General features: G+C 45.9%; 2 protein-coding genes and 1 pseudogene across 2 annotated transcripts; 2 read left to right on the top strand and 1 right to left on the bottom strand.

Moving 5' to 3' along the window:
• Positions 1-12,638: 12,638 nt before the first annotated feature.
• LOC149461893 (uncharacterized) lies at positions 12,639-70,380 on the top strand (annotated as a pseudogene).
• Positions 70,381-70,620: 240 nt separating this feature from the next.
• LOC149461892 (uncharacterized) lies at positions 70,621-105,079 on the top strand. The gene is made up of 2 exons (XM_089677736.1): positions 70,621-70,704; positions 102,100-105,079. The coding sequence occupies exons 1-2, from the start codon at positions 70,621-70,623 to the stop codon at positions 102,637-102,639; spliced, it is 624 nt and encodes a 207-aa protein (XP_089533862.1). The 3' UTR covers positions 102,640-105,079.
• Positions 105,080-120,280: 15,201 nt separating this feature from the next.
• Positions 120,281-124,114, bottom strand: LOC149461891 (uncharacterized). Its single transcript, XM_089677647.1, has one exon. The coding sequence runs from the start codon at positions 123,216-123,218 to the stop codon at positions 122,607-122,609; it is 612 nt and encodes a 203-aa protein (XP_089533773.1). The 5' UTR covers positions 123,219-124,114; the 3' UTR covers positions 120,281-122,606.
• Positions 124,115-132,995: the final 8,881 nt, after the last annotated feature.

Raw genomic sequence — 132,995 nt, 5'->3', positions numbered from 1 at the left:
TATCTACGATGTCTCTCCGCCTTTTCCCAGGATGACTGGACATCTCTACTTCCATTAGCAGAATTTGCATACAATAATTCCGTCCATTCCGCTACGAATCAGTAGTAATTTTGGGCTAATTACGGATTCCACCCTTCATGCCTGCCAGATACCATACTCGAAACATTGGTACCTGCAGTTCAGGACAGAATCAGCAGGATACAGGACAACTATTGAGCTCTCCAGGAATCCGTACAAAGATTGCAAACTGATTACAAAAGATACTATGACAAGAAACGGAGGAGAAATCCTTCTCTGTAGGTTGGAGACCAGGCTTGGTTATCAACAGCCAACCTAAAACTTCCTTGCCCATCGCGGAAGTTGGGACCAAGATACATTGGGCCCTTTCAGATCAAACGAGTAATCAATCCAGTGGCATATGAGCTATCTCTTCCCGAATCATATGGGATTCACCCAGTCTTCCATGTTTTTCTGCTCAAGCCAGCAGTTCATGATCCATTTCTGGGAAGAGTAGAACCTCCTCCGCCGCCAATAACAGTTGGGGAGGATGCAGAATACGAGATAGAATCAATCCTGGACTGCAAGAAGCGAGGAAGGCAGATTCAGTTCTTGATCAAATGGAAGGGGTAACTCCTGAAGAAGGCTCCTGGGAACCAAAGACAACATACATGCCCCAAGACTTCTCCAGGAGTTCTACTCCAAATATCCAGACAAGATGGCCCAAGTAGGCATCTGGAGGCTGCCCTTTGGGGGGGGCACTGTCAGGGCTATGTCCTTGGCAGAGGTGTTAGGAGACCTGACACCCCTGCCAGTACCTTGCATGGCTACAGTTCACATTGGCTCAAATTTGGCAGCAAACGGCCTTTATAAGGAAGCCCTGCACTACTCTCAGGTGCTGTTGATCTCTGGCTCCCTGGTACCTTGTTCCTGTGCTACTGTGATCTGTGATTTCCTGTTCCTGTGCTACTGTGATCTGTGATTTCCTGTTCCTGTACTACTGTGATCTGTGATTTCCTGTTCCTGTACTACTGTGATCTGTGATTTCCTGTTACCGACTTGGCTTGCTCCTGGACCTGTCTTCTCTGCTTAAACCCTGACCTGATTTCGGCTTGGCTAACGGATATTCTCTCTCGCCCCTCTGTGTATGACCTTGGTTATCCCATCTGACTACGTCTGTTCTGATCTCCACCCAGTACCGGACCTTGGCTTTGAACTGGCTATCCAGTAATCCTCTGTTCCCCGGAAGGGCTTGCATACCTCGCACAGGCACCTCCTGTCTGCAGACCTCATCTCAGTGCATCAGCTGTGCTCCTGGGTGGACCACCAACAAGCACTCCTACAGGCGACCTGTGCCACTTTGGGCCTGACTCCTGCTGTCCCACTCTCAGGGGAGTCTGGAACTTAACTGCAAGGGAAGCCCTCTCTCCATTGGCCTCTCACACCAGGTAAGTGACAACGGAGGAGAGCGGACACATTCACTCCCTTCTAGTCCTGACCCAGAAATGACGTTATGACAGATTTCCAGACCATCGAGGCCGGCAAAGAATGTAATGTGGTGCGATGTGCTCTACATTACATCCAATGGAGTACAGGGGAGACATTGGGGGTCTTTTAGACCCTGGATGTCCCAATAAAGAGAACCTGTCATCAAAAGTCATCTCATAGAGGACTTTGTCCCCTTAAGTAAAAATGTTTTTTTTAATTGTAAAGAATGAAAGTTACACCCAAGTACATAACTCTTCCCCCCCACCCCCACATATATGCACACCCAAACATAAGAGCACACGCTGGAGCTCCTACACGTGATAACATTGATTGTGATACACGTTACATATCGCCGGTCACACCAGAATGAGAGGATAATTCTAGGAGCAGACCTCCTCCGTACTCTATACTGATGACCTAGAAGGGGCTATAAATGTGTCCCCTATAGATAATACCGGGGACTAAAGGTTGTCACCATTTCAGCACACACAACTTAAGGTTTGACATGTTGGATATCTATTTACTCGCTGCAACCTCGGCTTTTATATTTTTACATATACAGTCAGGTCCATAAATATTGGGACATCGACACAATTCTAACATTTTTGGCTCTATACACCACCACAATGGATTTGAAATGAAACAAATAAGATGTGCTTTAACTGCAGACTGTCAGCTTTTTTTTGAGGGTATTTACATCCAAATCAGGTGAACGGTGTAGGAATTACAACAGTTTGCATGTGTGCCTCCCACTTATTAAGGAACCAAAAGTAATGGGACAGAATAATAATCATAAATCAAACTTTCACTTTTTAATACTTGGTTGCAAATCCTTTGCAGTCAATGACATCCTGAAGTGTGGAACGCATAGACATCAGCAGACGCTGGGTGTCATCCCTGGTGATGCTCTGCCAGGCCTCTACTGCAACTGTCTTCAGTTCCTGCTTGTTCTTGGGGCATTTTCCCTTCAGTTTTGTCTTCAGCAAGTGAAATGCTCAATCGGATTCAGGTCAGGTGATTGACTTGGCCATTGCATAACATTCCACTTCTTTCCCTTAAAAAACTTTTTGGTTGCTTTTGCAGTATGCTTTGGGTCATTGTCCATCTGCACTGTGAAGCGTCCAATGAGTTCTGAAGCATTTGGCTGAATATGAGCAGATAATATTCCCGAAACACTTCAGAATTCATCCTGCTGCTTTTGTCAGCAGTCACATCATCAATAAATACAAGAGAACCAGTTCCATTGGCAGCCATACATGCCCACGCCATGACACTACCACCACCATGCTTCACTGATGAGGTGGTATGCTTAGGATCATGAGCAGTTCCTTTCCTTCTCCATACTCTTCTCTTCCCATCACTCTGGTACAAGTTGATCTTGGTCTCATCTGTCCATAGGATGTTGTTCCAGAACTGTGAAGGCTTTTTTACATGTCGTTTGGCAAACTCTAATCTGGCCTTCCTGTTTTTGAGGCTCACCAATGGTTTCCATCTTGTGGTGAACCCTCTGTATTCACTCTGGTGAAGTCTTCTCTTGATTGGTGACTTTGACACACATACACCTACCTCCTGGAGAGTGTTCTTGATCTGGCCAACTGTTGTGAAGGGTGTTTTCTTCACCAGGGAAAGAATTCTTCGGTCATCCACCACAGTTGTTTTCCGTGGTCTTCCGGGTCTTTTGGTGTTGCTGAGCTCACCGGTGCGTTCCTTCTTTTTAAGAATGTTCCAAACAGTTGTTTTGGCCACGCCTAATGTTTTTGCTATCTCTCTGATGGGTTTGTTTTGTTTTTTCAGCCTAATGATGGCTTCACTGATAGTGACAGCTCTTTGGATCTCATCTTGAGAGTTGACAGCAACAGATTACAAATGCAAATAGCACACTTGAAATGAACTCTGGACCTTTTATCTGCTCATTGTAATTGGGATAATGAGGAAATAACACACACCTGGCCATGGAACGGCTGAGAAGCCAATTGTCCCATTACTTTTGGTCCCTTAATAAGTGGGAGGCACATAAGCAAACTGTTGTAATTCCTACACCGTTCACCTGATTTGGATGTAAATACCCTCAAATTAAAGCTGACAGTCTGCAGTTAAAGCACATCTTGTTTGTTTCATTTCAAATCCATTGTGGTGGTGTATAGAGCCAAAAATGTTAGAATTGTGTTGATGTCCCAATATTTATGGACCTGACTGTAAATGGGTCATTTATTGCTTTTTTGTGCCCTGAAATTAACTTAAGTGTATTTTTTACTGAAATTTGGCATTTCCTAGACTTTGTGATAATATTTTGTGACATAAAAAATTAGAACTGCTGCTATTTTATTCTCTAAAGTCTCTACTTTCAGAAAATCAATATTTTGGGGGTTTTGTGTCATCTTCAGGCCTAAAATGATTTTTAAACGTGCAAAAAATGCAAAAACAGCTCTGGGAGTGAAAGGCAGAAAGGATAAGCAGGACACTCCCCTTTCCTGAGGAGCAGCCAATCGGTTCTCATTACACTGCAAGGTCTCTCCCCTCCCTGCTAGTCCCCGGGTGCGGTTCTGGAGACCGGCGGGGGAGGGGAAGAGGAGATAAACAGCACAAAGTTACACATATGAAATGTTTTAGTCCCTATAAAGCTCCTTTCATTCTTTACCCCCCCCGGACATTCCTATAAACACCTCAGATTTATATACATTTTCTGTTACAAAGGAATGTTTCCTTCCTCCTGCCCAGCAATGTAAGGGGCTCTATGCTCCATACTCCTGACCCCGGCACTCCATCATTGTGTTGGCTGCATAGTGTAATGATTGCCCATTGGCTGCCTGTGTAGTGTCATCATTGCCCTTTGTAGGCCATGTATGGTCAGGATGGTCCTTGTCTTGTCTATTTATTGTCAGTGCTGTTTGTTTAGAGGACCATATTACTAGAATTTATCTCCACAATGAGGAGAATGTTCCGGCCCCGGAAGTGGGGGAATGTTCTGCCCCTGAAGGGGTTCATCTGGGTTCCCACACTATATATGTGTGTATCATCATCTGCTGGAGATAAAAGACGTCACAGTGACTATGGAGGAAGAGGACGGACATGACTATGGAGGAAGAGGACGGACATGACTATGGAGGAAGAGGACGGACGTGACTATGGAGGAAGAGGACAGACGTGACTATGGAGGAAGAGGATGGACGTGACTATGGAGGAAGAGGATGGACGTGACTATGGAGAAAGAGGACGGACGTGACTATGGAGGAAGAGGACGGACGTGACTATGGAGAAAGAGGACGGACGTGACTATGGAGGAAGAGGATGGACGTGACTATGGAGAAAGAGGACGGACGTGACTATGGAGGAGGAGGACGGACGTGACTATGGAGGAAGAGGACGGACGTGACTATGGAGGAAGAGGCCGGACGTGACTATGGAGGAAGAGGACGGACGTGACTATGGAGGAAGAGGACGGACGTGACTATGGAGGAAGAGGACGGACGTGACTGTGGAGGGAAAGAACGGACGTGACTGTGGAGGGAGAGGACGGACGTGACTGTGGAGGAAGAGGACGGACTTGACTAAGGAGGAAGAGGATGGACATGATGGGGGGTTACTGTGTGTAAATAGAACATAACATCTTATTACCTCCTCTGCTGCCACTTCCACCAATGTCTCCTCTCTGCTTCCTGTCTGCACCTGACATCCCTTCCTGTCTGCATTCCATAGAGACTTCCTGTGTGAGTATAGGTGAGATCAGCACCTTGTGGAGTTCAGAGGAACTGCAGCCCCGAGATCCATCCCATAATCCCCCTTCCTGTATAATATGTACCTTACAGGGATACTACGGGAGATGAAACATTACTGAATAAAGGAAGAAGAAATAAATGTAACTCTTATGTAACCAACTGTTCAACAAACATCTCTTATTACATATAGAAAAGTCTTACAAACACAGAACACAAAATACAAATGTATAGCTAATGAGAGCGATCCCGCCAAACCTGATCCTTCTGGGGGGGACAATGCAAAATATATATCAATCCACTCATAATGACATCATCTTCTGGGAGTGTCTGCACATCCATCCATTTCACACACATTTCATGTCTCAGCAGATCTCCTGCAGCCTATTAGCTCCCATTTCCCTCTCTCTGTCTCAGCAGATCTCCTGCAGCCTATTAGCTCCCATTTCCCTCTCTATGTCTCAGCAGATCTCCTGCAGCCTATTAGCTCCCATTTCCCTCTCTATGTCTCAGCAGATCTCCTGCAGCCTATTAGCATCCATTTCCCTCTCTATGTCTCAGCAGATCTCCTGCAGCCTATTAGCTCCCATTTCCCTCTCTATGTCTCAGCGGATCTCCTGCAGCCTATTAGCATCCATTTCCCTCTCTATGTCTCAGCAGATCTCCTGCAGCCTATTAGCTCCCATTTCCCTCTCTATGTCTCAGCGGATCTCCTGCAGCCTATTAGCTCCCATTTCCCTCTCTATGTCTCAGCGGATCTCCTGCAGCCTATTAGCTCCCATTTCCCTCTCTATGTCTCAGCGGATCTCCTGCAGCCTATTAGCTCCCATTTCCCTCTCTATGTCTCAGCGGATCTCCTGCAGCCTATTAGCTCCCATTTCCCTTTCTATGTCTCAGCGGATCTCCTGCAGCCTATTAGCACCCATTTCCCTTTCTATGTCTCAGCGGATCTCCTGCAGCCTATTAGCTCCCATTTCCCTTTCTATGTCTCAGCAGATCTCCTGCAGCCTGACTGCTCGGGGGACACATTTTGGCCCCTCTGATTTTGCAGTAAATGTGATTCCTTTAGTCCCGTTGATTTTCGTATTTCCATGTAATAAAAGGTGTCACATGATGTCGGGTTCCCCTTTCTCTCTTCCCTGAGTGTGTATTTAGAGGCGGAGCTCCTGCTGGAATGGCGGTCAGAGGCGGAGTCTAGGAGGGAGACTGACAGAACCCGCAGCAGACTTGCAGGAGTGAGCGAGGAGGATCCGGTTCCTTTACCATCGGAGATGAGGAGAGTGTGAAGGATGTTTGTGACTCTGGGAGGTGAAAAGCTGGGAGTCCTATTGGTGTGGTGAGGGGGAAGCACTACTAGGGGGCGCCCTCACCATCCCGTGTACAAGAGGTGGAAGTAGGCGGGGCTACACTACAGCTGACACAGTTTGGAGGGCGGAGCACTTTCACACCTTATCAACTTTTCACTGATTGCTGGATTTTTGGAGTAAAATAAGTGGATTGAAGTAGATGCAAAGTGGAAGCGGTGGACTTGCAGAGAACACTATACTGAGCACACAATATTGTCCGTCTCCATGGATTTGCACAGGATTTGAGATGATTTCCTATAGCAGCAAATCTGATGAGATGAATGAAGTGGGTGTAAAGTGGAAGCAGTGGATCTGCAGGGAGCAGCATCTTGAGCACAAAGCACTTTATGTTGTGGATGGATTTGCACACGGTTCAGTTTCCTTCATTTATTGATAAACCCCATAAGACCAATGAAGTGGGTGTAAAGTGGAAGCAGTGGATGTGCAGAGAATAGGATTTGGAGCCCCGAGCTCTTTATCTCTGAATGTCTCCACATATTTGTAGTGTATTTGTGATGATTTCTGTGCACACACAATAGGACAGCGCTGTGACACATAATGCTCTTCTAGATGACAGGGAATCCTTCCCTTTGTTACAGCAGCAGTCCGCTAGAAGGTTTTTGTAGGTTTGGAGTTGTTACACATAGCGCGGGTTTTATCCATTTATAGTGATGACATCATTGCCCAAATCTGGGGGTCACCAGCCATTTCCACCCTTTACTCCCAGCTGGGGGGCTTTGTATCCATATACCAGATGTTCTACAGGACTAAATCTGCAATCAATGTTACTGCAAAATCAAAGGGGCCAAAATCCCTCCCCCGAGGAGTCATATATTTCTGTCCCCCTTGGTGGGAGTGGAGGTGACCCCTCTATAAGGATCTACAGTCCATACACACCCAGCACAAGGCCGGTGTCACACTACCAGACGCTTCTCGGGGCTGCAGTTCCTCTGAGCTCCACAAGGTGGGGATCTCACTACTACCCAGACAGGAAGTCTCTATGGAAGACAGACAGGAAGTGATCTCAGGAACAGACAGGAAGTGATGTCAGGAACAGACAGGAAGTTCCATGAATGAGGAAGTAAAGAGAAGTCATTCCTGGATCTGGCAGCAGAGGAGGTAATATGTAGATGAACCCCTTCAGGGGGAGGAGTTGATGATAATATATTTGCTCCCAAAGCTGGCCTACATGGTTCAGTTTTATCGTTCAGCCAGCGGGATGACCATAAAAACTAAAGTGATTCCCCCATCCACACATTGGAGGTGGATGGGGGAATCCTCCCCACTGCACTCTTGTATTCTGACAATGGGGGGACTCCTCCGCTCTCAGAATACACGGATCAGCACTGAAGCTATTGGCTGCAGCCGCTGGGGGAGTGGCTTTTATCCGGCAGTGGCCACACATGGATGGAAATGTGAGCGATCCCTGCTGAACCAGCTGAATTTCCATGGATCTATGGTCACCTTCAGTGACTTCCTCCCCTCCCCCTCATCTCCTTCATGATGGAAGTCATGCTGAGATCATCTCCCATTGGCTGAGCAATATTCTCATTTGTCTCTCAGCTCCTTCTTGCTATTCCTCGTCCTGCCTGTTGTTTCCTTGGATTGATTTTCTGTGTAGTGACCCCGGCTTGGTCTCTTGGATGCGCTCGTCTGTTGCTTGCCCTGACCTTTCTCCTGATTCCTGGATCTCCTCCTCATCTCTCCTCCATATCCTCTTACACAGCTTTTCTCCACACCTGCAGTGACCCTGGGGGGAGGAAACTTGGCACCAGCACACCGCCAAATCCATCCCCACCATTAGGGGCTCTGGAGACAATTGTCTGCTATTTACACTCCGTTCCTCCGCACGTCACCTGATCACATGACAGCTTACTTCCACAGATTCCGGACAGATTTCTGGATGGTAAAGGTCAAAGGTCACTCTTCAGTTTAGGAGAGGTAGGACGCACCCAGGAACAAGGATTTGGTTTGCATGGGAGCCCCATATAGAGGAACCCTCAAATCTCCCCATCCAAATGTCCCTCCATCCAGAGTCTATATGTCCTATGACATCACACTGACCTCACAGCCCCTCCTCCCAATGTCCCTCCATCCAGACTCAGAGAATCCTATGACATCACACTGACCTCACAGCTCCTCCTCCCAATGTCCCTCCATCCACAGTCAGAGAATCCTATGACATCACACTGACCTCACAGCTCCTCCTCCCAATGTTCCTCCATCCAGAGTCAGAGAATCCTATGACATCACACTGACCTCACAGCTCCTCCTCCCAATGTTCCTCCATTCAGAGTCAGAGAATCCTATGACATCACACTGACCACACAGCTCCTCCTCCCAATGTCCCTCCATCTGGCTTTTGTTCTATTGGTCCTGCGTTGTATGTGATGACATCAGAATGCTGCAACAAGCCTATACCCTGCGTAGTGTGGGGGTCCTGTGGGGGGAATTATACCTCAGCCTGAAGTGGGGCTTTAATAAAATGGAGACCTGAATGGAGAGGTGAGGAGGATTCTGGGAATATCATTTGATTTTACTATTTGTGTTCAGATGTAGAGTTTTCCTCCTGTGAAGTCTGGAGATCATATGACATCACATTGCCTCCACCTCCCTCCCTGATAGAAGAGAGAAAAAAGAAGAAGATTCTAGAAGTCACCAGAGAGATCACTGAGCTGCTGACAGGAGAGGTGAGCGGTGCCGGGAATTCTGGGACATTCTCCAGTAACAGACAAGGGATGTGTCTGGATGGTGACTGTATCATTGTGTGTGTCAGGTTCCTATAAGGTGTCAGGGTGTCACTGTCTATTTCTCCATGGAGGAGTGGGAGTATTTAGAAGGACACAAGGACCTCTACAAGGACGTCATGATGGACAATCAGCCGCCCCTCACATCACCGGGTAAGAGGAGACTTTATTGTAAAGGAGAGAGCAGTACGGAGGATCCACCTAGATCCCCCATCATCTGATAAACACATAGAAACAATGGATTCAGTCAGTGTGTGTGTTTCCTACAGATGGATCCACTCATGGGAACCCACCAGAGAGATGTCCCCGTCCTCTGTATTCCCGGGATTCCACACAGGAAGGTCACACCATCCCTCACCATCATCAGGTAGATGATGACAATTATTGGTAGTTGTGATTTATACACAGCATGTTTGTTACAATGAATGTTTTATTATATCTTTCAGAGTGGAATCCTCGGGGATGATAATATTGATGTTAAAGAAGAGTATAAAGAGGAGGATGAGGAGTATGGAGTGATGGAGGAGTTTTCAGAAGGACACAAGGATATGATGGAGCCACCTAATACCAGGAACCCACCAGAGAGATGTCCCCGTCCTCTGTATTCCCGGGATTCCACACAGGAAGGTCACACCATCCCTCACTATTACAAGGTTGGTGGGATGGAGAATCTAGAACATGGACTTGTAGAGACTATGGGCTCCAATCACAAAGCGGTATCTTCCCGTATCCCAGTATGTAGTAAGATGCTGCATTCTCTTTTTTAGTAGTGAATCCTGCGGGGAATTTACCACTGGTGTCCATAGCAACACTTGTAAATAGCTTGTTGTTATGGAGAGGGCAGCCGCCAGTGTCCCCAACAACCAGTAAACAAGGAGCGGACGGCCGCCAAGTTCCCCGCTGACAGCTGTGACAGGTCTGGTATGGATGTTGAGGGGAACCCCGATGCCAAATAAATAAAATTAAAGGCGTGGGTTCCCCTCCAAAATCAATAGCAGACCCTTAGTGAGTGCCCACCTTCCTCCTGAACCATACCAGGCCACATACCCTCAACATTGGGTGGGTGTTTCAGGACAGGGGCACTCTGCGCCCCCAAAAGCACCTTGTTCCCATGGCGATGGGGACAAGGGTCCCTTCTTCACAACCCTGGGCAGTGGTTGTGGGGTCTTTGGGTGGGGGGCTTATTGGAATCTGGAAGCCACCTTTAACATGGAGGCCCCCAGATCCCAGCCCCCCACAATGTGAATGAGTTTAGAGTACATAGTACCCCTATTCATTCACCAAAAAACATATCGTGTAAACAAACACTGGAAGTAATTATTGACAAAACAAAAATAAAGAAAAATATCCCCCTGATGTAGATCCATCGATGATCCAATCATGATACTTGATAAGGGCACATGGCCTGGTATGTTTCAGGAGGGGGGGTCACTTGCTTGTCCCCCCTTTCCTGAGCTGCATGCTCAGATAGGGGTCTGGTATGTATTTCTTTCATTTTGTCAAGGGGTCCCCCTCAAAATCCATATTAGATCCCCAAAGGGGGGGACCCCATACCATTTTCTTAATATTTCATTGCCAGTAATTCTTTTTTTCAGATTTATCGGTTGGTTAGGACGCAGCGGCCGCTCGCTCCCTAACAACCATGTTGTTTACTGGTTGTTAAGGATGCCAGCGGCCGCCCACTCTTTACCAAGCAGTACACATTTCCTGAATGCCGCATGTCTCCACCACTAATTAATGACCGCATGCATTTCATTCTTTATTTCCTTCTGTGAATGTAACGCCTGTTCATGCGGTATTTACTGAGCGTGTTCAGTGTTTGTGGTCAATACCGCAACACGGGATAGGAAATGGACAGTTTCAGGATGGCATGCGGTATTTAGGGGAAATGTACCCACATATCACATGTGATCTGCTTCTGTGAAGGGAGACAATGTGTGGATGTTGTGTGTGATGTCACAATCATAAATCTTACATTTTACAGATGATATTTTCTCCCATTTCCTTGATTTAGAGTGGAGATCCAATCGATATAGAATTTGAGGTGAAAGCAGAAGAAGAAGAGGCGTATGTGAGGGATGATCAGCAGTCTATGGAGGAGGATGGAATAACGGGGACATTTATAGAGGAGGACACTCCTACAGAGATCAGCACAGGTGGGTCATGAACACTAAATCCATTCCTCCACCCATACTGCTCACTGATTGGTCCAGAGTAGGGCGGGGACTGGGTGATATCAGCCTGTAATCCCCTGGTCACTTTCCTGAGCTGTGTTCCCCGTCCTGTATTCCTGGATTTCTCTCGGATAATCTTCCTTCTCTGTGCTGCAGACACAATTTATGTATCTAGACTGGATTTATGGAGGTTCTGGGGTTCAGCTGGAAGCTAAATATTAATTCATTGCCTCTGCTCAACGTAGACACCTGTCAGAGCCTAGACTTGAACCCAGAACCTCTACTGTGTCTGGCAGTAACTCTTCTCACTGAGTTACCTGATATAATAGACGGCACTTTGCTCAATCCATTGCTTTGTTTTCTGCTGAGCCTTGAACTCTTTGCTCCTCCCATGAACTTCCTGATTTAAGCCATGTCTTTGCACTTCCTGTTTGGCAGATTATTGTGTCTTCTCCATCCAATATCTTGCCCTTGTCTCTCCTGCTACCTTCTGTACCTTCACTACTGACCTGGAACTACTTGTTACTGACCCTTGGCTTGTTTATTGACTACTACTACTGTGACCTGGTACTAACACGCAGCAAAACCCATACCCACCATCTGGAGCTCCGGTGATACTGGTTAGTGCTTAGACCCCGCACCTCAGATGAGCCCATGTCATCTGTCATGGTGACCTGCCTGTATATCTATCCTGTTGGTTGGTCTTCTGCTATAACTACTGGTCTCTGAGCCTGACCCAAACATGGAGGCCGCTATAGCCTACCAAGAAAAATGTTCCGAACTGGAAAGTGTAGTAAAGGGGCAACAGGAGAAAATCCATGACTGCAAAGATGATTGCTGGGCATATGTTCCCGTGATGTTGCTAACACAGGCATGCCTCTGTCATGATGAGTGATAGAGGGGGTGGGGACCCTCGTCCTATAATCCCCTCATCACTGTCCCTCCTATAAAAGACAGTTCTGGTTGTTTCCTCACTCTCTGACTAAGGTCCATGAATAAAGAAATGACCTGGTAGGAGATCAGAGGAGCCATTTCCTAGTTCCCTTGAGGGTGGAATTGTAAGCTCCTCAGAGACCAAGCTGCCTGATGTGGGTGGAGTCCTGGATTGGGGGAACCAATCAGCTCCTGTCTAGTAATCCTCTTTGTCTTTGTATTTTAGTCCATGGCCGGGAGATGAGGAAAACCTCTGAGGATTGTCTCACTTTGGCTCCAGACTGGAAAGTAGAAGATGAGGACATCACACAGTATGGTCCAGGAGAAAACCCGGCTCCCTCCAATGTCCATCCGGCACCACCCTGTGTAGATGGACCATCGGATTCCTCGTATCCTGAGGAACCTCATACTGTGCGGGACCGGGCCGGCCTTCCAACAGGGAAAAGCTTCTCCTGTACTGAGTGTGGGAAGGGTTTCTGTTCTAAATCCAAACTTAATGTGCATAAAAGATATCACACAGGGGAGAAGCTGTATTCCTGTCCTGAGTGCGGGAAAAGTTTTTCACAGAAGTCCAGTCTTTACACACATCAGAGATCTCACACGGGAGATAAGCCGTATTCCTGTCCTGAGTGTGGGAAATGTTTTTCAAGGAAGACCCATCTTTACACACATCAGAGATCTCACACGGGAGAGAAGCTGCATTCCTGTCCTGAGTGTGGGAAAAGTTTTTCACAGAATTCCAATCTTTACACACATCAGAGATCTCACACGGGAGATAAGCCGTATTCCTGTCCTGAGTGTGGGAAAAGTTTTTCACAGAAGTCCAGTCTTTGCACACATCAGAGATCTCACACGGGGGAGAAGCCACATTCCTGTCCTGAGTGTGGCAAATGTTTTTCAGAGAAGTCCAGTCTTTACACACATCAAAGATCTCACACGGGGGAGAAGCCATATTCCTGTCCTGAGTGTGGAAAGTGTTTTTCAGATAAGTCCAATCTTTACAGACATCAGAGATCTCACACAGGGGAGAGGCCATATTTCTGTCCTGAGTGTGGAAAATCTTTTTCACATAAGTCCAATCTTTACAGACATCAGAGATCTCACGCAGGAGAGAAGCCGTATTCTTGTCCTGAGTGTGGGAAATGTTTTTCAGTGAAGTCCCATCTTTACACACATCAGAGATCTCACACAGGGGAGAAGCCTTATTCTTGTCCTGAGTGCGGGAAATGTTTTTCAAAGTCTTCCAATCTTTACACACATCAGCGATCTCACACAGGGGAGAAGCTGTACTGCTGTCCTTAGTGTGGGAAATGTTTTTCACAGAAGTCCAGTCTTCATAAACATCAAAGATCTCACACGGGAGAGAAGCCACTTTCCTGTCCTGAGTGAGGGAAATGTTCCTCACTGATGTCCTGTCTTCCTGTACATCAGGGATCCCACACAACCCTGGAGGTGTATTAGTGCCCTGAGTGCAGGAAATGTCTTCTAGATGAATGTTGCTGGACATCCCAGCTCTCATGTGGGGAAGAAGCACACCCTGATATACACCTCAGATATACTCCATGGCTGATCTTCATCATGGAAGAAACAGTCCATAAGGAGGTCAGAGGTCCCCAAAGACATGGATGAAGTGTGGGACCGGGTTGGCCATTGATAGCAGGAGAAGAATAAAAATGGAGTCCTGACCTGTGATTGGCTGAGTACATTTTGTGGTGGGAGATTTCACAAACACTTGGAGGTCTGTTTTAAAAAATAAATATTTCTACCTCCTGTATAACGGACACTTCCACCCCCTTCCTGCCCAGGCTGACTGGTAACTATCAGCTCTCACACTTTGAATGACAATTACACAGTCATGCAACATTGTACCCAAATTATATTTTTGTAATTTTTTCACACGAATATTTATTTTGGTGGTAATTAAACACCACTTTTTACCATTTTTCTTGTTTCTTGTTTTTACAAATAAATCGTCTTTCCTTATAAATGTAGACAAAGGTGTATTCTGCGCCATTTCTTGGGTACAATAACCCCAATCAGTGTCTATGATTCAGTGTGTAGGAGAGTTATAGAGTCTACAAACTATGGGATAGATGTCTGAAAATCCATCATGTCTGATGACGGCAGATCTCATTTCTGAGGACCAAAAACACCAGAACGGTACAAATTGTCAGAACTTTATCTGTGAGGAAATAATCCGTATACAATTCATGGAAACAGGCGGGATCTGGAATGAAGGAGATTCCCTACTAATTCTCACAAAGTAACCGACATCCCAGTTCTGTATTTGTGATAATTGGAAGACAAAATAAAAAGCAATAATGTGCAAAAATATATATTTATTAATAATATAAATCAGTACAAAATGGGGATGAAATATAATAGGTGATGATAAATAATAAACAATACAAGATAACAGTACAATGATCTAATCCACAATAATGGGGAGAAATACAAGCCAGCAATTACTTCCAAATATTAATGAATTACATCCAACTGTCTGGAAATGTCGTGTAAGAAATCAGTAACTCAGCAACATGTGACAACAGATATACAAATCCCCCCCGTGATCTCTCTACACCAGATATTCAACGCTCAACGTGTACCTTGCCATGACTTGATCTGGAATCCCATACACAGGCCAATCCAATCCGCTTACAATCTGAGATGAAGATGTAATGTTACATGAAGTAGTCTGCCTTGTCATATATATACTGTATACATCCGGATAAACCATTTTGAGTCTAGACCTACTAGCCAGGCACAAACCTTACTCTCCACCAGTTGCCCCACCCAACCTTGCCCAGGTCCACCTCCAACCCCACCCCCAGCCCATCCCCCAACCCTGTCCCTAGCCCTGCCCCCAACCACACCCCCTTAAAGCTTATGAAATTACATTTTTCTTTAGAATAAAGAGTCCAAAATATAAAAAACTGCAATTACAACTTTATTATGTCAATTTAAACATCACAGCAATAGCTTAATAGCAATCGGGTGCAATCAAAATATCAAGTTTTACAGCTTTAAACCTGCAGTGAACATTTTGTATTTGTTTTGTTTATCTCCGGCATCTTTAGTAACTGCAGTAAAGTCTCTTTTAAAAGATGTAAGTTTAGTTTACAGAAGTATAGCATAAGAAAAAGTGCTTATTTTGATGCCAAAAAACATGGAATAATAATTACTGTAAACATGTTGTATTTTTTATCTCCAGCAGAGACCTTAGAGAAGTGCGGCATTAAGAAAAAAGAAAAAAGTGCCTCTATTGATGGCCAAAAAACATAAATAACAATAGTAAACATTTTGCATTTTTTATCTTCAGCATCTTATTAAAAGAGAGCTTAGAGAAGTAGTGCATTAAGAAAAAACAAAGAAGTGCTTATTTAGATGCCAAAAAACATGGCATAACAATAGTAACCATTGTAACATAGAGCAGCCATGGTTTGTGTTGTACAGCAGGACCAAGACTTGTGTAATACCCTTTTTCTGATGCAAAATACCACTTCAGTGGCTGTGTGTGGATTGTATTCTATTCAATTAAGAAAATAAAACACCAAAAAATAATTATTTGGATGCCAAAAAGCAGTAGGAAGCCAGTTTCACATCAAGATTTGCTATGGTTTTCATTGTACAGCAGGACCAAGACTTGTGTAACGTCCCCTTTCTGATACAAAATACCACTCCAATGGCTGTGTGTGGATTGTAATCTTTTAGTGGTGGTCCATTAACAGCAATCATCAGAAGATCATCCAAAGTCTCCCGTGTCAGTGATGAACGATAGACCGTCTTTATTCTGATTTGGTAGCTATAGCCACGTTCACATGAGGCGGTTGTTGGGGGAAGTACGGCACAGAAACTGATCAGAGGGAGTATGTTGCTGAATCTTTCTGCTGATTCAGTCTTTTCAGAGTCTCATTAAAAGAGTCCATTTTGAATGGAGAGTTTGAGGTCAGCCCACTCTGCTTCTAACAGCTCAATTTTGTCTTCAAACTGATTATCAAAAACATGTTTTGCAATTCTGTGCAGCTCAGTCCATCCAAAGTTGGGGATGTGAGCTTTGTCTGGCCAAGACACGCTGTTCAATATATGGACAGATTGTACAATATCTGAGGAGAACGAGGAAAGCCTCAAAATGAAATCTCTTTCTGCTTTGGCCAATACAGATTGGTGTATAGACTGAAATTCTGTCACCAGCTTGAAGGTTGGTCAGCTGCAGCCCATGTCGTTTTCCATCTTCTGTAAACTTACTAAGAAATTCAAGTTCATTTTTTCCTTTCCCATCAGAAAGATCCTGAAGAGTTTTAGCTGCTTGTTCTAGTTTGTTTTTTACCTGACAGATCATAAGTTCCTTGTTCTGAAGACCCTCTGACAAAGGGTTCAGCTTGCTAGAAAAATCGAATAGGAAATGCAAAAGTTTCACAAACTTCATCTGTTTCAGGTCTTTCAGGATGCCTTTAACTTTAGCAGATTCACATGATCCCTCAGATGATATCTGCTCAGAATGGCTCCCTACTGTCTTCCAGTGTTGCAGAAAAGCACGCAAGGCCTCGACTTTGCTGCATAACCAGCGCACTGTGTGTACATCTTCCATTTTCAAGATTTCCTCAAAGTGTCTGCGAGATCTTTACTGGTTGGCAACCCTTCTTGATCCACGTTACAAGGGTCAAGGTGCAGAGCTCATCCAGTCTTCCCAGAGGGAGCAGAGGATGAAACATCCTGAGGATGCCTTGAAATTGTGTAACACCTTTCCAGATACTGGGAGGTCACCATTTCCTGGACAACGTGTTTCTGAGGCTTCATTCTGTCAAAGGAAGAGCGGTGGAGAAGGCGGCCAGCTGACCGATTAAACAGTTCTTTAGTCCTCAGCACCCAGGGCTGTTAGGTTTAAGCACCCATCGGCAGGGTCTGCATCATATGGTGCAGGATTATCTAGGGGCAAGAGTAGACTTGGAGACCTTTCCAACTGAGCATCCACTGGGTTACTGGGTCTTGAGGATGGATCACTGGCCAGAACTTGTTCAATATGCCATCAAGGTACTGGCCTGTCCTGCACCCAGCGTGCTTTCCGAACGGACATTCAGTGCTGCTGGAGGTTTTGTGATGGATAAGAGTGCGTCTGTCCACAGACTCCGCTGACCAACTGACATTTATCAACATGAATCAATCCTGGATAATTTTTCTATAATTTTTAACAGTTCTTAACTACAGGGCCCATGACTGCACCCAGCAATAGTAACTGTGAGGGGACACAGTGTTCAGGCACCATCAACACTGAAGGCCAAATTTTTCTATACCTGTATGAGAGGTGCATTACATATAATTAGAATTTTTAGAGCCGGGTCCAATCCTGCACTTGTCAAGAATAACTCTGAAGGGTTACGGTGTCAGTTCTGCTGCAGCAGGTTCTATACATTGTACAGATGTGCAACTTTGCAGGTAGTTTAAGGGACCCCCAGGCATGATATTTAAATGAATTTTTTTTTTTTTTTACTTTAAGCCAGTGCTTCTCAAATAGTGGGGCGCGCCCCCCCTCCATCAAGGGGGGCGCGTACAGGGGTGGGCAGAGGGCTGCTGTCTCTTACCTGGCACCCACGATGATCCATCCAGGAAGCGCTGCTCCTTCCGTCACTCTGGCCACTCCCTCACTCCTGCCGCTTGGCTCCGCCTCCTCACCGGTGATTGGCCGCCAGAACTGTAGCTCAGGAAAGGTACACAGGCGGCCAATCACGGGCGAGGAGGCGGAGCCGAGCGGACCCGCGAAAATCGAGTGAGGGAAAAGCCGGTAAGTGTGCAGTGCAGAGGTGCTGCTGCAACCACATATGCTGGCTGCAGCAGCACCATACTGCAACAGGGGTCAGCAAGTGTCATTGGTGTCAGTGGGAGGAATAGTGCCGCATCATTGGTGTCACTGATACTAATGATGGGGCATTATTCCTCCCACTGACACCAACGATGGGCACTATTCCTCCCACTTACACCAATGATGGGGCACTATTCCTCCCACTGACACCAATGATGGGGCACTATTCCACTGACACCAATGATGGGGCACTATTCCTCCCACTGACACCAATGATGGGACACTATTCCTCCCACTGACACCAATGATGGGGCACTATTCCTCCCACTGATACTAATGATGGGGCATTATTCCTCCCACTGACACCAATGATGGGGCACTATTCCTCCCACTGACACCAATGATGGGGCACTATTCCTCCCACTGACACCAATGATGGGGCACTATTCCACTGACACCAATGATGGGGCACTATTCCTCCCACTGACACCAATGATGGGGCACTATTCCTCCCACTGACACCAATGATGGGGCACTATTCCTCCCACTGATACCAATGATGGGGCACTATTCCTCCCACTGACACCAATGATGGGGCACTATTCCTCCCACTGACACCAATGATGGGGCATTATTCCTCCCACTGACACCAATGATGGGGCACTATTCCTCCCACTGATACTAATGATGGGGCACTATTCCTCCCACTGACACCAATGATGGGGCACTATTCCTCCCACTGACACTAATGTTGGGGCACTATTCCTCCCACTGACACCAATGATGGGGCACTATTCCTACTTATAACAATTTTATAGACAAATGATACTATTTACAGTCGCGCGGGGGGGCGCAAAATGTTTTCTTCTTCCTAGGGGGGGCATGACAGAAAATAATTGAGAAGCACTGCTTTAAGCAATGAAAAATAACTGCCCCTTTAAAAACTGTACTATTAGAATTTATTTTCCACTGATTCATGTCCATCAGGGCAGCACCCGAGTCCCCATACCACTTTTATTGCTGACACCTAGCATATAATCCTTCTAAATGGGCACTTTTGAATTTGCAAGTTCGAGTCCCATAGGTTCGATGTTGGCGGCAAACCTTTGATCTGTTCGAATGTTCTACCATGAACTGAACCGGGGGGTGTTCAGCCCATCACTAGTGATACACTAGAAGTGCAGAGAGAGAGCACACAGAGCAGATCACACAAAACCCAACATATGGGGGTATATTGGGGAATGTGAGGCACAGTATGGATAACAAGACAAAGCACAACAAAATAGTCCACCAGGTAGCAATGTAATACCACATAGATAGTCCATGTAGGATGGCCAAGCAAAATGGAGAACCAGTACACCAGGCCACCAGACGGTATGGCAAGGGGAATGTACCCAGCCCACAGGGTGAATACAGCATAGCAGTGGTTAAGTCCAGCACACTAGGCAGGGATCTACGCGGAACAGGGTAGGATATAGCAAGGGTCAAATCCAGCTGATACAGCAGGGATCCGGGCAGACAAGTGGTTGAGTCCAGCACAGGGCAGGGATCCGGGCAGACAAGTGGTTGAGTCCAGCACAGGGCAGGGATCCGGGCAGACATGTGGTTGAGTCCAGCACAGGGCAGGGATCCGGGCAGACAAGTGGTTTAGTCCAGCACAGGGCAGGGATCCGGGCAGACAAGTGGTTGAGTCCAGAACAAGGCAGGGATCTGGGCAGACATGTGGTTGAGTCCAGCACAGGGCAGGGATCCGAGCAGACAGGTGGTTGAGTCCAGCACAGGGCAGGGATCTGGGCAGACAAGTGGTTGAGTCCAGCACAGGGCAGGGATCCGGGCAGACAAGTGGTTGAGTCCAGCACAGGGCAGGGATCCGGGCAGACATGTAGTTGAGTCCAGCACAGGGCAGGGATCCGGGCAGACATGTAGTTGAGTCCAGCACAGGGCAGGGATCTGGGCAGACAAGTGGTTTAGTCCAGCACAGGGCAGGGAACCGGGCAGACAAGTGGTTGAGTCCAGAACAAGGCAGGGATCTGGGCAGACATGTGGTTGAGTCCAGCACAGGGCAGGGATCTGAGCAGACAGGTGGTTGAGTCCAGCACAGGGCAGGGATCTGAGCAGACAGGTGGCTTAGTCCAGCACAGGGCAGCGATCTGGACAGACAAGTGGTTGAGTCCAGCAGAGGGCAGGGATCTGGGCAGACAAGTGGTTGAGTCCAGCACAGGGCAGGGATCTGGGCAGACAAGTGGTTGAGTCCAGCACAGGGCAGGGATCTGGGCAGACAAGTGGTTGAGTCCAGCACAGGGCAGGGATCTGGGCAGACAAGTGGTTGAGTCCAGCACAGGGCAGGGATCTGGGCAGACAAGTGGTTGAGTCCAGCACAGGGCAGGGATCTGGGCAGACAAGTGGTTGAGTCCAGCACAGGGCAGGGATCTGGGCAGACAAGTGGTTGAGTCCAGCACAGGGCAGGGATCTGAGCAGACAAGTGGTTGAGTCCAGCACAGGGCAGGGATCTGGGCAGACAAGTGGTTGAGTCCAGCACAGGGCAGGGATCTGGGCAGACAAGGGACTAAGTCAGCACAGTATAGGGAACTGGACAGACAAGTGGGGTGATTCAAGCACAGGGCAGAGACCAGGGCAGCATGGTATGGCACATCAAGGGTACAGACTGGCAAACTGCAGCAATCAGATCCAGCAGCCACTTAGTCCAGAGTCCAGGCACTATGAGGGATGAGCAGCAATAGACACAACATATGTTCAGGGACTCACCAGTCAACAGAAGTCCAGGCAGCATGGCAGGGAACAGGAGGTCTGGTGGGCAGAGGTTCTTCATATGCTATCTGGTGACATTCTCCCTTACAAACATATCAAAAACTCAAAATGAACTGCTAAAAAGCACTGCAAAACAAACAAAAAGCAAACTGCCAAGGTGTGAACGGAGCCTTACAGATGTTTCTTGGGCTGCAGTTCCTCTGAGCTCCACAAGGTGGTGATCTCACTTCTGTCCAGACAAAAAGCCTCTATGGAAGACAGACAGGAAGTGATGTCAGGTACAGACAGGAAGTGATGTCAGGTACAGACAGGAAGTGATGTCAGACAAAAAGTTCGAAGTGGTTTTGAAGTCGAAAAGAGACGTTACCAGAAGTGGCAGCAGAGGAGGTAATAAGATGTTATTTCCTATTTACACCCAGTAACCCCCATCATGCCCATCCTCTTCCTCCTTAGTCACGTCCGTCCTCTTCCTCCATAATCACGTCAGTCCTCTTCCTCCATAGTCATGTCCGTCCTCTTCCTCCATAGTCACGTCCGTCCTCTTCCTCCATAGTCACGTCCGTCCTCATCCTCCATAGTCACGTCCGTCCTCTTCCTCCATAGTCACGTCCGTCCTCTTCCTCCTTAGTCACGTCCGTCCTCTTCCTCCATAGTCACGTCCGTCCTCTTCCTCCATAGTCACGTCCGTCCTCTTCCTCCATAGTCACGTCCGTCCTCTTCCTCCATAGTCACGTCCGTCCTCTTCCTCCATAGTCACATCCATCCTCTTCCTCCATAGTCATGTCCATCCTCTTCCTCCATAGTCACGTCCGTCCTCTTCCTCCATAGTCACATCCATCCTCTTCCTCCATAGTCACATCCATCCTCTTCCTCCATAGTCACGTCTGTCCTCTTCCTCCATAGTCACGTCCGTCCTCTTCCTCCATAGTCATGTCCGTCCTCTTCCTCCATAGTCATGTCTGTCCTCTTCCTCCATAGTCACTGTGGCGTCTTTTATCTCCAGCAGATGATGATACACACATATATAGTGTGGGAACCCAGATGAACCCCTTCAGGGGCAGAACATTCCCCCACTTCCGGGGCCGGAACATTCTCCTCATTGTGGAGATAAATTCTAGTAATATGGTCCTCTAAACAAACAGCACTGACAATAAATAGACAAGACAAGGACCATCCTGACCATACATGGCCTACAAAGGACAATGATGACACTACACAGGCAGCCAATGGGCAATCATTACACTATGCAGCCAACACAATGATGGAGTGCCGGGGTCAGGAGTATGGAGCATAGAGCCCCTTACATTGCTGCTCAGGAGGAAGGAAACATTCCCCAGCCGGCCATGAAGAATATGTTCCATCATTGGTGTCAGAGGGAGGGAAATACTGAGGGGTCTGAGGGAAGTAGAGGAGCTGAGGGGCTGTGAGGAGGTAGTGGGACTAAAGAACTGGATCCTCTGAGGGTTTCCTGCCTTTGAAGGACAATGACCACCTTCACTTACTTTTCTGACCTCCTTAAAGATCTCCTGCCGGCACGTGTAGGAAGTCTTCACCTCACCATCTCACTGGTCAAGAATTATATTGCAAGACACAAAATAGAACAAAGAAGGACACTTGGTCCTTGGGGAGGTCTGTTTGCATAGCATTAATGCTTAATGGGCAGACAGTCCAATACCTTCCCATACCACAGAATCTGGCAGTTCCCGGTGTTGGAAATCAGAGCCAGAAAAATCCACTGCCACTCTGTACAATGTCCTGGAAATGTCAGAATACTTGGCAACTAAGAGATTAAACCCTTCCCCCTGCTGTCCTCTTCCTACCCACACATAGAAGAGATGAGAACAGACTCCTCCCACACAGCTCTCTACTCCACTAGCACCATCCTCCTGCTACCCAATCCAATCCCTTCTCTTACTGCAGAGAGTGACAGTGACATCACTCCTGTCAGTCAGCAGGCTGCTGGAGATTGGAGCCTTGCAGCCGGAGTTCTGCCAATTATCCTGATTATCCAGCAATTCCGGCCAGCAAGTTCCCCTTCCTGGACCTCATGATGACCCGACATTGACCTCACAGCACTGCCTCAGAGCAAACAAGTCATAGGAAGGATCGTATTTATCATTCCTTGTCTGCAGATCTAATACTCATCAAAACCAGTTCAGGGACCAAACAAACCCAACAGAGAAAAAGGGGATTTCTGATGCAGCAGGTCAAGAGATTAAAATTTTGTAAACCCTAAACAGTCCAGACTGAATATCTTCCCATGGGGGGAGTAGTTCTTCAATGTCCAGCAACCCTTCTATTCCCCCCTCACATCCACATCCTATTATTGTGTGACCAATACCATCCAAATCATTCTTACTTTCATTTCCCAAAGTTATCCGTCTACAAGGAGACCTGTATAGATCACATGATGGCACCAATGAGGATGGAGGGGGACCGGAGTCACATGACTGAGAAGATACTAAACCTCACCCTGGAGATCATCTACCTGCTGACCGGAGAGGTGAGGAGGATTCTGGGAGGTCACATGACATCACTCTCATCTCTATTAATAAAACACAGACCTGACCTGAGAGGTGAAGAGGATTCTGGGAGGTCACATGACATCACTCTTATCTCTATTAATAAAACACAGACCTGACCGGAGAGGTGAGGAGGATTCTGGGAGGTCACATGACATCACTCTTCTTTCTATTAATAAAACACAGACCTGACCGGAGAGGTGAGGAGGATTCTGGGAGTCTAACATGATATTCCTATTGGTTCCTCAATACAGAGATTTCCTCTTCTGAAGTCAGGTGATCATATGACCATCACAGTGCCTCCATGTGACTCCCTAAACCCTGAGAGACACAACATGCAGAAGATTCTAGAAGTCACCAAGAAGATGATGGAGCTGCTGACAGGAGAGGTGAGCGGTGCCGGGAATTCTGGGACATTCTCCAGTAACAGACAAGGGATGTGTCTGGATGGTGACTGTATCATTGTGTGTGTCAGGTTCCTATAAGGTGTCAGGGTGTCACTGTCTATTTCTCCATGGAGGAGTGGGAGTATTTAGAAGGACACAAGGATCTCTACAAGGACGTCATGATGGACAATCAGCCGCCCCTCACATCACCGGGTAAGAGGAGACTTTATTGTAAAGGAGAGAGCAGTACGGAGGATCCACCTAGATCCCCCATCATCTGATAAACACATAGAAACAATGGATTCAGTCAGTGTGTGTGTTTCCTACAGATGGATCCAGTCATGGGAACCCACCAGAGAGATGTCCCCGTCCTCTGTATTCCCGGGATTCCACACAGGAAGGTCACACCATCCCTCACCATCATCAGGTAGATGAGGAACAATCACTGATAGTATCATTAGGATCTGTACATTATCTGCATTGTTACCATTGATGTCATTTTTATTATATATTCAGAGTGGAAACCTGAGAGGTCCTAAAGTTGAGGTTAAAGAAGAGATAAAAGAGGAGGAGGATGAGGATGGGGGGATGGAGAAGTCAGAGCTTCTACAGGGACACAAAGATCTGTACAAGGACACCATGGTGGAGTCATCCAGCTACAGGAACCCACCAGAGAGATGTCCCCGTCCTCTGTATTCCCGGGATTCCACACAGGAAGGTCACATCATCCCTCACCATCATCAGGTAGATGATGACAATTATTGGTAGTTGTGATTTATACACAGCATGTTTGTTACAATGAATGTTTTATTATATCTTTCAGAGTGGAATCCTCGGGGATGAGAATATTGATGTTAAAGAAGAGTATAAAGAGGAGGATGAGGAGTATGGAGTGATGGAGGAGTTTTCAGAAGGACACAAGGATATGATGGAGCCACCTAATACCAGGAACCCACCAGAGAGATGTCCCCGTCCTCTGTATTCCCGGGATTCCACACAGGAAGGTCACACCATCCCTCACTATTACAAGGTTGGTGGGATGGAGCATCTAGAACATGGACTTGTGGAGACAATGTGTGGGTGTTTTTTTATGTGACCTTATATTTTACAGATGATATTTTCTCTCATTTCCTTGATTTAGAGTGGAGATCCAATCGATATAGAATTTGAGGTGAAAGCAGAAGAAGAAGAGGTGTATGTGAGGGATGATCAGCAGTCTATGGAGGAGGATGGAATAACGGGGACATTTATAGAGGAGGACACTCCTACAGAGATCAGCACAGGTGGGTCATGAACACTAAATCCATTCCTCCACCCATACTGCTCACTGATTGGTCCAGAGTAGGGCGGGGACTGGGTGATATCAGCCTGTAATCCCCTGGTCACTTTCCTGAGCTGTGTTCCCCGTCCTGTATTCCTGGATTTCTCTCGGATAATCTTCCTTCTCTGTGCTGGAGACACAATTTATGTCTCTAGACTGGATTTATGGAGGTTCTGGGGTTCAGCTGGCAGCAAAATGTTCATTTTTACTATAGACGTTACTAGACCTAGGCACCTGGGGTGTGTGATTTTGATCTTATTCCTCATGGTGGTGACATAGCAATTCTCCCAGTATTTGTCACCTGTGCCGGGTGGAGGGATATGTCTGTAGTGTCTCAGACCCAAGTCACTGAGTGCAGTCTCAGGAGATGGGAGGCAGCGGTGTGGGATCTCTGCAACTTGTCTACAGGAAACATTTAAGCTTCCACTGATTACTGAATAACAATATTATGAGTCCTGACCCCTGCACTATATACTCTATGTTGTACATTACATCCTCCTGACCCCTGCACTATATACTCTATGTTGTACATTACATACTCCTGACCCCTGCACTATATACTCTATGTTGTACATTACATACTCCTGACCCCTGCACTATATACTCTGTTGTACATTACATACTCCTGACCCCTGCACTATATACTCTATGTTGTACATTACATACTCCTGACCCCTGCACTATATACTCTATGTTGTACATTACATACTCCTGACCCCTGCACTATATACTCTATATTGTACATTACATACTCCTGACCCCTGCACTATATACTCTATGTTGTACATTACATCCTCCTGACCCCTGCACTATATACTCTATGTTGTACATTCCATAGTCCTGACTTCTGCTCTCCCCCCTCCCCCCACTGCTATATATACACATAATATGGATTCTCTTTGGTTACACCCATTTCCTCCCAGCTGGACATTTTATATCGAATGATGTGATTGGAGCACAGACTTTTACATGGTGATAATAATGTGATAACATCCTCCAACTTTGGACCCTTAAACAGAAAGTGATAATGAGGGAGGAGTCAATACCCCAATGATGGTGGTCTTCAGGATCAGTCCAGTCTTCATCTTGGTTGTTCTCCCCCCCATCCTCACTCTCTGACCTCTGGTGGGGCTCAGCCCCGCTGTTCTTCATGACTAAATCATGGACTAAATAAGGAAGTGCAGTACTTCTTGTGTTGGGAAGATGGCGATGAGTGATAGAGGGGGTGGGGACCCTCGTCCTATAATCCCCTCATCACTGTCCCTCCTATAAAAGACAGTTTTGGTTGTTTCCTCACTCTCTGACTAAGGTCCATGAATAAAGAAATGACCTGGTAGGAGATCAAAGGAGCCATTTTCTAGTTCCTTTGAGGGTGGAATTGTAAGCTCCTCAGAGACCAAGCTGCCTGATGTGGGCGGAGTCCTGGTTTGGGGGAACCAATCAGCTCCTGTCTAGTAATCCTCTTTGTCTTTGTATTTTAGTCCATGGCCGGGAGATGAGGAAAACCTCCGAGGATTGTCTCACTTTGTCTCCAGACTGGAAAGTAGAAGATGAGAACATCACACAGTATAGTCCAGGAGAAAACCCGGCTCCCTCCAATGTCCATCCGGCACCACCCAGTGTAGATGGACCATCGGATTCCTTCTATCCTGAGGAACCTCAGACTGTGCGGGACCGGGCCGGCCTTCCAACAGGGAAGAGCTTCTCCTGTACTGAGTGTGGGAAATGTTTCCGTTATAAATCCTATCTTAATAGGCATCAAAGATCTCACACGGGAGAAAAGCCGTATTCCTGTCCTGAGTGCGGGAAAGGTTTTTCAGCTAAGTCCACTCTGTACAAACATCTGAGATCTCACACGGGGGAGAAGCCATATTTCTGTTCTGAATGTGGGAAATGTTTTTCACAAAATTACAGTCTTTATAAACATCAGAGATCTCACACAGGGGAAAAGCCATATTCCTGTTCTCAGTGCTGGAAACGTTTTTCACAGAAGTCCGATCTTTCCAGACATCAGAGATCTCACACTGGTGAAAAGCCGTATTCCTGTACTGTGTGTGGGAAATGTTTTACACTGAAGTCTAATCTTTACATACATCAGAGAACTCATACGGGGGAGAAACCGTATGCCTGTCCTGAGTGTGGGAAATGTTTTTCAGACAGGTCCAGTCTTTGTAAACATAAAAGATCTCACACGGGGGGAGAAGCCACTTTCCTGTCCTGAGTGCGGGAAATGTTTTTCAGTGAAGTCCAGTCTGCACAAACATCAGAGATGTCACACAGGGGAGAAGCCATATTCCTGTCCTGAGTGAGGGAAATGTTCCGCACAGAAGTCCTGTCTTCCTGTACATCAGGGATCCCACACAACCCTGGAGGTGTATTAGTGCTTTAAGTGTGGGAAATGTCTTCTAGATGAATGTTGCTGGACATCCCAGCTCTCATGTGGGGAAGAAGCACACCCTGATATACACCTCAGATATACTCCATGGCTGATCTTCATCATGGAAGGAACAGTCCATAAGGAGATGAGAGGCCCCCAAAGACATGGATGAAGTGTGGGACCGGGTCGGCCATTGATATCAGGAGAAGAAGTTTTCAATGTATTTTCCATCAATGGAAGACATTCCAGCAGCTCAGATGTGATCCTAATAACATTGGTTCCCCCATTCACACAGGAGGAATGGACATGAACTCTCACTGAGGGAATTGCTATACAAACATTCTATGAATAGACCCCCAAATGTCAGGAGACGTTTCTATAAAGACGGGAAGTATGGAGCAGAGAAATGAATAGACCTCCCAGCAATGTTATTACCAGGCTGCAGCTAGGGGGAGCTCTAATGTCACCCCAGCAGAGGGATCCCATCTAGCCCACATTAACCCTCTCACTGCCAGAGCTGTTTCTGCATGATTTTGCACACATGGGAAAATGCAGATTTTGGTCCTGAAGATGAGATAAACCCCCAAACATCTATTCTGTGACATCAGAGGCCCTGGAGAATACAATGGTGGTAGTTCCAGTTTTGTATTTCACATGATTAAGCTCAATGATTTATCAAGATTAAATTTCAGTAAATAAATACACTAAATGTTATATTAGAGAACACAAATGTAAGATTTTACTTTTTTTTTGGGGTAAAATATGAGGTTGTGCCGAGTAAATAGACACCCAACATGTCCATCCTTGGAATGGTGTGTGCTGATGAAATGATGGAAAATGTTGGTCGCCTAAAACCCCCCCCGAGGTGATCATTAACCCTTGTGCTGCCATGGATGGGTGTTGTACTGACCTATAGAACTGCTTCCAGCTGGCCAGGTCAGTACGTCATATGTCCATGGCTTTCCCCTTCTGCTATAACCTCATGGTCTCCTGAGCTTCCCTCCACTCCACAGACCCTCTGCCTGTCCTCTAGGATGGTTCCCTGCACCTCTAACATCCCCCCCGCAGCATTGATCCCCCCACGCAGCACCCATTGCTCGCCCACAGCACAGATCTACCTTTAGCTTCCCTGCTGCTGGCCTCTTCTCCTCTCCCCTCCCACCAGCTTCAGCTGCTGCAGGGGAGCCACGGGGAATCAAAATGTCTAAATATTTCCCCCTGCCGCTCAGACTCCCCCTTGTCCTTAGACCTCTTACTGATCCCCTGAAGCACCTTCCCTTCAGTGCTGCTTTGCCGGCTTCCCCTCTACCCCCGCCCATGGCTGTAGCTGCTGCTGGAGTGGGAGATCAGTGTCATGTTCAGGATGGAGAGTGGAGGGTTGGCATGTTATGTTTACCAGCCCCTTCCTGAATGAACACAAAGAGTGATCAGTATCGATCACTCCTGTGTTCATTCATCACTGAAGCATAGTAAAGAGTGTTTTCTGTGCTATAGTTTCATGAATGAATAGAAGCTTCTGTACAGTAGACTCCTATTTATTCATCTACAGTGCAGCTGAGGTTGCATTGAGGACTCTGAGGGTTTCTTTAGTCCTCTGATATCTAACCACCCCCCTCCCCCACAAAAAAATAAATACAATAAAATTATAAAAACAATTAAAATAATAAAAAAGTGGGGCCTCATCCTTACAGGGCACATTACAGCATAGGCCCATGTCAGGCCTTGTTCACCCGCATGTGTATACAGCGGTGCTCTGTGTATCCCTGTACAACCAGTCCCATTGATGCCAATTGGCACGCAGCGGCTGCACACACACAGCTGCTGATCTCAATCTGACATCCATGTGGATGCATGTCCCAGAAGTCACACTGTCTGCATTCAGGGCTGTGCACCCTCATGGATGTCAGGGTGGGGGCAGCAGCTGTGTCCTCCATGCAGTCTCTGAATCCCCAATGGGACCGCACAGCACGTGTCCATCACCGTGTGGGGAACCGAGGCCTGGCAGGGCGTACACTATAGGATTTCCTGTGTGAACGAGGCCTTAGTAGGACTATAGCAGGAATGTTGTACGTTGTGTTGTGTTTATGTCTCTAATAATGATTTTAGTGTATTTTTAGTGAAAATAGAGATTGGATAAACGTTGCCCAACTATTGCGGGTCTAATATATCTGTAGCACTTTTTATTATTCCACTGGTTCTATGCTTCCAGAAAATGTCTGGTTTGGGGGTCATTTACAAATTCTGGAAATATTAAGTGAAAAATTATAACCTTCAGATTTTTAGACTAAATTGCACATTTACAGTTTTGCAAATATTTGATTTTCACCATTTCCCAAAAAGGCGCAATCTAAAATGTACAAATATTTCTTATTGATTACCGCAGTCCAGTTTTAGATTTAGTGGGAAGTTAGCGGGAATTTTGTGAGTTTTGTTGTTTGTCTCGGCTAACAATGACTTTTATGTATTTTTTTTGTGAAAATATATATATATTTTTATTAACATTTGCACAAATATCACGGGACCTGAAAAATCACTAGCACCTTCTTTTATTCTACTGGTCCTAAGCCAGTGATGGCGAACCTATGGCACGCAGAGCCATCTCAGTGGGCACGCCAGGAGGAAGAGAGGAAGACGAAGAGAACACGCTCTCCTGCGCACCTCCGGGGGCGCGCACCGGGCGATCTCCGTGATCGCTGTGTCCTGCGGACACAGCTGATCACGTGACATGGTAAAAGGCCAATCACAGCGGCCTTTTACCACGTGATCAGCCGTGTCCAATGACACGCTGATCACCGGGAAATGCAAATGCCGGTTCTCGGCTGCACTTTTCTCACGCTGTCAGATCGTGAGGAAAGTACTGCCGAAAACCGGCAGTTGTCAGAACAGGGATCGGCACCGATCATCAGGGTCACTGATCATCAGTGCCCTGATGATCGGTGCCCACCTGTGCCACACACAAGTTCCGCCCACTTGTGCCCAGCAATGCGCCCACCTGTGCCCAGCAGTGCGCCCACCTGTGCCCAGCAATGCACCCACGTGTGCCCAGCAGTGCGCCCACCTGTGCCCAGCAATGCACCCACCTGTGCGCAACAGTGCGCCCACCTGTGCCCAGCAATGCACCCACCAGTGCCCACCTGTGCCGCCCACCTGTGCCCACCAGTGCCACCCACCAGTGCCCATCAGTGCAGCCCAGCAGTGCTGCCAGTCAGTGCCACCAGTCAGTGCCCAGCGGTTGTGCCAGTCAGTGCCCAGCAGTGATGTCAGTCAATGCCACCTATCAGTGCTGTCTATCAGTACCCATTATCAGTGTCGCCTATCAGTGCCACCTATCTGTGACACCTCATTAGTGCTGCCCATCAGTGCCACCCATCAATGATGCCCAGCAGTGCCGCCGGTCAGTGCCGTCTGTCAGTGCCTCCAGTTGGTGCTGTCAGTGCCTCTTATCAGTGCCCATCATTTCCTGCATATCAGTGCATCATCAGAGCCTCCTCATCAATGCTCACCAGTGCCGCCTCATCAGTGCTACCTATCTGTGCCGCCTCATCAATGCCCATCAGTGCTGCCTATCAGTGCAGCCTCACCAACGCACATCAAAGAAGAAATATTACCTGTTTGCAAAATTTTAGAATAGAAGCAAAGGAAACCTTTTATGTTTTTAATTTTTTGCTCTTTTTTCATTTATAGTGCAAAAAATAAAACACCCAGTGGTGATTAAATACCACCAAAAAAAGCTCTATTTGTGTGAAAAAATGATAAAAATTGCATATGGTTACAGTGTTGCATGACCGCACAATTGTCATTGTTAAGTGCAACAGCACTGAAAGCTGAAAATTGTCCTGGGCAGGAAGGGGGTAGAAGTGCCCGGTAGGCAAGTGATTAATTCCAGTGTTGGCACTTTGAAATAAAAAAGTTGGTTTTGTGTTGCAGTTTGGGCATTCGGGCTCAAAAAGGTTTGTCATCACTGTCCTAAGCCTTCATAAAATGTACCCAGTTAGGGACCCCCCCTTCTTTTTATTCTACCTGCCTTATGCTTTCAGAAAATGTATGATTTAGGGGGGGTCACCTATTTATTCTCCCGCTTCTATGCTTTCAGAAAATTTACGATTTAGGGGGGGTCACGTTTTTATTCTCCCGCTTCTATGCTTTCAGAAAATGTACAGTTTGGGGGGAGGTCACTTTCTTTTTATTCTGCCGCTACTATGCTTTCATAAAATGTAGTTTGTGGGGGGGGGCAAATTCTCTTCATTCTACCAATCCTATGCTTTCAGAAAATGTGTGATTTGGGGTGTCACCTTCTTTTCATTCTACCCATCCTGTGCTTTCATAAAATGTACGGTTTTATACGTTTTGGAAACTGTAAGTGAAAAATTATAATTTTTAAATAAAATTGCTCTTTGACAGTTTTGTGTAGATTTGATTTTCTCAATTTTCAAGGCTGTTTGTAAAAAAAAAAAAAAAAAATGGAAACATTTCAAAAATGGTCTGACCACCTGAGTTTAACCACCTCCTGCCCACCGTACAGAGAAATGAGGGATGGGGGGGAGCTCTCTTGTTCTGGGAGGACATATGACATCCTCCCACTCTATCTGCACATGCACACCCCCGGGGACACAGTGGATCACTGATCATGGTAAAGAGCCAATGATGTAGGCTCTACCATGTGATCAGCTGTGTCCAATCACACCTGATCACATGTAAACAGGAAATGCTGCTATCGGCAGTCCTCTCCTCTACACTTTTAATTAGGGCAATGATCATCAGTGCAGCTCCATCAGTGCTGCCTTTCAGTGCCCACCTTTGCCTCCAATCAGTGTACATCAATGCCAAATATCAGTGCCCATCAGAGCAGCCTTTCAGTGTCCACTAGTGATGCCTGTCAATGTCCATCAGTGCCTCCTCATCAGTGCAGTCTATCAGTACCGATCAGTGCTGCCTATCACTGCTGCCTATCAGTGCTGCCTTTCAGTGCCCATCACTGATACCTGTCAATGCCCATCAATGCCTCCTCATATGTGCAATCTATCAGTACCCATCAGTGCTGCCTATCAGTGCCAGTTGGTGCTGCCTATCAGTGCCAGTCAGTGGCACCTATCACTGCCAGTCAGTGTCACCTATCAGTGCCCATCAGTGCTACCTTTCAGTGCCCATCAGTGCTACCTTTCAGTGCCCATCAATGATGCCTGTCAGTACCCATCAGTGTCACCTATCAGTACCATCTATCAGTGCAGCCTCATAAGCACACATCAGTGAAGGAGAAAAATTACTTATTTACATTTTATAACAGAAACTTTTTTCAAAATTGTGTAATTTTTTAGTTTGTTTAGCAAAAAATAAAAGCCCCCCGGTGGTGATTAAATACCACCAAAAGAAAAGAAAAGAAAGCTCTATCTGTCTCAAAAATGATGAAAAGTTGGTGTCATTCAAAGTGTGAGAGCGCTGAAAGCTGAAAACTGGCCTGGGCAGGAAGGGGGTGACAGTGCACGGTAGGCAAGGGGTTAAAAGGGGATCTCAGGGCCCGGCAGAGAAAGGGTTAATGCACAGGTTGGATCTGATCTGCGCAGCCAGCGGTTCTGGTGCTAGAATGAATGGGGGAGGGGGGGTGACATCCCTGACATGTTCAATAACAAATCAGAAAGCAGGAAGACTGGACTCCATGGCATTGACTCATCACAGATGGGGGCTGTATAGAGCCATGACCCATTTCAGGAAGACATCACCTAGACCCCAGTGAGTTAGGGTGGGGGGTAGATAGGACCATGATGGTGTCTCATCTGCTTTGTACATATCCAAAGAAAGCAGCATCTGTTCTGATCTCTGATGGACTCGATGGTTCAGGAGGATTGTGTGTCAGACATTGCCGGCTGCTTGTCTATAGGGAACAAAGCCCACTTAGACTTTATAAATGAGGAGATTTGGGGATAAATTCAGCCATTTAGATAGAAATTGGATGAGGATTTAGACATCGACATTTAGGAAAGAGATGGGATGGAGATGAGTCCAGGACGGGGTGTCCTTATCAGGTTTGATCATCTTTACTCCCCCCAGGATGAAGGGATTGGGGTTCATGGGCAGTTTTTTGGGGATCAGTTTGGGGCCAACAGGGAGGTCTGTTCTGTTTCCTCCAACTCTGCGCTGATGTTATCTCTTTTATAGATTTTATATTTTAGATGAAAACAGAGCCTCAGTCATTCCATAACAAACCTTCTAGTAGCAACAGATCCATGAGGCCAACAATTTCCTGAGAAGAATATGCAGCAACTGCCACTGGAAGGTGGAAGGAATGAACAGAATCCACACGTTCCTACTAGACTCAAGCTGAGATGATACAAAGAGATCTTCACGTGTGACATTGTTAAAGAAGAGCAGTCAGAAAAATGGGATTATAAAGAGCTGACACTCAGACAGTCAAATCATACATATGAATAGATATATATATATAGCTCAAAAAAATGAAAGGAAGACTTTTTAATCAGAGTCTACCACCAAGCCAATGAACCTCCTGGGATATTGATCTGCTCAGGTAAGTAGCAGAGGGGGTTGTTCATCAGTTTCAGCTGCTTTGGTGTTAATAAAATGAACAACAGGTACACTAGATGGGCAAAAATGAGACGACCCCCAAAACAGACATGGTTTTACAGGTGGAGGCTGTCACAATCATGCACACAGAGATGGGCGCGGTCATCCATTCTGCTCCAAACAACTACATTTTGGTATTTCTCTTAAACTCCCAAATCAGTCTCTCTCCTCCGATTTCCCCCCTCCCTCAGGAATGCGTTCAGCGTACCTTGCTAAGGGGCTGTCTATACAATCCTCTTGCCAAATAAGGCTTGGCTTGTCCATCGTGGGAAGAGGTTTTGTGTAGGAAAAAGACGCAGTTAGTTCTTGTGAGGAGTCAGACAAGTGAGGACCGTTCAATATAACATCTATCGGACAGAAAGCAAAGGAGAATCTCACGGCAACAACGAAACCCAATGAGAGACCAGAAATCCCTTTTTTAGCTCATCAGACTTGAAACTGCTAACCCCAGGAATTTATTTGGCAAGTACTTACCTAAACTTCTTTCTGTTATCTGTTTGCTGTGCTGTATTGCTCTGTGTATTTATATATATATATATATATATATGTTACATCTTCTTCCTGTAAATATTTCTACTGCACCCTTTTGACCTTTTAGTAATAAATCTTACTTTCTGAAAGTGTTGAATTGTTTCTATAGCTCTTAATTGCAATTTACGAGTCCCTGCTGCGGGTGGCACAGTGGCTTAGTGGTTAGCGCCGGTCATGGGTTCGATTCCTGACCATGGTGCCTCCTGCATGGAGTTTGCATGTTCTCCCTCTACTTGTGTGGGTTTCCTCCCACACTCCAAAGACATGCTGGTAGGTGAATTGGATCCTGTCTAAATTGACCGTAATATGTGTATGTATGAATGTAAGTTAGGGACCTTAGATTGTACCCCCGTTGAGGGTTAGGGACTGATGTGAATGTTCAATATAGGTATATATGTTGAAAGCGTTGTGTAAATTGACAGCACTATATAAGTACCTGAAATAAATAAATGAGTGTTTAACCCTCTGTATAACCAGTCTGTAGAGATAGGGGTATACTGTCAATTAACCAATCATCCTAGTGTATTGCTGAGTTTCCTCTTTCTCTGTATAAAAAGGAGGTGGTGGCAGTGTGAAGGGTTAATTGCATAATTAACCTGACCCAGTAACAAGCGCATTCAGGCTGCCGGTATGTCGATCTGCGGTCCATTAGCTGGAAAATCGTTGTGCTGGGTGTGGCATTGTTACGCACATGACAGCACGGTTTGATTGGCTAGTCATTTGGTGAGAGGGGCTGGGGTCTGAAGCCGCGATCGTCACAGAGGCCACTGACATTTTTTCCCTAATCATCTTTTCTGACTGTTTTTCACTAGTTTGGCATTTGGCTCGGGTCGGTATCACCACTGGTAGCATGAGGCCATACCTGGACCCTACAGAGGTTGCACAGGCAGTCCAACTCCTCCAGGATGGCACATCAATACGTGCCATTGCCAGAAGGTTTGCTGTGTCTCCCAGCACAGTCTCAAGAGCATGGAGGAGATTCCAGGAGACGAACAGTTACTCTAAGAGAGCTGGACAGGGCCATAGAAGGTCCTAAACCCATCAGCAGGACCGGTATCTGCTCCTTAGTGCAAGGAGGAACAGCACTGCCAGAGCCCTACAAAATGACCTCCAGCAGGTGTGAATGTCTCTGACCAAACAATCAGAAACAGACTTCATGAGGGTGTACTGAGGGCCTGACGTCCTCTAGTGGGTCCTATGCTCCCTGCTCTGCACCACAGAGCTGGATTGGCATTTGCCATTCAACATCAGAATTGGCAGGTCCACCACGGGGCACCCTGTGCTTTTCACAGATGAGGCAGGTTCACCCTGAGCACATGTGACAGACATGCAATGGTCTGGAGAAGCCGTGGAGAATGTTATGCTGCCTGTAACATGGTTCAGCATAACTGTTTTGGTGGTGGGTCAGTGATGGTCTGGGGGGGCATATCCATGGAGGGACGTACAGACCTCTACAGGCTAGACAATGGCACCCTGAATGATATTAGGCCATTATCAGACCCTACGCTGGTGCGGTGGGTCCTTGTTTTCCTCCTGGTGCAGTGGGTCCTGAGTTCCTTCTGGTGCAGACAATGCCTGGCCTCATGTGGGGAGAGTATGCAGGCAGTTCCTGGAGGATAAAGGAATTGATACCATTGAATGGCCACCAAACCTAAATCCAATAGAACACCTCTGGGATGTTATGTTTTGGTCCGTCCAACTCTGCCAGGTTGCACCTCAGACTGTCCAGGAGCTCAGTGGTTCCCTGGTCCAGATCTGGGAGGATATCCCCCAGGACACCATCCATCGTCTCATTAGGAGCCTCCCCCAACGTTGTCAGGCATGCATACAAGCACGTGGGGGCCATACAAACTATTGAGTATCATTTTGAGTTGCTGCAATTAAATTTCAGCACAATGGACTCACCTGCTGCATGGCACACCCCATTTTAGGGCTGGACATGTTGGGTATCTATTGACTTGGCACAACCTCATCTTTTATATTTTACTAACAAATTGGTAAAATAATGTATTTCTATTCTCAAAAATTCAAAACTATCACCATTTTATTCTCCAGGGCCTCTGATGTCATGATATATATGTTTGGGGGTTTAACTAATCTTCAGGCCCAAAGTCTGCGGTTTAATATGTACGCAAAAGAAAAATGCAGAAACAGCTCTGGCAGTGAGAGGGTTAATGTGGGCTAGATGGGATCCCTCTGCTGGGGTCACACTGTACACATTAGAGCGCCCCCTAGCTGCAGCCTGGTAATAACATTGCTGGGAGGTCTATTCACTGCTACATACTTCCCACCTTTATAGAAACATATTCTGCAGCACAGTGGCTCAGTGGTTAGCACTTCCTCCTAGCAGCTCTAATGTCATTGATTTGAATTCAAACCACTTCCCTAACTGTCTGGAGTATGCATGTTCTCCCTGTGCCTGCGAGGGTTTCCTCTGGGTACTCCGGTTTCCTTCCACCCTCCAAAGACATGCTGGAAGGTAATTGGCTTCTGTCTATATTGGCCCCTAGTATGTGTATGTATGAATGTTAGTTAGGTCCTTAGACTGTCGGCTCCTCGGGGGCGGGGACTGATGGGTAATATGTAAATTGATGTCCCTATATAAGTAGCTGTAATCATCTAGGAGTCTGTTCATAAAACAATTGCACAGCAATACACCCGGTGAATGTGCCTGTCATTCCCTCTGTGTGAATGGGATGGGGGGAGTAGAGGGAGTAGGCTCTGTGCTGAGCGGGGTGAATGGTTTCCATGGATATAAAATGGAGAATACCACATTTGGCAATAAGATGGTTCTAATTTCTATGATACTTAGCGCCATCTAAAGGCCAGAAAAGTATGGCATTTATTTATTGACTTTGTAAAATCATCCTTGCCCCTAGGTGGATGCTGCACCCATCCCCCGCTGGCTCCAAGTGTGAGAACTCAGCGATCATGTGATTGCTGACCATGAGTTCTCACAGCCGTTCTGAGCAGAGAATGTCAGTCACCGCTCTCTGCCCTGCCCCCCCCCACTCACTGGGCTGTGGAGGGGGAGGGTGCAGCTGGTCCAGACTCTGATGTCGGGATCTTTCCCCAGACTGGGCCGGCTGAGTGACGTCAGCTGACAGCGGGCTTCACCTGAAAATGGGTCACAGGAGATCAGAATGAACTGAACTCCTCTGATCCACAGGAGAAGTACAGACAAAAGAGCTTTGCCTGAACTTCTCCTTCAAAGAATATGTTCCTCCAACATGTCCTATTCCTGATCTGTGCCGGCTGTCCCATGTCCTGGTATGAAGACGTCTCCTCTCCTCTCTGTATTGCTTCCTTTGTGTGATCCTGCCAGTCCCTCTGATTTCCTATTAAAAACTGACCACACTAGGCATGAGAGCTCATCGTGGTCAGTTCTGTAGCTGTGTTGGGAGCTCGGTCTGCTCTCCTCCAATCATCAGATTTGTCCTGACATACCCCCTCCCAGCACAGCCATTCACTGGGAAGACCAGTGAACTGAAGACAAGTGATCACATGAGCAGTAGTAAGGAAGATGTCACTTCCTGATATCATTGCTTACTACTAGTGAAATCTGTGAATGATCACCGAGGTCACATGGTACAGGGCTATTCCCAACAGACTTGTACCATGTGACAAGCTGTGACCAATCACAGCTCTCACAGTATTTCTTAATGGCTGCAAGAATGGAGCCAGAGAGAAGGAGAAATTATTGCTTTTGCAGCCTTTATGGGTGTAAAAAAACATAAATAATAATATAAAAAAATATAAATGTAAATTTTTTTTTTAAAAATTATAATTTTTGGTTATATATAATTTGGGTTTTTTTTTACTAAAAAGATATCTGAATACATTTTAGTCAAGATTTATGAAGAAAGATTATTTATTCGCAACATTTTATAAGACAAACACTTTTTTTTCAAAGTTTTTGGACATTTTCATTTATATAGCAAAAAAAAATAGAAATTCCAGCGGTGAATAAATACCACCAAAATAAAGTTTTATGGGTCTCAGAGTGCGGGAGTGTGACCTCAGGGTGCGGGAGTGTGACCTCAGGGTGCGGGAGTGTGACCTCAGGGTGCGGGAGTGTGACCTCAGAGTGTGGGAGTGTGACCTCAGAGTGCGGGAGTGTGACCTCAGAGAGCGGGAGTGTGACCTCAGAGAGCGGGAGAGTGACCTCAGAGTGCGGGATTGTGACCTCAGAGTGCGGGAGTGTGACCTCAGGGTGCGGGAGTGTGACCTCAGGGTGTGGGAGTGTGACCTCAGGGATTAGTATGGGGGCGTGTCTGATGAAGGAAACCAAGGGCTCTATTTATAGAACATTCATTGGACCAATGAGACAATCATTCCTCCAGCTGTGACAACATCTGGCCATATGTTAAGTAACACAGTGATTTCCTATGATCGCCGGCTCCATCTAGTGGCCACAATGAGGTGATTTTTCTGAAATCTCTCCATCAGTAAAACTAGCCCAATATGATATTATGGCCACTAGATGGAGCCAATGATCATAAGAAATAAAATACGGCCAAAACTCCTCCCAGCTGGAGAATGGGGGTCACATCCGTTCAACATTGTTCTCCATAGACCTCCAAGTGTTTGTGAAATCTCCCACCACAAAATGTACTCAGCCAATCACAGGGCAGGACTCCATTTTTATTGTTGTGTCCTGCAGAGTCTACAGTACTCATGTGTGTCGGAGTGTGATCTCAGGGATGAGGATGAAGCCATGTCTGACCAAGGAAGATAAGGGGGCTATTTATAGGAAATTACACTATGGCCACTAGATGGAGACAACGTTCATAGAAAATAAATATGGGCAGAATGTCGGTCACATTTGTTCCTCGATTTATTTATTTTTTTTAGACCCCTAAATGGTTACAAAATCTTCCACCACAAAATGTACTCAGCCAATAACAGGACAGGACTCCATTTATATTCTTCTCCTGCCATCAATGGCCAACCCGGTCCCACACTTCATCCATGTCTTTGGGGACCTCTGATCTCCTTATGAACTGTTTCTTCCATGATGAAGATCAGCCATGGAGTATATCTGAGGTGTATATCAGGGTGTGCTTCTTCCCCACATGAGAGCTGAGATGTCCAGCAACATTCATGTAGAAGACATTTCCCGCACTCAAGGCACTAATACAGCTCCAGGATTGTGTGGGACCCCTGATGTAAAGGAAGACAGGACTTAAGTGAGGAACATTTCCCTCACTCAGGACAGGAATACGGCTTCTCCCCCGTGTGAGATCTCTGATGTGTGTAAAGATTGGACTTCTGTGAAAAACATTTCCCGCACTCAGGACAGGAATACGGTTTCTCCCCCGTGTGAGATCTCTGATGTGTGTAAAGATTGGACTTCCGTGAAAAACATTTCCCACACTCAGGACAGGAATATGGCTTCTCCCCTGTGTGAGATCTATGATGTGCGTGAAGACTAGCCTTGTCTGAAAAACATTTTCCACACACAGAACAGGAATACGGCTTCTCCCCTGTGTGAGATCTCTGATGTGAGTAAAGATTGGACTTATCTGAAAAACATTTCCCACACGCAGGACAGGCATAAGGCTTCTCTCCTGTGTGAGATCTCTGATGTCTGTGAAGACTAGTTTTGTCTGAAAAACATTTCCTGCACTCAGGACAGGAATACGGCTTCTCCCCTGTGTGAGATCTCTGATGTGTGTAAAGATTGGACTTCTGTGAAAAACATTTCCCGCACTCAGGACAGGAATATGGCTTCTCCCCTGTGTGAGATCTATGATGTGTGTGAAGACTAGCCTTGTCTGAAAAACATTTTCCGCACACAGGACAGGAATACGGCTTCTCCCCTGTGTGCAATCTCTGATGTGAGTAAAGATTGGACTTATCTGAAAAACATTTCCCGCACTCAGGACAGGCATAAGGCTTCTCTCCTGTGTGAGATCTCTGATGTGTGTGAAGACTAGTTTTGTCTGAAAAACATTTCCCGCACTCAGGACAGGAATACGGCTTCTCCCCTGTGTGAGATCTCTGATGTCTGTAGAGATGGGACGTTTTTGAAAAACATTTTCCGCACTCAGGACAGAAATATGGCTTCTCCCCTGTGTGCAATCTCTGATGTATGTAAAGATTGGACTTTTGTGAAAAACATTTCCCGCACTCAGGACAGGAATACGGCTTCTCCCCCATGTGAGATCTTTTATGCCTATTAAGATTGGATTTACAATGGAAACCTTTCCCGCACTCAGTACAGGAGAACCTCTTCCCTGTTAGAAGGCCGGCCCGGTCCCGCACAGTCTGAGGTTCCTCAGGATACGAGGAATCCGATGGTCCATCTACACTGGGTGGTGCCGGATGGACATTGGAGGGAGCCGGGTTTTCTCCTGGACTATACTGTGTGATGTCCTCATCTTCTACTTTCCAGTCTGGAGACAAAGTGAGACAATCCTCGGAGGTTTTCCTCATCTCCCGGCCATGGACTAAAATACAAAGACAAAGAGGATTACTAGACAGGAGCTGATTGGTTCCCCCAAACCAGGACTCCGCCCACATCAGGCAGCTTGGTCTCTGAGGAGCTTACAATTCCACGCTCAAGGGAACTAGGAAATGGCTCCTCTGATCTCCTACCAGGTCATTTCTTTATTCATGGACCTTAGTCAGAGAGTGAGGAAACAACCAGAACTGTCTTTTATAGGAGGGACAGTGATGAGGGGATTATAGGACAAGGGTCCCCACCCCCTCTATCACTCATCACCATCTTCCCAACACAAGAAGTACTGCACTTCCTTATTTAGTCCATGATTTAGTCATGAAGAACAGCGGGGCTGAGCCCCACCAGAGGTCAGAGAGTGAGGATGGGGGGAGAACAACCAAGATGAAGACTGGACTGATCCTGAAGACCACCATCATTGGGGTATTGACTCCTCCCTCATTATCACTTTCTGTTTAAGGGTCCAAAGTTGGAGGATGTTATCACATTATTATCACCATGTAAAAGTCTGTGCTCCAATCACATCATCCGATATAAAATGTCCAGCTGGGAGGAAATGGGGGGAACAAAAGAGAATCCATATTATGTGTATATATAGCAGTGGGGGGAGGGGGGGAGCAGAAGTCAGGTCTATGGAATGTACAACATAGAGTATATAGTGCAGGGGTCAGGAGTATGTAATGTACAACATAGAGTATATAGTGCAGGGGTCAGGAGTATGTAATGTACAACATAGAGTATATAGTGCAGGGGTCAGGAGTATGTAATGTACAACATAGAGTATATAGTGCAGGGGTCAGGAGTATGTAATGTACAACATAGAGTATATAGTGCCGGGGTCAGGAGTATGTAATGTACAACATAGAGTATATAGTGCAGGGGTCAGGAGTATGTAATGTACAACATAGAGTATATAGTGCAGGGGTCAGGAGTATGTAATGTACAACATAGAGTATATAGTGCAGGGGTCAGGAGTATGTAATGTACAACATAGAGTATATAGTGCAGGGGTCAGGAGGAGTATGTAATGTACAACATAGAGTATATAGTGCAGGGGTCAGGACTATGTAATGTACAACATAGAGTATATAGTGCAGGGGTCAGGAGTATGTAATGTACAACATAGAGTATATAGTGCAGGGGTCAGGAGTATGTAATGTACAACATAGAGTATATAGTGCAGGGGTCAGGAGTATGTAATGTACAACATAGAGTATATAGTGCAGGGGTCAGGAGTATGTAATGTACAACATAGAGTATATAGTGCAGGGGTCAGGAGTATGTAATGTACAACATAGAGTATATAGTGCAGGGGTCAGGAGTATGTAATGTACAACATAGAGTATATAGTGCAGGGGTCAGGAGGAGTATGTAATGTACAACATAGAGTATATAGTGCAGGGGTCAGGACTATGTAATGTACAACATAGAGTATATAGTGCAGGGGTCAGGAGTATGTAATGTACAACATAGAGTATATAGTGCAGGGGTCAGGAGTATGTAATGTACAACATAGAGTATATAGTGCAGGGGTCAGGAGTATGTAATGTACAACATAGAGTATATTAGAACATAGAGTATTTGCTGCCAGCTGATCCCCAGAACCTCCATAAATCCAGTCTAGATACATAAATTGTGTCTGCAGCACAGAGAAGGAAGATTATCCGAGAGAAATCCAGGAATACAGGACGGGGAACACAGCTCAGGAAAGTGACCAGGGGATTACAGGCTGATATCACCCAGTCCCCGCCCTACTCTGGACCAATCAGTGAGCAGTATGGGTGGAGGAATGGATTTAGTGTTCATGACCCACCTGTGCTGATCTCTGTAGGAGTGTCCTCCTCTATAAATGTCCCCGTTATTCCATCCTCCTCCATAGACTGCTGATCATCCCTCACATACGCCTCTTCTTCTTCTGATTTAATCTCAACTTTTATATCTATCAGATCTTCACCCTAAAATGAAATAATAATAGAAGAGTTCATCTGTAAAACATAAACTCCAATATTGTTGCATCACATAAAAAAAATCACTTCTATGAATCCATGTTCTAGATGCTCCATCCCACCAACCTGGTAATGGTGAGGGATGGTGTGACCTTCCTGTGTGGAATTCCTTGAATACAGAGGACGGGGACATCTCTCTGGTGGGTTCCTGGTATTAGGTGGCTCCATCATATCCTTGTGTCCTTCTGAAAACTCCTCCATCACTCCATACTCCTCTTTATACTCTTCTTTAACATCAATATTATCATCCCCGAGGATTCCACTCTGAAAGATATAATAAAACATTCATTGTAACAAACATGCTGTGTATAAATCACAACTACCAATAATTGTCATCATCTACCTGATGATGGTGAGGGATGGTGTGACCTTCCTGTGTGGAATCCCGGGAATACAGAGGACGGGGACATCTCTCTGGTGGGTTCCCATGACTGGATCCATCTGTAGGAAACACACACACTGACTGAATCCATTGTTTCTATGTGTTTATCAGATGATGGGGGATCTAGGTGGATCCTCCGTACTGCTCTCTCCTTTACAATAAAGTCTCCTCTTACCCGGTGATGTGAGGGGCGGCTGATTGTCCATCATGACGTCCTTGTAGAGATCCTTGTGTCCTTCTAAATACTCCCACTCCTCCATGGAGAAATAGACAGTGACACCCTGACACCTTATAGGAACCTGACACACACAATGATACAGTCACCATCCAGACACATCCCTTGTCTGTTACTGGAGAATGTCCCAGAATTCCCGGCACCGCTCACCTCTCCTGTCAGCAGCTCAGTGATCTCTCTGGTGACTTCTAGAATCTTCTTCTTCTTTCTCTCTTCTATCAGGGAGGGAGGTGGAGGCAATGTGATGTCATATGATCTCCAGACTTCACAGGAGGAAAACTCTACATCTGAACACAAATAGTCACATCAAATGATATTCCCAGAATCCTCCTCACCTCTCCAGTCAGGTCTGTGTTTTACTAAAGCCCCACTTCAGGCTGAGGTATAATTATGCACACAGCCCCCCCTCCCTCATTCTGAAGGTTAAATTTTTTTTGCAGCCATTCTGGCATCATAGCATACATTGCAGAATCAATGGCCCTGCTTTGCACATAACAATGCCAAGGGCCTACATTCTAAGAGCATAGAAAAAAAAGATAAAAGAGACAGATGGAGGGACATTGGGGGGAGGGGCTGTGAGGTCAGTGTGATGTCATAGGATTCTCTGACTCCGGATGGAGGGACATTGGGAGGAGGAGCTGTGAGGTCAGTGTGATGTCATAGGATTCTCTGACTCTGGATGGAGGGACATTGGGAGGAGGAGCTGTGAGGTCAGTGTGATGTCATAGGATTCTGACTCTGGATGGAGGGACATTGGGAGGAGGAGCTGTGAGGTCAGTGTGATGTCATAGGATTCTCTGACTCCGGATGGAGGGACATTGGGGGGAGGAGCTGTGGTCAGTGTGATGTCATAGGACATATAGACTCTTGATAGAGGGACATTTGGATGGGGAGATTTGAGGGGTCCTCTATATGAGGCTCCCGTATAAACCGAATCCTTGTTCCTGGGTGCGTCCTACCACTCCTAAACTGAAGTGACCTTTGACCTTTACCATCCAGAAATCTGTCCGGAATCTGTGGAAGCAAGCTGTCATGTGATCAGGTGACGTGCGGAGGAACGGAGTGTAAATAGCAGACAATTGTCTCCAGAGCCCCTAATGGTGGGGATGGATTTGGCGGCGTGCTGGTGCCAAGTTTCCTCCCCCCAGGGTCACTGCAGGTGTGGAGAAAAGCTGTGTAAGAGGATATGGAGGAGAGATGAGGAGGAGATCCAGGAATCAGGAGAAAGGTCAGGGCAAGCAACAGACGAGCGCATCCAAGAGACCAAGCCGGGGTCACTACACAGAAAATCAATCCAAGGAAACAACAGGCAGGACGAGGAATAGCAAGAAGGAGCTGAGAGACAAATGAGAATATTGCTCAGCCAATGGGAGATGATCTCAGCATGACTTCCATCATGAAGGAGATGAGGGGGAGGGGAGGAAGTCACTGAAGGTGACCATAGATCCATGGAAATTCAGCTGGTTCAGCAGGGATCGCTCACATTTCCATCCATTTGTGGTCACTGCCAGATAAAAGCCACTCCCCCAGTGGCTGCAGCCAATAGCTTCAGTGCTGATCCGTGTATTCTGAGAGCGGAGGAGTCCCCCCATTGTCAGAATACAAGAGTGCAGCGGGGAGGATTCCCCCATCCACCTCCAATGTGTGGATGGGGGAATCACTTCAGTTTTTATGGTCATCCCGCTGGCTGAACGATGAAACTGAACCATGTAGGCCAGTTTTGGGAGCAAATATATTATCATCAACTCCTCCCCCTGAAGGGGTTCATCTACGTATTACCTCCTCTGCTGCCACATCCAGGAATGTCTCCTTACTTCCTCATTCATAGAATTACCTGTCTGCATCTGACATCACTTCCTGTCTGCACCTGACATCACTTCCTGTCTTCCATAGAGACTTCCTGTCTGGGTAGAAGTGAGATCCCCACCTTGTGGAGCTCAGAGGAACTGCAGCCCTGATAAGCGTCTGGTAGTGTGACCCCGGCCTTGTGCTGGGTGTGTATGGACTGTAGATCCTTATAGAGGGGTCACCTCCACTCCCACCAAGGGGGACAGAAATATATAACTGCCTAATCCTTCCTTTCTCAGCCATGGGTCCTCCAAAAGTTTCTAGGGGCTTCTTCAACAATGAACAATTCCTGTCTCAATCTGTTAAATATGGATGGACTAGATGTTCTAGTGGAAAGATGTTCTAGTGGTTTCTAGGGGCTCCTGGAAAGTCAACAATTTATGTCTCTCAGTAACAACTGACATCAATGATCTGTAAGAGGGGCAGTCTTCCCACTGATGAACATTAAGAATGTCCTACTGATCACTGATATAAGGGGATCCTTCTCCTACTGACCACTGATATAAGGGGGTCCTTCTCCTACTGATCACTGATATAAGGGGTCCTTCTCCTACTGATCACTGATATAAGGGGTCCTTCTACTGACAACTGATATAAGGAAATACTTCTCCTACTGACCCCTGATATAAGGGGGGTCCTTCTCCTACTGATCACTGATATAAGGGGGTCCTTCTCCTACTGATCACTGATATAAGGGGGTCCTTCTACTACTGATCACTGATATAAGGGGATCCTTCTACTACTGATCACTGATATAAGGGGGTCCTTCTACTACTGATCACTGATATAAGGGGTCCTTCTCCTACTGATCACTGATATAAAGGGGTCCTTCTACTACTGACCACTGATATAAGGGAGTCCTTCTACTACTGATCACTGATATAAGGGGTCCTTCTCCTACTGATCACTGATATAAGGGGGTCCTTCTACTACTGATCACTGATATAAGGGGTCCTTCTCCTACTGATCACTGATATAAGGGGTCCTTCTCCTACTGATCACTGATATAAGGGGGTCCTTCCCCTACTGACCACTGATATAAGGGGTCCTTCTCCCACTGATATAAGGGGTCCTTCTCCCATTGGTGACCAGTAAGGGATTAATAAACAGACCACTTGGAATGAGCTCTGGATTTGGACTGAACCCATGTTTGTACAGAATTTGTTTTTTTGGGGGTCGGAGAATTGCTGAACTAAAGGATATTCAGCCAAGTTGAACCTCCAGTTGCAGTATTACTATCACTGCTAAATGTGGCAGCTTCCCCCTCAGGCTGGTTGATAGGGAGTCAGGAGCTGTAGGTGCCCTAAGACCGGGTGATATACAACACTCTCCACCCCCCTCCTATTTAGTTGTCAACTGGGGAATCCCAACTGACAGGTGAATGTAAAAAAAATGCAAGGGACCCTTAATAGTTCATACAAGGCCCATCCAAGAATGCACCCTGGCTGCCCAGGATAGGGTGGGGGATGGGGAGTTAGCATTCCCCTCCTGAACCATACCAGCCTACATACCCTCAACATGGAGAGAGTATCTTGCCAAGCCCATTCCCAAGTGGTTGGAAAGTTGAACAAGTCCAATGTATGAGCTCGTATCGGGGAACACGAGGAATGTGTACAACATAGGGCATCGGGAAATGGATATCTGTCTGCAGGACAAACTCTAATCCATGGGAACTAGTGATGACTGAACTGTCCTGGGTTTGGTTTGATGTTGAACCCTAACCCCATTGAAAGCTACAGAAGCCAAATCTGTCAAATGATAAATTCCTTTTTTCTGGGCTAATAGGCAAGGGAGTGTCAAACATATCATGGGGAAGGGGAGGGCGCCCTGGAGAACATGGACCAATGCTAAATATCTGTAAACATTCCATGCAGCCGGGAGCAGTGATTATTTTAGCTCTGACATTTCGAAATCTAAAAACATTTTTACATTTCCAGCAAATGACATTTCCCTCCGGATTCTTTTATGAAAGCAGAAAACATCACATAGACCCTCCAGAGTTCCCCCACCATACATGAGGGGTCTGCGATGTATTTGGGGGTCTTCCTGTTTACTTCCTGCGTGTGTTCCATAGATCAGAAGTGATGTAGGCGGAGATGACATCACAATGAGTAGCCCCGCCCCACCATTTCCACCTACATCTGGGTCAGCGGTGGCCATCTTGGATCCATGTAGTAGAGCTGAATGCCGCCATTTGTATTATTGATGTGAGTGCGCACTTGGAAGGGATTTATTGTCACGATTCCAATAACAATGACTGCACTGTGACTTCTATGTTCTTGTTTCTTCATGATGGACACAATGCATTTGGAGGATCAGAAGCTGGAAGGAGGTGACTTGGAAGGCTGCCTGGAAGGACAGGGCCAATCTGAGCTATTGTGAAGCCACTTATTAGTAGGGTGATGGAGGTGTGGTGAGCTCACAATGTGAGTGAGAGCATGGGATCTGGGTTTGGGGAAGGAGGTGTTTTGTAGTCCACTACGCACGGTTGGCTGGAGCATATACTGAGATTTGGAGGAAGAAGCTCCTGAGGGTTTGGAGACATTTCTTGATGGTGATCTCATGTATTGAAGTATAAAGGACACGTTGGATTGACTTTTATTTCACTTTCTGGTGAGGAGGGACTGATTGGGGGGACCTTGTTGTCTACCAGTAGAGTCCGAATGACTTGCATTCCCAGATGGTGGGGACTGGACCTCCTGAATGAGGAATAGGGAATGTCATGTCTCTGAAGATCCTCCCCCAATATATAGTCCCACTTCTTCCAGCTAAAGCAACATGCTATTGATCTCCTGGGATTGGGTGATCTCCAGAAATCAGACAGATCTGATTGGTGGGGACATGATAGGAAATCAGCTGACATGTTTTTTTCTTCTGTAGTCCAGACCTTCCTGGGAAATGTTATTGTGTCAACAATCTCTCCAGGAACTTCAAGGAACTCCACAAATGAGTCAAGTTGATCAGGAAGGGGGTGGGGTGCCTCGGGGGGCTGGAGGATCTGATATCCATGAAAGAAATAGTCCCCATTCATGTTTTCATTCATCATCTACACTTCCTGACATGATAAAGGGAAATGGATGCTAATAGAATGCAGGAGATCTGCCGACTGAAAGAAAGTAGAAATGGATACTAATAGGTTACAGGAGATTGGCTGAAGGGAAAATGGGAAATGGGTGCTAATAGGATGCAATAAATCTGCTGGGTCAAAAAAAAAATGGGTGATAGCTGACAACATAGATCTGCTGAGACAAAGAAAGGGAACAAATGCTAATAGGATGCAAGAGATCTGAGAAGAAAAAAGGAGGGGGGATGAATAGATGCAGACCTCCTCCAGCTCATTTGCACCTGCCGCTCCTTTTTTCAGAAGATCTCCTGCATCCTATTAGCATCTATTTCCTCTGCTGAGAATAAAATGGTGATGGATTTTTTCTCCCTTTATTTCATTTTATTTTTCTTACTAAGTTGTGTGTTCATGTACTAACCACCAGACCATGAGAACAGCCCCCCGGAATATTAGGACCGCCCACCAGAGCACTCTGATCACCCCTCTAATATTGGGTAGGTCCCTCTTCTGCTGCCATCAAGGCCTGGACTCCACTAGACAAACCATAACATGGCCTCCCCTGGCTTGTCTTCATCCCATACTGCATCCCGGTGTCATCTCTTCCCCAGGTAAGTGACACCCCCCCCCACCATCCACATGATGGAACAGAAAACGTCATTCATCAGATCAGGCCACCTCCTTCCATGGCTCCTTGGACCACTTCTGATGCTCACATACCCAATGCAGGTTCTTTTGGCTGTAGACACGGGTCAGTATGGGCACCCTGATTGGTGTGCTGCTACACGGCCCCATATACAACAAACTGACCTTTTTTTTGTTTTCAACACATCAACTTCAGGGACAACATGTTCACTTACTGCCTAATATATCCCACCCACTCTCAGATGTCATTGTAATGAGATAGTCAGTGTTATTCACTTCACCTGTCAGTGATCATAATGTTATGGCTGATCAATGTATAGTCCATACACAGCACAGGGCCGGGGTCACACTATGAGATGGATCTCGGGGCTGCAGTTCCTCTGAGCTCCACAAGGTGGTGATCTCACTTCTACCCAGACAGGAAGTATCTATGGAAGACAAGAAGTGATGTCAGGGACAGACAGGAAATGATGTCAGGGACAGACAGGAAATGATGTCAGGGACAGACAGGAAGTGATGTCAGGGACAGACAGGAAGTGACCTGGAATAAAGACAGAAAGTTCCATGTGGCACAAAGAAGAGACATTGGTGGAAGTGGCAGCAGAGGAGGTAATAAGATGTTATGTTCTATTTACATCCAGTAATCCCCCATCATGTCTGTCCCCTTCCTCCATAGTCACGTCCGTCCCCTTCCTCCATAGTCTCGTCCGTCCCCTTCCTCCATAGTCACGTCCGTCCCCTTCCTCCATAGTCACGTCCGTCCCCTTCCTCCATAGTCACGTCCGTCCCCTTCCTCCATAGTCACGTCCGTCCCCTTCCTCCATAGTCACGTCCGTCCCCTTCCTCCATAGTCACGTCCGTCCTCTTCCTCCATAGTCACGTCCGTCCTCTTCCTCCATAGTCACGTCCGTCCTCTTCCTCCATAGTCACGTCCGTCCTCTTCCTTTATAGTCACGTCCGTCCTCTTCCTCCATAGTCACGTCCGTCCTCTTCCTCCATAGTCACGTCCGTCCCCTTCCTCCATAGTCACGTCCGTCCCCTTCCTCCATAGTCACGTCCGTCCTCTTCCTCCATAGTCACTGTGACATATATAGTATGGGAACCCAGATGAACCCCTTGCCCTCCAGAGGATTTACCCCCCTTAATGACCAGGTCTCTTTTTGCTATTCAGTGCTGCACTATTTCAGCTGTTATCAGTTGCACGATCATGCAATACTGTACGCAAAATAAATTTACATCCTTTTTTGCCACACAAATAGAGCTTTCTTTCTGCTTTTTATATTTTGCGCTATAAACAAAAAAAGACCCAAAATATTGAATAAAAATGTATATTTTTTACTTTCGGCTATAAAAAATATATATTGTAAACTCAAAGTTAGGCCAAAATGTATTCTGCTCCATGTTTTTGGTAAAAAAAAATCCCAATAAGTGTATATTGATTGCTTTGTGTGACAGTTATAGCGTCTACAAACTATGGGAGAGATCATGGAATTTACGCCATTTTTTTGCTATACAGCGCTGCGCTAGTTTACCTGACAATTGTGCGGTCATGTAATATATAAATGAAATTGATGTCCTTTTTTCACACAAATAGAGCTTTATTTTAGTGGTATTTGATCACCTCTGCGCTTTTTATTTTTGGCGCCATAAACGAAAAAAAAAAAAATTATATTTTCTCATTTCTGTCAAAAAATATCCAAAAAACTAAACTTTTATCATACATTTAAGCCAAAATGTATTCTGCTCCATGTTTTTGGTTAATAATCCCAATAATTGTATATTGATTGCTTTGTGTGATAGTTATAGAGTCTACAAACTATGGGAGAGATAATGCAATTTACAGCTCTTACTTTCTGACTGCCCATCACATTTCTTGAGGTGCTAAAATACCAGAACAGTACAAACACCTCCAAATGACCCCTTTTTTCGGAAAGTAGACACCCTAAGCTATCTGCTGAGAGGCATATTGAGATCCCCCCCCCCCCCCCAAGTTTTTGGAAAATAACTTTTTTTTTTTTACACAAAGTTGTAATTTAAATGATTTATTGCTCACACAAGCCATGGGTATATGTGGAAATACACCCCAAAATACATTCTGCTACTTCTACCGAGTATGGGGGTACCACATGTGAGAGACTTTTTGGGAGCCTAGCCACATACAGGATCCTGAAATCCAATGACCACTTTGAAAGCCTGAAGGTGCGTAACTTCCTCATTTCACTTCCTCACTACCTATCACAGTTTCAGAGGCCCTGAAATACCAGGATAGAACCAACCCCCCACCCAAATGACCCCTTTTTGGAAAGCAGACACTCCAAGGAATTTAAAAAGAGGCATGGTGAGCAGAGGCATCCCTTGGGTTGGTGTCACCCAGTGCGGTAACACTTGATGACACCCCTCCAACGATCCCCGCAGAATGGATCGGATCTGCGGATTGAGCATAATGGATCGGACTCTGATCCATTATGCTCAATTCGCAGATCCGATCCATCCTGCGGGGATCACTGGCTTGCTTTACAACTTACCTTTTTGTGGAGCGGGTCCAGTGTCACCCCATGCGGTCAGTGTCACCTGGTGCGGGCCGCACTCCCCACACCTGCCTCGGGATGCCACTGATGGTGAGTATTTTGCAGATCTCATTTTTTCTCACAAGGTTTAGCAATATAAAAAAATAAAAGGAAAAATATGTTTTTGTTTTCTTTCTTCATTTTCCAAAAACTTGTGGCAACAAATGAGATCTGCAAAATACTCACCATGCTTCTTATCAAATTCCTTGGGGTGTCTACTTTCCAAAAAGGGGTCATTTGGGGGGTTAGGTTCTATCCTGGCATTTCATGGCCTCCAAAACTGTGATAGGTAGTGAGGAAGTGTAATGAGGAAATAAAGCCCTTTAAAAGCATGAAGGTGCTTATTGGATTTTGGGGTCCTGTACTTGGCTAGACTGCCAAAACGTCTCTCACATGTGGTACCCCCATACTCGGGAGAAGTAGCAGAATGTATTTTGGGGAGTAATTCCACATATACCCATGGCATGTGTGAGCAGTAAATCATTAAGGAGACAAAAAATAATTTTGTCTATTGACTCAAGATGCCCCTCAGCAAATAGTTTGGGGTGTCTACTTTCCAAAAAGGGGTCATTTTGGGGGTTGGGGGCGTTTTATTCCCAGCAGTAGAAGTTTATGCCACACATCATTCACTGTTCTAACCACCTGAAGACCAAGCCTTTTCTGACACTTTTTGCTCACATGAAACTAATCAGTATTTTTTGCTAGGAAATTAATTTAAAGCCACAAACATTATATTTTTTTTTAAAGCAGACACCCTAGTGAATAAAATGGTGGGTACTACAATTTTTATGTCATATAGTACTCATGCAGCGATTTTAAATGGATGGCACGGTACTGCCCAAGAAGGCCATGGAAGGCAGCGGGGGAGGGGGGACATCATCTTCTGCTGCTTGTAAAAGCAATCCTGCAGCTGTAGGCATCATCCTGGTATAACCATTCAAAGTCCAGGGATGTACCAGTACGTTGCTGGTCCTTGTTGGGTATATATACTATGTTCTTTTTTTAGTTATGCAGCCTGTGGACTGAATGAAAAAATGAGAAGAAATCTCTGGCAGAAAAAGTGTGTGGTATGCCCACCATTAGAATATACCACCCTGCATCCACCCACTTCTAATGGTGGGCACACATTAGGTCACATGGTGCCACATGTGCCAATTCCAAGATTGTACAAATGTCTAAATAGTGGCACGCTTGAATAAAAATTGTCCACGTATAAGTGGTACCCCATATGGAGAAATGATGACACCAAGTCCCAAACTATCTTGTCACTGCTCCCCATGTAGTCTGGGCATCCAGGGGCTCCACGTGACTATCTTTTCCCTCATAAATCTGAAACTTATAAGTATAGCCTGTTGCCCTCTCACAGGTCTTCTACATCTTGACCCCATATCTGGCACGCTTGCTGGGAAGAAATTGTTTGAATGCAAGGTGGCCAGAAAAATGAATGAGGGACTCATCAATGCAGATGTTTTGCTGGGGAGTATAGACATCTGCAAATTTTTGGTTAAGGTGATTTGCGAGGGGCTGAATTTTGTGGAGCCGGTCAAATTCAGGGTCACCCCGAGGATGACAGAGTGTATTGTCATTGAAATGCATAAAACACATTATACTCTCATATCTATGCCTGGCCATGGCAGCAGAGAACACGGCATATGATGAATCGGGTCTGTGGACCAATACAACCACAAATCATTTCTTTTAGTAATGTCCATGTTGAGGGTTAGGCCCCAAAAAAATTTAAATTTGGAAACTGTAATGAGTTTCCATGCGAATGGTCTGGCAAGGATTGAATTTGGGTTGGTGGTGATAAATTGTTCTGCATATAAACTGCTTTGATCCACAATAAATGCATACAGATATTCCATGAAAAACAGCTCCAAAAAAATCAAGGGGAGGAGTTAAATTTGGTGTTTTCACCTTAGTTCCGGGTTGGGTAGTGAATGGGGGAAGTACGGGTGCTGATTCTGCCAACACTGCGGTTTTGTGTGCAATGTATCCTGTGACAGTGACCTACTGACACTGCACTTGCTGGGGGAGAAGGGGGGGTAAGCGTAGGGGCTAAACACAGGTGTTGGCAGGTGCTGGGGCTGATCCCGCTAATGCTGCGTTTTTGGGGACACTATACTAATGTGAACGCTGGTATAGTGCTGACCTGATCAAAGATATTGACCCGTTCAGACACTATACTAGCAATGGAGGTTTATTATGCATAAGCGTGTTCCTGGCAATCAAGGGGTTAAATGTGATGACTGGTGCACTGACAGGCAATCTGCCACCACCTGGGAGGGGCGTGAATACCACCGGAGTGGGAATTGCGTATATATATGTGATTTTGTGCACCCATGCCGCCCTGTAGCAGTATTTCTGCTATAGGGCGGTCAGGAAGCGGTTTGTGATACGGTGCTGCGTTACTTTCACTGATAATTGCGCGGTCATGCAACGCTGCACCAAAATGAAATTTACATCCTTTTTTTCCCACAAATTAGCTTTCTTTCAGTGGTATTTGATCACCTGTGCAGTTCTTATTTTTTGCGCTATAAAAAAAAATCTACAATTTTGAGAAAAAAAACAATATTATGGATTTTTGCTATAAAACATGTCCAGTAAAAAAAATTAAAAATAAAATTTTGTCATAAATTTAGGCCAAAATGTATTCTGTGACATTTCTTTGCTAAAAAAAAATCCCAATACGTGTAAATTAATTGGTTTACGTGAAAGTTATAGTGTTTGCAAATGGCGGCATAGATACTGGGATTTGTATTTTATTTCTACTAGTAATGGCAGCAATCAGCGACTTATGGCGGGACTGCGGTGGACATTCTGACACTGGAGGGAACTGACTTAGGGTCACTGACATCCCCAGTGACACCAATATAGTGATCGGTGCAAAAAAAAGCACTGACACTGTACTAATGGCACTGGGGAGGGAGGGGGTTAACATTTTTAGGAAATCAAAGGGTTAACTGTGTGAGGGGAGTGTTTTACTAGAGGGCGGGGGTGTGTGCTTCACTGTTGCATGCTGTGCCAGAAAGCTAAGCTCTGCTCTCTGGGACAGTGTGCTGGAAACTGACAGGGAGGAGAGCTGAATTGAAAACAATGCAGCTGTGCTCTGTGTCACTGTTTGCCAGCAATCAGTGGGACCTGGTGGGTAATCACCGGCCGGGACCTGATGATTGACACCCACGGCCGTGATCGGTGCCCCAGGCAGGGCAGTCGTTTGCCTAGCGCACGCCCCCTACCATGTAAACAGGATGAGATTTAGAAACATGAACCTGCCTACAGGGGCCGCTTTGCCACAGTAAATTTACCACAGTGGGCCGTCCCCTAGTGGTTACACTGAAAAGGCCCAAAAATCCAAAGTGACTTCCAGGTGTCAGTTCCAGCCGGATACAATCTCCTTCCCAATAGTCAGAGTTACATTGTTTGTTTTTGTTTTTTTGCAAACAAAGCTATTTTATGGAGCTCATCTAGAACAATGGATCTCTCCCCACATGAAGTCTAGGAGATTGTCCTCTGATTGTCATGTATATAGTATCTATTTCACAAGTACAGAATTGAGGAAAGCGAGGACACCTCAGTGCAGGAACAATGGGATTCTGTCCTATCTCCTGCACCTGGAGCAAATGAACAACATGTACCTGCCTTCCCAGCCCCATCAATGTACACTGTGGAGGCATCTTGTATGTAGACTCTGGATTCAACAAACCAGCAGCCTGGCCATTCAGGAACGTACCATTGTTCAGCTCTGGGGGGGAACAAACATCTCTCATGGAAAGGAGCTCTGGGGAGTCAACAGACCAATCTTTCATCTATATATATGTTTCCATCTATCCACATCACTCCATTCTTTTTCTGGACAAAACCATTATAAATATCAGCGACAGATTTACAAATCTAGGATTTTACAATGAGAACACAATGTCACAAGGGATCTATAAAAGATTTTATCCGGACACAAGATCCCATTGTAAGAAAGGAATTCTGAATATGAACAGCGACTGTTATGTGGGATCCCATTATATTCAGTGCGGGGAAATGTATCTGATTGTAGAAATAGTGTGTGTGATGTCATATCTCCCACCAATCAGGAGTGATAGAAATAGTGTGTGCGTGTGATGTCATATCTCCCACCAATCAGGAGTGATAGAAATAGTGTGCGTGTGATGTCATATCTCCCACCAATCAGGAGTGATAGAAATAGTGTGCGTGTGATGTCATATCTCCCACCAATCAGGAGTGATAGAAATAGTGTGCGTGTGATGTCATATCTCCCACCAATCAGGAGTGATAGAAATAGTGTGCGTGTGATGTCATATCTCCCACCAATCAGGAGTGATAGAAATAGTGTGTGTGTGATGTCATATCTCCACCAATCAGGAGTGATAGAAATAGTCTGTGCGTGTGATGTCATATCTCCCACCAATCAGGAGTGATAGAAATAGTGTGCGTGTGATGTCATATCTCCCACCAATCAGGAGTGATAGAAATAGTGTGCGTGTGATGTCATATCTCCCACCAATCAGGAGTGATAGAAATAGTGTGCGTGTGATGTCATATCTCCACCAATCAGGAGTGATAGAAATAGTGTGTGTGTGTGATGTCATATCTCCACCAATCAGGAGTGAAAGAAATAGTGTGTGTGTGATGTCATATCTCCACCAATCAGGAGTGATAGAAATAGTGTGTGTGTGATGTCATATCTCCCACCAATCAGGAGTGATAGAAATAGTGTGCGTGTGATGTCATATCTCTCACCAATCAGGAGGGATAGAAATAGTGTGCGTGTGATGTCATATCTCCACCAATCAGGAGCGATAGAAATAGTGTGTGTGTGATGTCATATCTCCCACCAATCAGAAATGATAGAAATAGCGTGTGTGTGATGTCAATCACCGGATCCTGGCCAGTAATTACCCGCCGGTGCCCAGTGATTACCGAGTATCTCCGATGGGGAGGAGGACTGTTTTGTTTACTAACAATCCTCCTCCCTGTCAGCTCGGGCACACTGCACAGCACAGCCATCCAGAACAGTGCACTTACTATGATGCACCCCCCTACCCCCTAGTAAAACACTCCTAGCACACAGTTAACCCTTTGATCGCCCTTCATGTTAACCCCTTCCTGCCCAGTGCCATTAGTACAGTGTCAGTGCTTTTTTTTAGTACTGATAACTGTATTGGTGTCACTGGGGATGTCAGTGACACCAAGTCAGCCCCCCCCCCCCCAGTGTCAGAATGTCTGCCTCAGTCTTGCAGTCCTGCAATAAGTTGCTGATCGCTGCCAATACTAGTAGAAAAAACCCCATTATCTATACCGCCATTTGTAAACATAACTTTCACGTAAAGCAATTAATTTACACATATTAGAATTTTGTAGCAAAGACCTGTCCCAGAATACTTTTTTTGTACATTTATGATGAAATTTGACGACGAAATTTGATTTTCAAAATTTTTGTTTTTACTGCACGTTTAACCCCTCGCCTACCAGGCACTTCTACCCCCTTCCTGCCTACAGGACACTTCTACCCCCTTCCTGCCTACAGGGCACTTCTACCCCCTTCCTGCCTACAGGACACTTCTACCCCCTTCCTGCCTACCGGGCACTTCTACCCCCTTCCTGCCTAACGGGCACTTCTACCCCCTTCCTGCCTAACGGGCACTTCTACCCCCTTCCTGCCTACCGGACACTTCTACCTCCTTCCTGCCTACAGGACACTTCTACCCCCTTCCTGCCTACCGGGCACTTCTACCCCCTTCCTGCCTACAGGGCACTTCTACCCCCTTCCTGCCTACAGGGCACTTCTACCCCCTTCCTGCCTACAGGACACTTCTACCCCCTTCCTGCCTACAGAACACTTCTACCCCCTTCCTGCCTACAGAACACTTCTACCCCCTTCCTGCCTACAGGACACTTCTACCCCCTTCCTGCCTACAGAGCACTTCTACCCCCTTCCTGCCTACAGGGCACTTCTACCCCCTTCCTGCCTACAGGGCACTTCTACCCCCTTCCTGCCTACCGGGCACTTCTACCCCCTTCCTGCCTACCGGGCACTTCTACCCCCTTCCTGCCTACCGGGCACTTCTACCCCCTTCCTGCCTACAGGACACTTCTACCCCCTTCCTGCCTACAGGACACTTCTACCCCCTTCCTGCCTACAGGGCACTTCTACCCCCTTCCTGCCTACAGGGCACTTCTACCCCCTTCCTGCCTACAGGACACTTCTACCCCCTTCCTGCCTACAGGGCACTTCTACCCCCTTCCTGCCTACAGGGCACTTCTACCCCCTTCCTGCCTACAGGGCACTTCTACCCCCTTCCTGCCTACAGGGCACTTCTACCCCCTTCCTGCCTACAGGACACTTCTACCCCCTTCCTGCCTACAGGGCACTTCTACCCCCTTCCTGCCTACAGGGCACTTCTACCCCCTTCCTGCCTACAGGGCACTTCTACCCCCTTCCTGCCTACAGGACACTTCTACCCCCTTCCTGCCTACAGGACACTTCTACCCCCTTCTTGCCTACAGGGCACTTCTACCCCCTTCCTGCCTACCGGGCACTTCTACCCCCTTCCTGCCTACCGGCACTTCTACCCCCTCCCTGCCTACAGGACACTTCTACCCCCTCCCTGCCTACCGGGCACTTCTACCCCCTTCCTGCCTACAGAACACTTCTACCCCCTTCTTGCCTACAGGGCACTTCTACCCCCTTCCTGCCTACCGGGCACTTCTACCCCCTCCCTGCCTACAGGACACTTCTACCCCCTCCCTGCCTACAGGACACTTCTACCCCCTCCCTGCCTACAGGACACTTCTACCCCCTCCCTGCCTACAGGACACTTCTACCCCCTCCCTGCCTACAGGACACTTCTACCCCCTTCCTGCCTACAGGACACTTCTACCCCCTTCCTGCCTACAGGACACTTCTACCCCCTTCCTGCCTACCGGGCACTTCTACCCCCTTCCTGCCTACCGGGCACTTCTACCCCCTTCCTGCCTACAGGACACTTCTACCCCCTTCCTGCCTACAGGGCACTTCTACCCCCTTCCTGCCTACAGGGCACTTCTACCCCCTTCCTGCCTACAGGGCACTTCTACCCCCTTCCTGCCTACAGGACACTTCTACCCCCTTCCTGCCTACAGGGCACTTCTACCCCCTTCCTGCCTACCGGGCACTTCTACCCCCTTCCTTACCAGGCCAATTTTCAGCTTTCAGTGCTGTTGCACTTTGACAATTGCGCGGTTATGCAAGATTGTACCCATATGAATTTTTTATAATTTGTTTCTCACAAATAGAGCTTTCTTTTGGTGGTATTTAATCACCGCTGGGCACTTTACTTTTTGCGCTATAAACAAAAAAAGTGCAAAAAATTTGAAAAAAAAAGTTTTTGTTTCTATTATAAAATTTTTAAAACAGGTAATTTTTCTCCTTCACTGATGTGCGTTGATGAAGCAGCACTGATGGGCACTGATAGGCGGCACCAGTGAGGTGGCACTGATAGGTGGCACTGACTGGCATCACTGCTGGGCACTGACTGGAGGCACTGCTAGGCACTGACTGGCACAACCAATGGGCACTGACTGGCACAACCAATGGGCACTTACTGGTGGCACTGACTGGCAGCACTGCTGGGCTGCACTGATGGGCACAGGTGGGTGCACTGCTGGGCACAGGTAGGTGGCACTTCAGGGCACAGGTGTGTGGCACTGCTGGGTGGCACAGGTGGGAGCACTGCTGGACACAGGTGGGTGCACTGCTGGGCACAGGTGGGCAGATATAGTGGGTGGCACTGCTGGGCTCCAATCAGTGCCCTGATGATCGGTGCCGATCCCCGCTCTGACAACTGCCGGTTCTCGGCAGTACTTTCCTATTGCTCTGACAGTGTGAGGAAAGTGCAGCCAAGAACGGCAATTGCATTTCCCTGTGATCAGCGTGTCATTGGACATGGCTGATCACATGGTAAAAGGCCGCTGTGATTGGCCTTTTACCTCAGCACATGATCAGCTGTGTCCGTAGGACACAGTGATCACGGAGACCACCGGGTGCGCGCCCCCGGGGGCACGCAGGAGAGCGTGTTCTTTGAGGATGTCATATGACACTCTCCCAGAACTGGCCGGCTGCAGTGTAGCCATCATTCGGCTATCTGCGGTCGGCAAGTGGTTAATAGCAAAAAGTCCAAAATATTGTTTTTTCTCAAAATTGTCAGGTTTTTTTTATAGCGAAATAAAATGCACAAATACCACAGAAAGAAAGCTATATTTGTGGGGAAAAATGACATAAATTTCATTTGGGTGCAGCGTTGCATGACCGCGCAATTGTCAGTTAATGTAACACAGCGCTGTAACACAAAACATAGCCTGGTTAGGAAGGAGGGGGAAATCCTCAGGAGGGCGAGGGGTTAATTAATTGACTTTATCCATCCTATATATATATATATATCTATACGTAAAAACTATTGCTATGGAAACATTTTGCAACATTTATGCAAATGATCTTGGTGTCTATGTGCATCACAATCGATAAATAATCTTTCATAACCCGTAGGCCATATGTCCACTGATCTAATCTGTGTTTTTAAAGGATTTTGGTTGGCTCTAAATTACTCAGAATTATCAATTAAGTCAGATAAATTATTTTATAAATTATTATTAGATGTGCTAGCACCTTTAGCTGACTGAAATATTTGCCCAGGCATTACCTGGCAGAACATACTATTTTTGGTGGTATTGCTAGATTAATTATTAATAATTTTTCAAAGCACAACACCCCCCATGGTTCCTCTCTCCTCCCCTCTTAGTGACACCACATTTCCCCCATGGTTCCTCTCTCCTCCTCTCTTAGTGACACCACATTGCCCCCCATGGTTCCTCTCTCCTCCCCTCTTAGTGACACCACATTGCCCCCCATGGTTCCTCTCTCCTCCCCTCTTAGTGACACCACCTTTCCCCCATGGTTCCTCTCTCCTCCCTTCTTAGTGACACCACAGTGCCCTCCATGGTTCATCTCTCCTCCCCTCTTAGTGACACCACATTTCCCCCATGGTTTCTCTCTCCTCCCCTCTTAGTGACACCACATTGCCCCCCATGGTTCCTCTCTCCTCCCCTCTTAGTGACACCACATTGCCCCACATGGTTCCTCTCTCCTCCCTTCTTAGTGACACCACATTGCCCCCCATGGTTCCTCTCTCCTCCCTTCTTAGTGACACCACATTTCCCCCCATGGTTCCTCTCTCCTCCCCTCTTAGTGACACCACATTTCCCCCCATGGTTCCTCTCTCCTCCCCTCTTAGTGACTCCACATTTCCCCCATGGTTTCTCTCTCCTCCCCTCTTAGTGACACCACATTGCCCCACATGGTTCCTCTCTCCTCCCTTCTTAGTGACACCACATTGCCCCCCATGGTTCCTCTCTCCTCCCCTCTGAGTGAATCCACATTGCCCCCCATGGTTCCTCTCTCCTCCCTTTTTAGTGACACCACATTGCCCCCCATAGTTCCTGTTTCCTCCCCTCTGAGTGACACCACATTGCCCCCCATGTTTCCTGTCTCCTCACCTCTGAGTGACTCCACATTGCCCCCCGTGGTTCCTGTCTCCTCACCTCTGAGTGACTCCACATTGTCCCCATGGTTCCTGTCTCCTCACCTCTGAGTGACACCACATTGCCCCCCATGGTTCCCCTCTCTCCCTTCAATAGCTGCTGTCACCCCAGTAGTCTCCCTCTATGGCTCCTCACATCCTGACCTCCCCAGACATTTCTCCTTCAGCTTCTTGTTTGTCTCTGGCTGCAGCTCCATGCAAGAGGGGGAGGGGGGACCTCAGTTCAGGAAAGGAGGGGTGACCTCAGTGGAAAGAGTATCTTGAGTGGGGGAGGGGCATCAACACTAAGGGAGAGGGGTGTCCTCAGAAGGGGAGGGGGAAGGGTGTCCCCAGTGCAGGAAAGGAGGGGGAGGGGTGTCTTCAGAGGAGGAAAAGAGGGTAATGGAGTATCCTCAGTGGAGAGGGTGTCTTTAGTGGGGGAGGGGTGTCCTCTATGGGAGGAGAAAGGGGGTATTCTTAGTGGAGGAGGGGAAGGTTTTTTGGGCAAATGACACCAGCTCAAAATCCTCCTGAGAAGTTCCTAAAAAAACAACTGTCTTGTCTTTGTAAAAAGATAGCTTTAGCTGAACATTAGAAAGCACGGCGTATTCTGAGGGGGCTAGGAGGTAAACTGACCCCAGCTTTGTTTGTGGACAGGGAGGAGTCCAGTGGTCTGTTTGTGGACAGGGAGGAGTCCAGTGGTCTGTTTGTGGACAGGGAGGAGTCCAGTGGTCTGTTTGTGGACAGGGAGGAGTCCAGTGGTCTGTTTGTGGACAGGGAGGAGTCTAATGGTCTGTTTGTGGACAGGGAGGAGTCCAGTGGTCTGTTTGTGGACAGGGAGGAGTCCAGTGGTCTGTTTGTGGACAGGGAGGAGTCCAGTGGTCTGTTTACACAAGTCCTAAACAAAAGCTCCATTGTTCTCCAGTTTCATTTCTCCAGAAGGAAGAACCTGGTCTGGCTGTACAGATCACACAGGTGGAGTCTACACTGCAGTCTGCATTGTCAGCCGAGCAGCTGAAGGAGTCCAACATCTAAATGTCTACTAATCAGGCGTACTCTTGGAGCACCACCTACACAAGACTCACCTCGTCCATCTAGACTGCTCACTAGAGCTTCTTCTACAGCCTCTGACCCATCACTTCCCTCCTCTGCTGGAGGCACTTTATTAGGATCTATAGAGGGACAACACTGGCCTCGTATTGTCCATCAGAATCAAGGAAACAGCAGAGATCCGGCCACAGGGGAGCTAGGAAACATCAATACTGCAACAAGGGATCTCCCACTCATCCAACCATCCCAACAGATGATTCATCAACAGAAATAGACGGATTTGTCACCTTCTCCTCAGCTGGACTGACATCGGGGAAGATGGACCTTCTGGGGAAAGGTTGGGCTTTAGCCCTAAAGGTATCATGAAGAAGTTGTTGTTGGCACAGGACTTGTATAGATGTCTCAGGAATATTAGATTGAAGGTACATTATTCTTGGAGAGGCGATATTGAGGGATCATCTGTAGTCACACCACTGAGTAGGTCTGTCTGAGGTTTACAGACAAAATGGAAGTTTCCACCACCCACTACATATGCAGCAGCAGAAATGTTCCTTCATTTGGATGATATAGATGGTAAAGTATGACAGTCTATAATCAGGAACTCTGGGGTCATATCCTAATAATGGGACCATTGAGGAGAAAGGTGCATTGCCATCATTAGCAGCAAGGGGAGATATAACACTGAATCCAGCTGATAAGGGGGGATGGGTGGTCATTATTGACACAGCATGTGATGACAATGAGACACTGGAGAGTGCAAAGTCCGGTGCAGCTCTGCATAGGAACCAATCAGCTTCCAGGTTTATGGTCAAAGCTTAATTGAACAAGCTGAAGTCAGAACCTGATTGGCTCCCATGCACAGCTGCCCCAGATTTTGCACACTCCAGTTTTAGTAAATCAGCCCCATTGTGTCCATCTGAGATGGTTTGTGGCAGATCCCGGGTTGTGAGTTCCATTCAGTACAATGTCTTTGGGTTCTCTTGCTAGTTGACTGCCCCCTTGTTAGTTGAGGTGTTTGTAGTCATAGAGGTGTTGGGTCATGATGGAATGATGTTGTGTCAGGTGAATGGTAGGCTCTGACCTGGTTTTATCTGCCAGCTCTGTGTTGATTCGCTGAGTTTTCTATTGTTTGTTATGTCCATCCTTGGAATTAGGGAGGACAGTATGATGTTGGAGTGAGGACATTTTTGTTGTGTGGTCTCTGTTAGTTGTAATAGTTTATTCTCAGAGGCTTCCTTTTGTCCCTGGAGAATGTTTGGGTCTGTGTGTATGATGATATGTTTGGGTCGGTGTGTATGATGATATGTTTGGGTCTGTGTGTATGATGATACGTTTGGGTCTGTGTGTATGATGATACGTTTGGGTCGGTGTGTATGATGATATGTTTGGGTCGGTGTGTATGATGATATGTTTGGGTCGGTGTGTATGATGATATGTTTGTGTCTGTGTGTATGATGATATGTTTGGGTCGGTGTGTATTATGATATGTTTGGGGTCGGTGTGTATGATGATATGTTTGGGTCGGTGTGTATGATGATATGTTTGGGTCGGTGTGTATGATGATATGTTTGGGTCGGTGTGTATGATGATATGTTTGGGTCGGTGTGTATGATGATACGTTTGGGTCTGTGTGTATGATGATAAGTTTGGGTCGGTGTGTATGATGATATGTTTGGGTCGGTGTGTATGATGATATGTTTGGGTCTGTGTGTATGATGATAAGTTTGGGTCGGTGTGTATGATGATATGTTTGGGTCGGTGTGTATGATGATATGTTTGGGTCGGTGTGTATGATGATACGTTTGGGTCGGTGTGTATGATGATATGTTTGGGTCGGTGTGTATGATGATATGTTTGGGTCTGTGTGTATGATGATAAGTTTGGGTCGGTGTGTATGATGATACGTTTGGGTCGGTGTGTATGATGATATGTTTGGGTCGGTGTGTATGATGATACGTTTGGGTCGGTGTGTATGATGATACGTTTGGGTCGGTGTGTATGATGATATGTTTGGGTCGGTGTGTATGATGATATGTTTGGGTCGGTGTGTATGATGATATGTTTGGGTCGGTGTGTATGATGATACGTTTGGGTCGGTGTGTATGATGATACGTTTGGGTCGGTGTGTATGATGATATGTTTGGGTCGGTGTGTATGATGATATGTTTGGGTCGGTGTGTATGATGATATGTTTGGGTCGGTATGATGATATGTTTGGGTCGGTGTGTATGATGATATGTTTGGGTCGGTGTGTATGATGATATGTTTGGGTCGGTGTGTATGATGATACGTTTGGGTCGGTGTGTATGATGATACGTTTGGGTCGGTGTGTATGATGATATGTTTGGGTCGGTGTGTATGATGATACGTTTGGGTCGGTGTGTATGATGATATGTTTGGGTCGGTGTGTATGATGATATGTTTGGGTCGGTGTGTATGATGATATGTTTGGGTCGGTGTGTATGATGATATGTTTGGGTCGGTGTGTATGATGATATGTTTGGGTCGGTGTGTATGATGATACGTTTGGGTCGGTGTGTATGATGATATGTTTGGGGTCGGTGTGTATGATGATATGTTTGGGTCGGTGTGTATGATGATATGTTTGGGTCGGTGTGTATGATGATATGTTTGGGTCGGTGTGTATGATGATATGTTTGGGGTTGGTGAAATACGGATCATTGATGACTCCTATCGCTTGTTCAGTTGTTGGACTTGAATTTTGTTGTCTTGTTCCTGGGAAGAGCCGTTTGGTGTTTAGATATTTCCCATTGGAGTCTATTATTAACAAAAAGAATCCGGAGATTGTTGGCTGTTCTTGTGGTTTGATGATTGTTTGTTTGTAGGGATGGGCTTCATGTTCGAGTTGATCCTAAGTTTGATTTGAACATGGGCCGTTCATGTGTTCAGCAAACATAAATAGTACGGGTGTTCAGTGGGCTGTTTGCTCACCATGCCCCACAATGCACTGCGCCCTGACAATGCATTGTGATTGGACAAAGCAATGCACCTAACCACAAGTCAGGTGTAATACTTTGACCAATCACAGTGTGTGGTGATGTCACAAGGGGGCGGGGTATATAAAAACTGTTGTCGCGGCACCAGCTGTCAGACAGTTAGGAGCCAACATAGCAAGCAGAGCTTTTTTTCCCCTTTTTTGGGTAGCGATGGTGGTGGCAGCATCGTGATTGACGTTGGATCTACTTTGGGGGACATTTTTTACAATGTTTATTTTTAATAAAGGACTTTTCAAAGACTGACTCCTATCACTTTTTATACTTTTTTTTGTGAATGGGTAGCAGTACCATATACCGCCTACTCATTCACATAGGTGGGGGGGCCAGGTTCTTAGGGTCCCCTTGTTAAAGGGGGCTTCCGGATTCCAATAAGCCCCCCAGGCTGCAGACCCCCACAACCACAGGCTAAAGTTGTGGGAAAGAGGCCTTTGTTCCCATCAATATGTGGACAAGGAGCTTTGGGGGGCTCCTGGCCAAAAGCACCCCCCCATGTTGAGAGCATGTGGCCTGGTATGGTTCAGGAAGGGGGGCAGTTGCCCCCCCTTTCCTGACCTGCCCAGCTGCTTTCTTGGATAAGGGTCTGATATGAATTTTGTGGGGACAATGGCATGGAGGGTTCCTCTCAAAATCCATACCAGACCCGAAGGGCTTGGTATGGATGAGAGGGGGGGACAACAAGATGTTTTTTTTAATTGTTGGGCTATGCTGACAATTCTTTTGACATTCAGCTGTCGGCAGGAAACCCCACTGACACCAGGAACATGAATGAATGTCTCACTACTAAAATACCGCGTGACTCCATCACATAACTCATGCCGGATATTAGTAACTGAGCGGTATCTTCATACTCAGATGCGGTAAGACATCTCTCAGTCCTTCGTGTTCGACATTCACTGTAGAACATTCTGTAGGTTCGGATGTTTGACCGCGACCTGAACAGGGGGGTGTTCGGCCATCACTATTTGTGGTCTCAGGATTAGTAGAGTTGTCTTGGCTATTGCTGGTCTTTGTCTTGTTACATTTCGGAAGCTGATTGGTCTCACCGATCTGTTGTTCCTTGATGGGTACTTTGTATAAATCATCCTCTTTGATTCTCTTTCCTGATTGTTGAGCTCCATTTGTATCTTTGGTGTCATTATCTCTTCCCTCAGTTGAGTGTTTTCTTGTTGCAATTGTTACATTTTAGATCAAATGTCTAGGATAGATCTGTGGTGGTATTAGTGTTTTTAGCTCTTCTCTCAGCTGCTCATTTACATTTTTCTCACCTGAGGGTGTGGGGTTCTTGACTGATGTAATGGGGGGGGTGAGGTGCTCTGGACATCTACTCTTACAATTACAACTGGCCCTTTGATGACAACCATAATGCTGACACAGCCTGCGATGATATATAAGATATATATAATAATAATCATTAAAAATTAAAAACAACTTTAGCCCTTTATATAGAATTCTGATTTTTATTTTTTGTCTGTACAGGTGGATTGATGAACCACGTTTTCGGTCATGCTGGTCTTCGTGAATACAAACCAAACATCTAGGTGTCTTAATTGACTGAAAGGTTTTATTGCAGTTCATTGGAGGAGTCACAGGACGCAAGTCATATCAGTGTTCTAAATGTCATAAGGGCTTTGGGTCCTCTTCAACACTGATCCAACCTCAGAGGACAACATGAGAAAAGTCATTTCAGTGTTCTGGAAGTGACAATTGCTTTACAGTAAAGTCCAACCCATGTATACATAAGAGGAGTCATTTCAAGCTATTTCTTGTTTGGAACGTGACAAAGATTTTACAATGGAGGCAAAACATATCACACACCAGAAGGTTTACACTGGAGGGAAGCCATATCAGTGTTCTGAATGTGACAAAGCTTTTACATGGAAATCACAGCTTATCACACACCAGAGGATTCACACTGGAGAGAAGTCATATCAGTGTTCTGAATGTGACAAAGCTTTTACACAGAAGTCACATCTTATAGCACACCAGGGGGTTCACACTGGAGAGAAGTCATATCAGTGTTCTGAATGTAACAAAGCTTTTATATGGAAGTCACGCCTTATCAGACATCAGAGGATCCACACTGGAGAGAAGCCACATCAGTGTTCTGAATGTGACAAAGCTTTTACACAGAAGTCAGATCTCATAGCACACCAGAGGGTCCACACTGGAGAGAAGCTATATCAATGTTCTAAATGTGATCAAACTTTTAAACGGAGGGATTACCTTGTCTTACATGAGAGGGTTCATACTGGAGAGAAGCCATATCAATGTTCAGAATGTGACAAAGCTTTTACACACAAGTCAAGCCTTAAAGCACACCAGAGGGCTCACACTGGAGAGAAGCCATATCAGTGTACAGAATGTGACAATGCTTTTACACAGAAGTCACATCTTATCAGACACCAGAGGATTCACACTGGAGAGAAGTCATATCAGTGCTCTGAATGTCACAAAGGTTTTATGCAGAAGTCAAATGTTATCAGACACCAGAGGATTCACACTGGAGAGAAACCATACCAGTGTTCTGAATGTGACAAATGTTTTACAACCAAGGCAGAGCTTATCATACACAAGAGGGTCCACACTGGAGAGAAGCCATATCAATGTTCAGAATGTGAGACAGCTTTTACACGGATGTCACATCTTATCATACACCAAAGGATCCACACTGGAGAGAAGCCATATCAATGTTCAGAATGTGAAAAAGATTTTACACGGATGGCACATCTTATCACACACCAGAGGACCCACACTCGAGAGAAGCCATATCAATGTTCAGAATGTGACAAAGCTTTTACATGTAATGCCAAGCTTATCTGTCACCAAAGGATTCACAAGCTTGAGCTGCATAAATGAAAATCCAGAAGAAGGGGCAATATTAAAGAAGTTGAAGCTGTCTCATTAGGTTCACAGGCCCAATGTCTTCCCACAAATGACGGAAGACATAAAAAGACAAAATGCTGCTTAGAAAAAAAAATCTGTGAACAATCAGGAATTTAATGTTCGGATTCATTGGGTTTAGTGCTTATGTCCATCAGGAACACATCTAGAAGGCCTGTGGATATTTTACCTTTGGACATTTTTTTCAGACAAGCAGCAATGACTGAACTGTATTCCTCATCATTCTCATCTTTATCCTTTTTTATGGAGCATTGACTGAATATGTAATGCATTTTCATCATTCACTAACTGAGCTATGTTCCCATGTGTTTTCTTCATTGCCAGAATCTGACCAACAATGCCTCAGTACCAGAGTCTAGGATGGGGTCCAATGGCTTCTTGCCAAGCCTCTGAAAACTCATTAGGAGAGTCCATTCCAGGTTCTTTTGAGAATTGATACACCATAAGCTAGGCTTGAGGGCTCCAGCTAAGCCCACCTTGTCCACACCTCCCATTACATGTTTCACCTCCTCTCCCATGATCAATGCCTCCTTTCCATGTTCCATCTCCTCTCATGGATGACATCTTTCCAGGCAGATCTGTAGCTGAGATACCAGCCAGATAGAGGTCTCTGTTTGGTTAGAGTGTAACTTCTCAAGCTTGGTGTAGGCCTTCCAACACGGAGTTAATGCTGTTTTAGGGGACATATTCAACAGTATCACCTAATCCCAGCTGGCCACTTATGTTTCATCTGGTTTTCAAAAGTGATCCTATCAGGTGAAGATTGGATGTCCTTGTTATCTTTTTTTTCTGTCCAGCTATTGCTCATCTCCATAAACTATTCACACGGTACAACTGCAAGAGATCTGAACTTACAAAGTGCTAAGTGTGCGGTCATATTCCTACCACTTCTTCTGGGAGACTGAAATTCCTCTTATTGGGGTTCACCTTAATGACTGACTCTGAATGAACGGGTCCCTTTTTGGGGCAAAGTGTGCAAAGAGCACTAATTAGTCCTGGAAATGCTAAGACATCGACACTAAAGTGTAACAATGGGCAAAATCAATAATTACATAAATGGTGCAATCTGTCATTAGCATAAACGTTTTATGTTTTTCCAAGTCTCCCCTTGTAACATTTTTATTACCTGTTGACCCTCCCAGTAGATCTGTTTTTTCTGCTTCCTGTAGAAGGCCAAGCTTTTTGGCAAAAATTAAATTTGGGTGGTTGGGAAACACCATATAAGACTGCTGGGGGTGATTACAACTGTCAACTTCCATTCATATGGTGGGTTGATCCTTATAGAATACCTGTTGTAGTAACTGCTGTAGAAGTGTTAGCTGAAGTTGGACTTTACTTATAATCTATCTAAGACTTCCCTGTACAGGGTGACAACGCTGCTGTTTAATGTTTCTACAGAATGAGCAGGGTTGTCACCCTGTTACAGAAGGTGGGAAATAACAGATCTACAGACAGGACCAACAGCTGATACAACTATGTTGCAGAGGGAACTCTGGGAATGCTAATGACAGATTGCATTACACATTCAGTTAGCAGACTTCCTGCTGTTGGTCTTCTGTTTGAATTGAGTTCTGATATTTGCTGTCCTGCTGTAAAAGGTGTAAATGATTGCCCACATGTTTCCTGTAGTAGCAGGGACTACAAACTCATATCAGGAATAGTAGGATGGGTACTTACCCAAGGGGATCACCTTTTTGGATTTGGAAGAAACATTTCACATGGTTTCTGAAATTCCATTAATGACACCAACAAGGGGAGTCTCACTTACTTCACTAACAATAGGAGAGCCAATCACAGGCCAGTAACATTTCATGGTTTCTCAATGTAATTGCAGAATGTTTAATCCCCATTGGTCCAATGGATTCCTAGTCCTTCCAGATAACATTTGCTTCCTGTGTGGAAGGAGCACCCTAAAATGGCTTCCCTTCAATTGCACCCATAGATGTACATTAGGTTATTTTGCCCCCCCCCCCCCCCCGTATCTGTAAGGGAAAGCCTCAATTTCTCCCAATACTCTACTGGCCTTCCATTGAGAAGAAACATTTTCTATGGATTGGAGATGCTTTATGCAGTGAGCCCTTCATAGACGGGATGGGGAATCTAAGATAAGTAAGATGAACTGGAGTCATGGATCAGATAACCAATGACACCATTGATGTTATATCAGAGCTGACAGCAGAAGTGGCTCCACCACCTAAGATGGTGTCACAGAACTGCTTAACAGCTTACTATCTTTTGGAAGACCAAGGTGGAGTCTACAAATGGTGTCAGATGGAGAGTGTTGTACGTTTATATTAGATCATGAGGATCTCAGAAGGGGATATCTACACAAGATAAAGGAGTTCCAACAGGAACCTGGGTGGGAGGAGGTGGGATCCAATGTTTTGGGTGGGTTTAGTTGGAACCTGGTTGAGTAATATGGTGGGTTTGCTTCTTAAGCCATTAGTTGCTACCATAGTTTTGATTTTGAAATGTTATATATTGATGTATTTTCTTTCACTGCCAGAGTTTATTTTGCTTTTGTTTTTAGTTAAATTCATATTTTAGGCCATATGATTAGTTAAAGCCCAAACATTTCTTTTTATTATCTGAAAGCAGAGACTGGAGAATATAATGGTGGTAGTTGCCATTTTTCATGTCACAGAATATTAGTACAGCTGTTTATCAACTACATATTTTCTGTAAAAAAAAGATAATGTTAGTGCACAAAGAACACAATATATGACCCAATTTGTTTGGTGAAATATAAAATATGGGGTTGTCATCAAGTATATAGATCCCAAACATGTCAAACTTTACAAACTGCGTACTTGTGAAATGGTGACAAACTTCAGAACCAAAAATTGTTCAAAGTTGACGCTTTAAGAGCCTTTATAGGTTATCAGTTCAGATAGTTACCCGTGAACGATGGCCTCAGAATGATTGTTCTCACTCTCACTTGTGCAATGATATATAAAATGTGTCGTGTGATTTGTTTTGTGTTTTTTTTTATTTTTATAGTGTTACTTAAATTTTTTTCAACTCTTTTTTCACTTAACATGGCTTCTGTCAGATAGGGGGTTGATACATATTTCTGGTCACAGGTCCTCTTTAAAGAGACGTCTGAACATTATTAGAACCCTAATGTCACCTCTGTACCCCAAAAAAGATGGTCAAGAACAGATCATGCCTAATCAGCTTCTTCCCAAACCATAGTGACTGGAGAATGACAGCGATGAACCCAGAAATGACATAATCTCCCACCTCCCACATTCATTCACTGAAGGAGAGATCAGATGTTTGCTGATCTCCTTCTGCTCTCATCGCTGACACCCACCATGTCTGTCTTGGGCTTGCAGGAGGGACAGCTGAGCCCAGTATACCTGGTGGGGGGAGGACCTTCAGTGCGGCTGAACCACTTCTACCAGAAATCTGACAGTTGGCCTAACAAATGTAGACAACCCCCGGGTGCTGTAGCTATAAGGCCGTGCTGCTGCTGATGGAAACCTTACGTTGGCCGGAGTGAAAGGGTTCCACTAATGTACATCTGCCAAATCTGTATCTGAGGAGACCATAGAAGCAGCATTAGAAAGAAATGTGAGCATGGCTTCAGTCAGGCGATGGTCCTGGTGGTCATGGTCTTGTTCTCCTTCAGGTCCTCTTACCTTGTAGATGGTGACATGGACTTGTTGTGTGGGAATGAGTAGGAGGGGCTCGGGGTTCTCTTGTACCCAATCAGCTTGTTATGGATAAAAGATGAAAGTGTCTTCTGGGAATTTCCAGGGATTTGGATGTTTAGAGGGTCACATAAGTGGGCGGGGCTGATATTAATGAAGGGCATGTCATATGTTAATCAGTTTATTAGCATAGCTGAGATCCTTGAAATGTAAACAATCTATCTCTTTTCTTCTGTTGTTAAAGTGTCACATATATTGACACTTTAAGTTGAATTATAATTTCATCACACAATACCGTGGTATGGTTTCTTCTACAACACTTCCCCCCAAAAATGTCCTCTTCCAGTTATAGGGGTCTGGTGGAATGGGACACCAGCTGATTGTGTCTCTTAGGCCCCTTGTACATGGGGGGGTCCAGCCCCTGTGGGTTCAATGATGGCATTATAATACACCTGGTAGGCACAGGTACAGCGTCCAGCCCCGCTGCCTGCAGCCTGTCAAAGTCTACACTACAGCTGGACGGGGCTCAATGCTGCACCACGTTTACCTCGTGTTTAGGGCGCTCCGTGTTCAGGGAGAAATGACCGCCATCCTGATCAGACGAAGCATAAAGAATAATGCTACCACCTCCCCCTCACTCCCCCTCTCTGTTGGGGGTCCCTTAAGGCTCCATCCTCGGCCAAGGGAGGAGGTGTAGATGGAGAAGAGAAGGGGTCCAACTCATACACTCTCACGGCTCCAACTACCACCTCTATGCCGACGACACACAAATCTATCTCTCAACCCCCCAACTCACCCCCTCGGTCTCCGCCCGAATCACACACCTACTGAGCGACATATCAGACTGGATGTCGCTCCACTTCCTTAAACTGAACCTCTCCAAAACCGTGTTTCCCAGCCCGGACACCACCCCCCATTGACTTCTCTATCACATCTAACAACTCCACCATCAAACCCACCCCGCAGGCCAGAGTACTTGGTGTCATTCTGGACTCCAACCTATCCTTCCAGCCCCAAGTCCAATCTTTAACAAACTCGTGCAGACTCCACCTCCGCAACATCGCCAAAATCCGCACGTTCCTAACCCCAGAAACCACTAAACAGCTCATCCACTCCCTCATCATATCACGACTCGACTACTGCAACTCCCTCCTCACTGGCCTGCCTTGCCACTGGCTATCCCTGCTTCAGTCCATCCTGAATACGGCAGCCAGACTCATTCACCTTTCCAACGGCTCCATTTACGCCACCCCCCTCTGCCAATCCCTCCACTGGCTTCTGATTGCACAACGGATGAAATTCAAAATTCTTACACTGACATACAAAGCTGTCCACCATACTGCCCCGAACTACATCACTGACCTAATATCCAAGTACCGCCCAACACGCACACTCCGCTCCTCACAAGACCTCCTTCTCTCTAGTTCCCTGGTCTCCTCCTCCCATGCCAGCCTCCAGGACTTCTCTAGACACACTAGAGGATAAATTGTTAGCAGTTCTGATGTTTTATGAGTTTTATTATTTTACACAATATTAGTGCAATGATTTATGAAAGGTACAATTTCAGTTAAAAATACAGTAAAGTTAATTTCTGGGATATAAATGTCATTTATTATCTAAGGTTTCAGTAAAATATAAAAGATACATTTCCCCGCACTGAATATAATGGGATCCCACATAACAGTCGCTGTTCATATTCAGAATTCCTTTCTTACAATGGGATCTTGTGTCCGGATAAAATCTTTTATAGATCCCTTGTGACATTGTGTTCTCATTGTAAAATCCTAGATTTGTAAATCTGTCGCTGATATTTATAATGGTTTTGTCCAGAAAAAGAATGGAGTGATGTGGAGAGATGGAAACATACGTATAGATGAAAGATTGGTCTGTTGACTCCCCAGAGCTCCTTTCCATGAGAGATGTTTGTTTCCCCCCCAGAGCTGAACAATGGTATGTTCCTGAATGGCCAGGCTGCTGGTTTGTTGAATCCAGAGTCTACATACAAGATGCCTCCACAGTGTACATTGATGGGGCTGGGAAGGCTGGTACATGTTGTTCATTTGCTCCGGGTGCAGGAGATAGGACAGAATCCCATTGTTGCCGGGTGTCCTCGCTTTCCTCAATTCTGTACTCACTTCATTTACAAAAGCAAACTTTGTGAGTGGAGAAGGTGATTGTATCCGGCTGGAGCTCAGACCTGACAGGGACTCGGGATTTTGGGCCTCTTACGTCTAAGACAAATATAGTCTGAGTTGGAGAGAAGATAAAATATCATTTCTTCTCAGAGACATTCTGAGGGGTTTTCCACAATTTGTAATTGCTGACAATTCTTTTGTGGACATTCAGCTGTCAGGGGGGAAACCTGTCGACAGATGAGGAGTCATCGGTTAGGGGTGTGACCGCCTGATTTCCAGCCAATCATTAACAACCAGATATATTTCACACAGAATTCAGATCAGTCCATCAATTGTCAACAGATGAGAATTCAGAGAAAGCTCCACCCTCATTCCTTCTCCACCAATCAAGGATCTCACTCCAGTTAGCCAGTCACCATGGGCATGATTTCCTTGACATCCATCATTGGTGTCAGTGAGATAAAAATAAGCCCCATTGTTGGTGTCAGTGAGATAAAATAAGCCCCATTGTTGGTGTCAGTGAGATAAAATAAGCCCCATTGTTGGTGTCAGTGAGATAAAATAAGCCCCATTGTTGGTGTCCGTGAGAACAAAGTGTACCCCCAGCCCAGCATTGGTGGTCAGTGGTGGTACCACCCTCCCGCTGCCTCTCTGCTGATGTCAGAATTATACTTTCACTGTAGGAAAGGAGATGCCGGCTCCCAGCAGTCGGGTATAATTGCAGTGCCTGGTGATGGAACCCAGAGAGTGTTCCGGAGTCATCACCTCACTGCCACTCTGAAGAGTCCTGGAACCTGCCAGACATGGACATGAACATTGGAGAACACTTGGAAACAACAACAAGGTTCAAACTATGAGACATTTCTTAGAGCTGCAGTTCCTCTGAGTTCCACCAGGTGGTGATCTCCCTTCTATCCAGACAGGAAGTGATGTCAGGTACAGACGGGAAGTGATGTCAGGTACAGACGGGAAGTGATGTCAGGTACAGATGGGAAGGGATGTCAGGTACAGACAGGAAGCTCTGGGTGAGAGGTGAGTTGGGAGGAAGTAGAGAGGAGACATTGCCACCTGATGCTGGCTGCTGGGAAGGTATATAATCCCCCCGTAGTTTTCATCAGTGCCTCAGTGGTCTGCCTGTGAGCCTCTTCCCTGCTGGATCCTGTATCTTGTATACTTTTCCCTGATTCTGGTTTCCTGCATCCTGTTCCCCCATCTCTGCTCCCCTGATTCCCAGTCCCAGTCCTGGGTCTGCCCGGTGTATGTCAGCTTCCCTCCATTTGTACACAGTGTATTATAGTCAGGTTGTTGGGTTGGTTATTTGCTGTCACATTTATTTGTCACTTTTGCTTTGTCTACGGTCTGTGGGTGTCAGAGGGTGTCGTGTCCATTAGTAAATGAGACTTAAAGCTATTGTAAAGACAACATTGTGTTTCTTTTAAAACAAACAATGGCCCCTGCTTCTGTCTCAGCCAATGAGGAGGGAGAATCCCCAGACTGCCAAGGATCTTGTGCACATCGCTGGATCAGGGTGGGGCTCAAGGGAGTATCGGGGGGGTTGCTGCACAGAGGACTGTATATCACAAAATCCTGACCAATGTACTATGCATGCTGGGCAGTATATGACATACTCCTGACCACTTCGCTCTGTACACAGGCCTAAGATATAATCCTGACCACTGCACTCTGTACATAGGACTGTATATGATATACTCCTGAATACTGCACTCTGTACACAGGCCTAAGATATAAACCTGACCACTACACTCTGTACACAGAGCTGTATATGATATACTCCTTACCACTGCACTCTACACAGAGCTGTATATGACCTGTTCCTGACCAGTGTACTCTGTACAAAGACCTAAGATATACTCATGACCACTGCACTCTGTACACAGAGCTGTATATTATATGCTCCTGCCCACTGCACTCTGTATGATGGGCTGTATGCGACATGTTCCTGACCAATGCACTCTTTTTGCTGAGGCTGTATAAGACATGATCTTACCCACTGTGCGCTGTACATCACATACTACATCTGACTACTTCACTCTGTATATCATATACTCCTGACCACTACATTCTGTATTCTGGGATGGAAATCACATACTTCTGACCACTACACTCTGTACTCTGGGATGGAAATCACATACTCCTGACCCCTGCACTCTGGGATGGAAATCACATACTCCTGACCACTACACTCTATACTCTGGGATGGAAATCACATACTCCTGACCACTACATTCTGTACTCTGGGATGTAAATCACATACTCCTGACCACTACACTCTATACTCTGGGATGGAAATCACATACTCCTGACCACTACACTCTGTACTCTGGGATGGAAATCACATACTCCTGACCACTACACTCTATACTCTGGGATGGAAATCACATACTCCTGACCACTACACTCTGTACTCTGGGATGTAAATCATATAATCCTGACCACAACACTCTGTACTCTGGGATGGAAATCACATACTCCTAACCACTACACTCTGTAATATGGGATGTAAATCACATACTCCTGACCACTACACTCTGTACTCTGGGATGGAAATCACATACTCCTGACCACTGCACTCTGTACTCTGGGATGGAAATCACATACTCCTGACCACTACACTCTGTACTCTGGGATGTAAATCACATACTCCTGACCACTACACTCTGTACTCTGGGATGGAAATCACATACTCCTGACCACTGCACTCTGTACTCTGGGATGGAAATCACATACTCCTGACCACTACACTCTGTACTCTGGGATGTAACACCTGACCACTGCACGTTGTTTGAAGGGCTGTATGAAGTAGTCTCCTGACTCCTGCACTCTGGGCCATTATTCATGGTGAACCAGAAACTGGATGACCTGTAAAGGCTTGTAAAGTGTCTTCTGTGAGAAATGTTTGGGCCCCAAAGATCCCCATCGTGGCCCCGACACACACAATTCTTTTCACTCAATAAATTCTTTATTATAGTTTTACTTCTAACAAGATTGTAATCATAGAATCAGGAAATAACAAAGGAAGGAATCAGATTGGTCAGGAAGATCCCTTGTCTGGAATGTGGGGGCGGAGTCATTATTATTGGTGTACAATACAATACATAACGTGTTCCATTATTATAACAAAGTATTGTAGAAAAGATCCCAACATGTGACATGGCTGAATGAATGCTGGTCATATTAGTTCATCTATTCTCTAAGTGGGGTGGTATCTATTGGGCCAATCCTTTTTACAAACCACATAATATCGCCCTTCAAAGTGAAAACAGAAACGATTTGCACAAAATCAAAGAGTAGAAATATTTTCTGGTGGATCCCCTCTACCCAGACCCCATATGTAGACATAGAACAACAAGCTGTGTTCCCTCTCGTGCCGCACTCCTCCAACCACCCAAACTCACACAGAAGCCAAGGGAAATAATGAGAGGAAAGTTCCCCCCTAGTTTGGGGCGGAGTTCTCCTTCCCTCCTGTTGGGGGATGGGAGAAGGATGGACTGAAGACAGAGAGACGCTTCGGGGTCACCACTGTTCTGTAGAGCCTTGAAATGAAGGACATCAACTTCAGAAGTTCTTGTTGTCTGTGTAAAGTTCCCCGATAACGAGATCTGGGCTCTCCCGGCTTCTAGCTCTGTAACCCGCTATATCATTATCAGGAAACGCAACTCCGACACCCAAGAAGGGCTGAAGCTGTGTCCTTCATTTCCAGGATCTACTGACCACTCTGCACCCTGACATTTACTGCACTTCATCCATGTCTTTGGGGGCCTCTCATCTCCTTATCAACTGTTCCTTCCATGATGAAGATCAGCCATGGAGTATATCTGAGGTGTATATCAGGGTGTGCTTCTTCCCCACATGAGAGCTGGGATGTCCAGCAACATTCATCTAGAAGACATTTCCCGCACTCAAGGCACTAATACACCTCCAGGGTTGTGTGGGACCCCTGATGTACAGGAAGACAGGACTTCAGTGAGGAACATTTCCCTCACTTAGGACAAGAATACGGCTTCTCCCCTGTGTGAGATCTCTGATGTTTGTAAAGATTGGACTTCTGTGAAAAACATTTCCCGCATTCAGGACAGGAATACGGCTTCTCCCCAGTGTGAGATCTCTGATGTGTGTGAAGCCTGACCTTGTATAAAAAACATTTCTCGCACTCTGGACAGGAATACAGCTTCTCCGCTGTGTGAAATTTCTGATGTCTGCGAAGATTAGTCTTCTGTGAAAAACATTTCCCGCACTGAGGACAGGAATACGGCTTCTCCCTCATGTGAGATCTCTTGTGTCTATGAAGACTGGACGTATCTGAAAAACGTTTCCGGCACTCAGGACAGGAATATGGCTTCTCCCCCGTGTGAGTTCTCTGATGTATATAATAATCGGACTTCAGTGAAAAACATTTCCCACACTCAGGATAGGAATACGGCTTTTCCACCGTGTGAGATCTCTGATGTGTGTAAGGACTGGACTTCTGTGAAAAACTTTTCCCACACTAAGGACAGGAATAAGGCTTCTCACCTCTATGAGATCTCAGATGCTGGTAAAGACTGGACTTCATTGAAATAATATCCTGCACTCAAAACAGGAATACGGCTTCTCCCGCGTGAGATCTTTGATGTGTGTAAAGACTGGACTTCACTGAAAAACACTTTCCACACTCAGAACAGGAATATGGCTTCTCCCCTGTGTGAGATCTCTGATGTTTGTAAAGATTGGACTTCTGTGAAAAACATTTCCCGCACTCAGGACAGGAATGCGGCTTCTCACCTGTGTGAGACCTTTCATGTTTGACAAGGTCTGATTTTTGTGCAAAACATTTCCCACACTCAGGACAGGAATACGGCTTCTCCCCTGTGTGAGTACTTTTATGCACATTAAGATTTGATTTATAGGGGAAACATTTCCCACACTCAGGACAGGAATATGGCTTCTCCCCTGTGTGAGATCTTTCATGTCTGTAAAGATGAAACTTCACTGAAAAACATTTCCCACACTCTGGACAGGAATACGGCTTCTCCCCCGTGTGAGATCTATTATGCTCATTAAGACGGGATCTATAATGGAAACCCTTCCCACACTTAGTACAGGAGAACTTCTTCCCTGTTGGAAGTCCGGCCCAGTCCCGCACAGTCTGAGGTTCCTCAGGATACAAGGAATCCGATGGACCATCTACACTGGGTGGTGCCGGATGGACATTGGAGGGAGCCGGGTTTTCTCCTGGACTATACTGTGTGATGTCCTCATCTTCTACTTTCCAGTCTGGAGACAAAGTGAGACAATCCTCGGAGGTTTTCCCCATCTCCCGGCCATGGACTAAAATACAAAGAGGATTACTAGACAGGAGCTGATTGGTTCCCCCAAACCAGGACTCCGCCCACATCAGGCAACTTGGTCTCTGAGGAGCTTACAATTCCACCCTCAAGGGAACTAGGAAATGGCTCCTCTGATCTCCTACCAGGTCATTTCTTTATTCATGGACCTTAGTCAGAGAGTGAAGAAACAACCAGAACTGTCTTTTATAGGAGGGACAGTGATGAGGGGATTATAGGACGAGGGTCCCCACCCCCTCTATCACTCATCGCCATCTTCCCAACACAAGAAGTACTGCACTTCCTTATTTAGTCCATGATTTAGTCATGAAGAACAGCGGGGCTGAGCCCCACCAGAGGTCAGAGAGTGAGGATGGGGGAGAACAGCCAAGATGAAGACTGGACTGATCCTGAAGACCACCATCATTGGGGTATTGACTCCGCCCTCATTATCACTTTCTGTTTAAGGGTCCAAAGTTGGAGGATGTTATCACATTATTATCACCATGTAAAAGTCTGTGCTCCAATCACATCATTCGATATAAAATGTCCAGCTGGTAGGAGATGGGTGTAACAAAAGAGAATCCATATTATGTGTATATATAGCAGTGGGGGGAGAGCAGATGTCAGGAGTATGTAATGTACAACATAGAGTATATAGTGCAGGGGTCAGGAGTATGTAATGTACAACATAGAGTATATAGTGCAGGGGTCAGGAGTATGTAATGTACAACATAGAGTATATAGTGCAGGGGTCAGGAGTATGTAATGTACAACATGGAGTATATAGTGCAGGGGTCAGGAGGATGTAATGTACAACATAGAGTATATAGTGCAGGGGTCAGGAGGATGTAATGTACAACATAGAGTATATAGTGTAATGGTCAGGAGTATGTAATGTACAACATAGAGTATATAGTGCAGGGGTCAGGAGTATGTAATGTACAACATAGAGTATATAGTGCAGGGGTCAGGAGTATGTAATGTACAACATAGAGTATATAGTGCAGGGGTCAGGAGTATGTAATGTACAACATAGAGTATATAGTGCAGGGGTCAGGAGTATGTAATGTACAACATAGAGTATATAGTGCAGGGGTCAGGAATATGTAATGTACAACATAGAGTATATAGTGCAGGGGTCAGGAGTATGGAATGTACAACATACAGTGGATTTAAAAAGTCTACACACCCCTGTTAAAATGTCAGGTTTCTGTGATGTAAAAAAAAATGAGACAAAGATAAATAATTTAAGAACTTTTTCCACCTTTTATGTGACCTATAAACTGTACAACTCGGTTAAACAACAAACTGAAATCGCTTAGTTGGGGGAAGTAAAAATAAAAAACTAAAATAATCTTGTTGCATAAGTGTACACACCCTTACACTAATCCTTTGTTGAAGCCCCTTTTGATGTGATTCCAGCACTCAGTCTTTTTGGGGAGGAGTCTATCAGCACGGCACATCCTGACTTGGCAATATTTGCCCGCTTTTCCTTGAAAAAAACACTCCAAATCTGTCAGATTGCGTGTCATCTCCTGCGCACAGCCCTCTTCAGATCACCCCACAGATTGTCCATCGGATTCAGGTCTGGGCTCTGGCTGGGACATTCCAAATCTTCCATCTTCTTCTGGTGAAGCCATTCCTTTGTGGATTTGGATGGATGCTTTGGGTGGTCGCAATGCTGAAAGGTGAAGCTCCTCTTTGTTCAGCTTTCTAGCAGAAGCTGGAAGATTTTGTGCCGATATTGACTGGTATTTGGAACTGTTCATAATTCCCTCTACCTTGACTAAGGCCCCAGTTCCAGCTGAAGAAAAACAGCCCCAAAGCATGATGCTGCCACCACCATGCTTCACAGTGGGTATGGTGTTCCTTTGGTGATGTGCAGTGTTTTTGTGCCAAACATATCTTTTGGAATTATGGCCAAAAAGTTCAACCTTGGTTTTATCAGACCAGAACACATCTCCCCACTTGCTTCTGGGAGACTTCAGATGTGTTTTTGTAGAATGTAGCCGAGCTTGGATGGTTTTCTTCCTAAGAAAAGGCTTCTGTCTTCCACTCTACCCCATAGACCAGACATATGAAGAACACGGAGATTGTTGTTACATGGACCACACAGCCAGGACTTGCCACATATTCCTGCAGCTCATTTCATGTTGCTGTAGGCCTCTTGGCCGCCTCCCACACCAGTTTTCTTCTCGTCTTTTCATCCATTTTGGAGGGACGTCCAGTTCTTGGTGATGTCACTGTTGGTGATGTCACTGTTTTGCCATATTCTCTCCACATGATGATGACTGTCTTCACTGTGTTCCATTGTACATCTAATGCCTTGGGAATTCTTTTGTAACCTTCTCCTGACTGATACCTTTTAACAATGAGATCCCTATGATGCTTTGGAAGCTCTCTGCAGACCATGGCTTTTGCTGTAGGATGCGACTAAGAAAATGTCAGGAAAGACAGACTAGAAAAGCTGAACTTTATTTGGGGTTATTCAGAGGCACTTTAAATGATGGCGGGTGTGTACTGACTCCTATTTACCATGATTGTGATTGCTTAATTCTAAACACAGCTACATCCCCAGTTATAAAGAGGGTGTGCACACTTATGCAACCACATTATTTTAGTATTTTTTTGTTTACTTCCCCCCTAAAAGATTTCAATTTATATTTCATTTGAGTTGTACAGTTTATAGGTCGCATTAAAGGTGGAAAAGTTCTGAAATCATTTTTCTTTGTCTAATTTTTTTACATCACAGAAACCTGACACAGGCGTGTGTAGACTTTTTTATATCCACTGTAGAGTATATACTGCAGGGGTCAGGAGTATGTAATGTACAACATGGAGTATATAGTGCAGGGGTCAGGAGTATGTAATGTGCAACATGGAGTATATAGTGCAAGGGGTCAGGAGTATGTAATGTACAAAATGGAGTATATAGTGCAGGGGTCAGGAGTATGTAATGTACAACAGAGTATATATTGGTCTGTTGCTCAGTGGTCCAAAGTCCTCTTTTCTGATGAGAGCAACTTTTGCATCTCATTTGGAAACCAAGGACCCCGAGTATGGAGGAAGAGGCCCAAGGACCCTGAGTATGGAGGAAGAATGGAGGCCCAATGATCCCGAGTATGGAGGAAGAATGGAGAGGCCCAAGGACCCCAAGTATGGAGGAAGAATAGAGAGGCCCAAGGACCCCGAGTATGGAGGAAGAATGGAGAGGCCCAAGGACCCCCGAGTATGGAGGAAGAATGGAGAGGCCCAAGGACCCAAAGTATGGAAGAAGAATGGAGAGGCCCAAGGACCCCGAGTATGGAGGAGGAATGGAGAGGCCCAAGGACCCAGAGTATGGAGGAAGAATGGAGAGGCCCAAGGACCCCGAGTATGGAGGAAGAATGGAGAGGCCCAAGGACCCCGAGTATGGAGGAAGAATGGAGAGGCACACACTGCAAGATGCTTGAAGTCCAGTGTGAAGTTTCCACAGTCTGTGTTGATTTGGGGAGCCATGTCATCTGCTGGTGTTGGTCCACTGTGCTTCATTAGGTCCAAGGTCACCGCAGCCGTCTACCAGGAGATTTTGGAGCACTTCATGCTTCCTTCCGCAGACAAGCTTTATGGGGATGCTGACTTCATTTTCCAGCAGGACTTGGCTCCGCCCACACTGCCAAAAGCACCAAAAACTGGTTCAATGACCGTGGGGTTACTGTGCTTGATTGGCTAGCAAACTCGCCTGACCTGAACCCCATAGAGAATCTATGGGGCATTGCCAAGAGAAAGATGAGAGACATGAGACTGAACAATGCAGAAGAGCTGAAGGCCGCTATTGAAGCATCCTTGTCTTCCATAACACCTCAGCAGTGCCACAGGCTGATAGCTTCCATGCCACGCCGCATTGAGGCAGTAATTGCTGCAAAAGGGGCCCAAACCAAGTCCTGAGTACATATGCATGCTTCTACTTTTCAGAGGTGCGATATTGTTCTATGTACAATCCGTGTTTTATTGATTACATGGAATATTCTCATTTTCTGAGATTGTGGATTTGGGGTTTTCATGAGCTGTAAGCCATAATCATCACAATGATGACAAATCACGGCTTGAACTATCTTGCTTTGCATGGAATGAGTCTCATATATTAGTTTCACCTTTTAAGTTGCTGCACTGAAATAAATGAACTTTTGCACCATATTCTCATTGTTCGAGTTTCACCTGTATAGTATAATGGTCAGGAATTATAATATTGTTATTCAGTAATGAAAGGTCCTTAAACGGTTGCTTGTCTCCCATCTCCTGAGACTGCACTCAGTGACTTGGGTCTGAGACACTACAGACATATCCCTCCACCCGGCACAGCCAGGAAATAACATAGAAGGTCCCCTGGAAGAGTCAGGCACAAGGCAGGAGACCCCAGTCACATGTTCTGGGTGCCTACATTATGCAATGCTTATAGGAAAAATCAACATTTTACTGCCAGCTGAACCCCAGAACCTCCATAAATCCAGTCTAGAGACATAAATTGTGTCTGCAGCACAGAGAAGGAAGATTATCCGAGAGAAATCCAGGAATACAGGACGGGGAACACAGCTCAGGAAAGTGACCAGGGGATTACAGGCTGATATCACCCAGTCCCCGCCCTACTCTGGACCAATCAGTGAGCAGTATGGGTGGAGGAATGGATTTAGTGTTCATGACCCACCTGTGCTGATCTCTGTAGGAGTGTCCTCCTCTATAAATGTCCCCGTTATTCCATCCTCCTCCATAGACTGCTGATCATCCCTCACATACGCCTCTTCTTCTTCTGCTTTCACCTCAACTTTTATATCTATCAGATCTTCAACCTAAACCAAGAGAAGGAAAGAAAATATCATCTGTAAGACATAAGCGTTAATATTGTTACATCACATAAAAACTCCACACATTGTCTCTATGAGTCCATGTTCTAGATTCTCCATCCCACCAACCTTGTAACAGTGAGGGATGGTGTGATCTTCCTGTGTGGAATCCCGGGAATACAGAGGACGGGGACATCTCTCTGGTGGGTTCCTGGTATTAGGTGGCTCCATCATATCCTTGTGTCCTTCTGAAAACTCCTCCATCACTCCATACTCCTCATCCTCCTCTTTATACTCTTCTTTAACATCAATATTATCATCCCCGAGGATTCCACTCTGAAAGATATAATAAAACATTCATTGTAACAAACATGCTGTGTATAAATCACAACTACCAATAATTGTCATCATCTACCTGATGATGGTGAGGGATGGTGTGACCTTCCTGTGTGGAATCCCGGGAATACAGAGGACGGGGACATCTCTCTGGTGGGTTCCCATGACTGGATCCATCTGTAGGAAACACACACACTGACTGAATCCATTGTTTCTATGTGTTTATCAGATGATGGGGGATCTAGGTGGATCCTCCGTACTGCTCTCTCCTTTACAATAAAGTCTCCTCTTACCCGGTGATGTGAGGGGCGGCTGATTGTCCATCATGACGTCCTTGTAGAGATCCTTGTGTCCTTCTAAATACTCCCACTCCTCCATGGAGAAATAGACAGTGACACCCTGACACCTTATAGGAACCTGACACACACAATGATACAGTCACCATCCAGACACATCCCTTGTCTGTTACTGGAGAATGTCCCAGAATTCCCGGCACCGCTCACCTCTCCTGTCAGCAGCTCAGTGATCTCTCTGGTGACTTCTAGAATCTTCTTCTTCTTTCTCTCTTCTATCAGGGAGGGAGGTGGAGGCAATGTGATGTCATATGATCTCCAGACTTCACAGGAGGAAAACTCTACATCTGAACACAAATAGTCACATCAAATGATATTCCCAGAATCCTCCTCACCTCTCCATTCAGGTCTCCATTTTATTGAAGCCCCACTTCAGGCTGAGATATATAGCGCATCCAAGAGACCAAGCCGGGGTCACTACACAGAAAATCAATCCAAGGAAACAACAGGCAGGACGAGGAATAGCAAGAAGGAGCTGAGAGACAAATGAGAATATTGCCCAGCCAATGGGAGATGATCTCAGCATGACTTCCATCATGAAGGAGATGAGGGGGAGGGGAGGAAGTCACTGAAGGTGACCATAGATCCATGGAAATTCAGCTGGTTCAGCAGGGATCGCTCACATATCCATCCATGTGTGGCCACTGCCGGATAAAAGCCACTCCCCCAGCGGCTGCAGCCAATAGCGTCAGTGCTGATCTGTGTATTCTGAGAGCGGAGGAGTCCCCCCATTGTCAGAATACAAGAGTGCAGCGGGGAGGATTCCCCCAACTACCTACAATGTGTGGATGGAGGAATCACTTCAGTATGTTCACTCATCCTGCTGGCTGAATGATAAAACTGAACCATGTAGGCCAGCTTTGGGAGCAAGATATACAGTGAGGAACAGAAGTATTTGAACCCCCTGCCATTTTACAAGTTCTCCCACTTCTCCATCATGGAGGGGTCTGAAATTCACATTGTAGGTACATTCCCACTCTGAGAGACAGAACTGAAAAAAAAAATTCAGGAGATCCCATTGTATGATTTGTAAAGAATGTATTTGTCTTGCACTGCTGAACAGAAGTATTTGAACACCTAAGAAACAGCAAGAATTCTGGCTCTCAAAGACCTGTTACTGTGCCTTTATAAAGTCCACCTCTACTCTACTCATTCATCTAACTTAGTAGCACCTGTCTGAGCTCTTTAAAGACACCTGTCCACCCCACAGTCAGTCAGACGCCAACTACTACCATGGGCAAGACCAAAGAGCTATCAAAAGACACCAGAAACAAAATTGTGGACCTCTACAAGGCTGGAAAGGGCTACGGGGCAATTGCCAAGCAGCTTGGTGAAAATAGATCAACTGTTGGAGCAATTGTTAGAAAGTGGAAGAGTCTAAAGATGACTGTCAGTCTCCTTCGGACTGGGGCTCCATCCAAGATGTCCCCTCGTGAGGTATCACTGATGATAAGAAAGGTGGGAGCACAGTTTCACAGGTCACTGTCGGTAGAACACTACGCCGTCATGGTTTCCAATCATGCATTGCACAGAAGGTTCCCCTGCTCAAGTCATCACATGTCCAGGCCTGTCTGAAGGTTGCCAATGACCATCTGAATGATCCAGAGGAGGCATGGGAGAAAGTCATGTGGTCAGATGAGACCAAAGTAGAACTTTTTGGTCTAAACTTCACTCGTCGTGTTTGGAGGAAAAAGAAGGATGAGTTGCATCCCAAGAACACCATCCCTACTGTGAAGCATGGGGGTGGTAACATCATGCTTTGGGGGTGCTTTTCTGCGAAGGGGACAGGACGACTGCACTGTATTAAGGAGAGGATGAATGGGACCATTTATTGTGAGATTTTGAGCAACAACCTCCTTCCCTCAGTCAGAGCATTGAAGATGGGTCGTGGCTGGGTCTTCCAACATGACAACGACCTGAAGCACACAGCCAGGAGAACCAAGGAGTGGCTCCGTAAGAAGCGTATCGAGGTTCTGGAGTGGCCTAGTCAGTCTCCACACCTAAATCCAATAGAACATCTTTGGAGGGAGCTGAAACTCTGTGTTGCTCAGCAACAGCCCCAAAACCTGACAGATCTAGAGGAGATCGGTGTGGAGGAGTGGGTCAAAATCCCTGTTGTAGTGCAAACCTGGTCAAGGACTACAGGAAACGTCTGACCTCTGTAATTGCAGACAAAGGCTTCTGCACCAAATATTAACACTGATCTTCTCAGGGGTTCAAATACTTCTGTTCAGCCGTGCGAGACAAATACATTCTTTACAAATCATACAATGTGATTTCCTGAATTTTTTTTTATTCTGTCTCTCAGAGTGGGAATGCACCTACAATGTGAATTTCAGACCCCTCCATGATGGAGAAGTGGGAGAACTTGCAAAACCGCAGGCTGTTCAAATACTTCTGTTCCTCACTGTATTAGAAATGATTATTTTATATTATTATACAGGATTTATGGCACCAACAGTTTGCTCAGCACTTTACAATATAACGGGAGACAATACAGCAACAATACAGTTCAATACAAGAGGGTTAGGAGGGCCCTGCTTCCAGGAGCTTACAATCTAGGAGGGAGGGGCTAGTGATACAAAAGGTAATAACTGTGGGGGGTGGACTGGTAGGAGGAATAGAAGATTCCATTATTAGCTGAGGGCAGGATAGGCTTCCCTGAAGAGATTGGTTTTCAGGGATCGCCTAAAAGTGAACAGAGTAGGCGATAGTCAGATAGATTGGGGTAGAGAATTCCAGAGGATTGGGAAGGCTCTGGAGAAGTCCTGGGGACAAGCATGGGAGGAGGAGACAAGGGATCTAGACAGCAGGAGGTCAAGAGGACAGTTTGGGTGATATTTGGAGACAAGATCGGTGATGTAATTTGGGGCAGAGTTATAAATGGCTTTATATGTTATTGTTAATGTTTTGAATTTTATTTGTTGGCCAATGGGAAGCCAGTGGAGGGATTGGCAGAGAGGGGTGGAGGACAGTGAGTGGAGGCCAGTGGAGGGATTGGCAGAGAGGGGTGGAGGACACTGAGTGGAGGCCAGTGGAGGGATTGGTAGAGAGGGGTGGAAGACACTGAATGGAGGCCAGTGGAGGGATTGGCAGAGAGGGGTGGAGGACACTGAATGGAGACCAGTGGAGGGATTGGAAGAGAGGGGTGGAGGACACTGAATGGAGGCCAGTGGAGGGATTGGTAGAGAGGAGTGGAGGACACTGAGTGGAGGCCAGTGGAGGGATTGGTAGAGAGGGGTGTCAGATACAGAACGGTTAGTAAGGTGGATGAGTCTGGCAGCAGCATTCATGATAGACTGAAGAGGGGATAGCCTGCGATGAGGTCAGCCAATGAGGAGGGAGCTACAATAGTCAAGGCGAGATATAACCAGGGAGTGAATAAGTTGCTTAGTGGTTTCCGAGTGGTTTACGGGCATATCTTGGAGATGTTGTGGAGGTGAAGTCTACAAGATTTGGACAGTGATTGGATTTGGGGGTGAAAGGACAGATTGGAGTCTAGGATTACACCTAGTACCCTGGCATGAGGGGAGGGACTGATGGTTGTATTATTGATCTTGATGGAGAAGTCGGGGGGGGCACAGGCTGGAGGGAATACTAAGAGCTCAGTTTTGGAAAGATTGAGTTTGAGGAAGTGGAGTGACATCCATGCCGAAATGTCTGATGAAAAACAATGGTGAACCATCTGCGCTACCCGGAATAAACTATTGTTCTAGGAATGGGTTGCTGCTACCTGGCTATACACCTGGATAGAATGGGATCAAAATTATAATACAATTGGTGCTGCTCTCCCACACTTGTACTTATATAAATAATTACATCAAAATGAGGTTTCAGTGACACCCCTAGTGACTCCTCCTGAGTGTAATTATCACAAACCCAATTCTTCATATTATTATACAATCTTATACAGTGATGTTTGATAAACCATATGAAATAAAATATAAATGTGCAAAACACATAAAAACTCAATACATAAACCCACTTGTGTCCCTAAACAGGATGAAATCACAAACATGTACTAAACCACACGTGATAAAACACTTGGCATAAGTGAATGCCCAAAGGTTCAGTGGAATGACAAATGGCACTATTGTGCCTATAGAAACAACCAATAGGACGGTCAGGATAAATGGACTGACTATAGGACAATCTACAAGGATTATAATGAATCCTTCAACATTAATGTGTGACCACCACTCAACAAGTGCCCACATGTACCAAAGTGTAAATTGCCGTGCTCCAGTCCCCAAACTTGGGACTATACTGCTATATAAATAGCAAAAAAGAAAACACATAACTTAAATAAATTTATAAAAAAGTCCACAAAACACGTGCCACCAATTATTAATAAACAAAAACAAAATTGTCCACGTGTGTGATCTTCAATAAGGCTGGATATATAGAAACCTCCAGCCATCAATAGAAATCTGGCAGGTGAACAAAAAGTGTAATCCTTCACCGGTAAGATTGCCCCCCTCACCTTCATGAAGCGACCCCACAGGGTCAAAATGCTTTTCTGCTATTAAGCACAGCCAACCGCTCAATCCTCCACGTCAGATTCGGTATCACAAACAGTGATGGTGTCCCCCTCAGAACTTACAGGTATCACCTCTCCTGATATCCGGATGGTTTTCATATGATCTAATTGTACCTCAGCTTCCTCATCGGTGTTTATAAAACAAGAAGAATCCTTCCATCATGTGATATTGTTTCATTTATTGATGTAAAAGAATTCTATAAATGCTCACTCACATGTGTTATGAGAAAACAATGCTCACAGATCCTCATATGAACTCCTGGGTGTACTCCTATGGGTGTATCAAGATGGCCCTTCTGGCAGAAGTGATGTCACCACATCTCTATCTATTTATATAGCAGTATAGTCCCAAGTTTGGGGACTGGAGCACGGCAATTTACACTTTGGTAAGTGTGGGCACTTGTTGAGTGGTGGTCAAACATTTATGTTGAAGGATTCATTATAGTCCTTGTAGATTGTCCCATAGTCAGGGAAAATTTATCCTGACCGTCCTATTGGTTGTTTCTATAGGCACAATAGTGCCATTTGTCAGTCTATTTCCACTGCACCTTTGGGCATTCACTTATGCCAAGTGTTTTATCACGTGTGGTTTAGTACCGGTTTGTGATTTCATCCTGTTTAGGGACACAAGTGGGTTTATGTATTGAGTTTTTATGTGTTTTGCACATTTATATTTTATTTCATATGGTTTATCAAACATCACTGTATAAGATTGTATAATAATATGAAGAATTGGGTTTGTGATAATTACACTCAGGAGGATTCACTAGGGGTGTCACTGAAACCTCATTTTGATGTAATTATTTATATAAGTACAAGTGTGGGAGCGCAGCACCAATTGTATTATAATTTTCATGCCAATATGTCACTTAGTAGGTTAGTAATGCGAGAGGAGACTGAAGGGGAGAGGTGAGGAGGAGACTGAAGGGGTGAGGTGAGGAGGAGACTGAAGGGGTGAGGTGAGGAGGAGACTGAAGGGGTGAGGTGAGGAGGAGACTGAAGGGGTGAGGTGGAGAGGAGACTGAAGGGGTGAGGTGAGGAGGAGACTGAAGGGGTGAGGTGGAGAGGAGACTGAAGGGGTGAGGTGAGGAGGAGACTGAAGGGGTGGGGTGAGGGGTAGAAAGATAAATTTGTGTGTCATCAGCATAGAGATGGTACTTAAAGTCATGGAGTTTTTCAAGTGACCAAGGGAGGAGGTGTAGATGGAGAAGAGAAGGGGTCCAAGGACAGAACCTTGAGGGACCCCTACAGAGAGAGGGAGTAGAAAGGAGGATATATATATATATATATATATATATATACAGTCATGGCCGAAATTGTTGGCACCCTTGATATTTCTCCAGGAAATCATGTATTTCTCACGAAACGTATTGCATTAACACATGTTTTGCTATACACATGTTTATTCCCTTTGTGTGTATTGGGACAAAACAAAAAAAGGGAGGAAAGAAAGCAAATTCGACATAATGTCACACAAACCTCCAAAAATGGGCTGGACAAAAGTATTGGCACCCTTTCACAACTGCGGATAAATAAGAATGTTACAAGCATGTGATGCTCCTGTAAACTCACCTGGGGCAAGTAACAGGTGTGGGCAATATAGAAATCACACCTGAAAGCAGATAAAAAGGAGAGACGTTCACTTAACCTTTGCATTGTGTGTCTGTCTGTGCCACACTAAGCATGGACAACAGAAAGAGGAGACGAGAACTGTCTGAGGACCTGAGAACCAAAATTGTGGCAAAATATCAACAATCTCAAGGTTACAAGTCCATCTCCAGAGAACTAGATTTGCCTTTGTCCACAGTGCGCAACATTATCAAGAAGTTTGCAACCCATGGCACTGTAGCTAATCTCCCTGGTCGTGGACGGATGAGGAAAATTGATGAAAGATTGCAACGCAGAATAGTCCGGATGGTGGATAAGCAGCCCCAAACATGTTCCAAAGACATTCAAGCTGTCCTGCAGGCTCAGGGAGCATCAGTGTCAGCGCGAACTATCCGTCGACATTTAAATGAAATGAAACGCTATGGCAGGAGACCCAGGAGGACCCCACTGCTGACACAGAGACATAAAAAAGCAAGACTACAGTTTGCCAAAATGTACTTGAGTAAGCCAAAAGCCTTCTGGGAAAACGTCTTGTGGACAGATGAGACCAAGATAGAGCTTTTCGGTAAAGCACATCATTCTACTGTTTACCGAAAACGGAATGAGGCCTACAAAGAACAAAACACAGTACCTACGGTAAAATATGGTGGAGGTTCAATGATGTTTTGGGGTTGTTTTGCTGCCTCTGGCACTGGGTGCCTTGACTGTGTGCAAGGCATCATGAAATCTGAGGATTACCAAAGGATTTTGGGTCGCACTGTAGGGCCCAGTGTCAGAAAGCTGGGTTTGCGTCCAAGATCCTGGGTCTTCCAGCAGGACAATGACCCCAAACATACGTCAAAAAGCACTCAGAAATGGATGGCAAAGAAGCGCTGGAGAGTTCTGAAGTGGCCAGCAATGAGCCCAGATCTAAATCCCATTGAACACCTGTGGAGAGATCTTAAAATTGCTGTTGGGAAAAGGTGTCCTTCCAATAAGAGAGACCTGGAGCTGTTTGCAAAGGAAGAGTGGTCCAAAATTCCGGGTGAGAGGTGTCAGAAGCTTATTGATGGTTATAGGAAGCGACTGATTTCAGTTATGTTTTCCAAAGGGTGTGCAACCAAATATTAAGTTAAGGGTGCCAATACTTTTGTCCAGCCCATTTTTGGGGTTTTGTGTGACATTATGTCATATTTGCTTTTCTGCCTCTGTTTTATATTTGTTCCAATACATACAAAGGGAATAAACATGTGTATAGCAAAACATGTGTTAATGCAATACCTTTTTTGTGTGAAATACTTGATTTTCAGGAAAAATATCAAGGGTGCCAACAATTTCGGCCATGACTGTATATATATATATGAGGAGTTATAGGTAATGCTGGAGGAGCGCTGCAATAGGTAGGAGGAGAACAAGGAGAAAGCAGAGTCTTGGAGGCCAAAAGAGGAGTTTTTTGAGGAGGAGAGGATGGTCAACAGTATCAAAGGCCATGGAGAGGTCAAGTAGTAAGAGTACGGAGTAGTGGTCATTGGTTGGGATTAGTATGGAGTAGTGGCCATTGGTTGGGATGAGTACATAGTGGCCATTGGTTTTAGCAGTTAGTAGATCATTAGTGAGTTTTAGTAGGACAGTTTCAGTGGAGTGTAGTGAGTGAAAGCCAGACTGTAAAGGGTGAAGAAGGTTGTTGTCGGTGAGGTGGGAGCTCAGGCGATTGTAGACTAAGTGTTCTAGGAGTTTAGAGGTAAATGGCAGCAGGGAGATGGGTCTTAAGTTGTTCAGGTTGGTGGGGTCCAGGGAGGGCTTGTTAAGTATGGGAGTGATGTGCGCATGCTTTATAGGGGAGGGGAAGGCACCAGTAGAGAGGGAGAGATTGAAGATGTGAGTGAGGGAGCATAGGATGGAAGAAGAGGGTGACCGTAGTAGTTGTGAGGGGACAGGATCCAGGGGGCAGGTGGTGAGACGGGCTTCTGAGAAACCTTAGTGACCTCTTCGGTAGTAGCGAGGTCAGAAGAGGAAAGTGTTGAGGGAGGTTTAGTATAAGGTATGCTAAGTGGGATGGATGTCTGTGCAGTGGTGATGCCCCTACGAATTGCGCAATTTTGTTTTTGAAATTATTTGCAATCTCATAAGCAGTGAGTGAGGTACTGGGTGGAGGTGGAGAAAGTAGAGAGTTATAAGTAGAGAAGAGACGACAAGGACTGGATGACAAGGTATTGATGAGAGTGACAAAGTCGTCTTGTTTGGCAGCATGGAGGGAGGAATTGTATGTGAAGAAAGCAGATTTATATCGGGTGAATGCTTGCTGGGATTTGGTTTTACACCACAATCGCTCCAGCGCACGACTATGTCACTTAAGATGTCCAGTGTGGTCAGTTTGCCAAGGTTGTAATGGTCGGGGCCTGATGCTTCGTGTGGTTAGAGGACCAAGTGAGTCTAATGCAGATGACAGTGAACTGTTGTAGACAGCAGTGGCCAGGTCAGGGCAGGACAGGGGAGAGATTCTGTCATAGAGTTGGTCAGTTGCAGAGTGGAAAGGAGCCGGGTTCAAGTTGTGAAGGTTTCTGCGGGTAATTGTTGGCTGCTTGGAGGGATAGGTGTTTGAAGACGAGGAGACTGTGAAGGTGATGAGATTGTGATCAGAGAGAGGAAAGGGGGTGTTTGTGAGGTTGTAGGGAGTGCAAAGATGGGAGAAAACAAGGTCTAATGTATTCCCATCAGAGTGAGTGGAGGACGGCGTCCGTCAGAGTGAGTGGAGGACGGTGTCCATTGTGTTAGGGCAAAGATCAACTGATCCCCCTGAAGGGATTCATATACAGATTACCTCCTCTGCTTCCACTTTGCATCTACTTCAATCACTCTCCACTCTTTACTCTCCGCTGGGGGGCTTTGTATCCATATAGCAGATGTTCTACAGGACTAAATCTGCAATCAATGTTACTGCAAAATCAAGCCTCTATGGAAGACAGGAGGTGATGTCAGGTACAGACAGGAAGTGATGTCAGGTAAAGGCAGGAAGTGATGTCAGGTACAGGCAGGGAGATCCATGAATGAGGAAGCGGAGAGTTGACATTCCTGGATGTGGCAGCAGAGGAGGTAATATGTAGATGAACCCCTTCAGGGGGAGGAGTTGATGATAATATATTTGCTCCCAAAGCTGGCCTACATGGTTCAGTTTTATCGTTCAGCCAGCGGGATGATCATAAAAACTGAAGTGATTCCCCGATCCACACATTGGAGGTGGATGGGGGAATCCTCCCCGCTGCACCCTTGTATTCTGACAATGGGGGGACTCCTCCGCTCTCAGAATACACAGATCAGCACTGAAGCTATTGGCTGCTGGGGGAGTGGCTTTTATCCGGCAGTGGCCACACATGGATGGAAATGTGAGCGATCCCTGCTGAACCAGCTGAATTTCCATGGATCTATGGTCACCTTCAGTGACTTCTTCCCCTCCCCCTCATCTCCTTCATGATGGAAGTCATGCTGAGATCATCTCCCATTGGCTGAGCAATATTCTCATTTGTCTCTCAGCTCCTTCTTGCTATTCCTCGTCCTGCCTGTTGTTTCCTTGGATTGATTTTCTGTGTAGTGACCCCGGCTTGGTCTCTTGGATACGCTATATATCTCAGTCTGAAGTGGGGCTTTAATAAAATGGAGACCTGAATGGAGAGGTGAGGAGGATTCTGGGAATATCATTTGATGTGACTATTTGTGTTCAGATGTAGAGTTTTCCTCCTGTGAAGTCTGGAGATCATATGACATCACATTGCCTCCACCTCCCTCCCTGATAGAAGAGAGAAAGAAGAAGAAGATTCTAGAAGTCACCAGAGAGATCACTGAGCTGCTGACAGGAGAGGTGAGCGGTGCCGGGAATTCTGGGACATTCTCCAGTAACAGACAAGGGATGTGTCTGGATGGTGACTGTATCATTGTGTGTGTCAGGTTCCTATAAGGTGTCAGGGTGTCACTGTCTATTTCTCCATGGAGGAGTGGGAGTATTTAGAAGGACACAAGGATCTCTACAAGGACGTCATGATGGACAATCAGCCGCCCCTCACATCACCGGGTAAGAGGAGACTTTATTGTAAAGGAGAGAGCAGTACGGAGGATCCACCTAGATCCCCCATCATCTGATAAACACATAGAAACAATGGATTCAGTCAGTGTGTGTGTTTCCTACAGATGGATCCAGTCATGGGAACCCACCAGAGAGATGTCCCCGTCCTCTGTATTCCCGGGATTCCACACAGGAAGGTCACACCATCCCTCACTATTACAAGGTTGGTGGGATGGAGCATCTAGAACATGGACTTGTAAAGACAATGTGTGGAGTTTTTATGTGACCTTACATTTTACAGATGATATTTTCTCTCATTTCCTTGATTTAGAGTGGAGATCCAATCGATATAGAATTTGAGGTGAAAGCAGAAGAAGAAGAGGCGTATGTGAGGGATGATCAGCAGTCTATGGAGGAGGATGGAATAACGGGGACATTTATAGAGGAGGACACTCCTACAGAGATCAGCACAGGTGGGTCATGAACACTAAATCCATTCCTCCACCCATACTGCTCACTGATTGGTCCAGAGTAGGGCGGGGACTGGGTGATATCAGCCTGTAATCCCCTGGTCACTTTCCTGAGCTGTGTTCCCCGTCCTGTATTCCTGGATTTCTCTCGGATAATCTTCCTTCTCTGTGCTGCAGACACAATTTATGTCTCTAGACTGGATTTATGGAGGTTCTGGGGTTCAGCTGGCAGCAAAATGTTCATTTTCACCATAGATGTTACTAGACCTAGGCCCCTGGGGTGTGTGCTTTGGGTCTTCTGCCCCATCACCGGGTCTAGTAAGATCTCTGACAGAACAATTCTCCCAGGGTTCCTTGCTCTGTGGTCTGCTAGCTGTGCCGGGTGGAGGGATATGTCTGTAGTGTCTCAGACCCAAGTCACTGAGTGCAGTCTCAGGAGATGGGAGGCAGCGGTGTGGGATCTCTGCAACTTGTCTACAGTAAACATTTAATCTTCCACTGATTACTGGATACCAATATTATGAGTCCTGACCCTTACACTCTATCATTTATATTGTACATTACATACTCCTGACCCCTGCACTATATACTCTATGTTGTACATTCCATACTCCTGACCCCTGCACTATATACTCTATGTTGTACATTCCATACTCCTGACCCCTGCACTATATACTCTATGTTGTACATTCCATACTCCTGACCCCTGCACTATATACTCTATGTTGTACATTACATACTCCTGACCCCTGCACTATATACTCTATGTTGTACATTACATACTCCTGACCCCTGCACTATATACTCTATGTTGTGTGTACATTACATACTCCTGACCCCTGCACTATATACTCTGTGTTGTACATTACATACTCCTGACCCCTGCACTATATACTCTGTTGTAAATTACATACTCCTGACTGATGCAATATATAGTCTAGTTTTTTATAATACATACTCCTGACCCCTGCACTATGTACTCTATGTTGTACATTACATACTCCTGACCCCTGCACTATATACTCTATGTTGTACATTACATACTCCTGACCCCTGCACTATATACTCTGTTGTGCATTACATACTCCTGACCCCTGCACTATATACTTTATGTTGTACATTACATACTCCTGACTCCTACATTATATACTCTGTTGTGCATTACATACCCCTGACCCCTGCACTATATACTCTGTTTTACATTACATACTCCTGACCCCTGCACTATATACTCCATGTTGTACATTACATACTCCTGACCCCTGCACTATATACTCCATGTTCTGCATTACATCCTCTTGACCCCTGCACTATATACTCCATGTTGTACATTACATACTCCTGACCCCTGCACTATATACTCCATGTTCTGCATTACATCCTCTTGACCCCTGCACTATATACTCCATGTTGTACATTACATACTCCTGACCCCTGCACTATATACTTTATTTTGTACATTCCATACTCCTGACCCCTGCATTACATACTCTGTGTTGTATATTACATACTCCTGACCCCTGCACTATATACTCTATGGTGTACATTACATACTCCTGACCCCTGCACTATATACTCTGTTGTACATTACATACTCCTGACCCCTGCACTATATACTCTATGTTGTACATTACATACTCCTGACCCCTGCACTATATATTCTGTTGTACATTACATACTCCTGACCCCTGCACTATATACTCTATGTTGTACATTACATACTCCTGACCCCTGCACTATGTACTCTATGTTGTACATTACATACTCCTGACCCCTGCTCTATATACCCTATGTTGTACATTACATACTCCTGACCCCTGCACTATATACTATATGTTGTACATTACATATTCCTGACCCCTGCACTATATACTCTATGTTGTACATTACATACTCCTGACCCCTGCACTATATACTCTGTTGTACATTACATACTCCTGACCTCTGCACTATATACTCTATGTTGTATATTACATACTCCTGACCCCTGCACTATATACTCTATGTTGTACATTACATACTCCTGACCCCTGCACTATATACTCCATGTTGTACATTACATACTCCTGACCCCTGCACTATATACTCCATGTTCTGCATTACATCCTCTTGACCCCTGCACTATATACTCCATGTTGTACATTACATACTCCTGACCCCTGCACTATATACTTTATGTTGTACATTCCATACTCCTGACCCCTGCATTACATACTCTGTGTTGTATATTACATACTCCTGACCCCTGCACTATATACTCTATGGTGTACATTACATACTCCTGACCCCTGCACTATATACTCTGTTGTACATTACATACTCCTGACCCCTGCACTATATACTCTATGTTGTACATTACATACTCCTGACCCCTGCACTATATATTCTGTTGTACATTACATACTCCTGACCCCTGCACTATATACTCTATGTTGTACATTACATACTCCTGACCCCTGCACTATGTACTCTATGTTGTACATTACATACTCCTGACCCCTGCTCTATATACCCTATGTTGTACATTACATACTCCTGACCCCTGCACTATATACTATATGTTGTACATTACATATTCCTGACCCCTGCACTATATACTCTATGTTGTACATTACATACTCCTGACCCCTGCACTATGTACTCTGTTGTACATTACATACTCCTGACCTCTGCACTATATACTCTGTTGTACATTACATACTCCTGACCTCTGCACTATATACTCTATGTTGTATATTACATACTCCTGACCCCTGCACTATATACTCTATGTTGTACATTACATACTCCTGACCCCTGCACTATATACTCTATGTTGTACATTACATACTCCTGACCCCTGCACTATATACTCTATGTTGTACATTCCATACTCCTGACCCCTGCACTATATACTCTATGTTGTGTGTACATTACATACTCCTGACCCCTGCACTATATACTCTGTGTTGTACATTACATACTCCTGACCCCTGCACTATATACTCTGTTGTAAATTACATACTCCTGACTGATGCAATATATAGTCTAGTTTTTTATAATACATACTCCTGACCCCTGCACTATGTACTCTATGTTGTACATTACATACTCCTGACCCCTGCACTATATACTCTATGTTGTACATTACATACTCCTGACCCCTGCACTATATACTCTGTTGTGCATTACATACTCCTGACCCCTGCACTATATACTTTATGTTGTACATTACATACTCCTGACTCCTACATTATATACTCTGTTGTGCATTACATACCCCTGACCCCTGCACTATATACTCTGTTTTACATTACATACTCCTGACCCCTGCACTATATACTCCATGTTGTACATTACATACTCCTGACCCCTGCACTATATACTCCATGTTCTGCATTACATCCTCTTGACCCCTGCACTATATACTCCATGTTGTACATTACATACTCCTGACCCCTGCACTATATACTCCATGTTCTGCATTACATCCTCTTGACCCCTGCACTATATACTCCATGTTGTACATTACATACTCCTGACCCCTGCACTATATACTTTATGTTGTACATTCCATACTCCTGACCCCTGCATTACATACTCTGTGTTGTATATTACATACTCCTGACCCCTGCACTATATACTCTATGGTGTACATTACATACTCCTGACCCCTGCACTATATACTCTGTTGTACATTACATACTCCTGACCCCTGCACTATATACTCTATGTTGTACATTACATACTCCTGACCCCTGCACTATATATTCTGTTGTACATTACATACTCCTGACCCCTGCACTATATACTCTATGTTGTACATTACATACTCCTGACCCCTGCACTATGTACTCTATGTTGTACATTACATACTCCTGACCCCTGCTCTATATACCCTATGTTGTACATTACATACTCCTGACCCCTGCACTATATACTATATGTTGTACATTACATATTCCTGACCCCTGCACTATATACTCTATGTTGTACATTACATACTCCTGACCCCTGCACTATATACTCTGTTGTACATTACATACTCCTGACCTCTGCACTATATACTCTATGTTGTATATTACATACTCCTGACCCCTGCACTATATACTCTATGTTGTACATTACATACTCCTGACCCCTGCACTATATACTCCATGTTGTACATTACATACTCCTGACCCCTGCACTATATACTCCATGTTCTGCATTACATCCTCTTGACCCCTGCACTATATACTCCATGTTGTACATTACATACTCCTGACCCCTGCACTATATACTTTATGTTGTACATTCCATACTCCTGACCCCTGCATTACATACTCTGTGTTGTATATTACATACTCCTGACCCCTGCACTATATACTCTATGGTGTACATTACATACTCCTGACCCCTGCACTATATACTCTGTTGTACATTACATACTCCTGACCCCTGCACTATATACTCTATGTTGTACATTACATACTCCTGACCCCTGCACTATATATTCTGTTGTACATTACATACTCCTGACCCCTGCACTATATACTCTATGTTGTACATTACATACTCCTGACCCCTGCACTATGTACTCTATGTTGTACATTACATACTCCTGACCCCTGCTCTATATACCCTATGTTGTACATTACATACTCCTGACCCCTGCACTATATACTCCATGTTCTGCATTACATCCTCTTGACCCCTGCACTATATACTCCATGTTGTACATTACATACTCCTGACCCCTGCACTATATACTTTATGTTGTACATTCCATACTCCTGACCCCTGCATTACATACTCTGTGTTGTATATTACATACTCCTGACCCCTGCACTATATACTCTATGGTGTACATTACATACTCCTGACCCCTGCACTATATACTCTGTTGTACATTACATACTCCTGACCCCTGCACTATATACTCTATGTTGTACATTACATACTCCTGACCCCTGCACTATATATTCTGTTGTACATTACATACTCCTGACCCCTGCACTATATACTCTATGTTGTACATTACATACTCCTGACCCCTGCACTATGTACTCTATGTTGTACATTACATACTCCTGACCCCTGCTCTATATACCCTATGTTGTACATTACATACTCCTGACCCCTGCACTATATACTATATGTTGTACATTACATATTCCTGACCCCTGCACTATATACTCTATGTTGTACATTACATACTCCTGACCCCTGCACTATGTACTCTGTTGTACATTACATACTCCTGACCTCTGCACTATATACTCTGTTGTACATTACATACTCCTGACCTCTGCACTATATACTCTATGTTGTACATTACATACTCCTGACCCCTGCACTATATACTCTATGTTGTACATTACATACTCCTGACCCCTGCACTATATACTCTATGTTGTACATTCCATAGCCCTGACTTCTGCTCTCCCCCTTCCCCCACTGCTATATATACACATAATATGGTTTCTCTTTTGTTCCCCCCATTCCCTCCCAGCTGGACATTTTATATCGGATGATGTGATTGGAGCACAGACTTTTACATGGTGATAATAATGTGATAACATCCTCCAACTTTGGACCCTTAAACAGAAAGTGATAATGAGGGAGGAGTCAATACCCCAATGATGGTGGTCTTCAGGATCAGTCCAGTCTTCATCTTGGTTGTTCTCCCCCCATCCTCACTCTCTGACCTCTGGTGGGGCTCAGCCCCGCTGTTCTTCATGACTAAATCATGGAGTAAATAAGGAAGTGCAGTACTTCTTGTGTTGGGAAGATGGCGATGAGTGATAGAGGGGGTGGGGACCCTCGTCCTATAATCCCCTCATCACTGTCCCTCCTATAAAAGACAGTTCTGGTTGTTTCCTCACTCTCTGACTAAGGTCCATGAATAAAGAAATGACCTGGTAGGAGATCAGAGGAGCCATTTCCTAGTTCCCTTGAGGGTGGAATTGTAAGCTCCTCAGAGACCAAGCTGCCTGATGTGGGCGGAGTCCTGGTTTGGGGGAACCAATCAGCTCCTGTCTAGTAATCCTCTTTGTCTTTGTATTTTAGTCCATGGCCGGGAGATGAGGAAAACCTCCGAGGATTGTCTCACTTTGTCTCCAGACTGGAAAGTAGAAGATGAGGACATCACACAGTATAGTCCAGGAGAAAACCCGGCTCCCTCCAATGTCCATCCGGCACCACCCAGTGTAGATGGACCATCAGATTCCTCGTATCCTGAGGAACCTCAGACTGTGCGGGACCGGGCCGGCCTTCCAACAGGGAAGAGGTTCTCCTGTACTGAGTGCGGGAAATGTTTCAGTTATAAATCCAGTCTTAATGTGCACAAAAGATCTCACACGGGGGGGAGAAGCCGTATTCCTGTCCTGAGTGCGGGAAATGTTTTTCAGTGAAGTCCTATCTTTACTTACATCAGATAACTCACACAGGTGAGAAACCATATTCCTGTCCTGAGTGTGGGAAATGTTTTTCAAGGAAGTTCATTCTTTGCACCCATCAGAGATCTCACACAGGGGAGAAGCCGTATTTCTGTCTTGAGTGCGGGAAATGTTTTTCACAGAAGTCCAATCTTTATATACATCAGCGATATCATACAGGTGAGAAGCCATATTCCTGTCCTGAGTGCGGAAAGGATTTTTGTTCTAAATCTAGTCTTAATATGCATAAAAGATCTCACACGGGGGAGAAGCCGTATTCTTGTCCTGAGTGTGGGAAAAGTTTTTCACAGAAGTCCGATCTGCACATACATGAGAGATCTCACACGGGGGAGAAGCCGTATTCTTGTCCGGAGTGTGGGAAATGTTTTTTAATGAAGTCCCATCTTTCCACACATCAGAAATCTCACACGGGGAAGAAGCCATATTCCTGTCCTGAGTGTGGGAAATGTTTTTCAGAGATGTTCAGACTTTACACACATCAGAGATCTCACCCGGGAGAAGCCACTTTCCTGTCCTGAATGAGGGAAATGTTCCTCACTGAAGTCCTGTCTTCCTGTACATCAGGGGTCCCACACAACCCTGGATGTGTATTAGTGCCTTGAGTGCGGGAAATGTCTTCTAGATGAATGTTGCTGGACATCCCAGCTCTCATGTGGGGAAGAAGCACACCCTGATATACACCTCAGATATACTCCATGGCTGACCTTCATCATGGAAGAAACAGTCCATAAGGAGATCAGAGGCCCCCAAAGACATGGATGAAGTGTGGGACCGAGTTGGCCATTGATGGCAGGAGAAGAATAAAAATGGAGTCCAGCCCTGTGATTGGCTGAGTACATTTTGTGGTGGGAGATTTCACAAACACTTGGAGGTCTATGGAGAACAATGTTGAATGGATGTGACCAGCATTCTCCAGCTGGGAGGAGTTTTGGCCGTATTTTATTTCTTATGATCATTGGCTCCATCTAGTGGCCATAATATCATATTGGGCTAGTTTTACTGATAGAGATATTTCAGAAATATCACCTCATTGTGGCCACTAGATGGAGCCGGTGATCATAGGAAATCACTGTGTTACTTAACATACGGCCAGATGTTGTCACAGCTGGAGGAATGATTGTCTCATTGGTCCAATGAATGTTCTATAAATAGAGCCCTTGGGGGGTGCATGCGTGGCCGGCTCCTGGATGGACGCGCTTTGAGTTCAGCTCCATCCACCCGCCAGATACAGTGCGGCTCATCCTGACACCGAGTGCTCTAACCTGCACCGATCAGCAGATAAAGGGTGTACAACCCTCGGTAGCCATGCCTCGCCGCCGAAAAACCCCTGGACAGCCAGGGAAATGAACCCAATTCTTCCCTGCTGTCACAACAGGGATCCAAGATGGCGCCGGCTGCATGGACACAGGACACAGCAGTCATGAGGGGGACAGCAGATCCCAGCAGCTGGACATCAGACTCTGTTCTCCACTATAACCTGGGGACCCGGGTGAGTTATCTCCCCCCTGTCACCCACCACAAGCAGCCCAGCCAAATTTAGACCCCGTCTAGATTCAAACTCACTATCTGCCTGTCAGCCTCTCATTCCTCCATCACCTCAGCACATCATAGAACCATCCCTGATAGAATCTTTCCCTGCCTCAGCCCAGCCTATCACAGAAATGTGTATGAAGAACATGCGTCTATCCCTGCGACAAACACTACATAACCATATGACAGGATCACTATCCCAGATCTCAAATGTGGTCCAGCAACAAGATCACAGATTACGCCATATTGAGACGAGAATGGGAGGTATAAGTACAGCACACAACCATTTAATTGACGCACATGATGACCACGCTTCTGAAATCGAGCAAATAAACCTGAAACTAGCGGAGTTAGAAGATCGCTCAAGACGCAACAATATAAAGTTCAGAGGTATCCCTGAAAATATCGCCAACGATACACTACTATCATCTATCCAACAATTCACGAAGCACCTCATTCCATCTCTCAGATATGGAGCTCGCCATAGATCGAGCACATAGAATACCCAAACCTGCATTCCTATCAGCGTCCATCCCCAGAGATGTCCTGGTTCACATTCACTTCTACCAGATCAAGGAGAAAGTAATGACAGCAGCCAGAAACCCCCCCCCCCCTCCGCCATCACATACAATCATCAGACTATATACGGATTTGTCAAAGGCCACTCTCCTTAACTGCAAAAAGATGGTGAACATTACCAAAGCCTTACAAAATCACGGAATAGGCTATCAATGGGGATTCCCCACAAAACTGACTGTCAGACATCAGGGCAGAATACACACAATCAAAAACCTAGAGGCAGGCATCAACCTATTGAAGACATTGAACATAATACCCGTGGAACCCCACCAATCCACCTCTACCAATCTGCAACAAATGGAGGCAGAGTGAACCTGACTTACTACACTCTCTATACAATCCAACCACACCACCTCGGACGCTATACCTCAACCTATTATTCTCTGGTAATGGCCGCAACCACACCACCTCGGACACTATGACCCTGATTTACTAAGACGTGAGTCTACTAGCAGACTCTGACCATTCAGGCAGACTCAGTTAAATCAATGAAGACCTGTCAGTCCTCTGAGCGGCGTCTAGCAATCTCATTGACGAACGTCTACTTTGCTATTAGTAAATGTGGAATCGCGTCTGGCACATTTTTAGGTGCAATACCGGATATGTTCGCTAGATGGCGCACAAGTGCTGGCTTTATTAACATTGGCATTTTCCTGTTAGCAAAAGAGAATCTTTAGAATGTAACAAATAATACACCTATATTAGAACTGGTTTTTTTGCTGTTTCTCCTAAATGATCAGGAAACTAATGCATTTACTAATGAATGTCATACATTCTATTTTCAAATGTTAAACATTTTCACACATTTATATCTCAAATAATTTGGATACTTCTAATTTCCCAATATAATTATATATCTTCATTCTCTTTAATCACGTAACTATTCTATGTTAAAGTCAAGTGCAGCGCTATAAATGCATGTGATCAATAATGAACGCATGTAAAAACCAAAAAGTGCAAAGAATTGCAACAATGATGTAAAATGGTAAATGGTGCTAAAATAAGTTCATCTAATCATTCCTGAATAATGGAATGTCCTTCATGTCAGAGTACCAACTCAGAGAGTGCCTATGAATGGCACGTGTGGTCTCTCCGTGACAGACAGTAGTGCATGAACTCGTGAAAGATAAACCACCCTTGGGACTGGTCTACACTCACCAGAACAAAAGTATTAATGTGCATGGGTTATACACATCACACATCTGGGGGTGCAGCGGTATGCTGGCAGCTATAGATTAGCCATCCAGCTCCAGCCATCCATCCATCCATCAGGGTGGGTGCCCAAATGGTCCTGGGGAGGAATTAGCTCAGCCACAGGAGCCAGAAAGGTGCTTAATAGTGTAGTACACTGTCACAGGGGTGGATGACCTTTCACGAGTTCATGCACTACTGTCCGTGGTTATATTTATCTTGTGTAATACCATTTTAGTAGTCTATATCATGTGACCAGCGCTCGCTTTATCATTTTTAAACAATGTAACTATTCTACATTGTATCTCAAACTGTGTCTCCCACAATGGTTTAGTGGTTAGAGCTCAGAACTTACAGCACTTGGGTCATGGGTTCTCATCCCAGTCATGGCTGCATCCCAGTTTGCATGCTTTCCCTGTATGGATGTGTTTCTGCCAACACTCAGAAGACATGCTGTTAGGTTCATTGGACCTAGTTACATGGCTGAGTTTCTGCCCTTAGATTATAAACTCCTTGACATTTATGAACATTAAAAAAATGGAGATCAATTTTCTGGGTTGTGTCAGTGCCAGGAATATTGATCAATCAATTATGATTTTGCCTAATGACTAGAAAGTGGATGAATGTTACCTGCATCCTGTTCTTCTGCCAATTAGGAAGTGCAAGTTTCATGCTGTGTATATTTCATTGTAACTTTTTTCTCTTCTTTTAAATCTGTCTCGTTATACAACTTGACCCCCTCCCCCACCCCATCATCACCTGTCCCATATGCAAATCTATGGATCACCGCCCCACTCTTTTTAACTATTTACTGATCAAGTGAATGTGTCTCATTTTCTATCAGCTAAAGCTCAGATCTCACATTTTTATACGATTGCTGATTGTATCTCACCACTAGTCTGATTGAATTCACAATCCCTGGTCAGTCCCGTTCCCTGACCTCTAATAACCTTTAGGGCCAGTTCACACTACATGTGTTTCAGTTGCTTTTTCGGCATCACAAACGCACAGAGAGAAGGTTATATGGTTGTCAATGTCATAGTTCACATCAGCGCTTGCATTTTCAGTGCATTGCAGGTGCTGTAAAAAAGTTGACCACGCTGCATTGTTTCTGCACAGAACTGTACTGGAACACATTGAAACATCCTTGAACGTACTAAAACGCACACGTCCCTAATTAAATTGAATAAAAAGAAAGTAGAAAAAACTAACTGGAAGGGATACAAAAATGCAATGCAAAGTGTCCAAAACGCATCCAAAATGTACTGGAGCATACTAAACATGCATGCCAAAAGGACATGCAAAAACGCATCAGGAACACATCTAGACTGTTTCTATAGTGTGAACTGCCCTTAGGACTTGTTCACACCATTGGTGGTGCTGAAACGCATGCAAGAACACACATTTTCCAGCACAGCAAAGAAATGCAATGCCCTTTGCAGATGTGCAACACACTTTTACAATAACATGCCTGCAGTATTTTTGCATGTTCCCACACATTAGGCAGGCCATTGAAATTAACGAGCTGAGGAAAAAAAAAGTAAAAAATGCCCCATTCACACAGGTCCTCTGGCCTGTACAGCATGAATGAGTGGGTTGTTTATGTGGCTGGAGCCACCTGTTACACTATGGGGACACAGCAGCTGTATGAACACAGGTTGTCATCTGACAGGTGTGAAGGCGTGGGGAAGTGGCCCTGAATGCTCACTGTCTGTGTTCAGGGCTATACACCTGCACCCATATGCTTGTCACATTATGACTAGAGATGAGCGAATTATTCAAAAATTCGGTTCGACTGATTTGCCGAATTCGCCGAAAAAATTCGCTTCGAGCCGAATATATTCGCTGCGAATTTAACTTATAAAAAGGGTGTTTCTAGGCTTCAGAGAGCCTTTATATTAGTGCAGAACACTGTACCTTTAATTTAAATGCCCTTGGAGTCTGCTGGGGAAGAGAAATAATACTGTCAGTCAGTATGACATGCAGATGAGTGCCGTCGATCTTAGAATCACCGCACACTTCACTCATTTGGGCAGTCACGGGGCCAAAACCAGTGTTTGGAGCCACAGTGTGGCGGTGGAGGCAGCAGCAATGGGAGGCCATACAGCACCCTATGACAAAATGGGACCCACCAGCAGTGTGAGGAGACCTGAAAGTGGCACATGGCAGAGTGTGGCGATAGAGACAGCAGCAATGGAAGGCCGTACAGGGACCCATGACACACTCTGGACCTGGCAGCAGCATGAGGAGGCGGTACAGGGGCCCATGACAGATTACGGGCCTGGCAGCAGCATGAGGAGTCGGTACGGGGGCCCATGGCAGATTACGGGCCTGGCAGCAGCATTAAGAGGCGGTACAGGGGCCCATGGCAGAGTGGCGGAGCATAAGCAGCTTAAATTGAAGGCCATACAGAGGCCTATTTTAAAAAGTCCCCCCAGCAGCAGCGTGGGGAGACGACTATCAAGAGTCAAATGGCAGAGTGGCGGAGCGGAAGCAGCTTCAATTGAAGGCCATACACAGGCCTAGGTTAAAAAGTCCCCCCAGCAGCAGTGTGGGGAGACGACTATCAAGAGTCCAATGGCTGAGTGGCGATCTGGGAAGTCAGCGTTGTGATTGCAGATGCAATGCAGAGATTCTATGAGGTGATGCCGTGGGTGCGAAGAAGATCATATACCATCGTACTTCCATCCATAAGACGGAACAACCTGCGAACCGGGAGCTTTATTGCCCTGACCCGCTGAGCAGCTTCTGGGATACCCAAGAGTTTGGCTTCTGTGGGGAATATGGTTGAAAACTGAAACTTAAAGGCATGTTGACGGAAGGGCACCAGTGTCAGTGCTCCGGAGGGAATATAGCTTCAAAGCTGACACTTAAAGGTATATCGACGGTCAGAGACCACAGGAAGTGGAGCTTGCGTCTTAAATCGACTGAATGTGGCAGACGTGAAACGTCTACGGGCCGTATATGAAACGGGTTGTTCCTTTTTCTGGAATAAGTGTTGGAAATGGCCACTCTTTTTGGTGTGGCGTTTTGTCTATTTAATTCCGATAACGGACTCTACTCCTCCGTGCAATCTAGTTACAAGACCCTGGGCAGGTCTGGGTCCAATTTGTGGTAGAGACTGGTTTTGTTCAGCCATGCTTGAGCGAGTAATAACAGGTCTGTGCTGCCCTTTGGTGTCTGGCTTAATGCGCACAACACTGAACGTCCCAGCATTTGTCAACGATTTGCCGTGAAGTGATGCAAACCCGCTGAACCACGTTCATGAGGAGCCGGTACAGGGGGCCATGAATCAGTATGGACCTGGCAGCAGTGTGAGGAGACCCAAAAGTGGCACATGGCGCAGGGTGGCGGTGGAGGCAGCAGTATTCGGAAGACATACACAGGACTAGTTTAAAAAGCGGAAGCCGTCAGCAGCGTGAGCAGACGACAGAGGCACATGGCGCAGGGTGGCGGTGGAGGCAGCAGTATTCGGAAGCCATACACAGGCCTAGGTTAAAAAGCGGAAGCCGTCAGCAGCGTGAGCAGACGACAGAGGCACATGGCGCAGGGTGGCGGTAGAGGCAGCAGTATTCGGAAGCCATACACAGGCCTAGGTTTAAAACTGGAACCCAGCAGCGTGAGCAGATGACAAAGACGCACATGGCAGAGGATGGATCTGGCAGCAGTATGAGAAGGCGGTACAGGGGCCCGTGGCACAGTGTGGTGATGGGGGCTACAGCAACTGGATGCCAGAAAGTGGCCGATAGGGCTATATACTGCATGGAATTAGAAAGTTGTAAAGACAGCGGCCTATAAGGCTATACACACTATAACAATCATGACTTGATTGACCATTGGCCTATAAGGCTATACACAGCATGAATATCATGACTTATTCTGAGAGTGGTTTGGAAGGCTATATACAAAAAGTAATTCATGAGCTGTCCGGACAGCGGACAATAAGTACATATATACAAATCAATTCATCAGCTGTCCAGCCAGCGGCCTCAAAGGCGACACATATAGAAAGCAATTCATGAGCTGTTCAGACAGCGGCCTCTAAGGCGACAGATATACAAAGCAATTCCCGAGGTGTTCAGGGAGCGGCCTGAACGGCTAGGTTATTACTAAATATATTTTTGTGGCCAAACATCGGCCTATAAATAGATGTCTACACAGTGACAAAAAATTATGTCGCCAGACAGCGGCCCCTAAGGCGACAGATATACAAAGCAATTCCCGAGGTGTTCAGTGAGCGGCTTGAACGGCTAGGTTATTACTAAATATATCTTTCTGGCCAAACATCAGCCTATAAATAGATGTCTACACAGTGACAAAAAAGTAGGTCGCCTTACAGCGGCGTATCCTACAAATTGACATTATAAGAAATGGTTTAGACCAAAAAAAAAAAAAAAAGCCCTTTGATGCGATGCTATACCTTAGTAGATTGTGGAAAGTCGACAAGTCAAGCGTAACTGTGTACATTACAGAAACTAAGGCTTACTGCCACAGCATACTGCCACGGTGCGTCTGGGTCCTCTGTCTCCTCCTCCTCCTCTACCAGATGCTCCTGCTCCTCCACTCCTGTCCGCTGAATGGAAAAACCACCCATTTCACTCAATAATTCCTGAGCACCAATGTCCTCCTCTACCTCCTCCTCTTCTTCCTGTCCTGCCCCCACAGGGGTCATGTGGCGTTGAGATCTGTGCACCACGTCTACCGCACCCTGACCAGCCATTGTTAACAGCATTTGTTCCAGGACGTGCAACAGAGGAATGACGTCGTTCATCCCATAGTCCTGCCGACTCACGAATAGCGTGGCCTCCTCAAAGGGCCTGAGCAAGCGGCAGGTGTCACGCATGAGCTGCCAATGGCTGACATCTAAGTTATACAGGGGAGTACCTTTATCCGCTTGTAACATCAGGAAATCGGTGATGGCCTTTCGCTGTTCGTAAAGGCGGTCTAACATATGTAGGGTTGAATTCCACCTTGTTGCAACGTCGCAGATCAGGCGATGCTGTGGAATTCCGTTCTGCCGCTGCAGCTCAAGGAGGGTGTGCTTTGCGGTGTAGGAATGGCTGAAATGCATGCAAAGTTTACGAGACATTTTAAGGATGTCTTGCAGTGGGATGGTGGATTTTAGGAACCGCTTGACAACCAGATTGAACACGTGAGCCATGCATGGCGCATGGCACAACCTTCCTTGACGCAGAGCAGACACCATGTTCTTTCTGTTGTCGGTCAACATGGTTCCGATTTTCAGTTTGCGCGGAGACAGCCATCTGTCGATTTCTCTGTTCATTACACTCAGAAGTTCCTCCCCTGTGTGACTACGTTCGCCAAGGCATACCAGGTGCAGCACAGCGTGACACCGTTGCGCCCTGCACATGTGATATGCCGGTCGGGTAATGGGACTTGGCACGGGGGTGGCGGCTGAGGACACGGCGGAAGAAGAGGTGGTAGAGGCGGACATCTTTGCTGGACCAAGGACGTGCAAACGTGGAGGCAAAAGCGGCGTGACCTGTCCAAGTTGCTGGTGCGGCTGTGCCGGCACCACGTTCACCCAGTGGGCCGTAAATGACATGTACTGTCCCTGACCGTAGTTACAGCTCCACACGTCGGCGCTGCCGTGCACTTTGGCAGAGACCGACATGCTCAAAGACTGGCCCACCATCTCTTCTACATGTGAATGCAGGGCTGGCACTGCTTTTTTGGCGAAGAAATGCCGGCTTGGCACTCTCCACCGCGGCTCGGCACAAGCCATCATTTCTCGGAAAGGTGCTGAGTCCACCACTTGGAAAGGGAGGGACTGCAGCACCAGCAACTTGGACAGGAGGACGTTCAGCTTTTGCACCGTCGGGTGCGTGCTCGCAAACTGTTGTCTCTTGGAAACGGATTCCAAGAAAGACTGCTGACGGAATCCGTGAAGAGGAGTAGCAGGAGAAGGAGCATCTGAACGAGCGGAAGATGCCAACGAGCGACAACTCCCCTCAGCAGAGGTGTTGGAGCCTTGACTGGCTGATGGAGGGCGATTGACGTCGGGTGACGGAGCAAGTAACGGAGCGGGTGATGGAGCGGGGGCTGGGGCAGGCAGAACCGCCTTATCTTTATCACGGTTTCCCAGGCCACCGAATGGCGACGCTGCATATGCTGACGCAACGCTGTAGTCCCAACATTGGCCCCCTGGCCACGCTTGACTTTCTGGCCACATAGTCGACATACGGCTACGTTTACTTCCTCGGGCGGCTTGACGAAAAATTGCCACACCGCCGAGTAGGAAACTTTGCCCCCGCTACTCCTCACTGGCTGACTGCTACTTCCTCCGTGCACACCGGCACCACTACTGGCCGTGGTGGTAGGCTGCAGTGGAGCTGGTGCTCTACTCCGTGGCCGTTTGGCTCCACTGACACTGCTGCGACCCTGCTGCCTCCTGGGCAACCCACCGACTGTTTTGCTCGCTGGCAAGCTGGCACCCTCTTCTCCTGATGATGCGGAAGCAATAGCCTGATGACGACGAGGCTGCCAAGTGCGATCAGCCTCATCATCATCAAGTAGGGTCTCCGCCTCACTACTAGCCCCCTCGGCTGCGTGTGGGTCAGGAGACAGACCTGTCTCTAGACCGGCTACCGAGCCACTCTCCTCGCCAGTACTTCTTCGCCTGGCTGCTGAAGAGGCGGATGTCTCCCCCCGTTCCTGACCGCCCTCTGTTAGCTCTTCCTCACTGTACAGTGGGGCTGAGCCCACAGCATGCGATACTTCGCTTGGTGAGGGAACACCAAAGGACAGGGGCAGGTCGAGGACACGTGATTTCAGTGGGCTTGCTCCCGGGCCATGCCAACTAACGGTTGTGTCTGACGTACCCACCGACTGTTGGCTGTAGGTGTCAGAGGTGACCTGGGAAGAGGAAGACGACCGAGCCAACCAATCGATGACGGCAGGGTTGTCGGTGGAGACACGACCGCTGGATGACACCGGGAGCACTGGCCTCTGGCTGCGACTAGTGCTGCCTCGACCCCTTCCTCTGCTGCCACGTCTGCTCGCTCCTGAAACATTGCCTCCTCTGCCACTCCTCTGCATGTTGTCTGACATACTCTTTAATTCAATAAGCACCCCAAAAATAAAACCGGATTTAACTCTTTGAACGTACAATAGTGATTGTGAAGCAGAAAGTCAGTTTATTTAGCACAATCGGTCAATTGCAGCTTGCCGTTGGCTGGAAACTGTACGTTTATGTCACTGGAATGCACTAATCACCCAAAAAATATTACCGCCACCCGGCGTGTAAATGGATTTAACTCTTTGAACGTACAATAGTGGTTGTGAAGCAGAAAGTCAGTTTATTTTGCACAATCGGCAAACTGCAGCACCAACTGTGCACGACAGCCACCAAAAAAAAAAAGGGTGTATGTCACTTTAAATTTTTGATTCTTTGATAGCTGTGGCCCTAAGTAACGATTCTGTGTCCCTGAGTAACGATTCTGTGTCCCTAGGTAACGATTCTGTGTCCCTGAGTAACGATTCTGTGTCCCTGAGTAACAATTCTGTGGCCCTGAGTAACGATTCTGTGGCCCTAAAGTCTCTGAGGCCCTAACTCTGTCCCTCAATACACAGAGGTCTGTCTCTCTTGAATGACCGGAGGCTAATGGAGAATTCTAAGATGGCCGCGATTTATAGCTCCACCATTACACAGTGCTGGCTGGCTGGCTGCTGATTGGCTAATGCGATCACATGTCATGATTCATGACTCATGAATGCATTATGGGTCAGCGCGCCTTGTCTGCGCACCTTCCCAGAGATCCCCGCCCCATCTTCTCTGTCCATTTTCTCCTGTCGCCACACATGTCGCCGCCATTTTTGGGAAAATTCGATTCGTGCATCCGAAGTTTGCTAATCTTCGGATTCGTCGCGAATAGAATTTTTCCAAATCTTCGGAACGAATTCCACTTCGTCATGTTCGATTCGCTCATCTCTAGACACCACCAATGGGACTTTTTTTTATCTCATTGACACCAACAATGGAACTTATTTTATCTCACTGACACCAGCAATGGGGCTTATTTTATCTCACTGACACCAACAATGGAGCTTTTTTTTTATCTCACTGACACCAACAATGAGCTTATTTTATCTCACTGACAACAACAATGAAGCTTTTTTTTTATCTTACTGACACCAACAATGAAGCTTATTTTATCCCACTGACACCAACAATGAAGCTTATTTTATCTCACTGACACCAACAATGAAGCTTATTTTATCCCACTGACACCACAAATGGGGCTTATTTTATCTCACTGACACCACCAATTAAGCTTTTTTTATCTCACTGACACCAACAATGGGGCTTATTTTATCTCACTGACACCACAAATGGGGCTTATTTTATCTCACTGACACCACAAATGGGGCTTATTTTATCTCACTGACACCAACAATGGGACTTATTTTATCTCACTGACACCAACAATGGGGCTTATTTTATCTCACTGACACCACAAATGGGGCTTATTTTATCTCACTGACACCACAAATGGGGCTTATTTTATCTCACTGACACCAACAATGAAGCTTTTTTTATCTTACTGACACCAACAATGAAGCTTATTTTATCTCACTGACACCAACAATTAAGTTTTGTTTTTTTTATCTTACTGACACCAACAATGGGGCTTATTTTATCTCACTGACACCACAAATGGGGCTTATTTTATCTCACTGACACCAACAATGGGGCTTATTTTATCTCACTGACACCAATGATGGATGTCAAGGAAATCATGCCCATGGTGACTGGCTAACTGGAGTGAGATCCTTGATTGGTGGAGAAGGAATGAGGGTGGGGCTTTCTCTGAATTCTCTAGAATTCTCATCTGTTGACAATTGATGGACTGATCTGAATTCTGTGTGAAATATATCTGGTTGTTAATGATTGGCTGGAAATCAGGCGGTCACACCCCTAACCGATGACTCCTCATCTGTCGGCAGGTTTCCCCACTGACAGCTGAATGTCCACAAAAGAATTGTCAGCAATTACAAATTGTGGAAACCCCTCAGAATGTCTCTGAGAAGAAATGATATTTTATCTTCTCTCCAACTCAGACTATATTTGTCTTAGACGTAAGAGGCCCAAAATCCCGAGTCCCTGTCAGGTCTGAGCTCCAGCCGGATACAATCACCTTCTCCACTCACATAGTTTGCTTTTGTAAATGAAGTGAGTACAGAATTGAGGAAAGCGAGGACACCCGGCAACAATGGGATTCTGTCCTATCTCCTGCACCCGGAGCAAATGAACAACATGTACCAGCCTTCCCAGCCCCATCAATGTACACTGTGGAGGCATCTTGTATGTAGACTCTGGATTCAACAAACCAGCAGCCTGGCCATTCAGGAACGTACCATTGTTCAGCTCTGGGGGGAACAAACATCTCTCATGGGAAGGAGCTCTGGGGAGTCAACAGACCAATCTTTCATCTATATATATGTTTCCATCTCTCCACATCACTCCATTCTTTTTCTGGACAAAACCATTATAAATATCAGCGACAGATTTACAAATCTAGGATTTTACAATGAGAACACAATGTCACAAGGGATCTATAAAAGATTTTATCCGGACACAAGATCCCATTGTAAGAAAGGAATTCTGAATATGAACAGCGACTGTTATGTGGGATCCCATTATATTCAGTGCGGGGAAATGTATCTTTTATATTTTACTGAAACCTCAGATAATAAATGACATTTATGTCCCAGAAATTAACTTTACTGTATTTTTAACTGAAATTGTACCTTTCAGAAATCATTGCACTAATATTGTGTAAAATAATAAAACTCATAAAACATCAGAACTACTAACAATTCATCCTCTAGTATGTCTGCTGTTGTGAAGAAATATATACAGTCAGGTCCATAAATATTGGGACATGGACACAATTCTAACATTTTTGGCTCTATACACCATCACAATGGATTTGAAATGAAACAAACAAGATGTGCTTTACCTGCAGACTTTCAGCTTTAATTTGATATATGCCTCCTACTTGTTAAGGGACCAAAAGTAATGGGACAATTGGCTTCTCAGCTGTTCCATGGCCAGGTGTGTGTTATTCCCTCATTATCCCAATTACAATGAGCAGATAAAAGGTTCAGAGTTCATTTCAAGTGTGCTATTTGCATTTGGAATCTGTTGCTGTCACCTCTCAAGATGAGATCCAAAGAGCTGTCACTATCAGTGAAGCCATCATTAGGCTGAAAAAACAAACCCATCAGAGAGATAGCAAAAACATTAGGCGTGGCCAAAACAACTGTTTGGAACATTCTTAAAAAGAAGGAACGCACCGGTGAGCTCAGCAACACCAAAAGACCCGGAAGACCACGGAAAACAACTGTGGTGGATAACCGAAGAATTCTTTCCCTGGTGAAGAAAACACCCTTCACAACAGTTGGCTAGATCAAGAACACCCTCCAGGAGGTAGGTGTATGTGTGTCAAAGTCACCAATCAAGAGAAGACTTCACCAGAGTGAATACAGAGGGTTCACCACAAGATGTAAACCATTGGTGAGCCTCAAAAACAGGAAGGCCAGATTAGAGTTTGCCAAACGACATGTAAAAAAGCCTTCACAGTTCTGGAACAACATCCTATGGACAGATGAGACCGACATCAACTTGTACCAGAGTGATGGGAAGAGAAGAGGATGGAGAAGGAACTGCTCATGGTCCTCAGCATACCACCTCATCAGTGATCATGGTGGTGGTAGTGTCATGGCGTGGGCATGTATGGCTGCCAATGGAACTGCTTCTCTTGTATTTATTGATGATGTGACTGCTGACAGAAGCAGCCGGATGAATTGTGAAGTGTTTCGGGGATATTATCGGCTCATATTCAGCCAAATGCTTCACAACTCATTGGACGCTTCACAGTGCAGATGGACAATGACCCAAAGCAGACTGCAAAAGCAACCAAAGAAGTGGAATGTTCTGCAATGGCCAAGTCCATCACCTGACCTGAATCCGATTGAGCATGCATTTCACTTGCTGAAGACAAAACTGAAGGGAAAATGCCCCAAGAACAAGCAGGAACTGAAGACAGTTGCAGTAGAGGCCTGGCAGAGCATCACCAGGGATGAAACCCAGCGTCTGGTGATGTCTATGCATTCCACACTTCAGGCTGTCATTGACTGCAAAGGATTTGCAACCAAGTATTAAAAAGTGAAAGTTTGATTTATGATTATTATTCTGTCCCATTACTTTTGGTCCCTTAACAAGTGAGAGGCACATATGCAAACTGTTGTAATTCCTACACCGTTCACCTGATTTGGATGTAAATATGCTCAAATTAAAGCTGGCAGTCTGCAGTTAAAGCACATCTTGTTTGTTTCATTTCAAATCCATTGTGGTGATGTATAGAGACAAAAATGTTAGAAATGTGTCCATGTCCCAATATGTATGGACCTGACTGTATAATATTTTGGGGTTTTAAGTAATTTTAAGGTATAAATGGTTTTTAAAACATGTAAACAAAAAAATAAAAAATGTCTCCAGGACTCCATGGACCCGTTCAGTCTCCAGGAATCGGGAAACCACAGAGAAACCAAGTTTCCCCCAACTTCCTCTTCAGGCTGGGATGTCACCCTGGTTGGCTGCCCCCTACAGTAGAAGAAGCAGACTGCACCTGCCTACTTTATTATTATTATACAGTATTTATAAAGCGCCAATAGTTTGCTCAGCGCTGTACATTACAAAGGGGGACAGAACATGTGACAGAACAATACCAATACAATGCGATACATGAGGAGATCGAGGTCCCTGCTCTTTCGAGCTTACAATCTAGGAGGGAGGGGATGGTGGCACAGGAGGAGATAGCTGTGGGGGATGGAGTGGTAGGAAGAGTGGAGGAGGTCGGCAAGTTAGCAGGGGGTGGGGTAGGCTTCCCTGAAGAGGTGGGTTTTCAGGGCACGCCTAAAGGTGAGGAGAGTAGGTGTTAATCTGATGGGTTGGGGCAGGGAGTTCCAGAGGATGGGTGACACCCTGGAGAAGTCCTGGAGGCAGGCATGGGAGGAGGAGACCAGGGAACTAGAGAGAAGGAGGTCTTGTGAGAAGCGGAGTGTGCGTGCTGGGCGGTACTTGGATATTAGGTCAGTGATGTAGTTCGGGGCAGTATGGTGGACAGCTTTGTACGTCAGTGTTAGGATTTTGAATTTGATCCGTTGCGCAATCAGAAGCCAGTGGAGGGATTGGCAGAGGGGGGTGGAGGACACTGAGTGGAGGCCAGTGGAGGGATTGGCAGAGGGGGGTGGCGGAGACAGAGCGGTTGGAAAGGTGAATGAGTCTGGCAGCCGTATTCAGGATCGATTGAAGCGGGGATAGCCAGCGGCGAGGCAGGCCAGTGAGGAGGGAGTTGCAGTAGTCGAGTCGTGATATGATGAGGGAGTGGATGAGCTGTTCAGTGGTTTCTGGGGTTAGGAACGTGCGGATTTTGGCGATGTTGCGGAGGTGGAGTCTGCATGAGTTTGTTAAAGATTGGACTTGGGGATTGAAGGACAGGTTGGAGTCCAGAATGACACCAAGTACTCTGGCCTGCGGGGCGGGTTTGATGGTGGAGTTGTTGGACGTGATGGAGAAGTCAATGGGGGGTGGGGTCCGGGCTGGGGGGAAGACAAGAAACTCGGTTTTGGAGAGGTTCAGTTTAAGGAAGTGGAGTGACATCCAGTCTGATATGTCGCTCAGTAGGTGTGTGATTCGGGCAGAGACTGAGGGGGTGAGGTGGGGGGTTGAGAGATAGATTTGTGTGTCGTCGGCATAGAGGTGGTAGTTGGAGCCGTGAGAGTGAGTTGGCCAAGGGAGGAGGTGTAGATGGAGAAGAGAAGGGGCCCAAGGATGGAGCCTTAAGGGACCCCAACAGAGAGGGGGAGTGAGGGGGAGGTGGTAGCATTATTCTTTATGTTTTGTCAGATCAGGATGGCGGTCATTTCTCCCTGAACACGGAGCCCCCTAAACACGAGGTAAACGTGGTGCAGCATTGAGCCCCGTCCAGCTGTAGTGTAGACTTTGACAGGCTGCAGGCAGCGGGGCTGGACGCTGTACCTGTGCCTACCAGGTGTATTATAATGCCAGCATTGCACCCACAGGGACTGGACCCCCCATGTACAAGGGGCCTAAGAGATACCATCAGCTGGTGTCCCATTCCACCAGACCCCTATAACTGGAAGAGGACATGTTTGGGGGGATGTGTTGTAGAAGAACCCAGACCACGGTATTGTGTGATGAAATTATAATTCAACTTTATTAATCATATATATGTGACACTTTAACAACAGAAGAAAAGAGATAGATTGTTTACATTTCAAGGATCTATTTATACCATTTATATAATATTTGCTAAGAAACTGATTAACATATGACACTCCCCTATTTAATATCAGCCCCGCCCACTTATGTGACCCTCTAAACATCCAAATCCCTGTAAATTCCCAGAAGACACTTTCATCTTTTATCCATAACAAGCTGATTGGGTACAAGAGAACCCCGAGCCCCTCCTGCTCATTCCCACACAAGTCCATGTCACCATCTACAAGGTGAGAGGACCTGAAGGAGAACAAGACCATGACCACCAGGACCATCGCCTGACTGAAGCCATGCTCACATTTCTTTCTAATGCTGCTTCTATGGTCTCCTCAGATACAGATTTGGCAGATGTACATTAGTGGAACCCTTTCACTCCGGCCAACGTAAGGTTTCCATCAGCAGCAGCACGGCCTTATAGCTACAGCACCCGGGGGTTGTCTACATTTGTTAGGCCAACTGTCAGCTTTCTGGTAGAAGTGATTCAGCCGCACTGAAGGTCCTCCCCCCGCCATATAAACCGGGCCCAGCTGTCCTTCCTGCAAGCCCAAGACAGGCATGGTGGGTGTCAGCGGTGAGAGCAGAAGGAGATCAGCAAACATCTGATCTCTGATCTCCCCTTCAGTGAATGGATGTGGGAGGTGGGAGATTATGTCATTTCTGGGTTCAGTGCTGTCATTCTCCAGTCACTATGGTTTGGGAAGGAGCTGATTAGGCATGATCTGTGTTTGACCATCTTTTTTGGGGTACAGAGGTGACATTGGGGGTCTAATAATGTTCTGATGTCTCTTTAAAGAGGACCTGTGACCAGAAATATGTACCACCCCCCTATCTGATAGAAGCCATGTTAAGTGAAAAAAGAGTTGAAAAAAATTAAAGTAACACTATAAAAATAAAAAAAACACAAAACAAATCACACGACACATTTTACATATCATTGCACAAGTGAGAGTGAGAACAATCATTCTGAGGCCATCGTTCACGGATAACTATCTGAACTGATAACCTATATATGCTCTTAAAGCGTCAAACTGAAGTTTGTCACCATTTCACAAGTACGCACAGTTTATAAAGTTTGACATGTTTGGTATCTATATACTTGATGCCAATCCCATATTTTATATTTCACCAAATTGGGTCATATATTATGTTCTTTGTGCACTAACATTATCTATTTTACAGAAAATATGTATTTGATAAACAGCTGTGCTAATATTCTGTGACATGAAAAATGGCAACTACCACCATTATATTCTCCAGAGTCTCTGCTTTCAGATAATAAAAGAAATGTTTGGGGTTTAACTAATCATATGGCCTAAAATGTGAATTTAACTAAAAACAAAAGCAAAATAAACTCTGGCAGTAAAAGAAAATACAACAATATATAACATTTCAAAACCAAAACTATGATAGCAACTAATGGCTTAAGAAGCAAACCCACCATATTACTCAACCAGGTTCCAACTAAACCCACCCAAAACATTGGATCCCACCTCCTCCCACCCAGGTTCCTGTTGGAACTCCTTTACCTTGTGTAGATATCCCCTTCTGAGATACTCATGATCTAATATAAATGTACAACACTCTCTATATGACACCATTTGTAGACTCCACCTTGGTCTGCCAAGAGATAGTCAGCTGCCAAGCAGTTCTGTGACACCACCTTAGGTGGTGGAGCCACTTCTGCTGTCAGCTCTGCTATAACATCGATGGTGTCACTGGTTATCTGATCCATGACTCCAGTACTCCGGTCCATCTTACTTATCTTAGATTCCCCATCCCGTCTATGAAGGGCTCACTGCATAAAGCAGCTCCAATCCAGAGAAAATGTTTCTTCTCACTGGAAGGCCAGGGGAGTATTGGGAGAAATTGAGGCTTTCCCTTACAGATATGGGGGAGGGGCAACATAACCTAAAGTACAGCTATGGGTGGAATTGAAGGGAAGCCATTTTAGGGTGCTCCTTCCACAAAAGAAGCAAATGTTATCTGGAAGGACTAGGAATCCATTGGACCAATGGGGATTAAACATTCTGCAATTACTTTGAGAAACCATGAAATGTTACTGGCCTGTGATTGGCTCTCCTATTGTTAGAGCAGCAAGTAAGACTCCCCTTGTCAGTGTCATTAATGGAATTTCAGAAACCATGTAAAATGTTTCTTCCAAATCAAAAAAAAGGTGACCCCCTTGGGTAAGTACCCATCCTAATATTCCTGATATGAGGTTGTAGTCCCTGCTATACAGGAAACATGTGGGCAATCACTTACACCTTTTACAGCAGGACAGTAAATATCAGAACACAATTCAAACATCAGACCAACAGCAGGAAGTCTGCTAACTGAATGTGTAATGCAATCTGTCAGTATCATTCCCAGAGTTCCCTCTGCAACATAGTTGTATCATCTGTTGGTCCTGTCTGTAGATCTGTTATTTCTCACCTTCTGTAACAGGGTGACAACCCTGATCAGTCTGCAGGAACATTACACAGCAGCGTTGTCACCCTGTACAGGGAAGTCTTAGATAGATTATAAGTAAGATACACAAGTAAAGTCCAACTCCAGCTAACGCTTCTACAGCAGTTACAGCAACAGGTTCTCTATAAGGTTCAACCCCCCATATGAATGGAAGTTGACAGTTGTAAGCACCCCCAGCAGTTTTATATGGTGTTTCCCAACTCCCCTAACTTTCATTTTTGCCAAATAGCTTGGCCTTCTACAGGAAGCAGAAAAAAAATCAGATCTACTGGAAGGGTCAGCAGAAAAAAATCAGATCTACTGGAAGGGAATGTTACAAGGGGAGACTCAGAAAACATAAAACGTTTATGCTAATGACAGATTGCACAATTTATGAAATTATTGATTTTGCCCATTGTTACACTTTAGTGCCGATGTCTTAGCATTTCCAGGAATAATTAGTGCTCTTTGCACACTTTGCCCCAAAAAGGGACCCGTTCATTCAGAGTCATTAAGGTGAACCCCAATAAGAGGAATTTCAGTCCCCCAGAAGAAGTGGTAGGAATATGACCGCACACTTAGCACTTTGTAAGTTCAGATCTCTTGCAGTTGTACCGTGTGAATAGTTTATGGAGATGAGCAATAGCTGGACAAAACAAAAAAAGATAACAAGGACATCCAATCTTCACCTGATAGGATCACTTTTGAGAAAACCAGATGAAACATAAGTGGCCAGCTGGGAGTAGGTGGTACTGTTGAATACATCCCCTAAAACAGCATTAACTCCTTGTTGGAAGGCCTACACCAGCTTAAGAAGTTACTCTCTAACCAAACAGACCTCTATCTGGCTGGTATCTCAGCTACAGACCTGCCTGCAAAGCTGTCATCCATGAGAGGAGATGGAACATGGAAAGGAGGCATTGATCATGGGAGAGGAGGTGGAACATGTAATGGGAGGTGTGGACAAGGTGGGCTTAGCTGGAGCCCTCAAGCCTAGCTTATGATGTATCAGTTCTCAAAAGAACCTGGAATGGACTTTCCTAATGAGTTTTCAGAGGCTTGGCAAGAAGCCATTGGACCCCATCCTAGACTCTGGTACTGAGGCAATGTTGGTCATGTATTGGTTGGTCAGATTCTGGCAATGAAGAAAACACATGGGAACATAGCTCAGTTAGTGAATGATGAAAATGCATTACATGTTCAGTCAATGCTCCATAAAAAAGGATAAAGATGAGAATGATGAAGAATACAGTTCAGTCATTGCTGCTTGTCTGAAGAAATGTCCAAAGGTAAAATATTCACAGGCCTTCTAGATGTGTTTCTGATGGACATAATCACTAAACCCAAAGAATCCGATCATTAGAGTCCTGTTTCTTCAAAGTTGTTTTTTTAAGTAGCATCATGTCTTCCCTAGTTTGTGGGAAGACATTGGGCCTGTGAGCCTAATGGGACAGCTGTGACTTCTTTAATATTGCCCCTTCTTCTGGAGTTTCCTCTATGTAGCTCAAGCTTGTGAATCCTCTGGTGATAGATTAGCCCGGCATTACCTGTAAAAGCTTTATCACATTCTGAACATTGATATGGCTTCTCTCCAGTGTGAACCCTCTCATGTATGACAAGGTTTCCTCTCTGTTTAAAAGTTTTATCACATTCTGAACATTGATGTGGTTTCTCTCCAGTGTGGATCCTCTGGTGTGTGATAAGATATGACTTGTGTGTAAAAGCTTTGTCACATTCAGAACACTGATATGGCTTCTCTCCAGTGTGGATCCTCTGGTGTATGAAAAGATTTGACTTGTGTGTAAAAGCTTTGTCACATTCAGAACACTGATATGACTTCTCTCCAGTGTGGATCCTCTGGTGTATGAAAAGATTTGACTTGTGTGTAAAAGCTTTGTCACATTCAGAACACTGATATGACTTCTCTCCAGTGTGAACCCTCTGGTGTATGATAAGCTCTTTCTTGGTTAAAAAAGCTTTGTCACATTCAGAACATTGATATGGCTTCTCTCCAGTGTGCATCCTCCGGTGTATGATAAGATTTGACTTCTGTGTAAAAGTTTTGTCACATTCAGAACACTGATATGACTTCTCTCCAGTGTGAACCCTCTGGTGTATGAAAAGATTTGACTTGTGTGTAAAAGCTTTGTCACACTCAGAACACTGATATGGCTTCTCTCCAGTGTGGATCCTCTGGTGTATGATAAGATGTGACTTGTGTGTAAAAGCTTTATCACATTCAGAACACTGATATGACTTCTCTCCAGTGTGGATCCTCTGGTGTATGATAAGATGTGACTTGTGTGTAAAAGCTTTATCACATTCAGAACACTGATATGGCTTCTCTCCAGTGTGGATCCTCTGGTGTGATATAAGATATGACTTCTGTGTAAAATCTTTGTCACATGCAGAACACTAATATGACTTCTCTACAGTGTGAGCCTTCTGGTGTCTGATAAGATTTGACTTCCATGTAAAAGCTTTATCACATTCAGAACACTGATATGGCTTCTCTCCAGTGTGCATCCTCTGGTGTCTGATAAGATATGACTTCCATGTAAAAGCTTCGTCACATTCAGAACACTGATATGGCTTCTCTCCAGTGTGAACCTTCTGGTGTGTGATATGTTTTGCCTCCATTGTAAAATCTCTGTCACGTTCCAAACAAGAAATAGCTTGAAATGACTCCTCTTATGTATACATGGGTTGGACTTTACTGTAAAGCAATTGTCACATCCAGAACACTGAAATGACTTTTCTCATGTTATCCTCTGAGGTTGGATCAGTGTTGAAGAGGACCCAAAGCACTTATGACATTTAGAACACGGATATGACTTGTGTCCTGTGTGACTCCTCCAGTGAACTGCAATAAAAACTTTCAGTCAATTACAACACCCAGATGTTTGGTTTCCCATGTGACTGAGTTGTATTCACGAAGACCAGCATGACCGAAAACGTGGCTCATCAATCCACCTGTACAAAAAAAAAAAAAAAATCAGAATTCTATATAAAGGGCTAAAGTTGGTTTTTATTTTTAATGATCATTAATAAATATATCTTATATATCATCGCAGGCTGTGTCAGCATTATGGTTGTCCTCAAAGGACCAGTTGTAACTGTAAGACTAGATGTCCGAGCACCTCACCCCCCCATTACATCAGATGCCAAGAACCCCACACCCACCCTAACATCACCGTGCACCTCCTTTGGGGGCAGAGCGGGAAAGCAGAAAGTGCAGGGTCTGGAGGAGGACCAGAGGAGAAGTTGACTCAATTACCAGAGTCTGCTGAATGCTGAGACCAAGGGAGGTGGAGATGAGGGGATGCTGCAGCTGCACTGAGAAGTACAGGATTTGGTAGAGGAGTTCTTTTCTCCTCTCTGCTGCCGACTGCTGAGACAAGGTGGGGGAGGAGACAAGGGGGTACCTGCAGGAGAGGTGCAAGGGCCACATGAAATAACCTGGATGGCAGGATCCGGATACAGGTGTTTGACACCTGTGTTATATATATAGAAAGCATATGTACATCATCATTTGTATATATATATATCAGTGATGGCGAACCTTTTTGAGCCCGAATGCCCAAACTGCAACACAAAACCAACTTTATTATGTCAAAGTGCCAACACTGGAATTAATCACTTGCCTACCGGGCACTTCTACCCCCTTCCTGCCCAGGACAATTTTCAGCTTTCAGTGCTGTTGCACTTAACAATGACAATTGTGCGGTCATGCAACACTGTATTCATATGCAATTTTTATCATTTTTTTTCACACAAATAGAGCTTTTTTTGGTGGTATTTAATCACCACTGAGTGTTTTATTTTTTGCACTATAAATGAAAAAAGAGCAAAAAATTAAAAACATAAAAGGTTTCCTTTGCTTCTATTCTAAAATTTTGCAAACAGGTAATATTTCTTCTTTGATGTGCGTTGGTGAGGCTGCACTGATAGGCAGCACTGATGAGGCGGCACTGGTGATGCACTGATATGAAGGAAATGATGGGCACTGATAACCGGCACTGACTGATAGCACCAACTGGAGGCACTGACAGACGGCACTGACTGGCGGAACTGCTGGGCATCATTGATGGGTGGCACTGATGGGCGGCACTGATGGGCAGCACTGATGGGCGGCACTGACAAGTGGCACTGCTGGGCAGCACTGACAGGCGACTCCGCTGGGCACTGATGGATGACACTGCTGGGCGGCATTGCTGGGCCCTTCTGAATGGCACTGATAATCAGTGCCCTGATTATTAGTGCAGATTTCCCGTCACATTTGCCGGTTATCTGCAGTACTTTCTTCAATCTGTGACAGCGTGCAGCCGATAACCAGAAACTCTATTTACACTGTGATCAGCTGTGTCATTGGATAGAGTTGATCACGTGGTAAAAGGCTGCTGTAATTGGCCTTTTACCTTATCACGTGATCAGCTGTATCCGTAGGACACAGCGATCACTGGCAGCGCAGGGTGTGTGCCACTGGGTTCGCGTTGTGGGACGCCCTCCCAGAACTAGACAACCGTGCTGTAGCCATCTTTTGGCTATAGCATGGTTGGCAAGCAGTTAACCACTTGCCTACAGGCACTTCTACCCCCTTCCTGCCTACAGGCACTTCTACCCCCTTCCTGCCTACAGGGCACTTCTACCCCCTCCCTGCCTACTGGGCACTTCTACCCCCTCCCTGCCTACAGGGCACTTCTACCCCCTTCCTGCCTACAGGGCACTTCTACCCCCTTCCTGCCTACAGAGCACTTAAACCCCTTTCCTGACTACAGGGCACTTCTACCTCCTTCCTGCCTACAGGACACTTCTACCCCCTTCCTGCCTACAGAGCACTTCTACCCCCTTCCTGCCCCCCGGGCACTTCTACCCCCTTCCTGCCCACCGGGCACTTCTACCCCCTTCCTGCCTACAGAGCACTTCTACCCCCTTCCTGCCTACCGGGCACTTCTACCCCCTTCCTGCCTACAGAGCACTTCTACCCCCTTCCTGCCTACTGGGCACTTCCACCCCCTTCCTGCCTACAGGGCACTTCCACCCCCTTCCTGCCTACCGGGCACTTCTACCCCCTTCCTGCCTACAGAGCACTTCCACCCCCTTCCTGCCTACCGGGCACTTCTACCCCCTTCCTGCCTACAGGGCACTTCTACCCCCTTCCTGCCTACAGGGCACTTCTACCCCCTTCCTGCCTACCGGGCACTTCTACCCCCTTCAGGCCTACAGGGCACTTCTACCCCCTTCCTGCCTACAGGGCACTTCTACCCCCTTCCTGCCTACAGGGCACTTCTACCCCCTTCCTGCCTACAGGGCACTTCTACCCCCTTCCTGCCTACAGGGCACTTCTACCCCCTTCCTGCCTACCGGGCACTTCTACCCCCTTCCTGCCTACAGGGCACTTCTACCCCCTTCCTGCCTACAGGGCACTTCTACCCCCTTCCTGCCTACAGAGCACTTCCACCCCCTTCCTGCCTACCGGGCACTTCTACCCCCTTCCTGCCTACAGGGCACTTCTACCCCCTTCCTGCCTACAGGGCACTTCTACCCCCTTCCTGCCCCCCGGGCACTTCTACCCCCTTCCTGCCCACCGGGCACTTCTACCCCCTTCCTGCCTACAGAGCACTTCTACCCCCTTCCTGCCTACTGGGCACTTCCACCCCCTTCCTGCCTACAGGGCACTTCCACCCCCTTCCTGCCTACCGGGCACTTCTACCCCCTTCCTGCCTACAGAGCACTTCCACCCCCTTCCTGCCTACCGGGCACTTCTACCCCCTTCCTGCCTACAGGGCACTTCTACCCCCTTCCTGCCTACAGGGCACTTCTACCCCCTTCCTGCCTACCGGGCACTTCTACCCCCTTCCTGCCTACAGGGCACTTCTACCCCCTTCCTGCCTACAGGGCACTTCTACCCCCTTCCTGCCTACAGGGCACTTCTACCCCCTTCCTGCCTACAGGGCACTTCTACCCCCTTCCTGCCTACTGGGCACTTCTACCCCCTTCCTGCCTACTGGGCACTTCTACCCCCTTCCTGCCTACAGAACACTTCTACCCCCTTCCTTACCAGGCCAATTTTCAGCTGTCAGCGCTGTCACACTTTGATTGACAATTGCGCGGTCATGCAAGATTGTACCCATATGAAATTTTTATCATTTTTTTCTCACAAATAGAGCTTTCTTTTGGTGGTATTCAGTTGCTGCTGGGAACTTTACTTTTTGTGCTATAAGCAAAAAAACTGCAAAAAAATTTGAAAAAAAAAAAGTTTCTTTGTTTCGATTATAACATTTTTCAAACAGGTAATTTTTCTCCTTCACTGATGTGCGTTGATGAGGCAGCACTTATGGGCACTGATAGGCGGCACTGATAGGCAGCACTGAAGGGCACTGATAGGTGGCATTGATAGGCGGCACTAATGAGGTGGCACGGATAGGCGGTACTGATAGGCAGCACTAATGAGGTGTCACAAATAGGTGGCGCTGATATGCGGCAGTGATAGGCCACACTGATAATGGGTACTGATAGAGAGCACTGATAGGTGGCACTGACTGACATCACTGCTGGGCACTGACTGGCACAACCACTGGGCATTGACTGGTGGCACAGACTGGCAGCACTGCTGGGCTGCACTGATGGGCACTGGTGGGTGGCACAGGTGGGTGGAACTACTGGGCACAGGCAGGTGGCACTTCTGGGCACAGGCAGGCGGCACAGGAGGGCACAGGTGGGTGCATTGCTGGGCACAGGTGGGCGGAACTTGTGTGTGGCACTGCTGGGCACCGATCATCACTGATGATCAGTGCCCTGATGATTGGTGCTGATCCCCGCTCTGACAACTGCTGGTTTTCGGCAGTACTTTCCTCACGATCTGACACCGTGAGGAAAGTGCAGCCGAAAACTGGCATTTGCATTTCCCGGTGATCAGCGTGTCATTGGACACGGTTGATCACGTGGTAAAAGGCAGCTGTGATTGGCCTTTCACCACGTAACGTGATCAGCTGCGCCCAGTGCGCGCCCCTAGGGGCGCGCAGGAGAGCGCGTTCTGGGAGGACGTCATATTACGCCCTCCCAGAACTGGCCGGCCGCAGTGCAGCCATCATTCGGCTATCTGCGGTCGGCAAGTAGTTAATCTCACCTCTGGGAGTGTCTGTGTAGCTTCCAACCCAGCAGCTCATTCCCATCCACGCTGAACACGTCGCCCCTGGCCCGGAGCAGTGTGGGAGCCTCTTCCTCTCTTCCACGCCCATCCCCGCTACATCACCCCTGGTGCCAGATCCGCATAGGAGCCGTTTCCTCTCATCCATGCCCACCCTGGCCCCAGAGACATGTGGGAGATGTAGTTCGATGGGGGTCCAGTGTGGACGAGATCTGGATGGCCGGTCACTGTGCGTGGTCCATGTGTGCTCATCTTCCTCTTCTTCCTGGCGTGCCCACTGAGATGGCTCTGCGTGCCATAGGTTCGCCATCACTGATATATATATAATATTTTTTTTTTAATTAAACTAAATTGTATTGTTTAAGTTTTTAAGTGCACACAGTATATCCAACATTCAGCCCAGACAATGGAGTCATACATTCTAATGTACAGGCAGTTGTGGCAATGTTACAGATCATACAGAACAATAACTTGCTTTGTCTCTGGTGTCACTTTTACTTTCTATAAACAAATGAAAAGAGAAACAAGAAGCAACGTAGAACAATTCACCTGTACATGGCAAGTAACTCTCTCCAGTACATACATAGATAGCTGACTCCGTTCAAGTAGGCCTGTGTCTACAGGATCATACACCAAGTATCGGCCTCCAATGTAGTCACCATTTAGTAGGGTACAGTTGGCTGGTCCATTTTTAGGGGCCTAAAAAAGTTAAACCTATAAAAAGCTATGACAAATGAAGTATGGGGAGTGAGTACCGGAGTATCCAGCCAGTTCTGCCGAAGAGAGATAAGTCTCGGACGGTACAGATATCCCCCAAATGTCAGGACGGTACAGATATCCCCCAAATGTCAGGACGGTACAGATATCCCCCAAATGTCAGGACGGTACAGATATCCCCCAAATGTCAGGACGGGACAGATATCCCCCAAATGTCAGGACGGGACAGATATCCCCCAAATGACCTCTTTTTTCAAAGTAGTCTGACGTATTTCATAAGAGGCACGGCAAGTTTTTTGAAGTTGTAATTTTTTTGTCATAATTTTCAGGAAATGAAAAAATGAAAAAAAATGATTTTCACTATTTTTTTTTTTTTACATCCTGTCACCAGTGCAGTACAGTGTCATCATATAACTGGCATGGCGGTGATCAGGGACACTGACTGGTGACAGCACGAAAAAAAAATATATAATTTTTTTCAATTGTTTTATTATTTTTAATTTTTTATTACATTTTTTTCTCTTTTTATGATTTTTTTTCATTTTTCACTATGACCAAAGTAGTATAATACCATAGTAACATTGTACTACTTTGGGGAAGTAATCAGTATTTTTTTTTTTTACACAATTTGCTTATAGCAAAGAATTACTTTGCTATAAGCAAGCATTTACCTGCATGACATCGATTCATTCAGGGTTTTTTTTGTGCTTAGCTGTGATTTGGCCAAGGCTAATCACATGACACAGCTGGGCTGTGATTGGCCCAGCTTGTGCATGTGATCTATGTGACCATTCACAGCTAGACACACTTGTATACAATGGATGGCGTGAAATGAAGCCATCCATTGTATATAACTGGCATGTGACCTGCAGATTGGTCACAGCAGGTCACATGGTACTGGCAAAGGGGCCGGTACACAGATCTGTCATCGGCCGTATCTGAGGTACACAGCTGGTGACAGATCGCACCGCAGTGGGCATGCGCAATGTGTGCTCCGGAAAGGACGCCATATGATATCCACCCGGATGGATGAGCTTTTCATCCAGCCACCATCTGCCTATAGGCTGGGTGGCAACGTGTTAAACTGGAGGGGGTGATCTCAGTGGAAAGAGTGTCTTGAGTGGGGGAGGGGTGACAACACTAGGGGAGAGAGTGTCCTCGGAAGGGGAGGGGGAAGGGTGTCCCCAGTGCAGGAAAGGAAGGGGAAGGGGTGTCTTCAAAGGAGGAAAAGAGGGGAATGGAGTATCTTCAGTGGAGAGGGTGTCTTTAGTGGGGGAGGGGTGTCCTCTGTGGGTGGGAAAGGGGGAGTTCTTAGTGGAGGAGGGGAAGGGTTTGTTGGGTAAATGACACCAGATCAAAGTCCTCCTGAGAAGTTCCTAAAAAAACAACTGTCTTGTCTATGTAAAAATATAACTTTAGCTGAATATTAGAAAGCACGGCGTATTCTGAGGGGGCTAGGAGGTAAACTGGCCCCAGCTTAGTTTGCGGACAGGGAGGAGTCCAGTGGTCTGTTTGCGGACAGGGAGGAGTCCAGTGGTCTGTTTGCAGACAGGGAGGAGTCCAGTGGTCTGTTTGCAGACAGGGAGGAGTCCAGTGGTCTGTTTGCAGACAGGGAGGAGTCCAGTGGTCTGTTTGCAGACAGGGAGGAGTCCAGTGGTCTGTTTGCAGACAGGGAGGAGTCCAGTGGTCTGTTTGCAGACAGGGAGGAGTCCAGTGGTCTGTTTGCAGACAGGGAGGAGTCCAGTGGTCTGTTTGCAGACAGGGAGGAGTCCAGTGGTCTGTTTACGGACAGGGAGGAGTCCAGTGGTCTGTTTACGGACAGGGAGGAGTCCAGTGGTCTGTTTACGGACAGGGAGGAGTCCAGTGGTCTGTTTACGGACAGGGAGGAGTCCAGTGGTCTGTTTACGGACAGGGAGGAGTCCAGTGGTCTGTTTGCGGACAGGGAGGAGTCCAGTGGTCTCTTTGTGGACAGGGAGGAGTCCAGTGGTCTGTTTACACAAGTCCTAAACAAGAGCTCCATTGTTCTCGGAGTTTAATTTCTCCAGAAGGAAGAACCTGTTCTGGCTGTACAGATCACAGAGGTGGAGTCTACACTGCAGTCTGCATTGTCAGCCGAGCAGCTGAAGGAGTCCAACATCTAACCATCTACTAATCAGGCGTACTCTTGGAGCACCACCTACACAAGACTCACCTCATCCATCTAGACTGCTCACTAGAGCTTCTTCTACAGCCTCTGACCCATCACTTCCCTCCTCTGCTGGAGGCACTTTATTAGGATCTATAGAGGGACAACACCGACCTCATATTGTACATCGGAATCAAGGAAACAGCAGAGATCCGGCCACAGGGGAGGTAGGAAACATCAACACTGCAACAAGGGATCTCCCACTCATCCAACCATCCCAACAGATGATTCATCAACAGAAATAGACGGAATTGTCACCTTCTCCTCAGCTGGACTGACATCGGGGAAGATGGACCTTCTGGGGAAAGGTTTGGGCTTTAGCCCTAAAGGTATCATGAAGAAGTTTTTGTTGGCTCAGGACTTGTATAGATGTTTTAGGAATATTAGATTGAAGGGACATTATTCTTGGAGAGGTGATATTGAGGGATCATCTGTAGTCACATCACTGAGTAGGTCTGTCTGAGGTTTGCAGACAAAATGGAAGTTTCCACCACCCACTACATATGCAGCAGCAGAAATGTTCCTTCATTTGGATGATAAAGATGGTGACGTATGACAGTCTATAATCAGGAACTCTGGGGTCATATCCTAATAATGGGACCATTGAGGAGAAAGGTGCATTGCCATCATTAGCAGCAAGGGGAGATATAACATTGAAGCCAGCTGATAAGGGGGGATGGGTGGTCATTATGGACACAGCATGTGATGACAATGAGACACTGGAGAGTGCAAAGTCTGGTGCAGCTCTGCATGGGAACCAATCAGCTTCCAGGTTTATGGTCAAAGCTTAATTGAACAAGCTGAAGTCAGAACCTGATTGGCTCCCATGCACAGCTGCCCCAGATTTTGCACACTCCAGTTTTAGTAAATCAGCCCCATTGTGTCCATCTGAGATGGTTTGTGGCAGATCCCGGGTTGTGAGTTCCATTCAGTACAATGTCTTTGGGTTCTCTTGCTAGTTGACTGCCCCCTTGTTAGTTGAGGTGTTTGTAGTCATAGAGGTGTTGGGTCATGATGGAATGATGTTGTGTCAGGTGAATGGTAGGCTCTGACCTGGTTTTATCTGCCAGCTCTGTGTTGATTCGCTGAGTTTTCTATTGTTTGTTATGTCCATCCTTGGAATTAGGGAGGACAGTATGATGTTGGAGTGAGGACATTTTTGTTGTGTGGTCTCTGTTAGTTGTAATAGTTTATTCTCAGAGGTTTCCTTTTGTCCCTGGAGGATGTTTGGGTCTGTGTGTATGATGATATGTTTGGGTCGGTGTGTATGATGATATGTTTGGGTCGGTGTGTATGATGATATGTTTGGGTCGGTGTGTATGATGATACGTTTGGGTCGGTGTGTATGATGATATGTTTGGGTCGGTGTGTATGATGATATGTTTGGGTCGGTGTGTATGATGATACGTTTGGGTCGGTGTGTATGATGATACGTTTGGGTCGGTGTGTATGATGATATGTTTGGGTCGGTGTGTATGATGATACGTTTGGGTCGGTGTGTATGATGATATGTTTGGGTCGGTGTGTATGATGATACGTTTGGGTCGGTGTGTATGATGATACGTTTGGGTCGGTGTGTATGATGATATGTTTGGGTCGGTGTGTATGATGATACGTTTGGGTCGGTGTGTATGATGATACGTTTGGGTCGGTGTGTATGATGATACGTTTGGGTCGGTGTGTATGATGATACGTTTGGGTCGGTGTGTATGATGATACGTTTGGGTCGGTGTGTATGATGATACGT

Source organism: Staurois parvus, unplaced genomic scaffold (genome assembly GCF_062004578.1).
Source record: "Staurois parvus isolate SC_StPar_1 unplaced genomic scaffold, SC_StPar_1.0 ptg000191l, whole genome shotgun sequence".
NCBI lineage: Eukaryota > Metazoa > Chordata > Amphibia > Anura > Ranidae > Staurois > Staurois parvus.
Note: the sequence above shows the minus strand (reverse complement) of the source record. Positions and strands in the feature narration are given on the sequence as shown.

What these genes read in the sequence shown, in the direction of transcription:
- LOC149461891 (XM_089677647.1), bottom strand. Translation starts at nt 123,218, where the DNA reads ATGCACACTGGAGAGAAGCCATATCAATGTTCTGAATGTGACAAAGCT.
- LOC149461892 (XM_089677736.1), top strand. Translation starts at nt 70,621, where the DNA reads ATGGTGTCACAGAACTGCTTAACAGCTTACTATCTTTTGGAAGACCAA. An exon ending in GGTGTCAGATGGAGAGTGTT is followed by an intron (nt 70,705 to 102,099) that starts GTACGTTTATAT and finishes TACTTACATCAG; the next exon opens with ATAACTCACACAGGTGAGAA.